Genomic DNA, 135,825 nt, shown 5'->3' on the forward strand with positions numbered 1-135,825 from the left:
GAATGACTTCAGCCTTCAATAGATATAGGCCTATTTACGCCCAGTCTCTGCCACTGCATGCGCTCTCTGCTTACCCTGCATCTGATGCCAAGAACATTTACTGTTGAGGTCAACATCCCTGCCATGATTGAACCCAACCAAGGGCACCCCAGGCTATACAGGACACACATCTCTCCCATTTACACAAATGCAATTTCCACATCTCTTTCCGTCAGTGACTCTACACATAACTCAAGAGATCCACGTGGGCTCTCCTGATGGCGATGTCACAACAAAGAGAAAGGTGAGGGAGACGCACGATCAACATTCAAAACACTGGGAAAACAGTAATAGACAAAATACAACAACCAATGTCAAATGTGTCCTAAACACACATTTTATACACAAGCATTGCAAAATAGTTGTAAATATGTGGTGTAAATCACAGTTGTCTTGTGTGTAGTATGGCTATGGATAATGAGCATGTGCTATATATTATATATATTATATATATATATATATACACACTGTATATACACTGTATATAACATTCATCCACCACAAAATTCCTCAGTCACTCCAAAAATGGGCTTCATATTTTGCACACACATGCAATTTGAGAGCAACATGAACTCATCCTCTGTGCAAAGACGGTCATGCTGGCTAAAGCTACAACTCTTAATGCGAGGAGAGAGAGCACCTAGGGTAAGGGATGCGCCTTAAATGCTGCCCTGTTCAGCAATAGGTCCACTGGTGTCATAATAAAGGCCATGGCCCTTAGGTTTAAACCTCCCTATTCCTGCTCTTCTCTTCAGGGTTTTCTTCCTCCAGCCCCATCCTGCAGAAGCCTGGAGCAACGTTTAGCTAAACCTGCTGGCCTACGTAGGCAGAGAGAGTCCCCTGAGGGCTGAACAATCAGACAATTTCAAGATCATGAAGCATTAAACCAATCCCGGCAGGGTACACTAATTAAACAGCCGAGCCCGGTACAGCCAACCAATCCCCACAGAGCAATTAAATCCATCCCCTCTAAAACACTGTAGAACCTGTCTGGGGAAAACCGGAGAGAGAGAGAGAGAGAGAGAGAGAGAGAGAGAGAGAGAGAGAGAGAGAGAGAGAGAGAGAGAGAGAGAGGGGTGAGTGAGAGCGAGAGCGAGGGAGAGAGAGTGAGAGAGGTAGTGAGAGAGAGAGGGAGTGAGAGAGCGAGAGAGGGAGTGAGCGAGCGAGAGAGTGAGCCAGAGAGGGAGCGAGAGAGGGAGCAAAAGCGAGAGGGAGGGAGCGAGAGGGAGGGAGGTAGCGAGAGAGAGAGAGAGAGAGAGGGAGGGAGCGAGAGAGGGGGAGAGGGAGGGAGGGAGCGAGAGAAAGAGGAAGGGAGGGAGCGAGAGAGGGAGGGAGAGATGGAGGGAGCGAGAGAAAGAGGGAGGGAGGGAGCGAGACAGGGAGAGAGGGAGGGAGCAAGAGAGGGAGGGAGCAAGATAGAAAGAGAGTGAGAGAGCCAGAGAGAGAGAGGGAGTGAGAGAGCGAGAGAGGGAGCGAGAGAGGGAGAGAGGGAGAGAGGGAGCGAGCAAGAGAGAGAGGGAGCAAGAGAGAGATAATATATAAAAATGAATCTGGAAAAAGAGGAAAAACTATAGGGGAATGCAGTAAGAGACTAACATGGGAAATTGAAAAGGAGCGATTCAATTCTGCTCTTTGTTCTTCTTCTCCTTTATTTTATTTTTAATTACGATTCAAAATGCCTGAACAGTCCCTTTGTTTTAACTGGGGTGGGGGAGTCTGTGACCACATTATAATGCAAAAACAGTGACCCTGTTGCCATGAAAGATTGCATATTTAATTCCGATTAGAGAGTTCAGGAGCCACCTTGAAACTAGCAGAAAGAGAGACTGCCTTAGGGCCTACTTTACACACGCGCAGAGCTGCTAACACAGTCGCAACACACAATCAATACCCCCAACGTCCTCCGCCACCAAAATAAATTAGAAAGTGACAACAGAAGAACGACATCAATTGCGATTCCAAAAGAAGTGGTTGCATGGAAACGAAGGCGTGTGGAATGGGGAGCGGGGAGCATGGCTATGTGGGGGCAGAACTGATCTCTGGGACATTGCTCTCTTTTATCCCTCAGGACATAGTGACTTCATCAGTCAGATCATTAAGGAAACACACTATAAATAAATCCTTATGAAACACATTCACTTTTTTTCATGTACATTTGCGGTCTGTTGTTCAACTACTTAGGCCAAAAACAATCAATTAGAAAAAGGTAAAGGAGCCAAATGTGAGGGGGCAATCAGTCTAAGTTGAGTCTCCATTTACCCACTAAAGTGCATACATCTTAAAACCCATCAATGATCATAGACAGAGCAAGACATCAATCAAGGACCCAATGAATGAATGAATGAATGAAAGACCCTATTGTTTAGTCTACATTTGTATGGCGAGTAGCAGAAAGATATCTCCTCCCATGTTAACTGTTACTTAGATGGAAGTTCAGCGACAAGACAAATGCATTTTCCTCATGACTTTATAAAAAGCAGAAATCACCAAAGAAGAGATACGACAAGAGCAGTAGTGGCGTCAGGGAAACAGTAGCCTGGATGGAGAGATAGACTTGGTCTCTCTTTTTCTCGAGTGAGGCGGTGTATTAATCATAGAGCAGCGCTTCACGTCTACACTTCCTGTTCCTCTCCATTAAAAATGATAAACTGTTCCTCTTAAAGCCACTCGCTCGCTTCACGGTCCCAGTCTGCACCTTTCGTAGTAAAAAAGCAGAACTCTTCTCAGATTTATTCCATCCTGCTCCCATTGTTGGAGATGAATAAGATAGTAATTAACTGGAGCGGGGGTAGCAGCTGCACAAAGACAGGACTGGCTAACATAACAAGCCTGATCCATCTGTTTTTGTTGTAACCCACCTTTTGTATTATTTCTATAAAATGGAGGACATCTGCTTAGCGATAACAAACGCAGTTTGGATTCTCAAAAAGAACCATTGAAAGAGAGGGACCATCTTTTCTCAGGTCTTCCCTCTCCTGTTGAAATGAGGACAAATGGGCCCTAGAAAGATGTACAACACAGAGCCCACCGTATCCCTCCTCTCCAGTAAACACTTTGAGCAAAGACACATAATAAGAGCCCCGGGATCCCCATAGAGACCCTTGAGAAGAGCAGGGAAGCATTGATCTCATGAGCTTAGGGGCCCAGGAGCACCCTTCACACTACGCTCACCTCTGCTGCACAACAGAACAGGCCCGCCAGCATCACCAGCACACATCATACACCATACAAAGCCCAGCTCTCACACAAAAACCAGGGTTCCTTCTTTTTTTTATCCTGAAGGACAAAATGGACAATAGAGGGAATGAATTAAAGCCACTGAAGCCCTGCCAAATACAGCAGGGGAAGGGTGGAATAGGGACGAGAGAGAGAACGAGAGAGAACGGAGGAGAATTGAGGGGATTCAATATAAGCTCAGTAAAATGAAAAAGAAAGGCTTGGTGTTCAATACGTCTGCAATGCCGTCACAGTCAAAACAAATAAAGAGGGGCCACTGTAGAGACACCGCTCAATATGGACTCGCTGGGCAGGGGACTGGCTGTCAGCAGGGAGAGAGGACACAGATTTATACCCATACCGATGAGCCATTACCTCTCCCCTGAATCCTCTGTCTCCCCTCGCCCGCTTGCCTGACGCAGTGCTAAGGAAGAAGAGCATGCCTCCTGCAGAGTAATGTGTCCCTGAAGTTTTGTTAAACCTGGTTATTTACTCCTGCAATGAAATTGCTTCAGTCTAGGAGCAGCGGAATAAAATAAACAGGAACATGAAATAGATCATGCCTTTTGCGAGAAAGCACTGTCAACTACCAAATGGGGATTACTGCTGAAAGATTGGGGTGCAGGCTTTGGATAGGATAGGGCTTTTAGGTAGGTCTGAATGCTAAAGCAGAGGGTGAGACACCGGAAGAGAATCCCAAGGGTCACGAACATATGATCAGAAACTAATCTATGATTCTTAATATTAATAATATCCAAATGTAGATCCTTGTTAGAAATGGTCTCACACCGTTGAAAAAAGAAAGCCTACCTCCGAGTTTAGTGAAAGCATCAACTTATCATCATTACAAAGACATCCTCACGCACACCCATAACAAACCGAGTGTACTTATTCTGCAAACAGGGAGATGAATGAGGCAAAATGGCTGTGGATGGCGGCTATGGAAATCTGCTTGAAGGAAGGTCAACGTGATTAAGCTGACATTAATGACAGGTCTACTCTTTCTGTGAGAATGCTCACCGTAGCTGTCTCTAAACCCATTTGTCATTCCACTCCAAATGCTGAAGCATCTGCTTTGAAGTCTCTACCACTAACGCTACATAGAGGTTAAACAGCTTAATGCTGAAGTCAGTTTCACTTCTCTCTCTCATGTTGCCTGTATTTTATGTACCCGGGTTATGGCTCCTGGATTTCACAACTCAATTTACCCCAGCTAGTCCTGTAAAAGCTGTCTATATTCTTATTTGCTTTGTATTCGCTGTCAAAGAATAAGAGAGGGGCTTATGGTAAACGAGACCATGACAGACGTTAACCTTCTGATATCTCCTAATGAGGAGGAGGTGTGAAAGCATGTTGGAAGAATGTTTATCTAGCAGGGTACGGGATGCAACGCAGACCTGTGGTGGTGATGCTGCAGCTTATGTCCCACTGCTTTTTAAAATGATGCTTGATCCACTGAGGCCTTTAGAGAGAGGCCAGTCAAAGAGGAGATTGCAGGGACAGCTCCAAAGGGATGGACATATCTTCCCTTTACTCTAGTAACATTTTGTTTAGCATTTGAGGTCGGCTTCAAAGCTTAGCATCCATCTCTGACTCTGCATGTGTTTGTATGTGGGAGTGAGTCAATAAAAAACTGCACATCTGCATTACCTTGCGTGCACGAGTATGGCTGTCCTTACGTGATTAATATGTACCCGATGGAGGAGGTAAAGTGGGGCTCCCGAGTGGCGCAGCGGTTAAAGCACTGCTTCTCAGTGCTAGAGGCGTCACTACAGACCTTGGTTCGATTCCAGGCTGTATCACAACCGGCCGTGAATGGGAGTACCATAGAGCGGTGTACAATTGACCCAGCATCGTCCGGGTTAGGGTTTGACCGGGGTAGGCCGTCATTGTAATTAACCGACTTGCCTGGTTAAATAAAATATATATAGAAAAACGTGCACAGGTGTGCGTGTATGTGTGTGCAAGAGTGTGTCTGTCTTTGTGTGCATTTTCTTATTGCATACCCTGGGGCTCTGTCTCCACCCATGCTGCCTCCCTGGGTTGCCCATGCTGTTTGTTGTTGAGGCTATCAATGGATGCCTCAGGAGCTATTCCCCCCTCTCCTCCTTTATAGATCACTCATTGGACACAGTTTTCTCAGGACACAAATCCTAACCCTCCTTTCAACCCTATAGTGCCCTAGACCTGGCAGTTCCGGAAAATGATTAGATTATGGTAGCGCCTAATGTTACAAAAACAAAAGTATTAAAACATGAATGAAAGGGAAACAGAGAGCTGTTTTCACAGCCAATTTCAGATTGCAGGGTTTAGGGGGGCGGGAGCTGCTAGCAAACGGTGTACAGAGAAAGCAGCCAGGCTCACAGGATGCAAAGCAATTTCACTGTTTGGCAATAGTGTTGTCTCTGTCTGTGGATTAGAGCTGACACGAGAGTGCCTGAGTCATGCTAAATGTAGAACAATCACAGCCTTTTGTTCCTGATCTCGACTCAATCCCTCAGAGAATGATGGAGAGAAGAGAATGGAGATGCATGGGGCTGGAAAATGGCATCAAAAAAGCATATTGCTAATAAACCATATAAAATGAACACAGAATTACATCACTTTAAGACAACAGAGGGATCCTCAAATTAATTAAATATAAACTGGGACCACAGTAATGATATTAAACTAAAGTTAGTGAGTACATTTGGATACGCTTACTTGAAACTTTGAAAAACCACATTGCATTACACTTCAAAATGTACCTGATTGATAGTTGATTACTTTAAAGAAATACATGATATTTCCTCAATTCTATTTTGGAGAGCTAATGTGTGACTTTATATACGAATACAATACACAATGTTATTACAATGTAATACCTTCTCATAAACTGTGTCCTCTTGTAGTCAGACCTCACCTTGGGTCTGAGAATGCTCCCTACTGGCTGAATGATCTCCTGGGCTTTCTCCCTATTGGCTGAGAATTGGCTTGGGCCTGGCAGGAGCTGGCAGGACAGCTCCTGACCCGTCCTTTTCCATGGTCGCCAACAGAAATGCCATCTGGCTGGTGTGAATGATTACCGCGGCAATGGCCATGTGACCTGCGGCCAGCGAGAACCAAGGTCACTCCACTTCCATGCTCTCACTTTCCCTGCCCTGTTTTTACAAAGCTGTGGATGAATCATTCATCTCAGACTATTCTACCACAGAAATCTAGTTCATAGACATGGTATATTTCACAATCCTGTTTGTTGATATTGATAACAGCACTGAAAGGGTGATGGATTAAAGTCTGTCTGTGATCAGAGGGGCATGTCACACTTTGATCTAGAATAGATGATTCATAGCAATGTTCTTTAAAATAGACACCAGGATGGTGAATTGAAATGAAGCAACAATGGAAGGTACTCTGATAATGTAACATGCCATGTGACATGTTTTTATCCTATGGCATCGGTATACCTAAGAGCAAGAATAAACTAAAAGATCTCCCCTGCGCTTCAATTATGTCTCACTTAGTTTATAAGCATATTATTACCATTTGCTGGTGGTGATCTCCAGATATAGATCGCCACTAGTATCCTTTATAAAATGAATTAAATTTCAAATTGTCAATATGCAAATACGACCTTGACAATTATGGAAAACCATGTCATCAAACTAGCAATGCACAAAATATAAGATGATTTTGACCCTGGACAGACATATAAATTGCAGCCTAAATGTTATGGTGAATCATTTCTGTCAGTGACAGTTGATTAATAGAATAATTCATAAATGACTGTAGGTATAGAGCTACAATATACACTGAGTGTAGAAGGACATCACCTCTTTCCATGACATAGACTGACCAGGTGAATCCAGGTGAAAAATATGATCCCTTATTGATGTCACTTGTTAAATGTGACTGCAACTCAATATTAGGAAGGTGTTCTTAATGTTTTGTATACTCAGTATATATATATATATATATATATATATATATATATATATATATATATATATATATATATATATATATATATATACACTCAGTATATATATATATATATATATATATATATATATATATATATATATATATATATATATATATGTGTGTTTTGTAGCTATTTCTATAGATTCTAAAGTGTTTTCTTCATTACAGAAACTCCAACATGACTGACATCAACATTGGCATGTTCAAGATGTTTCTATTGAATAATATTATTCAGAAACGACATGTTAGACATGTTCTTCTTTTCAACCTTGCATTATAAACATTACGTTTTCAAGTTAAGGTAATGTGCACAAGTACAGTGAAATTCCTTTCTTGACAGCTCTAAACCCAACAATGCACTAATCAATATCAACGTAGTAGTAAAAAATAACATAAATTAGAATGACTATGTTACACAGAAGATCAGTGGCCTTCCTCAACGTTGTCATAGATATCTGGATCTTTTTGGTTGGAAATACTTTATTGTGAGCTAATCTTAGCACAAAAGCTTTCAGACCTCGTTCAGGTAGGAAAATTTGAATTTTCTCATTTAAGTAGTCTGCTGAAACCTGAAAAGCAGTCCTTACATTGGATATTTGATTCTAACATTGGCCACTAATACAGGGTTGCAGCAAACGAATGATGTAAAAGCATGCTATTTTGTAGGCTAACAGGCAAGATGTGAATGAACCCCTACGTAACACAACACAGCTCAACTCGCCCTTTGGATCCCCGACTACATGAGTAGTCTAGCGATTGGGGGGCAGAATAACAATCAGCTCTGATTTCTTCTCCGTAGGCTTTTCCGCAGGACCTGACTTGCCATGCTCCTGTCATTTCTCATGTTACAGAACATCAATCATACGGCAGACAGTGCCCTTGCGCTGGCCGAGCCTGATTTACAAACATTAGCGGGGAATACAATTACACAGTCCTTGCCCGAATAGCCTAGTGCTCACAATGCGGCTTGAGATAAGGGAACCGGGCTGAAAACAGAAAACCTTATTTCGTACTGAGACGCACAGATAGGCGAATTACATCATCAACACTGTGGCTTTTTAGTGATGTCAAGTGTTACCGAAATGTTATTGAAACTGGTTCATTATAAATGCTATAACATATGCTATATAGGAAGTCGGCAATATATTGTGAAACTATTTGTCAATTTACTAGACAAGTTTGTAAAACCGACTGGATCATTGACAACTTTGTGATAACCAAGTCAAAATATGGGCTGTCTATTTTGTAAAAACATCATTCAGATGTCTGACTATTGATCATTGAACACGCTTTGCATTTAGCCTGCATCTATAGTCTACACACTATAATCATTTTACACGCATGTTACAACGCGCACCACCGGAATGACCAATAGCCTAAATAGGCTACATGATAACATCATAGGTAGACTAAGCCTATCTTCTAGTTTTCTGATTGGGTTATAGTCTAAAAGAGAAATAACAAACAGACAATCAATTAGCCTGGTTATGTGGCTTGAATAATCGATCAAGATTATTTAGCAGATGAACAGAAAAAAACTTTCATCAATCTAATTGTGCAAACAAAGTTGATTTATATAAAAAACGAAAGACAACATTTTTTTTATCATACATAGAAAATAAAGTAGAACCAAATGTCGCTAAAGAGATGCAGTAGAATGCACGACCATCATGTACTCATAGAATAAAACATTAAGCTGGTAAAAAGTTACGTCCTCGGAGCTAAATTCATGAGGGCATAAAAAGTTTCCGTTCTCTATCTACACCATGATGAGCACTATAAAGAAAGAATCGTATAAAAAAATATAAGGGTTAAATCGGTGATGTTGATCCCAGCGGTGAACGCAGAGCGAAGGCTATACAGTGCGCCTGTGCTACTCTATGGTCGGTGCTCCATCGCTGATCAATGATTGAACTGAACAAAGGCAGAAGAGGATCAATTTCTAATAACTATCAATGCAACGCCGCCGATTTCTTTCTCCATTCGTCCACAGTTTACACATTTCACATAATTTTAAAGTACATAATGTTATATGAACAGATATAACCAGAAGGGTAAAGGATAACACTAACCTGAAGCCGCCGTAGATTAAATTTCTTCCAATATTGAAACATCGATCCCACATCGGCGGCCATCTTGGGGATATTGAAGAGATTTTTTTCAGCGGCTGCAATAAATATGTGGGCTGGATTCCCCTCGCTAACAACGTTTACGATAAGGCTACTCGTTCTACTTGAACAAAAATAATAATGAACACATGAACGTCCACTGAACTAACATAAATATGTTTGTTAAAAAGCAGTGATATCCCGGTGGACCCCGAGTGCTCTTTTCTACATAAAAAAAAGAATATCCATGCATTTGTGCAGTCCCGGATATTAACTGGACAATTGCACTTGATTTTGGTTTGGCAAAGTTATCAATACTGACGTAAGGGGTTGACCACAACCGTCTGGAAAAGGGGAAGAGAACAACAATGTGACCTATGCATGTTGTGTTTATGGAAATCCGTCTACAATAGTATGAATAAAACAGTTGCGTCCATATCTTGAGTCCTAAATACTAGTAGGCTACACAGCATAGTCTACCTCTATGTATGTTTACACCTCTCCTTCCATTAGCTTATGCTACAAATAACAGTGAATGGGTAGACTAGGCTTTGAATTAAAAAATCGAAACCCATGAAGTGCATTTGTATTTCTGCTCATCAGAAGCAAGCGGCGCAGATCGTAACCATTGCGAATGCATCCACCTACGCTGGTGAACTAATACAAAATTGTTTACTCTGTGACCATGTTAAATTATGACCATGTCAAAATGTGAAATAATACTGCAAAACTGCTTATATAGTTTGCCTAATTTGAAATAATAACTTCATAATAACTTTAACTAACCTTCCACTGTCTTAACTTTGATAAATGATTCCTACATATAGGCCTATTGCTGCCACCAATTATATATATTTCACATTTCCATACAAATATGTTTTTTATTATAAATATGAATTCATATGTGACAATGAATGGATCAATCTAACCACTGGCTCTATATTTGATCTCTGAACAGTTGCTGGTGTATGGTGGGTTAACTGGGTCTCAGAAGAAGTGGGTAGGCCTATAATGCAGGCATAGACAAAATACAAGTAGGCCTATCTATCTGGGATACATACTGGTAAAAACAAAGGCATAGAGTGCATTGTAAAGTATTCAGACCCCTTAACTTTTTCACATTTTGTTATGTTACAGCCTTATTTTAAAATGGATTAAATACATGTTTTTCCTCATCAATCTACACAAAAATACCACATCATGACAAAGAGAAAACAGGTCTTTAGACATTTTTGCAAATGTATAAAAATTGAAAACAGAAATACCTTATTTACATAAGTATTCAGACCCTTTGCTATGAGACTCAAAATTGAGCTCAGGTGCATTCTGTTTTCATTCATCATCCTTGAGTTGTTTCTACAACTTGATTGGAGTCCACCTGTGGTAAATTCAAATGGCTGGACATGATTTGGAAAGGCACAAACCTGTCTATATAAGGTCCCATAGTTGACAGTGCATGTCGGAGCAAAAACCAAGCCATGAGGTTGAAGGAATTGTCTGTAGAGCTCCGAGACAGGGTTGTGTCTAGGCACAGATCTGGGGAAGGGTACCAAAAAATGTCTGCAGTATTGAAGGTCCCAAAGAACACAGTGGCTTCCATCAAATTTGGAACCACCAAGACTCTTCCTAGAGCTGGCCGCTCAACCAAACTGAGCAATCGGGGGAGAAGGGCCTTGGTCAGGGAGATGACCAAGAACCAAATGGTCACTCTGACAGAGCTCCAGAGTTCCTCTGTGGAGATGAGAGAACCTTCCAGAAGGACAACCATCTCCGCAACACTCCACCAATCAGGCCTTTATGGTAGACGGAAGCACCTCCTCAGTAAAAGGTACAGGACAGCCTGCTTGGAGTTTGCCAAAAGGCACCTAAAGACTCTCAGAAACAACATTCTCTGGACTGATGAAATCAACATTGAACTCTTTGGCCTAAATGTCAAGTGTCACGTCTGGAGGTAACCTGGCACCATCCCTACGGGGAAGCATGGTGGTGGCAGCATCATGCCGTAGGGATGTTTTTCAGCGGCAGGGACTGGGAGACTTGTCAGGATAGAGGGAAAGATGAACGGCGCAAAGTACAGAGAGCTCCTTGATGAAAACCTGCTCCAGAGCGCCAAGGACCTCAGACTGGGGCGAAGGTTCACCTTCCAACAGGACAAAGACCCTAAGCACACAGCCAAGACAACACAGGAGTGGCTTCAGGACAAGTCTCTGAATGTCCTTGAGTGAACCCGATCAAACATCTCTGGAGAGACCTGAAAATAGCTGTGCCACGACACTCACCATCCAACCTGACAGAGCTTGAGAGGATCAGCAGAGAAGAATGGGAGACACTCCCCAATTACAGGTGTGCCAAGCTTGTAGCTTCATACCCAAGACGACTCAAGGCTGTAATCGCTGCCAAAGGTGCTTCAACAAAGTACTGAGTAAAGGATCTGAATACTTATGTAAATGTGATATTTCAATATTTTTATTTTAATACATTTGCAAAAAAAAAAATGTTAAACGATTTTTGCTTTGTCATTATGGGCTGTTGTGTGTTGATTGATGAGGGTAAAAAACTATTTAATACATTTTAGAATAAAGCTGTAACATAACAAAATGTGGAAAAAGTCAAGGGGTATGAATACTTTCCGAATGCACTTGGGAAGCACTTCGTACCCTACCTAAAAAAAAGCATGTGATTGATGTTACTGACAAATTGACGCAAATGCTCTAAAAAGTGCCCTTAGGGTTTAAAAGGTGAACGTGCTTATAAAGTCAATTACTGGATTAGGGTCTGAATTTTGATTACATTATGAATTAAGATGTTAAAAGAGTATGTATAGCCTACGGTATCTGAGGGGTTACAAAAGTGTGTATTAACATACTGTTCTTCAGTGGTAGCCTACTTTTGAAGAACACAGCTAGACACAAGTACAACGAACAGGAAAGTGATATACCATGCAGGCATTCATGTCCATCATCTTTGAAGCACAGTTTTATTTCACATATAAATTCCATGGTGACAACTCTGGTCAATCTGCCCCTGGTTACATGAAGGGGTTTATTAGCCCAGTGAGGCTGCAGACATATTTAATAACATACAGTAATTTATTTATTTCCATCTTACTTGACTCTCTGCACACCATAGACTCAATATTGTCAATATTTTATAGTGGTGATGATGGTGGTGGTTCTTATACCAACTCTGTACTTCAAACAAATCATTTCCCTCCACCATTAAAACCACACCGTATTCAGAGAAAAACTGGGCTTGAAGAAGACCAGTTTTGGTGTTGTCTGCACACCCCCATCCCTCAAGGCAATACGTACATACATGATACTGGAGCCATGTGAAATCACAAATATAGGCAGAAGCCATTAACTCAGGCCACTGTGATATACATCATAATGCAGTTGATGTACATCATACATGCCTTGTAAAAAGATTGTGAAGGGAAATAATATGCACATACTGTCATACTTTAGCAACTTGTAGTTTATTACAATCTAAACCATATATAAGGGAGAAATGTCATATACTCATGCCAGACAGAAAACACCTAGGGGGAATTCTGAAGGAAGTTTATTAAAAGTTTCAGTATTATTGCGTTTTATTGGTGGCTCGAGGGTGGCAATGAGATGCAAGCCTCATATGAAAATAATAACATCTTAGTTAGCTGTGATTTATCTGGAAACTTAACATTCAAATCAGAGTTGATATGGAAGACAATTTCATGCCAGGGTTGTGGCCACAATAATCCCACTGGGCTGTGTTTTATGTAAATATGTTGTCATCCAAGGTTGACTGAACAATGCGGCGCTTACAGATTTAATTCTCAAGCCTATCGATCAATCACCTGAGCGAGTAAGCTCACACATGCTATTTGGTCATGTTTTGAGCTGTTTTATGTACATGTGCAGTGAATGGTGACCAACCAATATTGACAGGTACAGGAATAGATGCAGATGATGTCCACATCTATTACATGGGTATCAAATGCAGTAGGTCGAGTAGAAGAGATGATCAAATTGAAGACGAACCCGAAGAAATGTACTGTATCAGTGGCTCCTTTTCAAAGACCAAGTTCAACTTGGTTTGACACATTGAAAGATGAGCTGCTAGCACTGCCTACTGGACAACATGGGTAAATGGTTTTCAAAGCCAAGGCAGTTGTATCCATTGCCACAGTATAGAGCATGTTAATTAACAGTCACAATTTGAGCCATCCTTCCACTCTTAATAACCCAAAGAGATGAGACGACTTGGACTACAGAGAAGGGTGAAGGCAACTAACAAGTTTACAGAGAATGACATAAAAACATCCATGTAATGCCACTGAGAATGTTATATTTCTTCCTGAGGGAGAGCCTGAGGTGCAGTAGCTTGAGTGTTCTGTGTTCTGGGGTATGGTGAAACAGAAACATTGCAGGTAAGTGTGTTTTCAGGGCAAAATAAGGACATTATGTTCACATTTAATGAGAAGGGTCCAATTTAGTGTAACCTTTTCTCTATTGATGTTCACTGGCTACCTGTCCCTCAAAGAATTGACTTTAAAAATCTCCTCCTGGTCCACAAATCCCTAAATGGTATCGGACCTGCCGACCTGTCAGATCAACACTCCCCCTATAAACCTTCACGCACCCTACTGTCAAGCCACGCCAAATTGCTTCATGCACCCAGGACGCGGCTCAGAACAATGGGGGACCGTGCCTTTTCCTCCCATGCACCACGCCTTTGGAACTCCCTTCCTGACACTCTCATGGCTGTTCAGACTGTTAGGTCTTTTAAAGCAGGATTTACAGTAAGACTCATCTTTATCGGCTGGTCTCCCCTTCCTCCTAGACTTTGATCGCTGCTTTTATGACGAGGTTATATTTTTACTTTTAAAAAAAAATCAATATTATCTTTTATTTTATGCACTTTGAGATTGTTCTTGTAAAATGAAAAGCACTTTACTAATGTAATACATTATTATTATTATTATTATTATTATTATCTTGTTCACAAATTCAACTTTAATGTTTTGTCCTGTGAACAAAGATGTGGACCAGTAAACCTTCAAAACCAATTAATAAAAATATTGATTAAAAAAACTCATTGTCAATTACAATTGATGAGGTATCAGAAATTCCTATTGGTATTGTTTCATGAATTACCTGCTCCCCCATCATAAAACTAAGCTTGGGTAATAGATAAAACAAACTGTTTTTCTGGGGAAGAGGAAAATCCCAGTAATAAAATATTAATTGAGAGTCAAGTTCTACTGGAGACTGAAATACTTGGGGAAGAGGCTGGCACTATGGCAGCAGAAAGGCACAGATGCCACAGGGAGGCTCACCTAGCTAGGTTAGATATATTCTAGGCCAGTACAGTAGATGGCAGCAGCCATCAAATCCACCCAGAAGGTTGGCTGGCAGACTCCTTTGAAGTAGAAAAGTGGAGTAGGTTAGGGCCGCGAGGAGTAATGGCGCCTGGTAGAGTTTTTTGAGTGAAGTGACATGGTGGCAAATTCAAGATACAAGACCATTTGAACAGTTTTCTACGACAGCGGATGAAGGACTGGAAAGAGTGTGGAGATGTGGAATGGACAGCAAGGAAGATGGAAAGGAGCTGAGTGTAGAGGGAAGCGGTGTTGTGAGGAAGATTGGGTCAAGTAGGCTTTCAAAAAGAAAGAACGTACTCTGGTAGCTCAGAAATTGAACCTGTTGAGAGTGAGGATGAATTTTGGCTCTCGAGGCGGGTCCTGGGTGCATGAAGGCACTGCATCTCAGTGTAAGCGACGTCACTACAGTCCCTGGTTCAAATCCAGGCTGTATCTCATCAGACCATAATTGGGAGTCCCATAGGGCAGAGCACAATTGGCCCAGCGTCGTCTGGGTTTGGCCGTTGTAGGCCATCATTGTAAATAAGAATTTGGTCTTAACTGACTTGCCTGGTTTAATGTAAATGTATACAGTATATATATATAAATATATATAAATTACATGTGGTGTCAGGTGCACTGAAGACTGCTGAGGTCCAGCCTCGTCCCGATGAAGATGATTTTGGTCAAGTGGAAGTGAGATTTTTGGAGAGAATGGATCTTTGCTTTCTGGCTGATCCATATGTGGTGTCAGGATGGGTGGAGAAGAGTTTTAGGACTGTTGAATCGGTGAAAGTAACTTGAGGTGGACTTGTGAGGATGTTTTTGTATGTCTTTCATCCAAAGGGGTCAGGTGCTCCGCACCACATGCCTCGGGACAAGACCTGAGACTTGCTTTGCTCTCCGGAGCAGGGCGCCGTTGAAAGGAGTGATAAGTGGAGAGGCGTTAAGTGTTGAGGAGGATCAACTGAAATAGAAGATTCCTGGTGACTGTGACGCCCGCCGTGCCGTGCGTCGCAGACCTGGTGGAGAGCGTGGTGAAAAAGAGAAGACTGTCTGTCCTGCTGAGTTTTGATGCTGAGTCTTTACCGGACAAAGTCAAGTCTAGCTGTGTCAGTTATCTCGTGAAAGGTTTTGTCCCGAACCCATTACGGTGTTTTAGGTGCTAAGCTTATGGTAATGTTGCAGCAGTGTGTAGGAGTGAGATTCCTAGATGTGTGCAGGAGGGCATGAGTCAACAGAATGTGTAGTATCAGTGTAAAAAGCTGTCTGTTAAGTGTATAGGGGTACCCATGTTGCTGGAGATTAGAAGTTCTGGTGAGAGGAGGGCGGGTCAAGATTGCCATGGTCAGAGTAGCACAGAAGGTGTCTATGCTGAGGCAGTGATGAGAGTAGTAGATGAATATGGGTCCAGGGCGAGGATCCTAAGAGGTTCCATGTGTGATAGGAATAACATGTGCTTCAGTAAGATTGGCTTCTTAGCATTCATAGCCATGGTTATCTGTACCGCAGAAATGGAATGTAAATCACACAAAATAGATGTTGATGTGGCCGCTGCAGAGAAGTACTTGGGTGTACAAGATTTTACTGCTGAGGAGTTACAAGGTGTGTTGAACAATAGTGTCCCGTCCTCCCAGGCAGCCAGCCTGGTGTAGGATCAGATAGGGCCAAGTAGTGGAATAGTGGTGAGGTTTTAATGGGTGTAGGGTTAGTTGGTAGGGCAATTTTTCTTTCCTTCCCTTCCCTTTTTGTGTCACCAAAAAAAATGAATCATGTAATAATGTGTGTAATGAATCCACAACCCAGAACAGTAGGCGGAAAAACCGATAAGAGAAATGCATGAGTAGGGAGGCCGCCTCACACTCCAGTACAGTAGGTGGCGATGTATACACCGCCAAAATGTGTGATCCGCCAATACAAATGTAAAAGAGAAGTAGAATCAGAGGAAGCGATATGTTTCGGTAAAATGAGTTTTTTTTTTATAGCGTTTATAGAAATGGTTGTCAACTGTACTGCAGGGATGTCGCAGAAAATGTAGGTTGTGGTGGCAGTTTCAGAGAGGTATTTGGGTGTAGGAGACTTGACGTCAGAAGAGTTACAGGGTGTCCCGTCCTTTTAGGCTGTTGGCCTGAGGTAGGACTAGATATATTCACATAGTGGGTGGTGGGTTTTTAGTTCGTGTAAGGTTAGATGGTAGGGTATTTATTATTATTTTAAACAAAGTACATGGGAGTCATACTCCAGTCTAGTAGGTGGCGGTAATGCAACATTTATTGGATACCAATCGCCATTAAACCTCAGAAGAAAAAGAAGAATCAGAAGGCATTGCTAACGGCTAACGTGGATTTTGTCCCGATATACGGCTAATATTAGGCGTTGTTTTTGGAAATTTGTTTTAAACAAAGATGTTGAAGTAGGTGGTAAGGTATAAAATAACGTTGTAAGATAACCAATAACAGGGTATAATTTCTACACGTTTTTGTTTTTGGAACCAGTAATTTCGCGAGGCGAATTAATCGTAGCTAACGTTCCTTAGCTAGTAACCAGCACTTGATTTTGCACTTTGCACTGCTCACTCAGGCCTTTTTTTCTGCGTCGCCATGGCCGATGTTGATAAACTCAATATAGACAGTATCATCCAGCGTCTTTTAGAAGGTAAGTAGTCTACACCAATGTAACGTTATTGCTGCAGTAATATTATCTGTTCACTTTGTTAGAGAGATGACTGTAGGCTAGTTTTAGCTAGCTAACGTCGTTAGCTGTTGATGTCGCATGTAGACTGTATATTTTAGCTAACGTTAGTTACTAGTTAACGTTAGTGCATGATGTTGTTGCCATAGTAGTTAGCTAATTTTAACGTCAAACTAGTTAACCAGCTAGCCGTCTAAACTCAACGATTTACGATGGAGTTGATCGGCGACTATTATGGGCTGACGAGTTCCGATGTCAGATACAATTACGTATTTATTTTTACTATACCGAGGCAGCCGATAGTGGGCGCTAGATCTGCACTATTGTTTTGATGTGCTCAGCCGGTAATGCACTCGTGTCCCCCCTAGACCATCTCGTACAAAAACATTCTCCATTCAGGCTGCAAAGTCAAAAGCATACGTTTTATTAAGACTGTACACATATTTGTCCAGTTTATTTTCGACGCGCAGCAATTTAAAGCTAGTTAATTTAGCTAATAATTTAAGGAATGAAATGTGCTTTGTACGAGCCGGCCCACGGGGGACTGTATTATTAATTGTGTATTAATTACCGACTGGGCAGGCACATCAATTATTTTTGATTGCGCAGATCTAGCGCCCAATATCGGCTGCCTAGTCTACAAAAACGGATTTCAGCACCCAAATAGCCCGCATTTACACAGGACAATGTCCATCGTAAATCGTTTAGTCAGTGGCGTAGTGGTGCCTGGAGAAGTGGGTATACTCAAATTTTGCCAAAAATGACCCGCCCAGTGAAGGAAAGGTGTGGAGAAATTCGGACAGTGAACACTACCTACAGTTGAAGTCGGAAGTTTACATACACCTTAACCAAATACATTTAAACTCAGTTTCACAATTCCTGACATTTAATCCAAATAAACATGTTCTGTTTTAGGTCAGTTAGAATCACCACTTTATTTTAAGAATGTGAAATGTCAGAATAAGATAATTATTTATTTCAGCTTTTATTTCTTTCATCACATTCCCAGTGGGTCAGAAGTTTACATACACTCAATTAGTATTTGGTAGCATTGCCTTTAAATTGTTTAACTTGGGTCAAACGCTTCGGGTAGCCTTCCACAAGCTTCCCACAATAAGTTAGGTGAATTTTGTCCCGTTCCTCCTGACAGAGCTGGTGTAACTGAGTCAGGTTTGTAGGCCTCCTTGCTCTCACACACTTTTTCAGTTCTGCCTACAAGTTTTCTATGGGATTGAGGTCAAGGCTTTGTGATGGCCACTCATTACCTTGACTTTGTTGTCCTTAAGCCATTTTGCCACAACTTTGGGTCATTGTCCATTTGGAAGACCTATTTGCGACCAAGCTTTAACTTTCTGACTGATGTCTTGAGATGTTGCTTCAATATATCCACATCATTTTCCGTCCTCATGATGCCATCTATTTTGGGTTGTGCACCAGTCTCTCCTGTAGCAAAGCACCCCCACAATGTGATGCTGTCACCCCTGTGCTTCACGGTTGGGATGGAGTTCTTCAGCTTGCAAGCCTCCACCGTTTTCCTCCAAACATAACGATGGTCATTATTGCCAAACAGTTCTATTTTTGTTTCATCAGGTTTTGGAGCAGTGGCTTCTTCCTTGCTGAGCGGACTTTCAGGTTGTCGATATAGGACTTGTTTAACTGTGGATATAGATGCTCTTTTACCCGTTTCCCCCAGCATCTTCACAAGGTCCTTTGCTGTTGTTCTGGGATTGATTTGCACTTTTCGCACCAAAGTATGTTCATCTCTAGGAGACAGAACATGTCTCCTTCCTGAGTGGTATGGCCATGGTGTTTGTACAGATGAACGTGGTACCTTCAGGCATTTGGAAATTGCTCCCAAGGATGAACCAGACTTGTGGAGGTCTACAATGTTTTTTCTGAGGTGTTGGCTGATATCTTTTGATTTTCCCATGATGTCAAGCAAAGAAGCACTGAGTTTGAAGTTAGGCCTTGAAATACATCCACAGGTACACCTCCAATTGACTGAAATTATGTCAATTAGCCTATCAGAAGCTTCTATAGCCATGACATCATTTTCTGGAATTTTCCAAGCTGTTTAAGGCACAGTCTACTTGATGTATGTAAACTTCTGAATCACTGGAATTGTGATACAGTGAGTTATAAGTTAAATAATCTGTTTGTAAACAATTGTTGGCAAAATGACTTGTCATGCACAAAGTAGATGTCCTAACCAACTTGCCAAAACTATAGTTTGTTAACAAGAAATTTGTGGAGTGGTTGAAAAACAAGTTTTAATGACTCCAACCTAAATGTAGGTAAACCTCTGACTTCAACTGTACATGACCTAAAATTAGTCAGACCAACCCAAGCTGTACTGTGCAAGTATGCTAATAGTAGGCCAACTGTTGAAATTAATACATTAGTCTGTCAATAGTCAGGTTTTCGGTCTCTCTTTTTTAATGGAAAAACAACAAAATTGGATGTAAGTCAACAACAATGCTTAAACCACATCAGGAGATTACTTTTGAGGTCTGGGAAACATCTAAGATTGCTCTTTAATTCAACTGTGCAGGCACCTAGCACTGTTTGGTACGCAGTGTTTGCAAAACAAATGGCCACTGGATAGATGCAAATAATCATGATATAATTCTGCCAGACAGGCATAGGCTACATTATGGCTAGTTAACATTTAATTGAGAAGCGAAAGCATCCCTATATTTTTCCTGTTCCTTAATTGATTGAAACCTGGCCATTTGACTTCATTTTATGAGGCATGCCTTGCTTCAAATTAGCCTATAGCCAAAGTCCTACCAATAGAAATGTGGAGGCAATTCTTTTATAGACTTCCTCATGTGTGCTCTTCTGTTCTGTTGTTTTACAAATTAACTTCATTTCATTGTCTAGCAGCCAAAGGCATTATCGTAGTCATATTAGCAACACATGATAGTTGTTGCTTCTTTAGAGATCCCCTCTTTCAAAATCTCTCCATGAAACTGCTCGCATTTTACAATGTTTTGGAACATTTGCGCATAGGCCTACCTTTGTGCACATTGCTGAGATTTAATGTGAGAAATAAAAGTTTCTCTCCCGAGTGGCGCTGTGGTCTGAGGCACTGCAGTGTTGAGGCATCACTTCAGCTTGGGGTTCGATCCAGCTGTGAACGGGAGCCCCATAGGGCGGAACACAATTGGCCCAGCGCCATCCAGGTTAAGGAAGGGTTTGGCTGGGCGGCTTTCCTTGGCTCATCGTTCTCTAGCGACGCCTTGACTGTGTGCCTGCAAGCTGACTTCGGTCGTCAGTCGAACAGTGTTTCCCTGACACATTGTTGCGGCTGGCTTCCAGGTTAAGTTTTTTAATTTTAATTTTTTTTTTTATATACCCCTTTTTCTCCCCAATTTCATGGTATCCAATTGTTGTAGTAGCTACTATCTTGTCTCATCGCTACAACTCCCGTACGGGCTCAGGAGAGACGAAGGTTGAAAGTCATGCGTCCTCCGATACACAACCCAACCAGCCGTACTGCTTCTTAACCCAGCGCGCATCCAACCCGGAAGCCAGCCGCAGACCGTGCACCTGGCAACCTTGGTTAGCGCGCACTGCGCCCGGCCTGCCACAGGAGTCGCTGGTGCGCGATGAGACAAGGACATCCCTACCGACCAAGCCCTCCCTAACCCGGACGACGCTAGGCCAATTGTGCGTCGCCCCACGGACCTCCCGGTCGCGGCCGGTTGCGACAGAGCCTGGGCGCGAACCCAGGGACTCTGATGGCACAGCTGTCGCTGCAGTACAGCGCCCTTAACCACTGTGCCACCCGGGAGGCCTAGTAAGCAGTGTGTTAAGAAGCGGCTTGGCGGGTCATGTGTCAGAGGACGCATGTTTTGACCTTCGCCTTTCCCGAGCCTGTTGGGGAGTTGTAGGGATGAGACAAGACCGTAACTACCAATTTGATAAATTGTGGAGAAAATGTAAATGAATTAATAGAAAGATGATAGTTTATCAACATTTTAAGCTAAACATAAGCTAAACATGCTAAACGTTCAGCACCCTTATTAATTGATACAGCGTATACCTCCACTACACTGATACGCATCGTGGGGATTAAGAAGTGAGTATACTCAATGCCCACAATAAAAGTGGGTATAAGGTCTGTACCTGCATATACCCTCCACTACACCACTGAGTTTAGTCGGCTAGTTAACCAGCTAAACTAATTAGTTTGTCCCGGTCGTCACATTTCAAAATGTTCAGTCAAATTAGCTAGTTACCTAAAGTTACTTTAGCTACATGGTCCATGGCACTGTCCCAGCTATCTGCCCAGTCAGGGAAAGATGAAGTCAATAACATGAGTAATCTGATATGATTGTCATCACTCACTCCCCTATCCAGAAGACATTAACAAGATATGGTGGCAATGAGCATGACGGCAAACTAGGTAGATATATTTGCTTGAAGATTAATCTGAATTTTCTTTTTTATAGTCAGAGGAGCAAAACCTGGTAAGAATGTGCAGCTGCAGGAGAATGAGATCCGAGGATTGTGCCTCAAGTCCAGGGAGATCTTTCTCAGCCAACCTATCCTTCTGGAGCTTGAAGCCCCCCTCAAAGTCTGTGGTGAGTAACCATCGCTATTTTGTGACAATAACTGTTAAACGATGTCTTCTATCCCTTTAGACCCAATGAGGGCTGTGTGTGCTATAGCTACATCTTGAAGTTGTTTGTTTTCTGCAGGTGACATCCATGGGCAATATTACGACCTATTGAGGCTGTTTGAGTATGGGGGCTTCCCTCCTGAGAGCAACTACCTATTTCTGGGAGACTATGTGGACAGAGGGAAGCAGTCTCTGGAGACCATCTGTCTGCTTCTAGCCTACAAAATCAAATACCCGGAGAACTTCTTCCTGCTGAGGGGAAACCATGAGTGCGCCTCCATCAACAGAATATATGGATTCTATGATGAGTGTGAGTGATGTGTGGGGATGTTGTAATAATTATAGTCCGGCACTCTGACAAAGTACGGCATTTGTATCTACATAGATAGCATTTTGTTATAAATTCCTGTCATATGCATTGCCTAGCTTATGATCATCCTAACGTGCTATTATTATTATTCTAGGTAAAAGAAGGTACAACATCAAGCTCTGGAAAACATTTACAGATTGTTTTAACTGCCTCCCTATCGCTGCCATTGTTGATGAGAAGATCTTCTGTTGCCATGGAGGTATGTTGCTTTTTAGTTGTCCTAAAAAATTAAGAGAATTAAGTGCGCCAACAGCTAAACAATAAATAGGAGTACAAGGCTTTATTGTTGGCTTTTCTACAGAAATGCTTCTACATCTGCATTGCTTGCTGTTTGGGGTTTTAGGCTAGGTTTCTGTACAGCACTTTGTGACATCGGCTGATGTAAAAAGGGCTTTATAATAAACTTGATTGATTTGGTGATCGTCTAGGAATTCCTTGACTGTTGGTGACCACTGCTCTAAGACATTGCTATGATATTGAGGAATGTTATTTGCTTTTATTCCAATTGTTCCTCCTGTCCTTGAAATTTTTACACAAGTTCTGATTGGAATTGACCTCATTCCGGGTGTTCATCTGTATTAATCTTCTTCTGTGTCTCAGGGTTGTCACCCGACCTCCAGTCCATGGAGCAGATCCGGCGTGTCATGCGGCCCACCGACGTCCCTGACCAGGGCCTCCTGTGTGACCTGCTCTGGTCTGATCCAGACAAGGATGTCCTTGGCTGGGGAGAGAACGACAGGGGCGTCTCATTCACCTTTGGATCAGAAGTGGTGGCAAAGTTCCTGCACAAACATGACTTGGATCTGATCTGTCGCGCCCATCAGGTATGTTGTCTACAAACCGGTAACTGCAAAAATAAATAAAACGGCAACATGAAGTGTCTTAATTGGGCGTTGGGCCACCACGAGCCAGAACAGCTTTAATGCACCTTGGCATAGATTATGTGACTCTATTGGAGGGATGCGACACCATTCTTCCACAAGAAATTCCATAATTTGGTGTTTTGTGGATGGTGGTGGAAAGCGCTGTCTCAGGCACCGCTCCAGAATGTTCAATTGGTTGAGATCTGGTGGCTGAGACCATCATGGCATATGGTTTTCATGCTCATCAAACCATTCAGTGACCACTTGTATCCTGTGGATGGAGGCATTGTCATCCTATGGGGGCATAGCCATGGTAGCCAAAATAATAGCCTGCCCAGCATTTCTATACATGACCCTAAGCATGATGGGATGATTATTGCTTAAAGACATGCTTTGACGACTAGTAGGTATTTTTTAAGCCTCATGCTTTGTGCTGATGTGTCAGTGTGCAGTTTATAATCAATGAGCAGAATTACTGTTTTACCTGAATTAGCCACGAAATCCCTAGTTTGAAAGCAACACTTTACTGGACACTGCAGTGCTATTTGCCCTACATTTTCACCCACGTGGGCCAGCCAAGTAACAATTCGAGTTCCAGACAATAAGCTTCAGCCCCTCGCCATTTGAGTGACAGCTGGCAAGATGCACAAACTGCAGGCCGAGAGAGAAGTGATGTGGTTGCACATAATCTGCACGTGACGTATTTCGCAATTTTCAGGGACCACTTTTGGCACGTGAGCCCTACTTTCAGAACTACTGGCTAAAAAGTATACAAAAGTACCGGAGAATCTCTAACTCAGGAACCATACCTGCTTTAAATATACTTTGTATCCTTCATTTACTCAACTGTTAATATTATTTTGGAAGTAACCTGTAAATTCAGTCGTGTTCCGATCAGTGCTGATTAGGGCTGTCCCGACGAAAACATTTCTTAAAAATCTGACCAATCAATTGGTCTAAATTTTTAAATGGATTTTTCCAAATAGACACACCCTATGTTTTAATCAAATCAACTATATGTAGGCTACTGAGCTTATCTGATGATTTAAACAATGATTTAAAAAAAGACAAATAACTAAAGAGGGAGCCAGAGATGAATATAGCCTAACCAGAAGAAAAAACAACCTGTTCCTGACCCGCTGCTGCTGTCCTTCGCAGATTCTGCCCTTATGCTTCTGAAGTTGTCGGTAATAGGCAACACCTCCTTTTCCATTTGGAGTGCCAAATTATCGTACCAATTCTACTGATCTGCGTGCGTGGCGGTTATGATTTTTATATTCACATTTTTGTGGAACAGTTTCATTTAATTTATAATAGTCTTCATATCTCAAAATCAATGTCATGTGTTTAATCAAAATGATATCTAAATGAAAATGATACAAATCTAAAAGTAACTTCTATTGCCAATATGTAAAAATAGCCTACATAAAGCCCACAAATAGAATAATTTGCAGCTCGCAGGTAGAAAATATTTGGATAAAAATATTCTATAAATCACATTGGCTAAGCATAGCGTATTAACTTGGTCCAGCCTAAGCTCATGCTAGCAAATTTGCAACATTGTATAAAATATTCTGGGCCCTCAGTTTCCCGAGCCAGTGAGCTCCTGACAGATACATAGTTGTAGGCCATTTTCGCAAGGGATAAGAAGTAATCAGATAGGCCTATTTTATGACGTTTCCACCGGATCAGGGCATGACCCCCCCCCCCTTTATGGTTATTGAAAGGGAGAGAGCTGGAATGTTTTTCCCAGGAACTATTGTCATTCTCAATGGATGTAAAAACAGACTTTTTTTACTTGCTGTTTGAGGCAAAGAAAAAATTACTTTGAGAAGCTCCACAGATCCCCAAATGGTCTACATTTGCGCGCAGGCCATGTAGCCTAGGCATGCTTCTATGCGTAATTAGTTCAAAACACAGAATAAATTGAGAACTCGTAAATGGAATAAAATAAACTTGTTTCTCACAAGCGTAGCCTAGGTTGTGCGCTCTGCAAACAACGTGTCCACTCCGACAATGAGAACGGTAAGACTGTAGTAATAATATATTGAATGCATTTAACAGAAATTACCTTAGGCAGACATTTTTTATTTGACCTTTATTTAACTAGGCAAGTCAGTTAAGAATAAATTCTTACTTTCAATGACAGCCTAGGAACAGTGAGTTAACTACCTTGTTCAGGTCTGGGATTCGATCTTGCAACCTTTCGGTTACTAGTCCTCTAACCACTAGGCTACCTGCCACCCCTTGTGGATTAGAACAGTAAATGTACCATGCGGCCTCATGGATTAGTCCACCAAAAATGATTCAGGCCTGAATCAGACTGGTGTCTTGCCATAAAAACTATATTTATTTGCCACTCTTAACTAAAAAAAATCAACAGCAAACAATTGACCAAACAATCGACCAGTCGACTCAATGGGGTCAGCCCTAGTACTTTGTTTTTATTTTGTTGAATTTTACCCCTTTTTCTCCCCAATTTCGTGGTATCCAATTGTTGTAGTAGCTACTATCTTGTCTCATCGCTACAACTCCCGTACGGGCTCGGGAGAGACAAAGGTTGAAAGTCATGCCAGCCGTACTGCTTCTTAACACAGCACGCATCCAACCCGGAAGCCAGCCGCACCAATGTGTCGGAGGGTACACCGTGCACCTGGCACTGCGCCCGGCCCGCCACAGGAGTCGCTGGTGCGCGATGAGACAAGGACATCCCTACTGACCAAGCCCTCCCTAACCTGGACGACGCTAGGCCAATTGTGCGTCGCCCCATGGACCTCCCGGTCGCGGCCGGTTACGACAGAGCCTGGGCGCGAACCCAGGGACTCTGATGGCACAGCTGGCGCTGCAGTACAGCGCCCTTAACCACTGCGCCACCCGGGAGGCCCCATTTTTGTTTTTATTTCAACCGAACTGTAATCAATGCTCTCTTTTCCGGTAGGTTGTTGAGGACGGCTATGAGTTCTTTGCAAAGCGACAGCTTGTGACTTTATTCTCAGCACCGAACTACTGCGGGGAGTTTGACAATGCTGGTGCCATGATGAGTGTGGATGAGACTCTCATGTGCTCGTTTCAGGTGAGGGATATTTCAATCATGAATGTGCTCAATCTTATCACAGGCATGTAAATGTCTCAGTGATTGTATTACTACTGTAGTGTATGTAGTGTACATGTTAAAGGGAAATTTCTAAATGTTTCATCTTCATATTTATCTCCAGCACCACCTCAACATCGACATATGTGAAAATGGCACATTTCTATGTTTTGTAGTAAAAGATAAAGGAAGATGTTTCCAGTGACGACATTGATGTGCATCATGTGATTTTAACCAATTATGTGTAGTCATTGCTTACTAATTGGTTGATGTTAGTGGAAACATTTATCTTCCTATATTTTTTTACTATAAAACAGAAATGCACTGTTTTCACATGTTGATGTTGCAGTGGTGCTGGTGATGACAAATGTAGAAGTGTCCTTTTAAAGTTATGACCAATCTTGTCATTATGTCAAACTGTACAATGTGTAGACTATTGCAGTGGGCAAAACATAATCTTAATTGGATTACTTGTATTCATTCCACTTGTAGATTTTGAAGCCAGCCGAGAAGAAGAAGCCAAATGGCAGCCGTCCAGTCACACCCCCACGGAACATGGTCACCAAGCAAGGCAAGAAATAAGGTGGCATGAGCTCCCCGTTCTGCTTTCGTCTGTTGCATCTGAAGGGTTGGTTGCCCTTTGCTGCCAATACTGAAAAGATATCCACTCCAACCTGATGAAAGCGGAATGTTTTGTTGTTTTGTCCACAAGGGTAAATGAATATGTCACCATGAAAACCTCAGGGGTTTTGCACTCCATTGCAACTAGTCTTTGCCACATGACTGTTCAATCGGGAACAATGTAACAATATGGCTAATAATGCACAGAAATGCCTTGTTTGAAGCTGTGCGCAAATTTTCCAATTTCTTCATTTCATGTCATCAATTTCTGTCGTCACCTGTTTCTCACTGTCAATAATGAAATTAATGGTTCTTAAACAACTATGGAAATATGACATTTAGATGTTTATTTCGGTATAACTTGTTTTATCATAGGACATTGAATCCGCACTCTGCGCCTGCATCCTCACCATTTTTAAAGTATTGTGCTGAATTTAAATGAAGAAATAAAACATTCTTGTAATGTCTAAGTCTTTCTAATAAACTTTTAGCACATTTGAGGGGGAAATTTGCATTTAAATTGTATTTATTTGGGAATTGAGAAGCTCAACATTGATTTAATTACTCCCATATATTGTGTACTACTAGAAGTGATGTGAAAGATATGGTAAAGTTGCATAAAGATGATATGCAGTCCAGTACTATAAAAATACTATAATACACAGTCACAAATTATTACAAAACTAGCAAACGTTTTTTTTCTCTATGCAAAACCCACTTGACTTTAGTGTCAAGGGCAGCATTAGAAGTACGGTATGAAAAGGTCACTGGGTCACACTCGAGGCTGTTTGCCTCCAAGTTGACATTCGCCTTTACTGCCACAAGGGGTGTCGTAAAATCCATCATGTTTTTCTGCTACACATTTAAGTTTCATAAACCTGAAAAAAATTATTCGAAGGTGATGCTTTTTTCAAAAGTAAACATTTATTAAAAAACAAAAGTCGTGGATGATTTTCAGGGTTAGAAGAACTGAGGAAACTCAAATTGTGTAATGAGATGTGACGTCAGCCCAGTCACAAGACCACAGAGCAGATCACTCTGGCTCGCTCCCCCAGCATGTTTCAGAAATGTGGTAGGTTGTTCTACAGGCACGATGGCTGCAACGAACTCCGAACTTCTCTGGGAATCTGGACTTGTGATATCCTTCGAATTACGGAGCAGTTGTTACTGATTTGGCAATAACTACTGTATTAAACTAAATAAAGGATAAGTATCGTCTGGGCTGTCGCATCAGCTGGCGCGCTGGTTTGTTTTGTTTCTGCGTGGCGAATGTTAACGTTAGCTAGCTAACTAAGCAGTACAGTATCAAGATTGTGACATTGGAGCTAATATAGCTAGCTAACACCTAGGTTGTTTCTAGCTTGGTACTCAGTATAGTGGGAGCTGGTGTGTAGGTGATGTTCTCCGTACTTTCATACGGTAGACTGGTTGCCAGAGCAGTAATTGGCGGACTCTCTCAAACGGATAGCCGCGACTACAGCCTGGTAACAGCAAGCTGCGGGTTTGGGAAGGATTTTCGGAAGGGTATCTTGAAGAAAGGGATGTGCTACGGCGACGACGCTTGCTTCATTGCCCGACATAAATCTGCCGATGTTTTGGGTGAGTAAACAATGCCTGGCATTGACAACTATTTTATAACGTGATGATATAACCGGCCTGTTTGTTTAGCTGGCTAACTAACATGCCAGACAGTGCACCGTTGCTAGTTACAGTAGCTAGTTTGCCTTAACTACGTTTTGTAGTATCAAACAATAACAAACCAGGGACACTTAGCATGGACTGTATTTTGTTTGATCATGATGCACAATACGCTAACTAGGTTGTTATACTATTGGCTTAGTTTCAAGCCAAGAAAATACAATTACATTTGGGAAACCCTGTCCTAGAGGTCAGAGCTGCCTGTAGTAGTTTGATAATTGTAGTGGTAGGGGGGGCAGCCATAACCAAACGGTAACCAGTATGTACACATTAATAAATGGATTAGAAATATGAACATTGAGAACTTATTTCTTTCTTTCTTGTTTTTCACTATAACTAGGCTACAACCAATCAGTCCCAGACAGACTTAATTTTTCATTCACACTTTACCCCATGTCAGAACTTATATGGTGTACCTACCTGGTCCTGGACCTCAGAAGGTCACTATGTTACAAAACGTTCAGATATTAATGTAGTGTAGAACAGACATGATCCTCTGCCTTGTAAAATAAGGAACAGGCTCAACACTAAATAACATCACATCAATCAGTAGCATTCTAGCCCCGTTCATATAAGTATGACAAACACACTTGTACCTCCTGATCCCCACCAAGACTGATGGTTGGTGTCTCAGATTTGACATAATCATATTGATAGACAAACCAATAGTTCTGCTGCAAATAGTCATATGTCTGTAGCCCACATTTTTTAAAGGGCATTGCACATTTTTAGTATCAGGTAAGCTAAACTGTGAATGCTGCTTTATTGGTCATATGGCTAATTGACTAATTGCACTGTAATGCTAGAAAGTTCAATGCTTTTGCATTAAAGCTATGATTTCAGGTAACACTGGCTTTAGAGAAGAGTAGCCTTTGTAAGCTATCAAAACAACTTAGAAAATGTGATTCAGAAATCCAGAGGTAGCCTAACCAAAGCCAGAATATCCTCCTTGACTTGTTAGAAAATCCCACTGTCCACTTGAGCCTACATGTCCTCTGTGTGGCTTGGAAGGAAGCTGTGAGGCAGGCCATGTCTGACTGTTGTCACATCAGTGAGCCAAAGGTTGGCAGGGAGAGAGTGAGACGACCCTCCTTGTATGGTCACAGCAAGAGCTGATTCTTGTGTCTGGGAAGCAGCTGGAAATAATTGCATTCCTAGGAAGAACTTGGACTGCCAGACCAACTGCTCCCATAATAGGCAGAGGTACATTTCAATAACCATAGAAACCAAATGTTTCAGGGTTTTAAGCAGTGTGATGTGACTGCAAGCTAGTGTATGAGCTTGTTGATAATGTAATGTGACTTGACAACTGCAGACAACATATGCTTCAGATAGCTACCAGTAAAAATGGTTTATATGTACCAGACTCGCCAAATGATCAATGGAGATTATTCCAGGAAAAAGTTTAGTCAGGAGCATGTCAAAGAAGTGCTTATTCTTTGAAGCGTCCCTTGTTTCATTCTAAGCACTGTCTTGCTCTATACACTAGGTGATTTGTTTTAGTGAAAGTGCCTATTGTTTCTCCTGTCACAACTGCGTGAAGACGTCTAGTACTTGTTTCCGATTAATATGACCTCTTCCATTGTCGGAAAACTGTCTTCTTCTGGGAATGTCTTCGTTAGGAGTGTTAAGAATAATCAGAATACAATCTTGATTCTTTCCTATCCTGTTCTCCTCTATTGAACCAATACCTGACTGTGTGTGGTTTCATCAGGTGTGGCAGATGGAGTGGGTGGTTGGAGAGACTACGGTGTGGACCCATCACAGTTTTCAGGGACTCTTATGAAGACCTGTGAGCGGCTGGTAAAGGAGGGACGCTTCGTTCCAAGCAACCCTGTGGGCGTCCTCACAAGCAGCTACTATGAGCTCCTACAGAACAAAGTGCCTCTGCTGGGTGAGTAAAGGCAGCCCTGGGGGGGATCAGTGTTTTGTGAACCTGGAGGCTGGTGCAAAATGAAATCACTAGTGTCTGCCTCATACTGACTAGAATAGGCATTTACAATAGAGAATACGGTCTTAAAGCAGTCTTAGAATGGTCTGTTTTCAGTCTGCGTGGTTAGGCTAAGTGACATGTGAGGTGCTGCTATTTAGATAGGATATTTGCGTGATGAGTCAGAGACCTGCTGCATGCCTCTATCCTGGGAAGTGTAAAGACGCGGAGAAGCCTATCCCCGCCAGAATCTCATCTTGATCCATTGCTTTGCTAGAATGGAGCATGCGGAAATGTGCAGGACAAAACAAATGGAGAGTGGGGAGTCGAGCAGTCCGTGTCGTCAGTCTGTACTTTTCCATCCCAGTTCATGTAGAAGAGAAAAACAAGTCAGTATTGTATTTTTCCAGTGCTGAGGAGTACGGTCGTGAGGCCAGCAGTAATTGTATTACTATTGAAAAAACACACAGAAAGGGAGTGAGAGTAGGGTGAGTCAGAGAGCGTGAGGGGTTGTAGGGAGCTCCCATAGAACATTCTGGTGGTCCAGATGACTCATCAGCAGGGTGTGGCTGTACGCGGAGCCATGTTTTCGCCGGTTCGGTTAACTTTTATGTTTCCTTAAATGTTATCCTTCCCAAATGTTTCTCTTCCTGAAATGTATTGACATGCCTTCCTCTTCTAACCACAGGTTTAGCTACAGTATGATCATGGTATAGAGCAACCCAACAAAATCACTACTCATAAATCATCCCAACCAATTTATAAATTGTTCAATGGCTCTATTCGACTTCATTTGTTACAAATATAATCAGGATGTAGGGTGTGCCACCCATATATTTATCATCTTGTGTTATCTCCTTCCAGGCAGCAGCACGGCCTGTATCGTGGTGCTGGACCGGCAGAGCCATCGGCTGCACACTGCTAACTTGGGAGACTCGGGCTTCCTGGTGGTGAGGGAAGGAGAAGTGGTGCACCGCTCTGATGAACAGCAGCACTACTTCAACACCCCCTTCCAGCTCTCTATCGCCCCACCCGAGGCAGAGGGGGCCGTCCTCAGTGACAGGTCAGTTTTGTGGCCCTGCCGAAGCCATATTTTCTATTGTAAAGAAGCTGTGTAGCTATGTTTTTGGTTTTGAAGCACAGAGTCTCTGCATTGGTTCTGCCCTTGTGCTACTCTCTGGTCTGTCCAGTCCAGTGTTGATGCAGCATTAGTGAGTGTCAGTACTGCCACATGGTTGGGGCCCATGTGCTGCTTTCTCTCCTTGTGTAGGCATGCCAGCAGCAGTAGTGCTGCAGACTCAAGTGGGGCCGGTGTTGGCTCCCTGCCACCGTTTTAAGCCAGGCCAATGTCTCAACACACACACACACACACACACACACGTCCTCATGGCCCTCCTCACAGCAGCCTCACTGCCCTTCTCACAGCAGCCAATCCCTGGTCTGCTTACCCACAGGTCTTCTCAACTCAGTAATCTAGAACAGGGAGATTATTTAGAGCTGCTCATGTGGGTTTCTCTAAACTGGTGTGAGGTGGAACTGAACTGTCACTGTCGTAAATGTAGCTGATACACAGCATAGTACCCATAGAATAGGCCTATTCACAACCGTAGCCTCATCATACATACCTATTATAAAATGGCTTGGTTTTGCTCAGTGCATAGGATATCTCCATGACTTATCTCTATACAGAATAAACAGATATGGGCCCGGTTTCCAAAAAGCATCTGAAGGCTAAGTTCATCGTTAGAACCTTCGTAGGAGCATCGTTAAATCTCCGAATTGTTTCCCAAAACCATCCTTACCAAAGTTGCACTTGAAAACACTTGTTATTTACCGACTGCCTCAGACCACTCGTGGAACAGCTAAGTGAGTCGTTAGATGCGTTTTTCCCCTACCGTGTCACTTTATACACAGAAGATCTCTGCTAAACATAGAATCAAGATGTTTATCCGTCTCTCTGCGACTGCTGATAACGTCACAACGAAGTCGACTACAAATACAACGTTCCCATTGTCTTTGCAATTATTACAAACAAGCAAAGGATAAAAAGAGAATTCAGTCATCTCTGTTTTCAATTTGAAGTAAAAGATAAATAGCCTACTTGCAGTATAGCCTATATATTTCAATGATATGGAAATACATTTCATGTTCATTCAATTGAGTCTTATTTCTCTGTTTGGCTTACTGTCAAATGTTTTCCCTCAATATGTTTAATGATGTGCCAAATCTTGATTTAATGCATATTATAGGGTGAGCATTAGAATAAGCCGCCTCAATATTTGTCGCCTTAGGTGATATCTTTCCTAAGAGCTGGTCCATTGTCAGTATTGTGGAATAATTCTAATGTTAAGGTCAGATTTGAATGGAGAATTCTGATCCGAGAGCAGCGTTACCTTTTGATTCTATCAGTATCGTCACATGCCTCAACGACGCACTTAGTGAGCGTTCTCTCTGCGTGGTGTTTTGGGAAACTCATGTTACATCTTCAGCCGTTGTCGGAAAGATGCATCGTTAATACACTCGTAAGCCTAAGTTCCATCGCTATTGGGAAACCGGGCCCTAGTCAGTCCAAATTTCGGACCTATTTGACGTGGCCCTGTTGTATATAGGCTGGAAATTGTAGCCTTTCCATGAGCTAGAGGCGGCAGTATTTTTACCATTGATAGTATCATATTCAGGGTTATAAGCGTTGTGATTCTGTTGTAGTTGGTGGGAAGACTCTATGTTCATTTAATTTAGAGCTAAATCCGTGATTCCTTAATAGTGATTATTTTGAAACGTAGCGCTAAAGCCTCAATGTAATGTAGGACTGTAGATCGAATGGTGGCTGGGTTACAGATGGTTTCTAGAACAGCCATGAGTGTCGGGGAGTCTGGGGCAGAATTAATGTCGCCTTCCAAGAACTAAACTTGATACTGCACATGGCTCTGATCTACTGTATGTATCAGTCGCACATCAACATTACAGCAGTTCCTTACAACTTCCCATGACGGACAAGGTGTGCTATTCCTTAGATTATTTTCCACCATACCTGTGCAATTTGTTAGCAGCAGCATTTCACAGCTGAAAAAGTAGTCAGTTGAAATGTATAACTGCATTGCATGATTTCTATTTTAAAAAATGTACTTCATTCCAGTGTTTGACACAGTGATCTGTAGCCATGTCTAACCTGAGGTGTGTGCCTGTGTCTCATAGTCAAGACAGGAGACCGAGCAGCAGTGTCAGTGATCTAGGCTAATGAAGGGCTAGAGGCACAGATTAAACTGGGCTCAGACGGGGCAGATTTCCTTCCTGGGGGGGTATGAGAAGGGGAGCAATTAGATAATGTTTGCAATTTGGTTAAGCACTTTAATGCTCCCTCTCTAATGGGCACTATATGATCAGGATATTTTAACTCGTGTTCCACAAGACTGTTATTTCCCCGCTACGTTGTGTTAAGCTCTCTGTGCCCCCTCAGTCCCGATGCTGCAGACAGCTCCTCCTTCGATGTCGAGTTGGGGGACATAATTCTCACAGCCACAGACGGCCTCTTCGACAACATGCCCGACTACATGATCCTACAGGAGCTGAAAAAACTCAAGGTACACCCTCGCATAAACCCTTGCCGTACTCGTGTGCAACAAACAGGTTTACTGTTTCATTCTGCAGAGTATTGAAGTGGAGGAACAAGACATTGAAAAAAAACTAAGACACTCCTCCATTTTGTTTTTGTTTTTGCAGAACACCAACTATGAGAGTATCCAGCAGACAGCCAGGAGCATTGCAGAGCAGGCCCATGTTCTGGCATACGACCCCAACTATATGTCGCCTTTTGCCCAGTTTGCCTGTGACAATGGACTGAATGTAAGAGGTAATGATCATCACTTTTATCACTTCATGCAAGTGGAAATTGGAGACAAAGCCAAGGTAGTCCTCATGTCATAGTCCGTTTGCTCCATTCATACCCTGCTTCCCTTGTGAATGGTATCCAGGCTGAGAGGGCTGCTCTATAAATCAGGAAGAATGACACCCAGTGAGGAATAAGAAATGTTTTATTAGTGTTCCTTCCATTGCTCTCAGGCTGCTTCCTTTCGGAATGATGAAAATGAGAGATTGTTCTCATCCTTCTGACTGCATCTCTTTCTCTTCCCCACAGGAGGAAAGCCAGATGACATCACCGTGTTGCTGTCAATAGTGGCAGAGTACACAGACTAGAGACTGTATTGAGGCTAGGAGGGGAATTAGGAGAGTTTCCTCTTGCCATCTGTCTCTTGAAGATGTCAGACTGCTTTGATTCCTGCTGGTGGGGATTAGGGACTAGTGTTGGTGGCTGACTGAGCCCACCTTTGGACCCCTGAGATAATCAGTCCTATTTCTCAGATGGAACACTGACAATACATGCAGTTCTGACATGTCTCTGTTTAGAATACTTGCTGCAAAGGATCTATCTGGGAAATGTCCCAGTTGTCATTGACATAATCCCCGTTCAGTGGGATGAAGGACATCAGCATGTTGGAGATGAGGCTCTGGCTCTCACATTATTTTTGGACTTGGAGCAAAACTCAGGATGGAGAGAGAGAGAGAGAGAAAGGTGGTCAGTATTAGCCAGTCAAAAGCGTCAGAATTGAAACTCTGTGAATCATGCCAATGAGGGTTAATCACAGGAACCGAGCTGATTCCAGACGGGAAGTAGCATCATACCATCAAGTCGAAACGATAGGGCCATGAAAACGCCACTTTTACAGTGACTCACATTACACACAAAAACAAACAATTAAAAGACGTTGAAGGGCAAAACAAATATGCGGGTATAAGAGCATGCATCATTGTGATATTAAAGGATGTTAGAATGTTTTGGTAGATCTGTGGGAAAGGGATTACGTGGTATTTTAAGTTGTTTGACTGATCTAAGGGGTTGTATGAAGACTAGGTGCAGTTGACACATACTTTGCCATATCAGTACAATTTGGGTCAAACACAGACCAAGTGAATCATTTCTAAGGATGTGAAATGTTAAAATAACTATTTTTTTGAAATGGCTTGATGTTTCTGTCAAACCTGTTCTCTGACCCCTGCTGCGACGCAAAGAGTGAGTGTGACTGCAAGTGATGTTGAAGGTTGTTATGTGTGAGAGAGTAACCTGGAGGCTGTCGCGTGTCAGATGTTCATATTGTATACATACGGAATGGATGGGTTTTATGTAGGCTACACCGCTTTTTAAAAATATCTACTGGGATGCAATGGTAACAACCATTTACGCACAAGGTTAAAGAAAGCATATCTAAAAGTTCACAGTGGACGTTGGTCACGTGACCAAGCAGATATCATTTTATTTCTGCTTTGGTTTGATGGGGTGGGAATCTGGACTGTTTCAGTTTAGCTTCAGGGAAAATTGTTCACAATCAGAATTTCTCCGTTGTCCTCGCTGTAAAGCTCCAATGGCACATTTGATGAAGTCTTATGAATCAGGTCACTAGTGTTTTTATTTAATTTAACCGATTTTCTTTTTTGCTGCAGTCAAAAATGTGCACTTTGCATTTACAACATAACTCATGTGCAGAAACATTTTAAGTGACATTTCCTTTGTAAAGGAAAATTCCACCACAAAACTATCTTTTGGTTATTTGTTTCATTAGTCAATTGTTTCAATAGTCCCGAAATGTATTGCTTGTCAGCAATCAAGTTTTAAGATAATTAACTGGGAGAAAAAAAAACACCACATGATGCAAAACACAGATTCATACGATGCAAAATGCATCATACAAGGATGATTTTTGTATTTTCAAAACTATATTGCTGACAAGAAAAACATTTTGGAACTATGAAACAAATACCAAAATATTGTTTTGGGGTGAGGTTTCCTTTAACATGTACTATGTACATGTTGATTTATGGAGCTGATGTGCCTTGTATCGGATGTTATTGATAGTGGCAAAATTGTGTATCATATTGTTCCCTAAACCCCACACTGTGTCAGCTATGGAGACCGAGTAGAAATGGACAAGTAGCCATATGATTCACACTTACTTTTCCCATCGTGCCCTGCTGTCTTAATGCTTAATCTATGCCATCTGATGGGAGACCTCTCGTTCCCTTTCAATGTGTTCAATGCCTCTCACCATGGGACACATTCAAATTTGAATGGTCAAGCTATTTATTTTTAAAGGGGGGGGGCATGACAAATTCTTAGAATCCTTAAAGGCCCAATACAGCTGTTTTATATCAATATCAAATTACTTCGACACAATTAAGTACATCATTACTGTAATAGATTTCCATAAAAATTTGAAAAAAATAGCATTTTAGAAGTTTGGAAGGTATCCCCTTTCTTTGTTATTAGTCTATTAACCAATTTACCGCATGGTGATTTTACCATGGAAAGCCCAAACTCCTGCACATGCAACATTGCTGATTATAAGGTCCTGTGCAGATAGGAAATAACAAATCTCACCTTTGCAGAGTTTCATCAGCTATGATATGATATAATACACAGGAAAACACCATTTTGACTGTACTGGGCCTTTTAACAAGGTTCTGTGTATCAACTGTAATACCCCTTGGTTTTCTTTCTGTTGATGTCATGGTGTTCCCTCACTACAGGCTACTGTCCTGCTTCAAGGGCTCTCCCCTAACTAGGAAAATAATATCTATGCCGGTACTGACCGATGTAGGGCTATCAGGTGTTTTATGACATTAAAAAAACCTAGAGGACTTAATGCCCTGCATACATTTCTTACTGCGCTGGGACTTGAAACACACCTGCACTGGATGGCCCAAATGTTTTCGCAAACATCATGGCACTGTAGAGATTGCCAAGAACCCCACCAGCCTTAAAATACAAGCAATTCTCCCTGTCAGGCGGCACCATATCAAAGCTTCTCCATGATGTCCATATCCTGCTCCACACTGACTTAGTGACCTGCCAGTACCCCTGTTCTGTTGGCCAGTTCTAGACTTCAGTTAATCGTTACGTTCAAAAAGCAACGTTTGTTACAGTGAGTGCTCTATTTTGTATATACAGTTCAACAATGCCATGTTTTCAAAGCTGTAACATATTTCAATAAAGTACAGTATTTATTAACCCTCGTTCTTTTCCTTTTAACCAGACCTTTGTCACATGTTTTTCTGTGTCAATATTGTTTGTTCAGTGGTCTCTGCAAGGTATTTGTCTTACTTACACAGTAGACTGAACAGTTCCTGAGGTAATGAAAACATGTAGGTCAAAAGCATCTAGAATCAGAAGACAGCTACCATCCCCCCCCCCAGTGAGGTAGGCCATGCTGCTACACGTGATAGATCATCTTTATGCAGTCTTTCCCTTTGAAGGTGGAATCCTACTGTTCCCTGCCAGGCAGCATATCCCTACTCTGACTCATCCATTCCTCTGTCTCAGCAGGGGCCACAGTGGACTAGATTCAAGTGTTTCCCTCGCAGCTGTCTGCTCTTATGCAACTGAGGGGACTGCCTGAAGCTACATGAAAAGGCTCCATGTGATCTGTATGTTTGGTTACACATTCCTCAAGCTTTAGTGAGTCTGTGAGATGTGTGGAGTTACTATTAGCACCCAGGTGTGGCATCCCTAGGCGCTTGGCTTGAGGAATGTTTTCATGGGCAAATCTAGGGCCTTTTCACAATTTTAGATTTCCTCCCTGGCCTCCTTTTGAAAAAGGTCAAAGGTAATCGAGTAGGGGGAAAGTGGATGAAAATGCACTTGTATAAATTAGACTGGTCATAAACATGTGCTTCCTCGCCAAATGAAGGCTATCGAGGAGGGGAGGACCGTCTTCCATTTACCTAATAACGAATTGACAATTCAACAACTTATTGGTTTCTGGGTCACAGGGAAGAGAGGACAGATGTTTACCCCAATTAATTTGATGCTTTTGATGTCTGACTTTCAGATCTACAATATATGTTTCTTGCAATAAATGCACATACCATTGGAATAACTTATTTGTTAGTAAAAAACAAACAGCCATGCTTTATGAACTTTCATTTAAAGCACTCAAAATAATTGAAAAATATCTCATTTAAATGCATTTACAATATACAATGGGGAAAAGACTATGGTCTGCTGAAAAAAATTGCAGGGTATGAAAACAGTTCTTGGCTTGGTCATCGTTGTGTGGTAACTTACAGTGCACCACTGGCCCTCTCCTCTCCCCCATCTTCTGTATCACTGGAACACACCAGACTGGGCAGCATAGAGGTGCAACCATCACCTTGCTCACAGGACACGGCCCCAAAGAGGAGGGAGCGAACCTAAGGAACCAAAACACATTACTCATCATTAATAGACAGCTGAGCAGACTATGAGCATGGGTGGAAAAAAAACAGCAAATTGTGAAACAGTTTTCGCATATGGTCTGGTGGTTCTTAGGCAAAAGGGTTTGAGATATGAGGACTGTGCAACCAGCCACACACCTTACATACGTCACAATTCACCTTCACCCTGTATCTTTCAGGTCAATCACACATCACATGGTTAAACATTATTGCAATCTAGGCAGATTCCAGGTTGAACGTTAAAGCAAGGCTTTATCTGTACTTTGGAACTTACCAAAGTATGGTACCAGTCGGAGCCTGCCAAAATAACAACACAGTGGCTTGAGGGCACAAACAGAAGTCAACCAAAGTTCATATTTTGTTCTAATTTACCTTGGAGGAAGGAGGAGTTGTGATGCCACGACCTCTGTGTGTGTAACGTGGTGTTCTGAGCCTGTCAGAATCTTCTCCTGTCCTGGTGAACTCTCTCATGAGGGCTGTTCCACTGAACACTGGGCTTCCCTGGCTGGATGCTATCAGCTCGCCTGCAGAGGGAAACCCCTGGGCCTGGGGGGGACCGGCATCTGCCTCACACGGGCCCTCCGTAGGCTCCGCAACACCTCCACATCTGAGAGCATATAAGGACCATTACAGCAAGGCTGCCTTCAGGCATTTCCCTCCAGTGGTCTGCCTATAGTTGTTTTCCTATATAGCTTCATATTGAAAACAGATGCCTGTCAGTCTCAAATCAATTTTAATTAACCACATTCGTGATAATCAACTAACTTAAGCAATAGCATTGCTAACAGACATCTAGATATATATATATATATTAGAAGTTATATGAGATGCGCATGCCACGTTCTATTGGGAAAAGGTTGTTTTTAGATAACCGAGCAGTGTGAGTTTGAAAGAAGTCTGCTCTCATGAGCGTGTGTGTTACATGATATGCCGCGTGAGTTACTGCAGCTGCACGTGCATCAGTGTGTGAGGGAGGGAGAGAGAGAGGAGGGGCAGAGCCAGGGAGATGGCAGGGAGAGAAAGGGAGGAACATGGAGAGAGAGTAGAGGGGAGGGGCAGAGCCAGGGAGATGGCAGGGAGAGAAAGGGAGGAACATGGACAGAGAGTAGAGGGGAGGGGCAGAGCTAGGGAGATGGCAGGGAAAGAAAGGGAGGAACATGGACAGAGAGTAGAGGGTAGGGGCAGAGCCAGGGAGATGGCAGGGAGAGAAAGGGAGGAACATGGAGAGAGAGTAGAGGGTAGGGGCAGAGCCAGGGAGATGGCAGGGAGAGAAAGGGAGGAACATGGAGAGAGAGTAGAGGGTAGGGGCAGAGCTAGGGAGATGGCAGGGAGAGAAAGGGAGGAACATGGAGAGAGAGTAGAGGGGAGGGGCAGAGCCAGGGAGATGGCAGGGAGAGAAAGGGAGGAACATGGAGAGAGAGTAGAGGGGAGGGGCAGAGCCAGGGAGATGGCAGGGAGAGAAAGGGAGGAACATGGAGAGAGAGTAGAGGGGAGGGGCAGAGCTAGGGAGATGGCAGGGAGAGAAAGGGAGGAACATGGAGAGAGAGTAGAGGGTAGGGGCAGAGCCAGGGAGATGGCAGGGAGAGAAAGGGAGGAACATGGACAGAGAGTAGAGGGGAGGGGCAGAGCTAGGGAGATGGCAGGGAGAGAAAGGGAGGAACATGGAGAGAGAGTAGAGGGGAGGGGCAGAGCCAGGGAGATGGCAGGGAGAGAAAGGGAGGAACATGGAGAGAGAGTAGAGGGGAGGGGCAGAGCCAGGGAGATGGCAGGGAGAGAAAGGGAGGAACATGGAGAGAGAGTAGAGGGGAGGGGCAGAGCCAGGGAGATGGCAGGGAGAGAAAGGGAGGAACATGGAGAGAGAGTAGAGGGGAGGGGCAGAGCCAGGGAGATGGCAGGGAGAGAAAGGGAGGAACATGGAGAGAGAGAAAAAGGGAGCTGTTGTAAGAGTGACACTGCTGTTGGATGTTGGAAGTGCTCCAAGGTTGCATGCTAGGACAACCTAACTCTGTTTCGCCTGTTCTCCTGCACATGGTAGGCCACTGCCTCTGGCTGTTTTCTTAGTGTTCCTCAGCATAAACATGCTTTCCATAAACACCACTGACTGCACCACACACAGAACCAGAATGTGCCGATAAAGAAGCGTCCCAGCCGGAGAGAGAATGGGAAGGACCTGGGTTTTAAATATCTTCACTTATCTTCATCAAGGTCAACATGAGAATAATGTGTGTGTTTGCCTGGGAGGTTATGGAACAGCGGGTTCAGTAACATAAGAATATAAATTGTACAACTACAACATAAACCTGTCATACAAAAATCTGAGTATTCCATGAAGGTATAAAAATGACATTTCCATTTTGGTCATTCGAACATACTATATGAACGTTTCCTTGAAAAAGGAAGAAGCAGTGCAATGCAGTGACGTCATAAGTGACCCAGATGTGCCACAATCCGGCTGGGACTGGTGCAAATCCCACCTCAGGCGGCTCAGAGCAGACACTAAGAGAGAGATACATAGAGGCCGGGCGGGCCACACACTGAGTGACATCATCACCACAGCAACGTAACAGGTTAGTGACTGTGGGGGATGTAGGGATTACAGCCTGTCAGTCTGTCAGGCCTCTAACCCAGCCAGCACGGCCTTTCCCCAGATAACCAGCCTCTGTCACAGTGCTACTGCACTGTTCTGTAACACAACGCCCAATGAGGCACCAAAAAAAGCACATGCTGGCCAACTGCCTCCGGTAAGGAGGACATCAGAGGTACAGCCAACTCTACAATTCTAGGAAAGGCTAGTTCAAATTTACTCTACTGTGACTGTCACATGACTGGGCAGGCGCTTTAAGGCTATCTAAGCCTGTTAACTTTTTTATTTGCTATTGAACTGAGAAACTGCTTCTCGCTAGGACAAAATGTCCTGCATTTCTACACACCATGCCTCTGAACAAGGGCTTCTCTGACTATTGAAATCATTTGGGCACTTCTACATACATTATTTGATATAGCGGTAGGGTTGCTATGGTAACTACATAATAGATGATGAAGATGGAAGCAGATTAAGGGCAGCATGTGATGCTGGTGATGTGGTGTATTACACAATGTTGGACCAAATACAGAACCCCCCCCTATCCGTGGTGGGGTAATAACTGTTTAACGAATGGTGACGGCTACCTTAGTGCAGCAGGAGCCTGGGCCTCTGTAGCCTGGGAGGGGGTCCTGCTCTCTGGGTTGACAAGAGTAGCCAACACCACACTGGCCTCCAGCACCATGTCCTCTACACTGAAGGCCACCGGCCTGACAAACAGCAGAACACAACATCAGCATACCTAGAACCCGGGCCCTGAGATTTCTCCAACCGTGTGAGCAGACTGGGAAAAACTCCAGGCCTAATTTAGGACCTAAGTAAAAGAGGTGATAGTCACTGGGTATAATCACAAGAACCAGGATACTTACTTTCCTGCAGCGCCAAAGTGGGCAGATACTGGTAGACCATGTGATTCAGCAAATGACAGCAATCCCTAGAGAAGAGGTTAATACATTAAACACATGCATGTTTGGAGTAACTGTTTGATCATTCACCACCAATTAAAATAACAGGTCACAAGACAGCAATGTACATTAGATGACAGGGCACATATTACCAATGTTGCTGTGTACACTAGCCATAACCTTTCAAGTTGTTGGGGTCAATCACAGTGAAAGGGGTAATCATGGGTTCAGTTGAATTGCTTTGTCCGATGCCCAGACACCAGAGCCTCTGTGTGTGTTCGACTAGCCCCTCTAACACACTGTGACAGGTAAGACTAGCAGCAATGTAGAGACTGGCTCACTGTCCAACTCAATCACAGGCTAGCATGGACACACAGCAGTCTATAGCTAGGCATAGCTTTACTGTGTAATGAGGGACTTCACAAAAGGGTACCCCCAACAACATTCCAGGACGTTAGGGTCGGGTCAAAGGATGTGGGTCTGAGCACAAATTGTGACACTTTAGTTGTACTTTATAATAAATAACACAAAAAAACATAGGATGCAAAATGGCTGCCTTTTTGGGGTCCCAATGTGACATATTTTGCTATTGAATCATGCTGATGTTTTTTTCTCCTCTGAGGACTTGGGTATATTTGGAACATGGTATGAGAGTTAGGCAATCAATGCATGTGTTCTACTACTTATTACTGTCTGTTCACTAAAAATGTAGTCATGTGTGGGGAAAAAACATCATATTATAACTTGATTCATTAGGGTCATAAAACAAAATCCCGCCCATGAGGGGAACGTTCCATTGAAAATGATAGGGTACAGAGTCTCCTGGACACTTGGGTCCTGTAAATAAATAAATTAACCCATGGGTATGCAAGCACAGACAGTGACACCCTCCCATATTCACATGCTCATGTGACAAAAAATAAGGTCCATCCCAAAATAACCCCCTTACCCTCAGCTCCTTCAGACAGAAGGTTATGTCTGAGTCAACTCCAACCTGGAAGTAGTCAAACTCACTGGGCTCTAAAGACATCTCAGTGTGCATGGCCTTCATTTGATCTGCAACCCGAAAAATCAGGAGTTAGGCACAATATGTTACCGACTTATTGTGGGTTGGTTTTTTCATACAGCGCAGACAGTGCAACATCTCACCACTTTCATCTTCATAGTAGCTTTTCAGATTGACTCTCAGAGGAGACATGGACAGAGTGATCTCTTCCTGAGACACTGGGAAGTGCATCACCATGTCGCCTAGAAGTCTGGCCCAAAAATAATAATACAAATTTAATACAATTATAATAGATAGTACAAATGTAAATTACTAATGAAATAATCATCATATACTGTATACCCTTGTCATGACGTTGGCCTCTTTGGGTATAGCAAGCCCCATCCCCCTCTCCCCGCCTCCCCCTTTCCTCCTTCAACTAGGTTGCTGTGGTCAGAGAGACGTCATAAATTCCTGAGGATCTCCTCATGGACACACAGTATAGAGAGAGTACATTTTCTTAGAGGGCAAAGGAAATCCTTCCACCTCACAGAACTTGAGGTATGAACAAATTTCATGTTCTGGAGAAAGTATAAAAGATTGGTGAAGAATCCAGCTACGAACTGGTCCGTTTGTGACATCTTGGGGAAGCTCATGGGAGACGGTGTGGCCACATTTCCATATAGCTGTTTATATAATAGCCTCAGATATGAGGTTTACATCTAATTGTTGTATAAGATGAATGAGTGAGTATGATACTGTTTGTATAATTGTGTAATATGATTTTGGACTGTTTAATGAAGAAAAATACAATTCCCTTTGGATTTGAACTAAATCAGAGGACCGCCCCTGAGCCCAGTTAAGGTCAGGCCTCCTGGGACAGCTCTTTTTCGGCCCTTCCAAATAAAACCCCCTCTCGGGTTTTCGATCAGCAGACCAAGCTTACCTCAATTACGAGATGGCTAAAGGTTGCAGACCATGTTTTTCTCCATTAGGAGAGTACAAAGGTTGTAGACCATTGCTGAATCTTTTAACCATACCACGTGGTTAAACTCTTAAGACTATCGATACCGACAGAATAAGAACAAGTTTTGATATGAATTACTAGTCTCCAGCTAGGAATTCGGTATCATTGAACGCGAAGAACGACAACCGGCGAAACATACATTCTATAACGAAACAAATTAATGTCACTCTGAACTTACCACTATAACCATGACAGAGAGAAAGAGGGAGAGACAATTCTACAAAATAAACAAACTTTTCACCAGCGATCAAGACGACACACTGAGCGTAAATATATATATTGATTGCAATTGTTCCCAATGAGTGAGCGTTCATGTGCAAAGGATTAGCATTTCAATTGTTATAATTATCACTTTGTAGTGACTTCTTAGTCGACCCCCACTTCCCCTTTTGTCTAACAAGCCGCCATGCTGGTTTAGCCCACTAGGGCACATTCTCCTATCATTTCATGTAACCACATTTACCTTGTTTGTTTGTTTGTTTATGCATTTCTGTGAATTAATTAGTTAGTAATAAATAAATTATTTAAGACAATTGATGTATGGATGACTCATAGTGAAGACTGGGTTCGTGCAGATAACCAACAATTTACGACATTTGGAATGAGACTAACGTGAGGTAAAGTAAATAATTCATTAATTCGAAGACTAATTGACCAGATAAAATATCTGAAAAGTTATTTTAGGAAATGATAACTTTGTAATCTGAATATTTTTCCTGGGTGCCTCGACTTCCTAGTAATTACGGTTACATGATTAAACAGTCTAATCGTGTAATAACTAATTACAGAGAATCTTTGATAAAAAAACTATCAGTCTTCAGTTAATGATAGTAAAGACACGGCACCCTGTAGTAATTCTTAGTCAATCTCTGAATCACTCTTCATCAATGTCACGAGAAGATAGATTGGGATATGTTTATGGGAGCTCACCTGGGCTGGGCCTTCAGGACATTGGGGCAGAGGTGAGAAGGAAACACTGCCTGCAGAGCTTCACTCTCCTGGAAACCCATGTTGTGTGTTTTGGTGATACCTGTCACAATGAGTATGAGATGTTGGGACACAGCGCCATCTAGTATTGATACAATGCATTACAATCTGAGAAAGAATCCCCTTTGTTCCAAAATCATTGTTGAACACCTACTGGAATTTGCTCAACACACACCCACACAAGTCCTTAACATATAAAACAAGATCTTATCTGAGAGCACTCTATTGGACTGTTCTCCTACCATGTCTGCAGTGAAACTGGAATATCACCCGGTTGTCTGGGAGATTGATGGATATTTGACAGCTATCCACATTACGCTCAATGGTAGCCAGGCACCGAAATAGCGGCAGCACTGACTAAAACCAAAAAGATGTATATTAATACACAGCTATTACACTATCAGTACTATAAAGTCTCACCCATTGTAAAAGCAATGATGCCGGACTGTTCCATATGGGCCTGTGTGAGACATTTATGTATCTTGAGATGTTGGGGTCATATTCAGCAGATTCAGAACAGCTTGGCCATTACCTTCATGACCAACTTGCATTTGACAGTTCCACAGTCCTGGGCTGGTCCTGTGTCTGGGCTGTAGTGTTGGAAGAACAATGGGGAGAAGAGGAAGCAGGCGTAGGCAGAATGGGCTGAGTTCACGGACCTCATTGCCAACTACAAGAGACCAGACCAGGCAGATAATTATATGCATAATGGTTAGAACAGGACAATGTTATGTAGCTAACACTTTAAATTGATCAAGCTTTGTAGACCATCATCAAATCAAACGTTATTTGTATAGCACACTTCAAATGGACTGATGCTTACCCCTTTCATCATAGGATCCAACCATAATTCATCTCCTATGCGTGCCAGGGCATGAATAGCCTTCCCAAACACTGTCAGAAACAGAGTCAGAGATACTGTTAATGTAGATTAAATTCATCAATTATGTGTCAACATATTTAGCTATCTAAATCCTACATTTGAGCTATCTAGCTAAATCACTTTAGAGAACAATCCGCAGACTGAGGTAGGCTGTCAAAGCTAGCCAACTTTAGAGAATTAGCCAACTTTAGAGAGTAAGTTAGCTAGCTAGCTAACGTTTATACTATCCTGTTTGGCACATTTAGCTAGCTAGCTAAGTTAGCTAGATATGTACTTTAAAATGTGTTGCACATTTCTGTATCAATACGTTACAGTTATCTATATTCCAAAAGATAACGTACCTTTAACACCGTTTCTTTCAATGACACACTTCATTTTGGCAGTCAAGTTCCACAAAGTTTGATTTTGTGGTGATCACTAATTAGAGTGTCTGTCGGAGCAGTTGACGCGCAACAGCTACAAAACAGCAGCATGGAGATGATTTACTAATGAACCATATTGTGTAATATGCTAATATATTACCATTATGGTTAGTATGACTATAAGTGGTCATGTAATGTATATTAAATTAAAATTCTAAAATCCTGAATGCATACAAAACTAGATTCAAGAGATTTTTTACCAATTTAATTTATTATCAAGCAGTCACACTGTAGTAAATGCACTGCAAACACATTGTTACATAATAATCTCACAAGCCTATTACAGAAACCTTCCCAGCTGTCATTTATTTCTCTTCAGGTGTTTCTGTATATTAGTGTTTGCCCCTGCTTTTTGGGGGGATTATATTTGACATTTTTCAAATACTCACCACATGATGAACTGCAAATTAAGAGGTAGAATCAGCAAAATGACATTGCACGAGCAGCTCTTGTGCAGATATTGTGATGAAAGACTGCTCTCACACAGTCACACACAGTATCTGCGCATGTGCAAAGGTTCCCTTCATGCTCTTACAAGGTGGTAGCCACAGGACCAAAACAGTGAAGTTTAGACTCGCGATTCAACGACCTTGTTGCAGAAATTGGCACACTATGCTGTTTAATTTGTGCATCTACTTCATATCGCTGACTCTACCTTTAAGTTTTAAACCATGTATTATTAAAATTACGTGTAATCATACAATCAACAGACAATAAATGTACAGTGTGTAATAATGGTTTATAAACTATTTAAAAACTCGTATAAACAGTTTAACGGGAGACTCAAATAAATGTGTTACCAATAAGGAGAATGTGTTTTGAAATTATACAAATTACACTATACTTCAATACATTGTCAGAATAATAGAATGTATGACTGACTTCATTATAATTATTTCAAATACAATCTTCTCACTCTGCACTGTGACTGTTGGTAATCTTTGGGAGGATAACTTTAGAGTGCACTGTGGTGCCCTTCATCTGTCCATATGGCTTGATCCTAGAACCAGAATCTCTCTCATTGTCCATCTTGAACGTGAGCCGATCTTTAAGCAGTGGACCTCCAGTAGTATGTTTGGTTGCATCCAAAGAGCTATGACCTTGAGGGAAAACATTCAATCTAAGATGGGCAATAGCTGGTGTATATTCCATTCTAAAGTAAATACAATTACAACCCACCTGATTTAATACACCGGTGCAGCACATTGCGATAGCGTTGCTTCATCAGTCGCCTCATGTGCTCGGTGCTGTAGACATTTGCAATACTGTAGAGATATCGTTTCTGTCCAGTTGTGAGGGTTGGATGCTGGAACATGATAACAATATTTTGTAGAACCCTACATTTACATTCAGCAATATATTAATTATGGTATATGGCAAATAACTTGCTGACATGTTACCTGTAGAAATGGTGCAGTCATCATGGACTTGGGGACGTGTATGGTTTTCACCTGCTGGTGGTCAGGAACCTTGAAATGTGCTGTCCTGTGCATCTCCACCCTGGTGTTTTGTTCCTTATACACATGCTCAGAGTCTGTCATATAGATAGGTGTATTAATGAGGCCTCTATCTGCATTAATCACACAATTGTCGATTGAGTAAAATGTTAATGCGTATTAGATCAATCACCAGTAATGTTAAATAGATTGATGTACCAAATTAACATTACACTAACATTTGGATAACTCCCCAAAATACATTTTCCAAAATACCATTTGGAAAGATATGAACTCCTATACCCGACTGGCTTCTGTGGTGTCTATTACACGCCACACGCAGGCTATTACATTTCATTTCTCTATCAACAGAGCAGCGTTTCGCCTTGCATTTCTGACTCACAAAATAGCCTATAGTTTCAAATTAACAATGTAAACATGCAAACATACAATGCACAAGTTAACAACCAGTAGGCTATACATACAGTACATACCTATATATCTATGATGGTACATGTTATTTGACTCCGCAGATCTACAAACATGAAATAATAGAAACTTGATCTGAAATGTTGTTGAAGGTGGTATGATGTTTGCATTGAACGCAATAATAGCAAAGCTCGAAAAACAAGTCATCATTAAAAACAGATGTGTCTATAAATATAATGTACTCATTTCATTAACATTCATTACAGAAGCATACAACTAGTTCATTTTGCAAGCCTACCTGCAAGCCTACCGCAGCTACCACCGCGTTTTATCAGGCGATCTCCTTTTCTTATTTCCTCGACAAATGTAACCTGTTTTCTCATGATTTTGTTACTTTGTAACAAATCGATGAGGTCAATTTTAATATTGGTGGTTACAAGTATCAATCTTACATTGCCATGGTCGTGTGACCAGGAGAGGATGTCAGTCCATGGGGCAGATCCAGAACAGACTACTGACAAGAGGTTATACAGAGCATTCTCAAAGTATTCAGACCCCCTGACTTTTTACACATTTTGTTACGTTACAGCCTTATTATATAATGGTTTAAATGACAAAGCGAAAACAAGTTTTTAGAAATGTTTTGCAAATGTATTTTTTTTTAAACAACAGAAATACCTCATTCACATAAGTATTCAGACCCGAGACTCGAAATTGAGCTCAGGTGCATCTTGTTTCCATTTATCATCCTTCAAATCAAATCAAACTTTATTTGTCACATGCGCCGAATACAACAAGTGTAGACTTTACCGTGACATGGTTACTTACAAGCCCTTAACCAACAGTGCAGTTCAAGAAAAGTTAAGAAAATATTTACCAAATAAACTAAAGTAAAAAATAATAAAAAGTAACACAATAACATAACAATAACAAGGGTATATATAGGGGTACCGTGGGGGTACAGGTTAGAGGTAATTTGTACATGTAGGTACAGTGCCTTGCGAAAGTATTCGGCCCCCTTGAACTTTGCGACCTTTTGCCACATTTCAGGCTTCAAACATAAAGATATAAAACTGTATTTTTTTGTGAAGAATCAACAACAAGTGGGACACAATCATGAAGTGGATTGACATTTATTGGATATTTCAAACTTTTTTAACAAATCAAAAACTGAAAAATTGGGTGTGCAAAACTATTCAGCCCCTTTACTTTCAGTGCAGCAAACTCTCTCCAGCAGTTCAGTGAGGATCTCTGAATGATCCAATGTTGACCTAAATGACTAATGATGATAAATACAATCCACCTGTGTGTAATCAAGTCTCCGTATAAATGCACCTGCACTGTGATAGTCTCAGAGGTCCGTTAAAAGCGCAGAGAGCATCATGAAGAACAAGGAACACACCAGGCAGGTCCAAGATACTGTTGTGAAGAAGTTTAAAGCCGGATTTGGATACAAAAAGATTTCCCAAGCTTTAAACATCCCAAGGAGCACTGTGCAAGCGATAATATTGAAATGGAAGGAGTATCAGACCACTGCAAATCTACCAAGACCTGGCCGTCCCTCTAAACTTTCAGCTCATACAAGGAGAAGACTGATCAGAGATGCAGCCAAGAGGCCCATGATCACTCTGGATGAACTGCAGAGATCTACAGCTGAGGTGGGAGACTCTGTCCATAGGACAACAATCATTCGTATATTGCACAAATCTGGCCTTTATGGAAGAGTGGCAAGAAGAAAGCCATTTCTTAAAGATATCCATAAAAAGTGTTGTTTAAAGTTTGCCACAAGCCACCTGGGAGACACACCAAACATGTGGAAGAAGGTGCTCTGGTCAGATGAAACCAAAATGGAACTTTTTGGCAACAATGCAAAATGTTATGTTTGGCGTAAAAGCAACACAGCGCATCACCCTGAACACACCATCCCCACTGTCAAACATGGTAGTGGCAGCATCATGGTTTGGGCCTGCTTTTCTTCAGCAAGGACAGGGAAGATGGTTAAAATTGATGGGAAGATGGATGGAGCCAAATACAGGACCATTCTGGAAGAAAACCTGATGGAGTCTGCAAAAGACCTGAGACTGGGACGGAGATTTGTCTTCCAACAAGACAATGATCCAAAACATAAAGCAAAATCTACAATGGAATGGTTCAAAAATAAACATATCCAGGTGTTAGAATGGCCAAGTCCAATCGAGAATCTGTGGAAAGAACTGAAAACTGCTGTTCACAAATGCTCTCCATCCAACCTCTCTGAGCTCGAGCTGTTTTGCAAGGAGGAATGGGAAAAAATTTCAGTCTCTCGATGTGCAAAACTGATAGAGACATACCCCAAGCGACTTACAGCTGTAATCGCAGCAAAGGTGGCGCTACAAAGTATTAACTTAAGGGGGCTGAATAATTTTGCACGCCCAATTTTTCAGTTTTTGATTTGTTAAAAAAGTTTGAAATATCCAATAAATGTCGTTCCACTTCATGATTGTGTCACACTTGTTGTTGATTCTTCACAAAAAAATACAGTTTTATATCTTTATGTTTGAAGCCTGAAATGTGGCAAAAGGTCGCAAAGTTCAAGGGGGCCGAATACTTTCGCAAGGCACTGTAGGGGTGAAGTGATAATAAACAGTGAGTAGCAGCAGTGTACAAAACAAATGGGGGTTGGGGGAAATGTAATAGTCTGGTGGCCATTTGATTAATTGCTCATCAGTCTTATGGCTTGGGGGTAGAAGCTGTTAAGGAGCCTTTTGGTCCTAGACTTGGCGCTCCTGTACTGCTTGCTGTGCGGTAGCAGAGAAAACAGTCTATGACTTGGGTGACTGGCGTCTCTGACAATTTTATGGGCACCGCCTATTATATAGCTCCTGGATGACAGGAAGCTTGGCCCTAATGATGTACTGGGCCGTATGCACTACCCTCTGCAGCGCCTTACGGTCAGATGCCGAGCAGTTGCCATACCAGGCGGTGATGCAACTGGTCAGGATGCTCTCGATAGTGCAGCTGTAGAACTTCTTGAGGATCTTGTGACCCATGCCAAATCTCTTCAGTCTCCTGAAGGGGGAAAGGTTTTGTCGTGCCCTCTTCACAACTGTCTTGGTGTGTTTGGACCATGATAGATCGTTGGTAATGTGGACACCAAGGAACTTGAAACTCTGAACCCGCTCCACTACAGCCCCGTTGATGTTAATGGGGGACTGTTCGGCCTGCCTTTTCCTGTAATCCACAATCAGTTCCTTTGTCTTGCTTGCACTGAAGGAGAGGTTGTTGTCCTGGCACCACACTGCCATTTCTCTGACCTCCTCCCTATAGGCTGTCTCATCGTTGTCGGTAATCAAGCCTACCACTGTTGTGTTGTCAGCAAACTTAATGATGGTGTTGGAGTCGTGTTTGGCCATGCAGTCATGGGTGAACAGGGAGTACAGGAGGGGACTATGTACACACCCCTGAGTGGCCCCAGTGTTGAGGATCAGCGTGGCAGACGTGTTATTCCCTACCCTTACCACCTAGTGGCGGCTCGTCAGGAAGTCCAGGATTGAGTTGCAGAGGGAGATGTTTCTTCAACTTGATTGGAGTCCACCTGTGGTAAATTCAATTGATTGGACATTATTTGGAAAGGCACACACCTGTCTATATAAGGTCCCACAATTGAAAGTGCACGTCAGAGAAAAAACCAAGCCATGAGGTCGAAGGAGATGTCCGTAGAGCTCCAAGACAGGATTGTGTCGAAGCAGAGATCTGGGGAAGGGTACAAAAACAATTCTGCAGCATTGAAGGTCCCCAAGAACACAGTGGCCTCCATCATTCTTAAATGAGAAGTTTGGCACCACCAAGACTCTTCCTAGAGCTGGCCGCCCGGCCAAACTGAGCAATCGGGGGGGGGGGGAAGGGCCTTGGTCAGGGAGGTGACCAAGAACCCGATAGTCACTCTGACAGAGCTTCAGAGTTCCTCTGTGGAGATGGGAGAACCATCCAGAAGGACAGCCATCTCTGCAGCACTCCACCAGGCCTTTATTGTAGAGGCCTTTATCAATCAGGCCTTTATGGTAGAGTGGCCAGACGGAAGCCACTCCACAGTAAAAGGCACATGACAGCCCGCTTGGAGTTGCCAAAAGGCACCTAAAGGACTTCAGACCATGAGAAACAAGATTCTCTGGTCTGATGAAACCAAGATCGGCCTGAATGCCAAGTGTCAGATCTGGAGCCAGTGGCGGATTTAGGCATAGGCGACATGGGTATGCGCCCAGGACGGCATCTTGCCGGGGGTGGCATGGGGCGCCGCACAATTTAAAGAAATAAACATTTGGAATGGTGAAATTTGCACGATCGGTTTTCTATCACTCATTTGCACGTCACGTCAATGATATCATGTCACCGTGTGGGACTGTGGGTTAATTAACCTTGTCGGAGTGGGCGCCCTGATTCTAGTTTGTGAGCTAAGCAGGCTACTGCCTGGGAATGCCTCAGAAGTATGAGATGGCGCGGGGGCGCTGGGTTGATCTTTGGTGTCCCCACTGGAAGTCCGATCAAACATCTCTGGAAAGACCTGAAAATAGCTGTGCAGCGACACTCCCCATCCAACATGACAAAGCTTGACAGGATCTGGGAGATACTCCCCAAATACAGGTGTGCCCAGCTTGTAGCGTCATACCCAAGAAGACTAGAGGCTGTAATCGCTGCCAAAGGGACTTCAGAAAGTACTGAGTAAAGGGTATGAATACTTATGTAAATGTGATATTTCATTTTTAAAATTTGTAATACATTTAAAAAAAATAAAAACGTTTTTTGCTTTTTCATTATGGTTTATTGTGTGTAGATTGATGAGGGAAAAAACGATTTGATCAATTTCATAATAAGGCTGTAATGTAACAAAATGTAGAAAAAGTCAAGGGGTCTGAATATTTTCAGAATGCACTGCATTGATAAAGTATTTAGATCCCTTGACTTTTTCCACATTTTACTACATTACAGCCTTATTATAAAATTGACAATAGTTTTTTCCCCTCATCAATCTACACACAATACCACAGATTTTTTTGCAATTAAAAAAAAAATAACACTGAAATATTACATTTACACAAGTGCCAGGTTTCCTCCAGACGTGACGCTTGACATTCAGGCCAAAGTGTTCAATCTTGTTTTCATCAGACCAGAGAATCTTGTTTCTTATGGTCCGAGAGTCTTTAGGTGCCTTTTGGCAATCTTCAAGTGGCTGTCATCAGTGGTGGAAAAAGTACCCAATTGTCATACTTGAGTAAAAGTATAGATACCTTAGTAGAAAATGACTCAAGTAAAAGAGAAAGTCACCTAATAAAATACTACTTGAGTAAAGTCTAAATGTATTTGGTTTGAAATATACTTATGTATCAACAGTACATTTAATTGCTTAAATATACTTAAGTATCAAAAGTAAAAGTATAATTTCAAATTCAAATTATATTAAGCAAAGCAGACGGCCCCATTTTCTTGTTTTTAAAATGTAGTTAGCCAGGGGCACACTCCAACACTCAGACATTACTTACAAAAGATGCATTTGTGTTTAGTGAGTCCACCAGAACATAGGCAGTAGGGATGACCACGTGTTCTCTTGATAAGTGCATGAATTTCATAATTTTCAGGGAAAATGTATGGAGTAAAAAGTACAATATTTTCTTTAGGAATGCAGTGAAGTAAAAGTTGAGAAAAATTTAAATAGTAAAGTACAAATACCCCAAAAATGACTTGTGTACGTAAGTATTTTTACTTAAGTACTTTACACCATTGGCTGTCATGTGTCTTTAACTGAGGAGTGGCTTCCATCTGGCCACTCTACCATAAAAGGCCTGATTGTTGGAATGCTGCAGAGTTGGTTGATCTTCTGGAAGGTTCTCACATCTCCACAGAGGAACTCCAGAGCCCTCTCAGAGTGACCATCGGGTTCTTGGTCACCTCCCTGACCAAGGCCCTTCTCCCCCGATTGCTCAGTTTGGCCAGGTGGCCAGCTCTAGGAAGTCTTGGTGGTTATAAACTTCTTCCATTTAAGAATGATGGACGTACCAAATGTGGAAAAAGTCAAGGGGTCTGAATACTTTCCGAATGCACCTTAAGTAAATTGACCCATTTCTTCTCTTCCCATCCTATTAGACCAACACTAGATAAATAAAACAAATACAAAAAGTATGACAGTTAACACATTTTATTGAGCTCATGTCAAATACACATGGCATAAACATAGTGGTAAACACAACAAACAAGGGGAATAGGGTGAGAACAGGATTACCTGGGAAAAACACGATTGAAATGATCAGAGTGTATTGCTTCATGATGTTTTAAATGCACAAAGTCTCTTATGCAAATACAGTGAACACCGGTCTGAGGTGAAATCTAAAGAGTACAAAGCCTACACAATACCATCAATTGTAAACCATATGTCTCTTCGAAATATATGAATAATACCTGCATTTGTATGCAATCCCAGCATAGCTAATTTGTTGGTAAATCAACCTGCAAACATGACTGCATGTGTCATTAGTGGTTTGTCATTTGATAGTCTTAAAGTATCGGTCATGACTATGACATTGTTGTTGATGATGATTTATTTGGTGTCGGCTTTAGGGTGGCTCTAATGAACACGACGAACAAAGCAAAGTTGGATTATTAAGCCTGTGGCAAAGCACCCCACCACAATTCAAACATTGATTGTTATGCATAATATTAAATCAACATGCATCAGAACGCTGTCCATTTTTTCTTTCTTTCAGAATAACACTTGATACCAGATGACTTTTCCATTACTTTTCACATGTCAACAATCCAACAGCAAAATCCCATGTAACAGACAAAACAAACCTAGATACCTTATGCATTTGAAACACATTTCTAACTAATGGTGTAATCACATGCCTCCCAGTAATTTACCACCTGGTTTCACCAAGAGTAAATAGATGGTGGTTAATATCATGAGACTTCTGTCATTCCTTAAAGAAAGAAACAGGTTGTCCACAATAGGCTGCGCCAATAACAGAACATTAGATGGCCTTAGTTTGAGACTTTTGCACTCATAATCTGAATGCACAAGTCAGAATATAAATCTAGGGGTAGACGTGAATTCTACAAGATCTGATTTTAAAAAATAACGGTACACATGCACCAAGAAGCCAAACGTGCCACCCATCCCCCAGAAACAACCTCAGAGGGACAAGTCAATCACATTTACAGCTCCCATGTAACACTAGACTAAGAACAAATCAAACAACTATAAAACCTAAAAAATTTAATCATTTTAAGTTGAGGTAAATTCAGATGCCAGAAAACTGGTATATCCACTGAATAATCACAGCTTAATTCTTAACAACATAGAACTTTTTGGTTGTTTTGGAAAAAGTTTCATTAAAGCAGAGTGACCTCAGAGTTGACTGACATGATTGGTAACATACATTGTGATTATCTGGGTAGAGGACCCAGTCAACAAGCACACAGATCAAACCCTCCAGGGAGAGGACAACCGCCAAGAGGGAGTAGAACTAACATAAGGCAGCAGTGATCAAATGACAGGTGTTGAATGACGAAAACATGCTTGACAAGGTTTTGCAGGCAGGCCCGCATTCTGTAGAGGTGACTAAAGATGGGAAACTTGGTGAGAACCTAAGAAGAACTGGCTTTCATTTGATTTAAATTCTTCAAGCACAACAAACAAATTGCATAAGAAACCTGGTATAAAGTAGAAACTGTTCAGCAGCAGATTAAAAAAAAGCTAGTTAATTTACAGTAGTGACATATCTTACATTATATCTTTCCAAATAAATTAAATGAAATCTATAATTCCAGGCAGGAAATGGAGGGAAATATTTGCTGGTAGGTTCTCACATTCATTCTTCGTTTGAAAAAAAAGAAAAGTGGCTGACCAACCAAATCCCTTGATTGGCAAAAGAAGGGGTGCAAAAGCCTAGTCTGAACTGACTATTTTCCTTCTGAAGCCATTTCCTTTAGCTAGATGGAAGAGGGGAAAAACATTCAATGTTTTCTACCACAGTCAAGTATGAAACAGAACAGTCAAAACTGAACATTACAAAAATAATGATTGCATTCCGTTAAAGAACAAAAAGAATGAGTAGGGAGGTAAATGTTGCTTACTCACCCTGGAACTTTGCCATTGAGTCTGGGTTCTAGTCAAATGCCATCTCCTGGCTTTTCCGTACACAGCGAGCCACCTTCCTCTTGAATTCACCATTCGGATCCTCCCTCCACTCTTTCTGTGGGACAGGCACAAACTCAATAGCACAATTGTCATTGTCACTTTGACACAGGTTCTGGACGTACTTGGGTATTGAAACACAGTTTAAATACATGTATTATTACAACTCACCGCAGCATCCACATTAGCAGGCGAATCACTGTTAGGGTCGGCCAGCATGGAGATCACACTAATCATAATCGTCTCTACAGTGTGGATTGGAAGCCAACGTTCCTCTGGTTTCTCATAGCCAAACTTGTCCTCTCCTGGCTCATGCAGTATTGAGATACATACATCACCATTCTTTGCCACTAAGAGAGATGAAGTGATTATATACACTAGTAAACAGCAAACTTAGTAGGGGACACAAATTCCACTCCAATGATTCTAAAACGGTTACAGCTCTGGGTTTAGTAAGGCTCATAACGTGTGACCAGTGTGTTTACCATTAGGATGCCAGATTTCAGTGATGAACTTCATCTTGGGAGGCCGTAGTGGATAATCATAGGGAAAGGTCAAGTACGCTTTGAAAAACCCTCCTTCACTGTAAGGGAGAGAACAGAGAAAGCAAAGCATTTCACATTGGGGTCATTTAGCAGATACTCTTATCACAGCGATTTACAATTAGTGCATTCATCTTAAGATAACTGGGCGAGACAACCACATATAAGTAAGTACCTTTTCCCTCAGTAAAGTAGTTATCAGCAAAGTCAGTGCAAGTAGGACTATATACACACAGTGTACAAAACATTAAACAACTTCCTAATATTGAGTTGCACCCCCTTTTGCCCTGAGAACAGCCTCAATTCGTCGGGGCATGGACTACAAGGTGTCAAAAGTGTTCTACAGGGATGCTGGTCCATGTTGACTCCAATGCTTCCCACAGTTGTGTCAAGTTGGCAGGATGTCCTTTGGGTGATGGACTATTATTGATACACACTGGAAACTGTTGAGCTTGAAAATCCCCAGCTGCGTTGCAGTTCTTAACACTCAAATCGATGTCCCTAGCATCTACTACCATGCCCCGTTCAAAGGCACTGTCATCTTTTGTCTTGCACATTCATCCTCTGAATGGCACACATACACAATCCATGTCTCAATTGTCTCAAGGATTAAAAATCCTTCTTTAACCCGTCTCCTCCCCTTCATCTACACTGATTGAAGTGGATTTAACAGGTGGCATCAATAAGGAATCATAGCAGTCTATGTCATGGAAAAGGGGCTGTGGGATTCATTTAAGAGGTAGGGTTTCAGACGTTTTCGGACGGTGGGCAGGGACTCTGCGGTCCTAGCCTCAGAGGGAAGCTGGTTCCAACATTGGGGTTCCAGGACAGAGAAGAGCTTTGACTGGGTTGAGCAGGAGCTGATCCTCCGTAGGGGTTTGTCACCAAGAGACCAGAGGTGGCAGAGTGCTCGGGTTGGGGTGTAGGGTTTGAGCATAGCCTGGAGGTAAAGAGGGGCAGTTTCTCTTGCTGCTTGATAGGTAAGCACCATTGTTCTGGAGTGGATGCAAGCTTCGACTGGAAGCCAGTAGAGTGTGCGGAGGAGCACGGTGACATGGGAAGGTTGAGCACCAGGCAGGCTGCAGCGTTCTGGATAAGTTGCAGGGGTTTGATGGCACAAGCGGGGAGCCCAGCCAAGAGATACCGTAGCTGCATTAGTCTGGACAGGAGATGACAAGAGCCTGGAATAGGAACTTCGCCGCTTTCTGTGTGAGGAAGGGTCGTACTCCACGGATATTGTAGAGCATGAACTTGCAGGAGCGAGTCACTGCTTTGATGTTTACAGAGAATGACAAGTGGTTGTTCAGGGTCACGCCAAGGTTCTTTGCACTCTGGGAAGGGGACAATGTGGAGTAGTCAACCGTGATGGAGAGGTCTTGGAGCGGGCAGGCCTTCCCCGGGAAGAAGAGCAGCTCCGTCAAGGTCAAAGCAGTCATCATCCCCATTTACCCATCTGAGAGTACATTCAAAGTATGTACTCCTCTTCTTTAGGAATATCAACCTATGTTCTACTGACACATTCTCAAATAAATGTCCTAACTTACAAGAGGGTGTCTTGTGGCCCTATGATGACCACCTCCCATTTGTATATATCCTCATCATCTATTAGGCCAGCTGAAAAGCCCTCCACTGGGTTCTTGTTGAGCTCTGAAATAGAAAGACACAAGGTAACAAAATGCAACAACTAACAAAAAAAAGACAAAAGGAACAGTGAAAAGATGTTTAAACAGGGGTAGAAAAAGAGAGCGACAGGTACCTATTGTCAGTGTGGCCAACTGAAAAGGTGGCCTGTATGTACCCCCCCCACAAAATTGAACATCCATTGGCTGAAAGAATGTTCATGTGTCTGACAACTTCCAAGATATATAAACGTATAGCTATTTACTAAAATACAGAAGGGGATGGGTTAGTTAATAATTTGCCTTCAGAAACTATTCAAACTCCTTGACTTTTTCCACATTTTGTTGTTACAGACAATATTTAAAATGTATTAAACTGAGATTCTGTGTCATTTTCACCAATTAGATAAGCAGCTTCAATGTTTGGTCACTCAAAAAGTGGAAGATTTTACATATACTGTACCCATCACTTTGTAGCACAGATAGTTGGATGAAATACAAACAAACCTTGCTTACACTTCAAAGCGAGGGCACAGATTTCAGCCTTGTGGGAAAAAACAGACAAAAAGTTTTAATTCCACCATGGAAAACACACGGCCATCAGACACCAGTCCAGGTCCACTCACCAGCATTATTTCCTTTCATCATTTGAACAGGGCGAGGGAACACAAAGCACACACAAGCTGCATTCAGTAACAATATTCTTATTTGTCTTATAAATAGAAGGCAGATGCTCCCTGACAACACAAGGAACTTTGATCCTATCAAAAGGGCAGGGGAGACTAGCCCATGCAAGCTGCATTTAGTCAAATTAACCTCTTCGGGGTCGGGGGCAGTATTCGGAAGTTTGGATGAATGAGGTTCCCAAAGTAAACTGCCTGTTACTCAGGTCCAGAAGCTAGGATATGCATATAATTGGTAGTATTTGATAGAGTGTTTTCTAAGGTTTCTAAAACTGTTAAAATAATATATGTGAGTATAACAGAACTGATATGGCAGGCGAAAACCCGAGGAGAATCCATCAGAAATTTTATTTTTTGGAGCTCACCACTGATTTTTATGGCTCTCTATGGGAATAGAAAAGGAATACATCCCAGATTGCAGTTCCTAGGGCTTCCAGTAGATGTCAGTCTTTAGAGTTTGTTTTTTGAAAAACTAGCTAGAATTTGTAGTTTTTTAAGTGGCTCCCATTTTGGCTGTAGTGTTTTTACGTGCGCGTGGATGAGAGTGCGCACTTCATTATCTATCGCCGGTAATGAACATACTATTCTCCGTCTTACATTGTATCATTCATTTACATATTAGGGTACCTGAGGATTGATTAGAAATGTTGTTTGACTTGTTTGAACAAGGTTTATTGGTAACTTACAGGATTAATTTGTATGCATTTTGAACGAGGGAAACCGGTGGATTACTGAGTCAAGCGCGCCAATATGAAGGACTTTATCAAACAAAATAACCATTTGCAACTTGATGAAGATCTTCAAAAGGTAAGTGATTTATTTTATCGCCATTTCTGACTTTCGTGACACCTCTGCTTGGTTGCAAAATGTATGTAATACTTTTGTGTGCGGGGCAGTATCCTCAGATAATCGCATGGTGTGCGTTCGCCGTAAAGCCTTTTTGAAATCTGACAAAGCGGCTGGATTAACAAGAAGTTAAGCTTTTAAGTGATGTATGACACTTGTATTTTCATGAATGTTTAATATTACGCGCTCTGCAATTTCACCGGATGTTGGCCAGGTGGGACGGTAGCGAATATCCCTTTGAGCAGGTTATTAATTACACTTTGGATAGTGTATTAATACACCCAGTCACTACAAAGATACAGGTGTCCTTCCGAACTCAGTTGCCGGAGAGGAAGAAAACCGCTCAGGGATTTCACCATGAGGCCAATGGTGACTTTAAAACAGAGTTTAATAGCTGTGACGGGAGAAAACTGAGGATGGATCAACAACATTGTAGTTACTCCACAATTCTAACTTTAATGACAGAGTGAAACAGAGGAAGCCTGTACAGAATAAAAATATTCCAAAACATGCATCCTGTTTGCAATAAGATACTAAAGTAAAACTTGCAACAACAAAAAAAAAGGCATAGAAATGAACTTTATGTCTTGAATACAAAGAGTAATGTTTGGGGCAAATCCAACACAACATATCACTGAAAATCTTCACATTTTCAAGCATGGTGGTGGCTGCATCATGTTATGGGTATGCCTGTCATCAGCAAGGAATAGGACGTTTTTTGTGTGTTAAAAAAAAAAAAAAAAAAAAAAAAAAAAAAAACTGGTTCAGTCAGCTTTTCAACAGACACTGGGAGACAAATTCACCATTCAGCAGGATAATAACCTAAAACAAAGGCCAAATACACACTGGAGTTGTTTACCAAAACAACATTGAATGTTCCCGAGTGGCCTGGTTACAGTTGACTTAAGCCGGCTTGAAAATCTATGGCAAGACATGACAATGGCTGCCTAGCAATGATCAACAACCAAATTGAAAGAATTTGAAGTAGTTTTAAAAGAATAATGTGCAAATGTTTTACAATCCAAGTGTGCAAGCTCTTTGAGACTTACCCAGAGAGACTCTGCTGTAATCGCTGCGAAAGGTTATCCTAACATGTATTGACTCAGGGGTGTGAATACTTATGTAAATTGGATATTTATATATTTCATTTTTAATACATTTGCAGAAATGTCTAAAAACATGTTTTCATTTTGTCATTATTGGGGTATTGTGTGTAGATGGGTGAAAGGAAAAAAACAATTGAATCCATTTTGAATTCAGTCTATAACAACAAAATGTAGAAAAAGTCAAGGGTTATGAATACTTTCTGAAGGCACTGTATAGCAGAATTAAAACCGGTATTGTTAAAGCCATTTTAATTCAATTACTTTTTGACAGCATCCCTTTTGATTTAAACAAAGCTTTCCATAGATGTTTGCCTATGGAAGAAGTGGACAAAGTTACTTTTTGTACCTGAATGCAAGAATATTCAGGAGATAAAGGTGCTCAAAGTTGACTCATTTTACATACCTCACCATAAGACATCCATGTCTTCATCACTGGAAAATATAAATGGTTGAGTTTTACAGCATTTAAAAAGCTTACAAAGAGTGTTGTCAAACTAAAACTAAGTTCAATCAAAATTACCATTTTTAAACCTTTGATGTCAATGATCTTAAAACACCTAAACTCTGATTATTTTCATATTTACATGTTGTAGCTTAGACCCCATTTCAGATCATCTAAGGTGTTTGTGTTGTGCCTACTATCAGTTGAGAAACAAAATGCTCTTGAATACAGAGTGGGTGTCACTTCACCAATAGAATTCATAAAATCGACCTATTTCTTCAGACCACTGCAATTTAGCTGGTACACTATTGAACTTGAATAAAATGTTTTACTTTAATTACTACCCCAAAGATGACCACCTCTCCACGTCGAATGTCAACTTAAATTGTCATTTCTATTATTTATATTTATATGATTTCAAAAGGTTTCCTAAAGAAGATTGACAGTATAATTTAAAACAACAGTTCCCATTCAAGTCAACACTTGCTGATGTGTGGAGCTCCAGCGATCTTTGTGGTACAATCTCAAAGTCGACATTTCATTTTTATTCAAATTTGAGTACATTTATCAGCAAAAACATGACATTCACCATGTATTAAAGAGCATGTTGTGTCTCAACTGATTGTGTTCACAACAGAAAAAACAGATATGTCAAATAGGGTCTAAACTACAACATACGCACATTTGAAAAAAAAATCGATGTTTACGCGTTTAGATAATTGACGTTAAGGTTTAAAAAAAAGTAATTAAAAAATATATATATAATACCAAAAATTCGGAAATTATAAAACTGTTTGACAACTTTGTTTGTAAGCTTATAAATGAAATCAACCTCAACCTTTTGTATTTTGCAGTGATGATGGTGGGGTACCCAAAATGGGTCAACTTTGGTTACCTTAACATCTTGAACGTTTTGGCATTCAGGTCCAAATAGTAACTTTCTGAGCACTTATACAATGAGCAAATGTGTATGGTAGGTTTCGTTCAAATCAAAAGGGGTGTTGTCAAAAAGTGATTGAATTCAAATAGATTTACCCGTATACGCTAGCTGTCAACCCCTAATGGAGTTAGCTACAGTGAATGTATGCCATTGCCAGAACAGGATAACAATGATGCGATGTTCCCACCATTGTCAGATGGGCCTGGGGACGATTATTCCTTTGTTCCTTGGCTAGCTTGTCAGTTAGCTAATAACAAGCCAGATCATGTTTACAGCCCACTAGGGTTGTGTTTCACTGCAGACAGAGGTTGGTGTAAGATTAGGTTAAGGCTAAATTAGATAGTTCTTTCCTCTATAGCTCGAATCAGTAATAAAATGTTAACTTCCTAGCTAGCCAACTAACGTAACGCTGGTGACGTTCTCATTGACAGTCAATATGTTAAACTAGCTAACTCGCTGGTTTGGACTACGTCAATGCATACATTGGGTTAGTCGTGCAGTTGAATTCCGTCATCTTAACATGATAATTAAGCGGAAAATATATAACTAGACTGTGTTTACAGCCAAGATCATTGCACTAATGTAAACAAACAATCGTGGCTGCCCTCATTGAACCCGGCGGATGGTTAGCTAGGCTAGATAGCTACGTAGCTTGGGGGTCTCTTTCTTTCTTTAAACCTTTGTCTTACCTGCCAATTGCTTTCGAAGAAGTAATGCTGATTGTTCAGTCATTGTATGTGGGCTTCAACCAAAAAAAAAAAAAAAATGTGTTGCCAAACACTGAGAGAAATAATAAAATCAAATTGGCAACTAGATAGGCTACCTCCGTGTTATGACAGGATAGTGGTAAGATATGTTCCAACAGCGCTTGGGCAGAAACTATAGCTGGCTAGACTTTTCTCCTGATCATGAAAACTTTGAGTGGGTATTAAAAAGCATTTAAAACGATGTACAATTTAAATCATTTACACCAAGGAGAAGAAAAAAATATGTAATATGTATGACACATGTATCAAGGGTAGGATGTTGTTTTTTTATAAAAGCGAAACATAATTCATGGGTCCTTCAACTTGCCAACTTCCGGCGCTATATTTAATACATCGCAGTTTGTGATGAAAGCTAGTAAGTAACTGACTAACTGCAATCGTATAACTTTAAATTTTTTATCTCAAAGACACCCATCAAAATACATCGAAATGAACGTCATAGATCATGTACGGGATATGGCCGCTGCGGGGCTACACTCAAATGTTCGGATAATGAGTAGTTTACTGCTGACAATGAGCAATAACAATCCGTAAGTATTAGCTTGTTGGCTAACTAGCTAACGTTATTACTGAACATCCACATTGTATCTAACTAACTAGCTATTCATTCCGTTCGATCAGCTTTGAAAGCATAATTCTGTACAATTGGTAAAAACATGTGTCCTAATGAATGCATGTTGATCGTCACGAGACAAGTTGAAGTTGACAAGCAATCACTTGTAGCAAGCTAGCTAACGTTAACTAGATCGCTTAAGATGGGTGTAAATGTAGTTAGTAAATATAATAAGATGGATTAATTCTGGCGTTGTGAATGTTGTATGTTGATTGCTATTGATCTTGACCACAAGTTATTGTCAGGCTAATACTGTGCCATTGATGCGCGTGCCACATTTTCTTGCAGAGAGCTGTTCTCACCATCCCAGAAGTACCAGTTGCTGGTTTACCATGCAGATGCCATCTTCCATGACAAGGAGTACCGTAATGCTGCCTGCAAGTACAACATGGCACTGCAGCAGAAGAAAGTGCTCAGCAAAACGTCCAAAGTTCGCCCATCTACCGGGGGAACGGCATCCTCCATACAGTCACAGGTGTGCAAGGCTCCCAACTGTCAATTACAACACATATCTATGCATTCATGTCATTAATTTAAAAGAATGCACATTTGACTGACCTGCTCTACAGACAGTATACAGTGCATTCAGGAAGTATTCAGACCATTCACTTTTTCCACATTTTGTTGTTAGCCTTATTCTAAAATTGATGAAATTGTCGTTGTCCCCCCCAGTTACACACAATACCCCATAGTGAAGCAAAAACACGGTTTGAAAAATGGTTTGCAAATGTATTAAATAAAAACTGAAATTACATTTACATAAGTATTCAGACCATTTACTCAGTACTTTGTTGAAGCACCTTTGGCAGCGATTACAGCCTCTAGTCTTCTTGGTTATGACGCTACAAGCTTGGCACACCTGTCTTTAGGGAGGTTCTCCCATTCTTCTCTGCAGATCCTCTCCGGTCTCTCCAGAGATGTTCGATCGGGTTCAAGTCGGCGCTGGCTTAGGTTTGTTGTCCTTTTGGAAGGTGAACCTTCGCTCCAGTCTGAGGTCCTGAGCGCTCTGGAGCAGGTCTTCATCAAGGATCTCTGTACTTTGCTCCGTTCATCTTTCCCTCGATCCTGACAAGTTTCCCAGTACCTGCTGCTGAAAAACATCACCACAGCATGATGCTGCCACCCCCATGCTTCACCGTAGGGATGGTATTGGCCAGGTGATGAGTGGTGGCTGGTTTCCTCCAGATGTGACGCTTAGCATTGAGGCCAATTAGTTAAATATTGGTTTCATCAGACCAGAGAATCTTGTTTCTCATGGTTTAAGTCCTAGGTACCTTTTGGCAACTCCAAGGGGACTGTCGTGCCTCTTACTGAGGAGTGGCTTCCGTCTGGCCACTCTACCATAAAAGCCTGATTGGTGGAGTGCTGCAGAGATGGTTGTCCTTCTGGAAGGTTTTCCCATTACCACAGAGGAGCTCTGTCAGAGTGACCATCAGGTTCTTGGTTACCTCCCTGACCAAGGCCCTTCTCCCCCGATTGCTCAGTTTAGCCAGGCTGCTAGGTCTAGGAAGAGTCTTAGTGGTTCTAAACTTCTTCCATTTAAGAATAATGGTCGCCACTGTGTTCTTGGGTACCTTCACTGCTGCAGAAATGTTTTGTTATGCTTCCCTAGATCTGTGCCTCGACACAATCCCGTCTCGAGCTCTATGCATAATTCCTTCGACCTCATGGCTTGGTTTTTGCTCTGACATGCACTGTCAACTGTGGGACCTTTTATAGACAGGTGTGCCTTTCCAATCATGTCCAATAAATTGACTTTAGCACAGGTGGACTCCAATGAAGTTGAAGAAACATCTCAAAAATTTTATTTTTTATTTTTATAAATTTGCAAAAATGTCTAAACCTGTTTTCCTTTGTCATTATGGGGTATTGTGTGTCGATTGATGAGGAAAACAATTAATTTAATACATTTTAAATGAGGCAGTAACGTAACCAAATGTGGAATAAGTGAAGGGGTCTGAATTCTTTCCGAATGCACTGTACATAATTGTGCACAATGTGCTGGAAGGAATCACATTGCCTTCTGAATCGACCAATGACATGTTTCTTTTTCCCCAGAGTTTGCCCTCAGAGATTGAGGTGAAGTATAAGATTGCAGAGTGCTACACCATCCTGAAGCTGGATAAGGATGCCATTGCAGTGCTTGATGGGATTCCATCTAGACAGAGAACCCCAAAGGTAGGCAGCCAAGTTCGAGGTCTCCTCCTGAAAGCCCCCATCTTCTCTCAATGTCAGCTAAGCTTGCAGTGCCGTTTATGACTATTTCAATAAAGTAAAGTAGCCGAGATTCTTGCGAGGTATTGCATATTTGTTTATCCATTTCAGATCAACATGATGCTGGCAAATCTGTACAGGAAGGCTGGACAGGAACGCTCTGCTGTCACAAGCTACAAAGAGGTCCTGAGACAGTGTCCTCTGGCACTGGATGCCATCATTGGTATGGACTAGTGACTGGGATGTTTCTGTAGTGCATCACACAGACATTCCAACACCCCGTGTTATTGTGCCCTACGTTTTGAAGGGTTATTTTACCTCCTTGTCTGTTGTAGGTCTCTTGTCTCTGTCAGTGAAGGGAGCTGAGGTGGCATCCATGACAATGGATGTGATCCAGAGTATTCCCAACCTTGACTGGCTCTCTGCATGGATCAAAGCCTATGCCTTCATACATGCAGGGGACAATCACAGAGCAATCAACACCATCTGGTGAGCAGACCAGTGCCTCACCGCCATGGAGGCGTTATTCATTTCATGAATCATCATCTCTGGTATTGTTAAGCTCGGGCTCTCATTCTGGGTATTTGTCTGTTCCCTGATTCTCCTTTTCAGCTCTCTGGAGAAAAAGTCTTTACTGCGGGACAATGTGGACCTGCTGGTGAGTCTGGCAGATGTGTACTTCAGGGCTGGTGACACAAAGAACTCCATCCTGAAGTTTGAGCAGGCCCAGATGCTGGACCCTTATCTGATCAAAGGTACTGGACAGCTGGTATCAGAAAAACCCATCATATACATTAGTTTCTTAGGACTCACTAAGCCAGGCTAGCGATGCTTATCTAAGACATGAACTAATTATATATATTTATATTATTTGGACGAATTCAGTTATGTTGTCTATATTTGCTGTCAGGCATGGATGTATATGGCTACCTTATGGCACGTGAGGGGCACCTGGAGGATGTTGAGGTCCTTGGAGGAAGATTGTTCAACATCTCAGATCAGCATGCAGAGCCCTGGGTCATATCTGGGTAAGTGATCTTCAGTGACCAGAAATAAACGTATGATAAGATCCAAGTCATTGAAATACTAAATTGAGTGCAGTTTTTATTTTTATTAATCTATAATGTGTTTCTATTTTGTTATAACAGTTATTACAATTTTTAAAAGCCTGTTTTTCAGTCTACGTACACTAAATACATGTTCCTACCCATCTGATTTTGGTGGCTCAGATGTCACAGCTTCTACAGTAAGCGCTACTCCCGGGCCCTCTACCTGGGTGCCAAGGCCATCCAGCTGAACAGCAACAGTGTGCAGGCCCTCCTCCTGAAGGGGGCAGCACTGAGGAACATGGGCCGAGTGCAGGAGGCCATCATCCACTTTAGAGAGGCCATGCGCCTGGCGCCATGCCGTCTGGACTGCTACGAAGGCAAGGGGACCTATTTGTTATGATAATCATTCTAATGAAAATCTGTTAAACTTGGGAACAGCCCCCACATCAAACATCCAATGCAAGTTTGCTTGCAAATTGGTTTGTAGTTTTGTATGGCTCAGAGGGTAGAACATGGCCAAGGTTGTGGGTTCTATTCCTGGGGCCATCCATACTCAACATTTTTCACACATTACTCTAAGTCACTTTGGATAAAAGCGTCTGCTAAATGGCATATATTATTTGTTGCTACTAGTATTGAGGTAGTAATGAGACTTCTGTCCTCAGGTCTGATTGACTGTTACCTGGCATCCAATGGGATCCGAGAGGCGATGGGGATGGCCAATAACATCTATAAAACCCTGGGAGCGAATGCCCAGACTCTAACCATCCTGGCCACAGTCTGCCTGGAGGATCCTGTGACCCAGGAGAAGGCCAAAACCCTGCTGGACAAGGCGCTAGCTCAGAGGCCTGACTACACCAAGGCTGTGGTCAAAAAGGCAGAGCTGCTAAGTATGTGGCTTGGTATCTATTATTATCAGCTGTTGTGCTGTAGAGATTTACAACCATTGCATCTTCATAAGTGTAAGGGAAAATATTTTAGATATTGTTTGTTGTCCTATTTCAGGTCGGGAACAGAAATATGAGGAAGGGATTGCTCTTCTCCGGAATGCCTTAGCCAATCAGAGTGACTGTGTGCTGCACAGAATGCTGGGGGATTTCCTTGTAGCGGTCAATGATTATCAAGAGGCAATGGACCAATACAGCATAGCACTTAGGTAATGTTACACTCAAGTCTAGTGTTTTACACACCTCATGAAATGTTAAAGCACTGTCGCCCTTAGGCCTATTTTAAATGTTGCACTTTTGATCTTGAGAATGCCCATGTTTCTCTATCATCTGACACTGTTGGTGTCTCAGCCTGGACCCAAATGACCAGAAGTCTCTGGAAGGAATGCAGAAGATGGAGAAGGAGGAGAGCCCTGCTGATGCCACTGTGGAGTTGGATGGGGATGACATGGAGGGCAGTGGGGAGGATGGAGACCTGGAAGGCAGTGACAGTGAGGCAGCCCAGTGGGCAGACCAGGAGCAGTGGTTTGGCATGCAGTGACCCAGCAGGCCCACTGCAGCGATCCCAAGGGCACAGAGGGGGGCAGGGGGAATAAACCACACATGGGCATCATGGGCTACCTGATGTACTGCTCTAGTCACCCACTCAATATGGGTGTGTATAGCCTCATCCCAGGGTTATATAGAAGTCAGCATAGCAGCCCCTGATTTTTTTGGGATGGACGCATCATTTTACTCATGACTCCGATGGGCAGAGAATTCAGTAAGCTTAACTCCGCCTTTCCTAGTTTGCAATCGTCACTGATTAGTTGACATGTGAAAATGTTACTAACTTAAGTCCTCGAGTAAAGGAGGCGAGGTGAGGCGGCCATTTAGCATTGCTGGGTCATGGCTTTTGAGTTTGCCATTACTGTTTGCTTGTTTTCTCTCTGGTAAACAGGAAATCTTATGAAACCAGTGACGTAGTTAACTTGTTGCTTTACCCCTGTAACATTTGCACGTATTAACATGCTTCTCTTAAGAAAAATATTGGTGTGTAACTGGTGACACTTTCCCTTTCTCTCAATGTTTAACGTGTCAATCATGTGGTCATTTCATTTGACTCACATTCTTTGCAAAGTAATGTTACTAGTTTTCCAATGCAAATGTGTATAAGCATGTATTGTATATATGTTTTGAAGATATACATTAAAATCATGACAAGGTCTCATGACCTGACATTCCTTTATTACAAAGTTTGTGGTAATTTGCTTTAGTGACCAGTTGAGGAGCAACTTTAAAACATCCTTGTATTTAGGCTACAAGCAAGGTAGCTTCAAATGAAGACCTCTCCAACCTGGCATATAGACGATAAGCAACACATCATGTATAATCGCTTTATTTACCTGAAACCACAAATCATGTGATACATAATACAATCGTCAGCTCGGCGAACACGTGCCATTGAAGGGACTGACTGCTTTCGAGATAATGTATGTATCACCGCACCTCCGCCCTTCCCAGATACTGCAAACATATCGCACATCACAGTGCAAAGCAAATAGTCTGGTTATTTTACACATCCTATTAAAAAAAAGATTTCCTTAGGAAAAGATAGGCATTTCAGCTTATAACGTTTGTAAATGAATGTCTTTAATTTATCAATACTATACATTAACTATTACACATCTGATCAAATAATTTGCTGCTTCAGAGGACATGCATCATAGAATATTGTACATTAATATAAAACTACAACATTAAGTTTATTAAGATGGCATGAGAACTCTGTCTTGTCTAGTTTGAAGGCTCCCCATGCAGCAAGGATTGAGGGACTTGGGATTGGTTCATTTGATTCCAAAAACACTTCATACCCATTTATGCCCATTCTGTTAAATATTTACCATTTGATTATTAGTACTTTTTTTGTGATGGAATTGCTTATGAAATGTATCAATCATGTCTTCATATCTCTTTATTGACATGCAGGTCTTGGAAGATGTGGTGCTGCTCAAAAAACACATGCACAACACAAACAAAACCTTACAGTTCCTGCAAGGGATTTAGAGGGGCGGGTTTACACGGCACTAGCTGCAGAGAGGGAACAGAGAAAGACAGAGAGAGAAACCAATCAGAGGATGACAGAAATATGGCATAGGTCAAAGAAGCAAAAGGTGCAAACCAGAGGCATGGCTTCCTCACTAGGCATTTAAAAAGCCATTATTAAAAGGTAATCTACTGCTTCATTTTCTACATACAGTCATTATGTCTAGGGCCATGCCACGTGCAAGCAGGATGGGAATAAATGCAGTAAGCCATATTAAGTGAAACACTATGACCTGCGAGTCGCATGTCAGAGCTCAAAACTTGCTACCAGTAATGAAGCTTTACACATCAATCCCTTATTAAAAACAGACTTGATCCAGGTGGAACTAAGACAGACACAGGGTCTTAATCCTATAGTGTAGGTTTGGCTGGCACTTAGTGACAAAGGGATGTTGAAATGAAGGCGCCTCCAATTTTCCTCCATATTACAAGATCCTGCCGATTGCCTCTGCTGGCTGATAGATAGGACCAATTGGTAATATCACTCATGGAATGGTACCCTTAATATAATGTATCAAAGACCAAGAGCACAGACTCGACACTTATTCTTTCAACAAGGAGAAGAGTTACTGCTGTCAGACTCAGACAGCAAGGCTCGGTGTGTGACAGTGCCAGGATGAGAGGAGACATTAGTGGGCAGAAAGCATGCAGCCAGAGGGTACTCACTCTGTTGGGTTAACAGGCAGAAGGCATTGGAAGAAATAGCAGTTAGGTTTAAGAAAACTCAAGCGCTTACTGGCCTGGTATCGGCGAGGGCATGCTTTCCAGGAATACCTACCTACAGTGTGTCTAAAACACACTCAAGTAAACGAGTGTAAAGGTATGGAGCATCTGTAAAACTCCATGCACATAGATACTATTTTGTGTGATATGTACAGATATACAGACTCTTCTACCAGCCAGTCATCTTAGCCTTTTAGAGTTGGGCCTATATACTATGGCCAAAGCAGACTCCACTTAGTGACACACCCAAACAGGCAATCCAGACCACATAAAGGTCCCATCAAGCATCCATCTTGTGCTCAACTGATAAGATAAATCAGCCCCTTGGTGCATTTATATATGTTCAAGTACAGTATGTGCACAATATACATAATCTATATCATAATTATTGTAATAAAGAAACTACAGTGCCCGTAAATTAAAGCTAAACCTAAAAAAAAGTGAACCTTTCTGGGAATAACAATAGATTATGTTGTGTTCAAGTAAAGGTGTTTAACGACAGGCTTGTCTATATAAAATAATTGCTTTGAATCGAACTAAGGTAACATTTCGTCCTAACCCCACTCAAGGAACATAAAAAAAACACATTCAACTTTTTAAAAAGCTCTTAAAATAACATGAAAGGCAAATGAGGGCTTTCTATTTCTTTCTGCAAAAGCAAAATGGTGCATACCTCAACACTCAATATGACAATGTTTATGAAAAGCTTAGTGAGAAACACGGGTAGTTATCAATAGTCATATTATTAGCGTTGAGGTAGCTGTGCCTAGTGCAGAAAGGAAACATGGAGATCAAACGGTAAGGAAATGTCAGTTCCTCATGCCAGGGCAGAATACATGCATGTTTTTGTGCAGACTTCTGAGTCAGTGCAAATGATGGTCCTTACAGTTACGACACACCATACTTATCCACAAGGTCTTTAGAGGTCAAAGTTCACACTGAAAACAAGAGTCAAACGTCTAAGTCCTGTGCACGTCGCTTATGGGTCCCGACTGCCCCCCCCCCACCCGTTCCCAAAGCTACAAAAAGCTTCATCTTGATAAAATAGTGTTAATTCTCTGTAGACGTCTCATAAATAGATGATTTTTACGCCTGTTCAAAAAAGGGGGGCAAAAAAACCAAACACAACCAACAGCTTGATATTAAACGAAGACACATGGACAAGTGATTAACCTCAGGAAATAGTGAACGGTAAAAAAAAAACTGAATGGACAAAAATGTCCTGGAGACAAACCTAAGAGAGGGCTCACAGATAGCATCTGTCGTCCACACAGGTACAAATGTTGACTTGAGCGCCCACTGCAGTTGATGTAGTTGTTGTAGTTGGTGGGGGGTTAGATGTGTGTTAATCTCCACTCACACTGGTGCATTGAGAGGGTTGTGTGCTGGAGTCAGGACCAGAACAGGGCAGACACGTTAGTGTCGATGCTGTAGAGCCACAGCACCAGCGGGAGGGTGATGCCCACAAAGGACCAGGAGATGCCCTCCGTGCATGCAGAGGGGGACCAGCCTTTGCCGGATGACTTATACTCTGGCTGGTTACCGGGTTCCAGGTAGTTCCTGGCCACGAACTTAAGCAGCTCATCAAGCAGGATGACGGGCAGGGAGATCTTCAACACCACCAGCCACTGGGTCAGGTCCAGAGGGGTGATCTGAAAAATGACCTGGAGAGGTGGAGGAAGAGGCATGAAAAGAGTGAGAATGGGGCAGCTAGAGAATGACCTGGGTTGAGAGGTTGATAGGAGTAAAGCTGACTCACGGGCAGTGGCTCTACATAGAGGATGAGGAAGTGGAGGGACATGGAGAGGCAGATGGCCCCCAGCAGCCAGATGTTCTCCCAGGGAGGCATCCGCAGCAGGGACTGGTTCTCTGACAGGCTGGGGATAGAGAGGTTGAAGGTCACATTAAGATATTTTTTATGGTCCACATACAGTACTCTATATTCCATTCTTGTAATTAGAAAGTTGTAGCTGTCCTCCACTGAATGCTAATTATTCTTTGAGGATGAAAGAATGCTCTGCTGACTACAGGGGACCCACCTGTTAAGGGCATTGCACATCTCAATGGTGACAAGCACAGACAGGGCCATGGTCATGGGGTAGGGGGACTCAAACACATGACACTCCAGGTCGGCGAAGTCAGGGTTGTCAGGGGAACACTGCAGGAAGTGGCTCTGTGTGGGGAGGAGTCAGACAGACACGAGGGACTTAGGCAGGGAGGTACAACACCACACAGACAGTAACGCTGACCTCTAGGAGCTATTCTTACCAGCTGGTACAGGGAGATCATAGGGCCGTCCTCAGCGGCCACGAACCACCAGGTAGCAGCTCCCACTGTGGCAGCTCCCACATAGCCTGAGGACAGAGACGTAGAAAGAGTTGACTGACTGTGGGACAGACTGGTTCTCTGACTAGGGGTTGGGGGCAGAGGAGTGCACAATAACACTATACGGCAGGTTATGCCAGTAGTAGTAAGCTTGACCTTAAGATGGAGCTATTTGAGACAAAAAATGGAAATAAAGCACAGTCCTAACAGTCCTAAAATAACTCACATCCGATGGCCAGGTATCTGAAGAAGAGCCATCCGGAGATGAGGGGCTCCTTGGCGCTGCGGGGGGGCTTGTTCATGATGTCCAGGTCGGGGGGGTTGAAGCCCAGTGCAGTGGCAGGGAGACCGTCTGTCACCAGGTTGACCCACAGCAGCTGAACTGGGATCAGAGCCTCAGGGAAGCCCAGAGCAGCCGTCAGGAAGATACTGCCCGCACAGAGAAACATTGTTAACACCACTAGCACCACTACAAAGACCTCAGTGCCAGGAGGAGGTACGTCAAACAGCTGACTCACCAGACGACCTCTCCCACGTTGGAGGAGATGAGGTAGCGGATGAACTGCTTCATGTTGTTGTAGATGGCCCTGCCCTCCTCCACAGCCGCCACGATGGAAGAGAAGTTGTCATCGGCCAGGACCATCTCAGAGGCTGACTTGGCCACGGCAGTGCCAGACCCCATGGCAATGCCAATCTCTGCCTTCTTCAAGGCAGGGGCATCGTTCACTCCGTCACCAGTCTGTGTGGGAGAAAACAGAGATACTTAAGGATGGATAGGAGGCTACATGACAACAGCAATACAATATATATTACAAGCCTTACAGGTACAGTAAGGATAAGAATGGGGGATGTGGGCGGAGGGGTTCATTGTACCATGGCCGTGATCTCATCCATGCCCTGCAAGAACTCAACGATCTTGGACTTGTGGGAGGGCTCGACACGGGCGAAGCAGCGGGCGTTGGTCACGGCATCACGCTGTGCCTGGGGAGACAGGTCGTCAAACTCGCGGCCTGTGAATGCCATTTTGTCCACGTCGTCCTCCTCGCTCAGGATGCCGATACGGCGGCAGATGGCCACGGCAGTGCCCTTGTTGTCGCCGGTGATCATGATGACTCGGATGCCGGCCAGGCGGCACAACTTGATGGAGGCAGCCACCTCTGTCCTGGGAGGGTCCAGCATGCCAACGCAGCCCACAAAGGTCAAGCCAGACTGAGCAGAGAAACACACACACAAACACGATCAGGGCTGTCATCAGGGTTCCTACTCAACGTCCAACCGTTATACTAGATATGATAGTAATAGCATCCCGCAGTGTAAGTCAGATATAATCTACTTTATGCAACAGTGGTGATGAGTAACCCTCACCTCGTAACCAGCGAAACGGGCACAATCGACCAGCACCATATCCTCCTTCCTGGGTGGGGCGTCCCGGGTGGCCAGAGCCAGGCAGCGCAGGGTGTCACGCCCCGTTCCGTACTCTCGGATTGTAGACATTATCCTCTCCTTGATGCCTGGGGTCATGGCAACCTTGTTGGTACCCACCCTAACATGGGTACATCTGTCAATAACGCCCTCTGGGGCACCCTGTGGGGTAAGAACGAGTTTGAGGTTGAAACACTGATTCAAACACGGGCGACTCAAAAACACTTGGTTCAAAGTGAGTCAAGCACAGGAGTGTTGCTAAAAGCTGGTGATACCTTGACAAACATCTTTCCGAGGGAGGAGCGGGCCTTGTTAGCGGTGCAGTACACAGACATGGACTTCCTGTCTCTGGAGAACTCCAGGGTGAACTCCTTCTTCATCAGCTGCGTGATCACCTAATAGAAGACACGCAGACACACGACTCAGAAAACCTGCTCACAAACCAGCGGTGACGTTTCACACCATTCAACGGTTGCGGTTAGTGGGCTTACAGAGTTGCAGGCATTGGCCCTGTCGATCTTGGACAGGCCTTGGAGGTCGGTGTCAAACGCATTCATCTTTTCCACCAGGCAGGTGAGGGCCGTCTCTGTGGCCTCGCCAACCTTCTCATACACACCTTTGGCCTGATGACACAAACATAAACATTAGTCACTTCTACTCCACGTCCCATGATGAGCCATATGAAGGAGAAAGGCAGGCAGGCGAGCGCACGGACCTCATTATAGTCCAGAGAGGAGTCATTGCACAGAGCACAGATGGTGGCAATCTCCACTAGACCATCGTACGCAGAGGACTTCACTAGTCTGCCATCCTGGTACCTGGAGGGATACACAAAGGACAGCGCCGGACACAAGAGGAAACGTTGGAGGGAGTTTAACAATAAACGTAACTAGAAGTAAATCAATAATTGTAGCATGAATGGATTAGCATTAAGAGTGTATTTGGTCCTCACACTTCTCCCTCGGGGGCGTAAGTAGAGCCAGTGATGGTGAACTCGTTCAGAGAGCAGCTGTTCCCCTCGGCCTTGTCAAGGATGAACATCTGGAGAACCCGACACAGCACAGACAAGACAAGGTTAGGCCTAATCATCTCACACCAATGTATGGTTACAACATTACATTAGAGGCTGTTTCTTAACTGACACTGTAGATGGCAGCAGACCGACAACATAATAGCAGAGTGGACTGCAGCAAGTCAGCGCCACAGAGTCTGTGAGGGCTGTAGACCACCCTATACTGTGTGTGGTTGGCTCTTCTATCCTAGTGGGGGACCTAAAATCCCCAAAAGTAAAACAAGGAAAATTCTCCCTTGTGAGGGCATTTCCCACATCCCCATGAGGACAAAGGCTATGTTAAGTTTAGGGGTTAGGTTTAGGGTTACAATTAGGTTTAGAATTTGGGTTAGGGAAAATAGGATTTGGAATGAAAATTTTAGGTCCCCACGAGGATAGAAGAACATAACGTGTGTGTGTGTGTGTGTGTGTGTGTACACTCTCTGGGCTGCAGGGATTTAGATGCCCTCTCTGGCTGTGTGTGGGGGTTATGGTAGGAGTGTAGCAGTGAGCACTGGTTGTCTGGTTTAGTCAATACTACATAAGTAAAATAGTGGAGGCCGTCTGTCAGGGAGCCTGAATAAAGAGAAGAGAGTGCTGGAGCCCAGAGGGCTGGGCCTTTTCCCTCAGGAAGAACTGGACTGGTCCAAACCTAAGAGTAGGCACATGCACACAAACACTGTCAAAGCCAGTCAGCTGGGACACCACCACAGCAGTCTCAGTCAGAGATAAAAGGAAGGAAGTGTGATGGTAATCAGTCATGTCCTTTCCAGACGGAGGCCACACTTCAAAGAGCCTTGCTGGCGTCAGATGATTAGAAAAAAAATGACATTCTCTTTCGCTGGATACATTATGCTTCTGTTACTGCGAATTCAACAGAAACAATTTTGTGGAAGACTTCCACGCATCACTGACCGAGATGAAATGGGAGATGGTTGCTGGGCAGTTACCTGAAGAAGGCTTGGCTCACTTTCGGCTCCTAGCCTCTACCTCAAAGATCTTAAAGGGATACTGTGAGATTCTGGTATTTAAGCTCTTGATATCCTAGTAGCAATGCTACTGTACCTGTAGACATCCAGTCATTGCGCTAAAGCTAGTCAGCAGTAGTTTCGAGTCAATGCTAACTTCCTTCATCCTGCACACAAAGACATCAAAACGATGTCCATAAGTTCATCTCACTATAGGTAAGTAAATTAAAATGCCAGAATCTCGCAGTATCCCTTTAACCTACTGGATAGGGGAAAGCAATGTGGAGGAAGTTTGGCATATTACTGCCAAACTACTGGCATATTAACATGATGTGCTGCTTAAACAGATGTCCTCCTCACTTATGTAATGTAAACAATGAGATAAGCACCGTAGGACATGACTAGTAGTTACTAGTGCATTAAGGCAAAAATTGCATCATCCATTCTAATAATTTCAGTCTGCGTCAGAGGAGAAGGGAAATGACTAGAGAGGGAAAAACATTCAAATAAGACCATAGAGACCCATTGGAATGCTAGATCAAAATAGATGTATTCTGAGAAATAAATAGCCGCTGGCCGATAAAGAGTCACTCATCCAGAAAAGAAAATCATGTTTTAAAAGGAGTGCAGTCAGCGGTTCCGTACAAAGTTCTGTGCATATTCAACAAAAAGAGAATAAACATGCTCAATGAATAATTAAATGTCTCACTGCTCTGGGACAGAGAATGTAAGTGTGTTGGAGAGCCACTCAGAAAGAGGGAGGGAGGGAGGGGCTGGATGCTTTGCAGAGCTGTGACGCAAGGTCAGTTATGCAACAGCACCGCGGCTGATCAGTCACCCCACGGCTGAATGTAGATCACAGCCGCAGCACGTCGCTGCCTCACCACCTCTGTTACAAAGCTCACTCTTGATTCCCCACGACAAAGAGCCTTCTGCTTACACCATCTCAAACCCAATCACAGCAAGGTAATGCGACAGAGCCATTTCAGAGGCAGACCTCTGTTCAGTCAGTGTGTAAAGCAAGATAGAGAAAACAACCAGACTCACCCTGCAGACAGACATCTGATTGGTCGTGAGGGTGCCAGTCTTGTCGGAGCAGATGACAGAGGTGCAGCCCAGGGTCTCCACAGAGGGAAGGCTGCGGACGATGGCGTTCTTCTTGGCCATGCGGCGGGTGCCCAGGGCCAGGCAGGTGGTGATGACAGCGGGCAGACCCTCGGGGATGGCGGCCACAGCCAGGGCCACGGCGATCTTAAAGTAGTAGACGGCGCCGCGGATCCAGGAGCCTCCGTGTACGGGGTCATTGAAGTGGCCAATGTTGATCATCCACACAGCGATGCAGATCAGGGAGATTACCTTGGACAGCTGCTCCCCAAACTCATCCAGCTTCTGCTGCAGGGGGGTCTTCTCCTGCTCAGTGGCTGCCATCTCGTCACGGATCTTACCAATCTCAGTGTTCACGCCCGTAGCCACCACCACACCAATAGCCTTGCCAGATGAGATGTTGGTGCCCTGAAAACACACAGGTGGAACATTATGGCCACACAGTCCTGCACATGCTTGAGGAGAGCAGACTAAATGGAAACTCAAACTCTATATTCACAAACCAAAATAACATAGCAGGATCTGCATTTGTAAGTACATTTGATATTGATTGATACTGGAATAATTTGTGCCCAAATGTTAAAGATCCATGCATCAGGTCTTCAACTTGAAACAAATAACTGAAGGAGAAGCTCAAACTACTAGCTGATAGTGGAGAGTTCAATCATCATACAGCCACTAGAAGGAGCAGTAAGGCGTGAAGAGTGTTGCTTACAGAGAAGAGCATGTTCTTCTTGTCCTGGTTGACAGCTCGGGGGTCAGGCACTGGGTCGGTGTGCTTGATGACAGAGACGGACTCGCCTGGAATCAAAGCGGAGAGCAGTGCAGATCACATATCACACTGATATCCCTTTGTCGGTGTCCATCGCCTCAGGGAAAAACTACATCAACTTCAATCATAGACTCCCACGCCACAATCAATGTGTAACATTCCTCGCTCTGAATGCTTGTGCACATGATGCAGGGCAAAGCCTCTAATCATATGGATCAAGAGGAAATCAACCCTTGCTATTAACCCAGTTCAGAGGTTAACTCGGTTCGTTCATTCATTCATTCAGGCTCGACATTAACGCTGATTAGGGCTGACACTGACTTTAAAACCTTTTTTTACAAGGAGCAGGTCTGTGTCTAAGTTGAAAAATGTAGGCGCACACAAAGAAATTAAGGAGCACAAAATATATTTGAGGTTATAAAGCTAGAATCCTTGCATTTTTCTAGGCACACTGGTGCTCCAAATTAAAATTCCAGAAAGCACAAATTATTTAGGCAACTAAAATGGTCTCACTGTAGAGCCCTGTTGTCTTGTCCAGGACAAGTAAAAAATTATCACAATATCAAACGATTACTCTGATCAGAGGCCAACATTGGAAAAATCAAATCTATTTTTCATGCACATAAATTAAAAAAGCCTACAGCCTCATGTCCAAACAGATGTGGACATGAGGGAGGGGGCATAAAATGTAGCCAAACTTTAATGAAACTTTTAACTACATAAATATACGTTAAATACCAGTCATGTTTGACAAATATAATTTGTAATTTAGCAGACTCTGTTATCCAGAGCGACATAAGTGAGTGCATACATTCGCGTACTGGTCCCCAGTGTGAAACGAACCCACAACCCTGGAGTTGCAAGCGCCATGCTCTACCAACTGAGCCACATGGGACCAATAATGAAGGGTAATTAACATGAACATCTAAAGACTTGATTCTGTAGACATACTCAAAGCACAGCGCCTGTTGCGCACCGCACATCACCCACCTTGAATCTCATCGAAGGTGGTCAGCATTTTAAAACTAATTAACAAACGTAGTTGTTTAAAACCTGGATGTTTAATGTCATTTTATGAAGCATGTATTTTTTTCAAAGTAGCCTAGCCAAAATACGACCATTGAAATGTTGAGAGGATTATTTAAAAACCCCTAATGACATTGAAACCAGCATTTTTCTCATGTTCTATTGGTTTTCAAATCAACTTTCTTTCATTGTCCAGCAGCCAAAGGAATAATCCTATTCATATTAGCATCCATGCTACTTGATGATTCTTTAGAACTCCCGTCTTAATTTCTAAAAGATATTTTCATCGAGGTACGTTAGGAGAACAGGGTTTTCCGCTAATTGCATTTTGGAACACTCGCGCATAGCTTTCAGCCATGTGCGCATTGTTGAGTTTAAAATATGAAGAAATACAACTATCACATTTTAAGCTAAATCGGTCTGATCCGTTGAGTCAGCCACCATTGCCTTCTTAAATGTTTTAATGTGCAGCGGTTGTATGAATTTGGGATCTGTCATCCCATAACTGTCCGTTTGAACCGTATAGATTTTTTTTTATCGTCCCAGGGACGCGGGATGCCCTTAATTTCGAGCCCTGGAGGGAATTATTTTATTACGGCATAAAATATATTTGGTTGTAATTGTAATTTTGCAATATTTTATAGGCTACCAAGGGTGGCCAACCATCCTCCAGGAGAGCCTTAAAAAGGGGAGTATAGCGTACATGTTTGCCTGGTAAAAAAAAAAGAAGATAATTCTATTTTGTAAAGTGGAATCCTTGCATCATACAACGATGTGAAAATTGTGTTACAGACCGAGTGACTTATCTGTCCTACTTGTTCAATGTACAAGTGGCAAAAAAGTGAATGTCAAGCCCCTTGTCATGATATTAAATTAACAATGCATGTCTTTCATTTGGATAAGCTAAAGTAAAACATATGTTGTGCTGTGCTGAGCAGTTGGGCTGCCAGTGTACCGAGTGTAGAACAGCTTTGCAAACTGTCAGACCAGCAAAGAGACATTTACTTTAGAGATGCGAGTCATCTATCAAACAAAGTTTTGAATAACAAACTCTAAAGGAATAAACCTTTAGAGTTTGCCTATGTGGAATGAATGCAAATAAACCTGTGGCAGAGGACAATCAAGAGCAAGTCATACAGTATGCTTGCACGCTCAGAGTAGCTACTGCTATCAGTAAAGCCAGCTGTAGAACACCTGGAATGAGCATCTGTCAAAATCTGTTTTTACTAGAGAAGTACAGTATCCTAAGTTGGTTCAGTATAGGCAGGGTTGCCAGATCTAGATAACGTTTCCAGATGAAATGACCACTTAAAACCTGCCCAAAAAGCCTGAAAACTACCTTCAAAATGTTTTCACAGTAAGAGAGTAGTTGCCACATTTATACAATAAACCCTTTATCGAGCCAATTAAGGAATAGACGGAACATGTAATAACATTAGAAGCTGAATTCGGTTTTAATCAAAATAATAACTCTTGCAAGCTATGACATAACAAAGGAATTTGAATATGTCGCAAGAGAAAATAATTTGCCCTTAAACTCACCTGATCATTTCCATCAATGGATGTCGGTTTAACTAGTTTGACTGCTATGATTAAGCAACAAGGCATGAGGGCAGTATTGTATATGGCCAATATACCACGGCTAACGGCTGTTCTTATTAATAACCTCTTGAAACTAAGGGGCACTATTTTTATTTTTGGAAAAATAACGTTCCCAAAGTAAACTGCCTATTTCTCAGGACCAGATGCTAGAATATGCATATACTTGACAGTTTAGGATAGAAAACACTCCAAAGTTTCAAAAACTGTAAAAAATATTGTCTGTGAGTATAACATAACTGATATTGCAGGCGAAAGCCTAAGAAAAATCCAATCAGGAAGTGACTCATGTTTTGAAACTGTTGTATTCCTATGCACCCCTATTGGCCATTGAAAGGGACATCAACCAGATTCCTTTTTCTACGTATTCCCGAAGGTGTCTACAGCATTTTGACGTAGTTTCACGCCTTTATGTTGAAGAATGAGCGTAAACGACTACATTGCGTATGTGGCCAGCTGAGGGCTCTCAGAGTGATTCTTGCGTAAAAGACAGAGGTAGTCATTTTTCCTCTCGCTCCTACTGAAAAGCCAATTGTCCCGGTTGATATATTATCGAATAGATATATAAAAAGCACATTGAGGATTGATTATAAAAAACGTTTGCCATGTTTCTGTCGATATTATGGATATCATTTGGAATTTTGTTCTGCGTTGTCGTGACCTCTATTTCCGGTGGATTTCTCAACATAACGTGACCAAAAAAAACTGAGGTATTTTGGGTATAAAAATAATCTTTATTGGAACAAAAGGAACATTTGCTGTCTAACTGGGAGTCTCGTGAGTGAAAACATCCGAAGCTCAAAAGGTAAATGGTTCATTTGATTGCTTTTCTGATTTGTGACCAAGCTTCCTGCTGCTAGCTGGACATAATGCTATGCTAGGCTATCGATAAACTTACACAAATGCTTGTCTTGCTTTGGCTGTAAAGCATAATTAAAAAATCTGAGATGACAGGGTGATTAACAAAAGGCTAAGCTGTGCTTCACTATATTTCACTTGTGATTTCATGAAAATGAAAGTAATATTTTTTTGACCGTTGCGCTATGCTAATTAGTGTAGTTGATGACAATTCTCCCGGATCCGGGATGGGTAGTTCCAAGATTTTTTTATTTATCCGTTATTTTACCAGGTAAGTTGACTGAGAACACATTCTCATTTGCAGCAACGACCTGGGGAATAGTCACAGGGGAGAGGAGGGGGATGAATGAGCTTGTTGTAAACTGGGGATTATTAGGTGACCGTGATGGTTTGATGGCCAGATTGGGAATTTAGCCAGGACACCGGGGTTAACACCCCTACTCTTACGACAAGTGCCATGGGATCTTTGATGACCGCAGAGATTAAGGTGTGCCTGGATACAGCAGTTAGCCGTGGTATATTGGCCATAAACCACACATCCATGGGGTGCCTTATTGCTATTATAAACTGGTTACCAACGTAATTAGAGCAGTAAAAATAAAAATGTTGTCATACCCGTGGTATATGGTCTGATATACCACAGCTTTCAGCCAATCAGCATTCAGGGCTCAAACCAAGTTTAAAATGGTAAATAAATCACTTGCGTGGATGTGCATAACTATAGATAAATAAGACAGGAGAGTTTAAGTGATGAAATTTGGACAGAGGGTCTCAAAATCTCTGAGTAAGAAAGACATGGACGAAAAAGAAAAAAAAACGAATGTTAGGCTATTTTCTGGCAATTGTGCCGTCATTATGTGCCAGATGTTAAGACTACAAACCGTTATAAATGGCCTATTTGTGAGATTGACTTGCTCCCAGCTGTGCCCTGGATACCATATGTGAATTGATTGCCCCCCATCTATCTTCAGATTTCGTTCTGCTAGGTGACTAAACTGGGATATGCTTAACACCCCGGACGTCCTACAATCTAAGCTAGATGCCCTCAATCTCACAAATGATCAAGGAACCCACCAGGTACAACTCTAAATCCGTAAACATTGGCACCCTCATAGATATTATCCTGACCAACTTGCCCTCCAAATACACCTCAGCGATCACTGCCTCATTGCCTGCATCCGTTATGGGTCCGCGGTCAAACGACCTGTCAAACTCTCCCGAAAACACTTCTGCGGACAGGCCTTTCTAATCGACCTGGCCCGGGTATCCTGGAAGGATATTGACCGTCAGTAGAGGATGCCTGGTTGTTCTTTAAAAGTAATTTCCTCACCATCTTAAATAAGCATGTGCCTTTCAAAAAATGTAGAACTAAGAACAGATATAGACCTTGGTTCACTCCAGACATGACTGTTCTCGACCAGCACAAAAACATCCTGTGGCGTACTGCACTAGCATCGAATAGGCTATAGAAGGGCTATATAAATACATTTGATTTGATTCTATTGTTATTGACTGTACTGTGCCTTGTGTTGTTGTTTTTGTCGCACTGCTTTGCTTTATCTTGGCCAGGTCGCAGTTGTAAATGAGAACATGTTCTCAACTGGCCTACCTGGTTAAATAAAGGTTAAATAAAAATAAATAAAAGGCATAGGCTACAGACTTAAATCTGGGTTTATGATTAATTCAACTTTGCCATGGTTTGGTTGAATAAATACAGGTAGCCTATAGCCCCTGATAGGCCTACATATAATTTCAGATAGTCTACAGTAGTCTACAGTAGCCTAGGCAAGAAGTAAACTGAACGACTTAGCAGCTTGCTTAGTTCAAATTAACAGACTCATTTATTAAACAAGAATAAGCGAGTCGATTTCAAGATAAGTGTTTCCCAATAGCCTGCTGGAATAGGCTACTGAGGATGGGGGTCATAATTTCAATCACTGAATTAAATAACATGTATATGATCTGAATATGCTTGTCAACAACAGCTAGTGTTTATTTGTTTGGCCTAATCTGACCACGGTTACCATCAATCTAATGCATTCTAACAACTGATCTGCAATTGCAATAGAGCTTTGATAACTTCCAATTGAATTAACTAAACTCAGCCCTTAATAATCGCACAGTAACAAAAAGGCTACAACAAACTGAAGTGATTGGCTATTTAATAAATCAGTTTGCCATCTCAAGGCAGACTACACAAGTGGCACAAATTGATTTGCAATGACTCCAGTGATTGTCATTTCAACATATTTTCTGTATCAAATGGTAGCCTTATAAATTAAGAGGTTAATTGATGGCCAGAGGTAAATGTATCATTTCCACATTTAATGTCAGTTTCATTAAAAAGAACCACGCAAGGGAGTTCCATAACTGAGAACTGAGCATGCGAAAAACACTTTGCTTGATACCGTTTTCTATAAGCAAAGTCCACATTATAATGGAGTTTAAACCACATCCGAGATAATTTATGTAATACGCTCTAGTGCGCCCAAAGTCATTATCCAGTGCTTTGTCTCCATTATGTATTGATGTGCATCAGCTCTAGCCTGTTAATATGTTTCATGGAAAAAGGGTTGGAGAAAAATAGGTGTTTCTATAATGATAATCTAAAAACAGTTGTCACAACGTGACGCACATTCTGCTATGGCTCCTCTCATTCATGTGACTCAGCCAATAGTGGACTACGCTGCGGTGCTCCTCCCCCCTCACTCACTCAGCAACAGCCTGCCTCGTTGCCAGCAGCAAGTCACAGTGAAATATATATCTATATTTTTTTAAAGAGAAATGCCTCGGCGGCCGAGGTGCAATTTAGAAATAACCCAAAAACCCGCAACCAACACATTTTCACCCGCAACATAATTTTCAAAGTAGCCCAATTCGGCAGGAAAACCGTGGACATGGCAACCCTGAGTATAGGATAAACAGTGCAGCAAACAGCCATGTGTCTTACCGGTCAGGATAGACTGGTCTACTCTCAGGGTTGTAGATTTGATGGAAGAGAGACGGATGTCTGCAGGAACCTTGTCTCCAACTAGGGAGGGAAAGAAGACAGACACACAGAGAGAATTAGAGAAACAGATTACAATGTCATAGACAGACAATGATGCATTGCAAATCAGCATAAAGTGGACACATGATACCTCACATGACCTCCATAACATCTGCCTATGATGTCAACTCATTGTAGCACAAAACAGACACAATATAGTTACAGGTCTCTCAAGACAAACTGGTTATGCATGTGCAAAGCCATAAACAAGTTTAAGCCTATGCTGTAAGCAGAACATTATGAAGAAAACCACCCTATACAGAGAGCTTAGACTAATGGACCTTGAAGACTACCAAGCTGTCCACTGAAATATAGATGCAATTTATTCAGTATCACTGTTAACTGACAAGACTATAGCTCGTTTCAAGATTGGTTGCTGGGCCACACGAAGGCAGAGGAAGGGTACTGGGCTTCTATCGCTGTAGGGGAGAAAGGAGCACCAGAGCAGGAAGAGGAAATGGAGGACTGGTGAGCCTTAAAAGGCCGGTCCCTAAGAAATAACCCAATTTGGACCACATCTGAGTTGTGGTGACCCGATTCAGCAACCTATTAGCGCATAAATGCTGGGAGATGGGGAAAACACTCGTTTAAAGCACGGTTCTTCTTTCAGTTTCAACGTGCAGAGCAGTTCTACATAAAACATGTCCATTTGCTCTTACAGATATGGGCCCGGTTTCCCAAAACCATCTTAAGGCTAAGTAAGTAGTTACAACTTTTATAGGAGCATCGTTAAACCTCCGAGCTTTTTCCCAAAACCATCGTCACCAAAGCAGGACTTGAAAACGCTTGTTATTTACCGACTGCCTCAGACCACTCGTGGAACAGCTAAGTGAGTCGTTAGATGCGTTTTTCCCTACCGTGTCACTTTATACACAGAAGATCTCTGCTAAACATAGAATCAAGATGTTTATCCGTCTCTCTGCGACTGCCGATGACTTCGTTGTGAAGTTGACTGCAAATACAAAGTTCCCAATGTCTTTGCAATTGTTACAAACAAGCAAAGGGTAAAAAGGACACATCAAATTAAACACAGAATGACTGCATTAAATGATATACCGTGTAGGCTATAGGCCTATATATTTATGTTAAATTAATTGACTTCTAATTTGCAATTTGTACCCTACTGTCCAATTTTTTCCTCAATATATTTCATGATATACCCAATCTTGATTTAATGCATTATTATAGAGTAAGCGTTAGAATAAGCCGCCACAATATTTGCACCCATAGGTGATAAAATCTCTAGGAGCTGATCCGCCATCACTATTGTGGAACAATTATAATGCTAAAGTAAAATTTGAATGGAGGAAGCTGATCCGAGAGTAGCACTGGCTTTCTTTCGATCCCATCAGCAGACCTGCTCCAACGACGTACTAATTGATCATTCTCTCTGCGTGGTGTTCTGGGAAACGCATGTTAAATCGTCGGCCCTCGTAGATGCCAAAGTTATATTGCTATCGGGAAACCGGGCCCTGGAGCCTCCACATAGTATTACATTTATTCCACTAACCAGGCTAGCCTGTCAAAATGAATTCCCCTAATAAAAACACCTCCACACAAAGACCATCTCACAAAGGAGACAAACAGGAAGACGTGCATCTGTAGTCAACTTTAAACCATCCCAGGACGAACAAGGTGATGTCGTGCAGACAGAAAAGAAAATGGGAAGGCTAATAAATGGTTTGTTTTTTAATTATGCAAACATGATCCCCCTGTGCGCTTGAGGGGAGAGGAAAATAGAAAACTATACCGAACAAAAATATAAATGCAACATGTAAACTGTTGGTCCCATGTTTAATGAGCTGAAATACAAGATCCCAGAATATTCTCTCAAATGTTGTGCACAAATTTGTTTACGTCTCTGTTTGTGAACATTTCTCCTTTGTCAAAATAAATCATCCACCTGACAGGTATGGCATATCAAGATGCTGATTATAACAGCTTATCATTACACAGGTGCACCTTGCGCTGGGAACAATAAAAGGCCACTCTAAAATGTTAAGTTTCGTCACACAACACAATGCTACAGAAGTCTCAATTTGAGTGAGTGTACAGTTGGCATGCTGACTGGAGGAATGTCAACTTGAGCTGTTGCCAGAGAATTGAAAGTTCATTCCTCCTCTACCATAAGCCGCCTCCAATGTAATTTTAGAAAATTTGGCAGTACGTCCAACCGGCCTCAGAACCACAGACCACATGTAACCACACCAGCCCAGGACACCCACCCGGGTTCTTCACCTGCGGGATCGTCTGAGACCAGCCACCCAGACAGCTAATGAAACTGAGGAGTATTTATGTTTGTAATAAACCCTTTTGTGGGGAAAACTCATTCTGATTGACTGGGCCTGGCTCCCCAGTGGGTTGGCCTATGCCCTCACAGGCCCACCCATGGCTATGCCCCTGCACAGTCATTGATTTCCTTATATGAACTGTAACTGATAGCAGCTGTTTCCCGTCATCCCCACTGAACAGGAAGAGGTGGAGGAGATAATCCCAGATGCTGTCACTCGGACATGGAGCCCCGCCTTCCAAAACTCAGACGCAACAGGAGTGGCTCTTAGAACAAACAGTACACACTGGAACAGAGACACCGAGAGAGAGACACCGACAGAGAGAGACACCGAGAGAGAGAGAGAGACACCGAGAGAGAGAGAGACCGAGAGAGAGAGAGACCGAGAGAGAGAGAGACCGAGAGAGAGAGAGAGAGAGAGAGAGAGAGAGACCGAGAGAGAGAGAGACCGAGAGAGAGAGAGAGAGAGAGAGAGAGAGAGAGGCACAGAGAGAGAGAGACTCATCCCGGTGTGCAGTTGGGTACGTGTGTCAGGCCATATTAATACAGACACTGGTGCCAGGAGTTCTGGACCACCAGTGGCCATGGGCCAATCGTGTGAGACAGCTTTTCTCCAATATGATTGTGTAGAGCTCAATCGCATCTTTCAACTGTCTAATGTGGAACAATTTGTTTCACTCCTGATTAGGTCAGGCAATCTACCTCACAGAGGGAAGTATAAAATTGTATCAAAATGTTATTTGTGCCGAATACAACAGGTGTAGACTTACCGTGAAATGCTTACGTACGAGCCCTTGCCCAATAATGCAGAGTTAAAAGGTAAGAACATTTAGTTAAATGAAAAAAGGAAATAGTAACAATAATGAGGCTATATACAAGGAGCACCGGTACGACGTAGTTGCGATACAGTCAAATGTACATGTAGGTTTTAACTAATGTTAGTTGTCTGACTTTATTAGCCGGCTAATGTTTAACACCATAAACTCAATTATTTGATCAGTTAAATTGGATAATGTTGCTCAACATTTCTCTGGCTAGCTAACAGAGAATTCTATCCAGCTAGCAAGATACTTATTGTGCCACACTTAATCCCCTCACCTCAAACTATCCAAATTAGAGGTTGCCCGATTAATCGGAATGGCCGATTAATTAGGGCCGATTTCAAGTTTTCATAACAATCGGAAAATTGTAATTTTGGACGCTGCTTTTTTTCCTCTTTTTTTCACACCTTTATTTAACTAGGCAAGTCAGTTAAGAACACATTCTTATTTACAATGACGGCCTAGGAACGGTGGGCTAACTGCATTGTTCAGGGGCAGAACGACAGATTTTTACCTTGTCAGCTCAGGGATTCAATCTTGCAACCTTACGGTTTAGTCCAACGCTCTAACCACCTGCCTCATGAGGAGCCTGCCTGTTACGCGAATGCAGTAAGAAGCAAAGGTAAGTTGCTAGCTAGCATTAAACTTATCTTATAAAAAACAAAATCAAATCAATCATAATCACTAGTTATAACTACACATGGTTGATGATATTACTAGTTTATCTAGCGTGTCCTGCGTTGCATATAATCGATGCGGTGCACATTCGCAAAAAAGGACTGTCGTTGCTCCAACATGTACCTAACCATAAACTTCAATGCCTTTCTTAAAATCAATACACAGAAGTATATATTTTTAAACCTGCATATTTAGCTAAAAGAAATCCAGGTTAGCAGGCAATATTAACCAGGTGAAATTGTGTCACTTCTCTTGCGTTCATTGCACGCAGAGTCAGGGTATATGCAACAGTTTGGGCCGCCTGGCTCATTGCGAACTAATTTGCCAGAATTTTACGTAATTATGACATAACATTGAAGGTTGTGCAATGTAACAGGAATATTTAGACTTACGGATGCCACCCATTAGATAAAATACGGAACGGTTCCGTATTTCACTGAAAGAATAAACGTTTTGTATTCGAGATTATAGTTTTCGGATTCTACCATATTAATGACCAAAGGCTCGTATTTCCGTGTGTTATTATGTTATAATTAAGTCTATGATTTGATAGAGCAGTCTGACTGAGCGATGGTAGGCACCAGCAGGCTCGTAAGCATTCATTCAAACAGCACTTTCGTGCGTTTTGCCAGCAGCTCTTCGCAATGCTTCAAGCATTGCACTGTTTATGACTTCAAGCCTATCAACTCCCGAGATTAGGCTGGTGTAACCGATGTGAAATGGCTAGCTAGTTAGCGGGGTGCGCGCTATTAGCGTTTCAAACGTCACTCGCTCTGAGACTTGGGAGTAGTTATTCCCCTCACTCTGCATGGGTAACGCTGCTTCGAGTGTGGCTGTTGTCGATGTGTTCCTGGTTCAAGCCCAGGTAGCGGCGAGGAGAGGGATGGAAGCTATACTGTTACACTGGCAATACTAAAGTGCCTATAAGAACATCCAATAGTCAAAGGTATATGAAATACAAATGGTATAGAGATAAATAGACCTATAATAACTACAACCTAAAACTTCTTACCTGGGAATATTGAAGACTCATGTTAAAAGGAACCACCAGCTTTCATATGTTCTCATGTTCTGAGCAAGGAACTTAAACGTTAGCCTTCTTACATGGCACATATTGCACTTTTACTTTCTTCTCCAACACTTTGTTTTTGCATAATTTAAACCAAATTGAACATGTTTCATTATTTATTTGAGGCTAAATTGATTTTATTGATGTATTATATTAAGTTAAAATAAGTGTTCATTCAGTATTGTTGTAATTGTCATTATTACAAATATTTGTAAAAAAAGTTTTCTTTAAATCGGCCGATTAATCGGTATCGGCTTTTTTTGGTCCTCCAATAATCGATATCGGTTTTGAAAAATCATCATCGGTCGGTTACAGCTCATGAAGTACGCTTCATCACCTTCTCGCCCCCGTCTCCGTGGTCAGGCTTCTCACCTACCTCTTCGTTATCGTTCAGGGGACGCGCCAGCTACCCTTTCACACTCTCTCTGTATTTCCATAGCGCTCGCTGACGCTGTAACTAGCACATTGGTTGTGTCTCCTCTCTTCAGTCACGTGCTGCATTCTGTTATGTGAACGATTGGCTGAGCCTTGGATACAGCCCGTATTTCTCCAAATGCGCATCACTCGTTCACTTACAGCTAGTAGTGATCCAAAGCCCCCCGCCCAAAGTTCTCATTGGATCTTCACGAATCACATAGATCACCTATTTTGGATTCAAACGGCGAACTTCGCCGAAAGGTGACTACTTTGCATCCCTGAAAAGTGACTAGGCAACCAGGATAGATAATAAAACAGAGTAGCAGCAGGGTATGTGAAGAGTGTGAAACTGTGTCTGTGTATCTTTGTGTGTGTGTGTGTGTGTGTGTGTGTGAGAGCGTATTGTGGCGTACCGCGGACAAGCCACAAGGGGGAGACTCGTCGAGGCCTGGTGGTGACAGACATTCTACATCATGCGGTGGTGGCTCCCTCTGCTGGACATGCCAAGTCTCGACGGGTCCTCCGGCCAGGACTAATTGGGGCTGATTGCTCACCAGCCGTACGGGGCCCATAAAGCTGCCAGGAGTGCAGCACACGGGAGGGTTGGAGGTAGTGAGAGGTTGCTACCGAACAGAGGTCCTCACGTTCTGCTAGAACCAAGGGGCTTGGTGTTCTACCCCAGAGGAAGCTGGGTTATTTCTCTTTATTGTTTTAAATAAACACCCTTGAAAGTTGACAGTCATGACACCCACACTCCGGGAGTGAGGTAACACTCATACAAGCACGCCTGCAGGCCCATCTGACCGGGCATGGTGAGGAGATGTCTCTCTCTTGTGCCCACAGTGGCTCCAAGCGGTATTCGACCGGGCAGACCACCATCATGACGCCACAAGAGAGCTGCCAGATGGTGGTGGGTGCCGTACCAGAGTTTCTGGTACCCCTCCTCGTGGAACAAGATTGTCCGCAGCACTGTGGAAGCACAAGCTGGTAAAAAAAGGAGTATGAGCCCATGCTCCCCCTCCTTGATTTCGAGGGACCCCTGAGACACCTGCCCTAAGCCCCCTGAGGGGGACAGTTCAGGACCTCCCAGTGGGAGGATCCGAACTTGAAAGCCGCTGCAGCCCAAGTGATAGTGGTGGATGGCCAGCTTCTTCTGGGGTTGAATGACCGGCAATACCCCCATTTCCAAGTCGAAAATAACCTGTTGTATCAGGTATCGCACGAACAGGGAGAACTTCGAGAGGTGCTGTTGCTGTCCTACCGGTACGTCGGGAACCATTCTTTAGCTAGCCCACACCCTTTTGTTGGGGGTGCAACTGAGAATGGAGAAGACCCGGTAACGGATTTCCGCCTGGGTTGATGTGGGCCGTGGAAGACTATTGCCGTAGCTACCCAGAGTGTCAAATCACCGCTCCAAAAACACACGGTACGAAAGAGGCCATACCAGATCCCCAAAGCCCGAAGGAAGGCCGTGAAGCAGGAGGTGGAGGCTATGCTGAGGATGGGAGTCATCGAAGGAGTCCCAAAGTGCAGCACTATCATGCTGGTGCCCAAACCGGACGGTAGTCTGCGTTTCTGCAATGACATCTAGGGGGTGAACAACATCCGTTTGTTTGACGCGTTTCAGCGCCTGATGGACTTAGTCCTCCGACCCCACCAACAGTACGCAGTGGCCTATTTGGATGACATCATCCACAGCCAAGGTTGGGAAGCGCTGACATGCCTCCAGGTGGTACTGGATGCGCTCAGGAAAGCCGGGTTGACAGCAAATCCCAAGAAAGGCAAGCTGGGGTTCGAGGAGGTGGAGTTCCTGGGGTATTTGATTGGACAGGGGGAATGTTATGTTCCAGGAGAGGAAGGTCCAAGTGGTTCGTGACTGGCCCGTTCCCCACACCAAGACAAAGGTCAAGTCCTTCCTGAGGCTGGTGGGATACTATCACTGGGTTTATCCAACGTTGCAGCTATAGCCTCCCCCTTACCGATCTGACCAGAGCCCACCTTCCAAAAACAGTGAAGTGGTTGGATGAGGCCAAAGTGGCATTCAGGCGCCTGAAAGAAGCCCTGTGCTCCCATCCGATTCTCGTGACGCTCGATTTCCAGGTACCGATGCTCGTGCAGACGGATGCCTACGACACAGAACTAGGGTCTGTCCTGTCCCAGGTACACAATGGCGAGGAACACCCCATCATGTACATAAGCCAGATGTTGGTACCCCGGGAATATAAGTACTCGATTGTCGAGTGTCTAACGGAAAAGTGGGCTTTAGACACTTAAGTAGTACCTGTTGGGCACCCACCTCACCCTTGTCCCAGACCATGCTCCCCTGATCTGGATAGCCAGGGGAAAGGAGACGAACGATCGAGTCACCTGGTGGTTCTTGTCCCTTCAACACTTTTCTTTTTCTGTTGTGCACAGGTCAGGTGTGAAGCATGGGAACGCGGATGCCCTATCAAGAAGGGAGATGTACATCGCACTGACGACCGGAAGGGGCGTACCGTAGACCAGCCACTAGGGGGAGACTCGAGGCCTGGTGGTGACAGACCTTCTACATCACGCTGCGGTGGCTCCCTCTGCTGGACGTGCCAGGTCTCGTCGGGGCCTCCGGCCAGGACTAATTGGGGATGATTGCTCACCAGCTGTAAGGGGCCCATAAAGCTGCCAGGAGGGCAGCACACGGGAGGGTTGGAGGTAGTAACAGGTTGCTACCGGACAGACGTCCTCATGTTCTGCTAGAACCGAGGGGCTTGGCGTTCTACCCCAGAGGAAACCGGGTTATTTTTCTTTGTTTTAAATAAACACCCTTGAAACTGTGTGAATATTTAGAGTAGCACATTTTTATTAACTGCTAAGCAGTCTTGTGTCTTGGCGGTAGCAGAGAAAACAGTCTGACTTGGGTGGCTAGTGTCTGACAATTTTTAGGGCCTTCCTCTGAAAAAAAAAAAAGATCATCAACCTCACTTGGTCTATTCAGACAAAGGCAAACTGTTACAGAATAATATCTAAAGGCCAAAGAAAGATACGTTTGGGAAGAGTTTTAATATACAATCTGATGCCAAACTGAACAGAAAGAAAACATGACCAATCAAATGTTTCCCCTTCAGCCATGAAGTTTAACGGCCACATCCTAAGGGTTGTGTAATACTTCCTGTGCTAAGAGACAATACATTTTTTAAGAAACACTTATGACTGCAGGACAGGAGGGAACTAGAGAAACAAATTGGGATGGCTTGAAGCCGTTTAAAAATTGCACTTGTTGATGTCATAAGAAAAAAGGAAACGCTAACAGTCTAAGAGTGAAAAGCACAAGGCACACATTACATTGTCCTGGTGCAGTTCAACTGGCCAGCAGGACTGCTCTGGATGAAGTGTGTGTGTGTATATATAATCTGTCCCTTTATGTCAACATCCTACTTGGTACCAGGCCAAAACTCTGTGACAGTCTCCACACCTAGGAGAGTGAGACAGGCAGCGTAGCAACAAGACGCACAGACTCAAGAGTCAGTGCCAGACATGACTCCCAGGGGTGTCCTTCTTTACAACAGAGGAGTAGGTCCAAGAAAGGCCGCCAAACCAGGAAAACAGACGGACCCAAGCCCTTGGTGTATGACTGCATGACACAGCAGGTTTCTGTCTGTCCAATCCTGAGGGTGCAGGTGCTGATGGCAGATACAACAAAAGGCTGAAAAGCTGCTATTCTGAGGAGGCTATTTCAGAAGCACTCAACAGGTAATAACGTCCTGGAACTCTTAAAGTGCTCTTAACCAGCTGTTCTTGTCTAGGCAGCATCCACTACTGACCAAGTGTATAGTACACTAACTATTCAGGTAGATGGTAATGGAAACTGTACTATAGAGGCACAAAATAGGTAAGAGGAATAAAAAAAAGAAATGGAGGTACTTATTCAAGAACTATTAAGTGTTATGTACTACAAAAATAAAGCGAATTGGATGGAAATGTATACATTTTTCTTGAATCTTCAACATACAAATACTACCAAAAATAATTTACAGAAACTCATAAGAAATTCATAAGAAAAGTCATCCATGATTCAACAAATTATATTTTGAAAGAGGAAGGAAAATATTTTTTTCAGTCTCCTCCATTTCCACTGAATGATGTTATCTAAGGATTTATTTCCTAATAATAATCTAAAATTAAGACATTTACAGAAAGACCTGTGTGAAGGCCAACTTACAGAAGAGGAACTTTGAGGCAATTTTAATTACTCCTATAAAAATGGTAGACTTTCAGGTACTCAACAAGGTCTGATTTCATTACTACTAAAACAGGACCCAGGTGGTAAGTATAAAGATCCAGTCCATTTAAAAAAAACTGGAGGTCTCTAACACTTTAATGTTGTAATGCGAAAATTCTGGCGAGCCCAGATATTGTTCATCCTGGTCAGACAGGTGTTTTACATGGACGATATATTGGAGATACTACACGACAATTACTTGAAATCATTGAACATTATAAAACATTAAAAAAGACACCAGGCCTGGTCTTCATAGCAGATTTTGAAAAGGCATTTGATAAAGTACGACTACAATTTATATATAAATGCCTGGATTACTTTAATTTTGGTGAATCTCTTATATAATGGGTTAAAGTTATTTACAGCAACCCCAGATGTAAAATAGTAAATAATGGTTACTTCTCAGAAAGTATTGAGCTTTTAAGAGGAGTAAAACAAGGCTGTCTATTGTGTCCATATCTATTTATTATGGCCATTGAAATGCTAGTTATTAAAATTAGATCCAACAAGAACATCAAGGGGATAGAAATCCAGGCGATAAAAACTAAAAAGTGTCCATGTATGTTGATGACTCCAGTTTTTTATTAAGTCCTGCACAGTCTCATTGAAGATCTGGATCACTTTTCTGGCCTCTCTGGACTAAAACCTAATAATGACAAGTGTACCATATTACGTATTGCATCATTAAAAGACATTGATAAACTACAAGGTAGTGTAAATACTAAAAATGAGTGGATGGTGATGTAGACATACTTGTTATTCACATCTAAAAATATATACAAGAACTTACAATTAATTTCAATAGAATGTTTGCAAAAATAGATAGAATTCTGCAACCATGGAGAGGTAAATACTTGTCTATTTATGGAAAAATCACATTGATGAACTCTTTGGTCTTATCACAGTTTACTTACTTACTAATGGTGCTGCCCACTCTAAATGACTAATTTAAAAAAATCATATGAGCAAACAATATTTCATTTGTAATTCTAAGCCAGACAAAATTAAACATGCCATTTATATAATGAATGAGTTTGGGGGGGGGGGCTAAAATGAGATATTAAAGCTTTAAACCTCTTACTAAAAGCTTCACTCATACATAAGTTAAACTTAAACCAAAAATGGTTCTCCAGTAGGTTATCAAGAAAGGCTCATCCTTTGTTCATAAATTACCTTTATACAGATTACAACTTCCAAAGAAATTATTTTTTTTCTTAAACAAGCCATACAAAGCCGGTTACAATTTCAGTTTTATCCTTCTGAAAAGATAGAACAAATGTTATGGTTAAACTCAAATATACTGATGAATTAAAAAAAATGGAAAAAATGTATTATATTTAGTAATGATATTATGAATAAAACGGTGGAGTTGTGTCACATATGCAGCTATTGAAAATATATGGGGATGTCTGCTCAATCCATACGCATAACTAACTGATGGCAGCACCACAAAAATGAGGCAAGTGGAAAAGGGAAAAGGTAGGGAACTTGTTCGCCTGCCATGTATTAAAAAGACACAAATATGCAAAATATGCAAAATCCTAGTATGAGGGAGTGTGAGAGCGATGACACCAAATTTAACACACCTGCTCCCCATTCACACTTGCGAACTTTAACACTAACGAGTCACATGACACCGGGGAGGGAAAATGGCTAATTGGGCCAAATTTGGAGCGGTTTAGCAGTTTAGACATTAATGGCTGTGTTGAGTTATTTTGAGGGGACAGCACATTTACACTGTTATACAATCTGTACACTCACTACTTTACATTGTAGCAAAGTGTCATTTCTTCAGTGTTGTCACATGAAAAGATATACTCATATTTACAAAAATGTGAGGGGTGTACTCACTTTTGTGATATACTGTATGTATGTACGTACGTGTGTATGTAGAGTTGAAGTCGGATGTTTACATACACCTTAGCCAACTACATTAAAACTCTAACTCAAAATTCCTGACATTAAATCCTAGTAAAAATTCCCTGTCTTAGGTCAGTTAGGATCACTACTTTATTTTAAGAATGTGAATAGTCAGAATAATAGTAGAGAGTGATTTATTTCAGCCTTTATTTCTATCATCACATTCCCAGTGGGTCTGAAGTTTACATACACTCAATTAGTATTTGGTAGCATTGCCTTTAAATTGTTTAACTTGGGTCAAACGTTTCGGGTAGCCTTCCACAAGCTTCCTACAATAAGATGAGGAATGGGCCAAAATTCACCCCTGACAGAGCTGGTGTAACTCGGTCAGGTTTGTAGGCCTCCTTGCTCGCACACACTTTATCAATTCTGCCCACAAATTTTCTATGGGATTGAGGTCAGGGCTTTGTGATGGCTACTTCAATACCTTGACTTTGTTGTCCTTACGCCATTTTGCCACAACTTTGGAAGCATGTTTGGGGTCATTGTCCATTTGGAAGACCCATTTGCAACCAAGCTTTAACTTCCTAACTGACGTCTTGAGATGTCACTTCAATATATCCATAATAATTGTCCTTCCTCATGATGCCATCTATTTTGTGAAGTGCGCCAGTCCCTCCTGCAGCAAAGCACCCCCACAACATGATGATGCCACCCTGTGCTTCACGGTTGGTATGGTGTTCTTCGGCTTGCAAGCCTCCCCCTTTTTCCTCCAAACATAACAATGTTCATTATGGCTAAACAGTTCTATTTTTATTTCATCAGACCAGAGGACATTTCTCCAAAAAGTACGATCTTTGTCCCCATGTGCAGTTGCAAACCGTAATCTGGCTTTTTTTAATGGCGGTTTTGGAACAGTGGCTTCTTCCTTGCTGAGCGGCCTTTCAGGTTTTTTATTTTTCCTTTAGTTAACCAGGCAAGTCAGTTAAGAACAAATTCTTATTTTCAATGACGGCCTAGGAACAGTGGGTTAACTGCCTGTTCAGGGGCAGAACGACAGATCGACCTTGTCAACCTTCCGGTTACTAGTCCAACGCTCTAACCACTAGGCTACCCTGCCACCCCAAATCAATAGAAGTCAGCCAAGACCTCAGGGAAAAAAATTGTAGACATCCACAAGTCTGGTTCATCTTTAGGAGCAATTTCCAAATGCCTGAAGGTACCATGTTCATCTGTACAAACAATAGAACGCAAGTATAAACACCATGGGACCAAGCAGCCATCATACCACTCCTTCGTCTCCTAGAGATGAACGTATTTTGGTAAGAAAAGTGCAAATCAATCCCAGAACAGCAAAGGACCTTGTGAAGATGCTGGAAGGAAACAGGTACAAAAGTATCTATAGCCACAGTAAAATGAATCCTATATCGACTTAACCTAACTATTGTTTGTACAGATGAACATGGTACCTTCAGGCATTTGGAAATTGCTCCCAAGGATGAACCAGACTTGTGGATGTCTACAATTTTTTTCCTGAGGTCTTGGCTGACTTCTATTGATTTTCCCATGATGTCAAGCAAGGAGGCACTGAGTTTGAAGGTCGGCCATGAAATACCTCCACAGGTACACCTCCAATTGACTCAAATTATGTCAATTAGCCTATCAGAAGCTTCTAAAGCCATGACATTTTCTGGAATTTTCCAAGCTGTTTTAAGGCAGTCAACTTAGTGTGTGTAAGCTTCTGACCCACTGGAATTGTGATACAGTGAAATAATCTGCCTGTAAGCAATTGTTGGAAAAATTACTTGTCATGCACAAAGTAGATGTCCTAACCGACTTGCCAAAACTATAGTTTGTTAACAAGAAATGTGTGGAGTGGTTGAAAAACAAGTTTTAATGACTCTAACCTAAGTGTATGTAAACTTCCGACTTCAACTGTAAGTAAAACATCACAGCACAATTGAAAAATATATGGTACATGGAAACCAAACGAGAGTGGTCTGTGGTGATAGGAAGGGATGGGCTGAGAGGTGGGATTAAAGAGTTTGTTTGGTAATATATTACTGTTATGTGATCGCTTTATGGAAAAGTACCAAGTATGTCAAATGTATATGCAGCAGAAAAGCTGTTAGTTTTTTTTAACAAGATGTGTCCTCCGAAAAAGGGGGCAGGTAAATATGGAAGGGTAAATACAAGTCAACATTTCTAAGAACTTGTAGAATCAGAGAAAAAGACAAAGGCCATGTGATCTTATTTAATTATTTTTAACCTTTATTTAACTAGTAGGTATGTCAGTTAAGAACAAATTCTTATTTAAAATGACAGCCTACCCCGGCCAAACCGGACGACACTGGGCCAATTCTGCACCGCCCTATGTGACTCCCAATCACGGCCGGTTGTGATACAGCCTGGATTTGAACCAGGGTGTCTGTAGTGACACCTCAAGCACTGAGATGCAGTGCCTTAGACCACTGAGCCACTCGTGAACATCATAGCTAGCTGGAGTAACAACCATTTGTCTGACCAATTAACGCTTAAAAAAGTTAAAAGATATTAGAATCCTGTTGTCTTTTTCATCTTCAAAGTAGTTTAATAATAATTGTGTGTGTGTTTATTTGTCCCATTTCATGTGTGAATTGGACATTTGTTTTTTGCATATTCAACTACCCCGGAGACACCCTCGGAGAGTGGGGTTACGGCCAGGGTCTGTGATTAAGGTTAAGCAATTAAGGTTAAGTGCCTTGCTCAAGGGCACATCAGATTTGCCACCTTGTCGGTTTTCAGTGGGTGTACTGAGATCTCCAGTCTCCTCTCGTAACCAACCGAACAGGGCTGTGTGTAGGACTGTACAGCACACTAGACACAGACAGATCACTATGTCCCCTCCTGGGCCAGGTATGGTTGCCGTGGCAACAGGACAGCGACAGAGTCAAATGACACCTAGAAGAAGACCAGTGGGAGGGGCGTCAACAGTTCAGGCTGCTGCAGTCACTATGGGACTTTTGGCTCTAGTGCGCCCAGTGAAATCGTTTAGGATTTGTTTTAAGTACTCTCTCCATGGTGAAAGTAGTAAGACATATGTCATTTGTTGTAAAGATCTGTGTGAGCTTCATTTACTATAATCCTAAATCAAAATATTTAATCTGACATATTAAATTATTTTATATTATGCAAATGTCCCTATGGTGGACAGAACGTGTTACTATATTAGACTAACGTTTTCACCACACTTTAGTTACAGGAAATACACGTCCTTTTTTTTACCTCAGATTGGTGATGATAGTCATCACGATTACACAAAGTCGATTGCTTGAAACAGATCAATAGATTTGGTTTTGTACCGGTGTCTGTGTCGTATGCGCCTGTCGGTGGCGGGACTGCAATTCACCAGACTGTTGAATGTAATTTACCAGACCAGGGTGTCAGGAAAAAAATGTGAACTTTTTTGACAAACTTCTCTAGCCTCAACACCACACATTGATTTGAGGGTCAAACTATCACTCAAATTAGAGCCAACCCCTGTCGTCATTTAGAGATAAATGTGAGATTATGATTCACCGAAGTTAAATCATTAGAAAAGTGTAGCATTTCCTTCTGAATCATATTCTCACATCGATTTCTAAATGGCGACAGGGGTCGGCTTTCATTTGAGTGATAATTTGACCATCAAATCGGTGTGGCATTAAAAGGTCAGAGACATTGTAGGAAGATCGCCCACATTTGTTCTTGTCACCGTGGTCCCAGTTCCATTGATTTCAATACAAATACCAAATGTGAGTGATTAATTTGCGTGTGTCATTGATTACAGTAGAACAAGCTAATCAAGTCCAGTCTAGAGCTTTAACGGTACTAATTTAGTAAAATACAAGTTCTGAACAAGTGTATAAGAAGCAATTTTGATGTCTTGTTTTTCAAAAATATCCGACTTACATCAGCATATAGATTATGCATTTGTACACTTAAAACCAGTGTGTGGACACTGATAAAAATGAAAAATTAAGGAAGTAGCAACAGTATCATATTCGACTTATGTTTTAGGAATATAAAAAAAAAAAATGGTACTAACATTTTTCAAAAGGATTCTACTTAAAAATCAGGCAAATACTCCTGAATGAGCACAAAATCGTGCTATAATGTATTGATTTTGATAAGGGAAATCTCCAAAATGTGTTTGTCCTTCCTACCAGTGGCCTGTGCTGTGTGGAACATAGAACAGATGCTGCCTGACTGCCAGGGTCCTGCTGGGATATATGAAGTAACATAGCAGAGGTCAGGGGTCAACATGCCTAACTATCGGTGACCTCTACACACATCAGCCAGTTTATTAGGAACACCACCCCATTCGCAAAAATTCAAATCGCTCCTACAGACAGTGAGTCAGGGGGCTGTGGCTTGCTATATAAAGCAGACAGGCATCCAGCTACGGTTCGATTGAACAAAACTAGTGACCTAAGCGACTGAGCGTGGTATGATCGTCAGTGCCAGGAACACTGGCTCCAGTATATTAAAAAATGGCTGCCCTCATGGGCTTTTCACACACAACAGTGTCTAGGGTTGAGCGAGAATGGTGCAATAAACAAAAACCATTCCAGTCAGCGGATGTCCTGTGGTTGAAAACAGCTCTTTGTCGAAGGAGAATGGCAAGAATTGTGCAAGTTAATAGGTGTGCCACAAACAAACAAATAATGTCACAGTACAACAGTGGTGTGCAGAACCGCATCTCGGAACGCAAAAATCGCCGATCCTTGTCACGGATGTGCTATCGCAGCAGACAACCACATCGGGTTCCACTCCTTTCAGCTAAAAACAAGAAGAAGAAGCTCCAGTGGGCACACGGTCAGTGACACTGGACAATGGAGTGGAAAAACATTGCCTGGAACATGACAGCAAGTTCAGTTAACTTGAGAGTCCTGCACAGTCCCCAGACCTCAACCCAATAAAGCATATTTGTGATGAGATGGAACGGGCTGTTGGCAGAATGAATGTACCACTGTCTGATCTGTAGCAACTGCATGATACCATCGCGTCAGCATGGACCAACATTCATGTGGAAAGTTTGACACCTTGCAGAATGCCCCGAGGAATTCAGGCTGTTCTGGAGAGAAAGGGGGGTCTGACCTGGTACTAGATGTACCTAATAACTGTCGGGTGAGTATATACTGGACAAAACATCTGTAATGTTGGATAATTCAAATAATACATAAAGTAGACAAGTACAGTTGAAGTCGGAAGTTTACATACACTTAGGTTGGAGTCATTAAATCTTGTTTTTCAACCACTCCACAAATTTCTTGTTAACAAACTATAGTTTTGGCAAGTCGGTTAGGACATCTACTTTGTGCATGACAAGTAATTTTTCCAACAATTGCTTACAGGCAGATTATTTCACTGTATCACAATTCCAGTGGGTCAGAAGTTTACACACACTAAGTTGACTGCCTTAAAACAGCTTGGAAAATTCCAGAAAATGGCATGGCTTTAGAAGCTTCTGATAGGCTAATTGACATAATTTGAGTCAATTGGAGGTGTACCTGTGGATGTATTTCAAGGCCTACCTTCAAAACCCAGTGCCTCTTTGCTTGACATCATGGGAAAATCAATAGAAGTCAGCCAAGACCTTTCCAAATGCCTGAAGGTACCATGTTCATCTGTACAAACAATAGTATGCAAGTATAAACACCATAGGACCAAGCAGCCATCATACCACTCAGGATGGAGACACATTCTGTCTCCTAGAGATTAACGTATTTTGGTAAGAAAAGTGCAAATCAATCCCAGAACAGCAAAGGACCTTGTGAAGATGCTGGAGGAAACAGGTACAAAAGTATCTATATCCACAGTAAAACGAGTCCTATATCGACATAACCTGAAAGGCCGCTCAGCAAGGAAGAAGCCACTGTTCCAAAACCGCCATAAAAAAGCCAGATTACGGTTTGCAACTGCACATGGGGACAAAGATCATACTTTTAGGAGAAATGTCCTCTGGTCTGATGAAACAAAAATAGAACTGTTTAGCCATAATGAACATTGTTATGTTTGGAGGAAAAAGGGAGAGGCTTGCAAGCCGAAGAACACCATACCAACCGTGAAGCACAGGGTGGCATCATCATGTTGTGGGGGTGCTTTGCTGCAGGAGGGACTGGTGCACTTCACAAAATAGATGGCATCATGAGAAGGACAATTATTATGGATATATTGAAGCGACATCAAGACATCAGTTAGGAAGTTAAAGCTTGGTTGCAAATGGGTCTTCCAAATGGACAATGACCCCAAACATGCTTCCAAAGTTGTGGCAAAATGGCATAAGGACAACAAAGTCAAGGTATTGGATTGGCCATCACAAAGCCCTGACCTCAATCCCATAGAAAATTTGTGGGCAGAATTGAAAAAGTGTGTGCGAGCAAGGAGGCCTACAAACCTGACTCAGTTACACCAGCTCTGTCAGGAGGAATGGGACAAAATTCACCAAACTTATTGTGGGAAGCTTGTGGAAGGCTACCTGAAACGTTTGACCCAAGTTAAACAATTTAAAGGCAATACACTCAATTACTATTTGGTAGCATGTAAACTTCTGACCCACTGGAAATGTGATGAAAGAAATAAAGGCTGAAATAAATCACTCTCTACTATTATTCTGACTATTCACATTCTTAAAATAAAGTGGTGATCCTAACTGACCTAAGACAGGGAATTTTTACTAGGATTGAAGGTCAGGAATTGTGAAAAACTGAGTTTAAATGTAGTTGGCTAAGGTGTATGTAAACTTCTGACTTCAACTGTTCAGTGCAATCGGATAGTATTCAGACCCCATGACACATTTTGTTATGTTACAGCATTATTCTAAAATTGAATAGTCCCCCCCCTCTCATCAATTTACACACAATATCCCAGAATGACAAAACCAGTTTATAACATTTACATAAGAATTCAGACCCTTTATGCAATACTTTGTTGAAGCACTACAAGCTTGGCACACCTGTATTTGGGGAGTTTCTCCCAATCTTCTCTGCAGATCCTCTCAAGCTCTGTTTGGTTGGATGGGGAGCATAGCCATTTACAGGTCTCTCCAGAGATGCTCAATCGGGTTCAAGTCCGGGCCAGTCAAGGATATTCAGAGACTTGTCCCGAAGCCACTCCTGTGTTGTCTTGGCTGTGTGCTTCGGTCATTGTCCTATTGGAAGGTGAACCTTCACCCCAGTCTGAGGTCCTGAGCGCTCTGGAGAAGTTTTTCATCAAGGAGCTCTCTGTACTTTGCTACGTTCCTCTTTCCCTCAATCCTGACAAGTCTACGAGTCCCTGCCTCTGAAAAATATCCCCACAGCATGATGCTGTCACCACCATGCTTCACCGTAGGATGGTGCCAGGTTTCCTCCAGACCTGACGCTTGGCATTGAGACCAGAGTTCAATACTGGTTTCATCAGACCAGAGAATCTTGTTTCTCATGGTCAGAGTCCTTTAGGTGCCTTTTGGCAACTCCAAGGTGGCTGTCATGTGCCTCTTACTGAGGAGTGGCTTCCGTCTGGCCACTCTACCATAAAGGCCTGATTGGTGGAGTGCTGCAGAGATGGTTGTCCTTCTGGAAGGTTCTCCCATATCCACAGAGGAACTCTTGAGCTCTGTCAGAGTGACCATCGGGTTCTTGGTCACCTCCCTGACCAAGGCCCTTCTCCCCTGATTGCTCAATTTGGCCGGGCGGCCAGCTCTAGGAAGAGTCTTGGTGGTTCCAAACTTCTTCCATTTAAGAATTACGGAGTTCTCGGTTCTTGGGTACCTTCAATGCTGCAGACATTTTTTTTGGTACCCTTCCCCAGATCTGTGCCTCGACACAATCCTGTCTCGGAGCTCTACAGACAATTCCTTTGACCTCAGGGCTTGGTTTTTGCTGTGGGACCTTATATAGACAGGTTTGTACCTTTCCAAATCATGTCCAATCAATTTAATTTACCACAAGTGGACTCCAATCAAATTGTAGAAACATCTCAAGGATGATCAATGCAAACAGGATGCACCTGAGCTCAATTTCGAGTCTCATTGCAAAGGGTCTGAATACTTATGTAAATAAGGTATGTTTTTATACATTTGCAAACTTTTCTAAAAACCTGTTTTCATTTGTCATTATGGGGTATTGTGTGTAGATTGTTGAGGGCTTTTTGTTTTTAATCCATTTTAGAATAAGGGTGTTCAATAACAAAATGTGGAAAAAGTCAAAGGGTCTGAATACTTTTCCGAATGCCCTGTAGCATCTCAGACATTTAAATCATTAGTTAAAGAAGACCTCTGGATGGTCCTTTCCCTATCCCATTACTTAGTGTTGCCATCGACACCATGAAAAGGTTGTAATTAAAAGGTAGACTTAGCAATATGACGTAGACGCAGAAAGTAAACAGCATAGTGGGTCAATTTCCGCAACAACTAAGAGCATTGAAGCGCGAGGCTCCACCTCTGCTGTTTTGTTCCCGTGGCTCCCACGTTGTGAACAGCGTGAAGCGAACCCCTGCACATGCACAGATACTGTGTGTGACAGAGTGAAGTGTTGCATCTCGCTCAGCTCAATATCTGCACTGCTGCTCGTGGCAAAGTCACTTCGCTGAGTCTACCTTTAAAACGTCTGCCTGCTAATCCCTATACCTAGCCTAATGAAAGGAGAGTGTTGATGACTCATGCTACCTTCCCTCTCTACACATCAGTCTTGTAATGCACCGTTCCACATGTGATCATGAGAAGCTGTGGACCAGGCTACAGTCTGACCACGGTAAAAGAGGAAGCTCCGAAGGGTATTCATGTTCCCGTCACTTTCCCCTGGTGTTAAGGTCAATCTCTGGCTCCTCTTAACAGCCTCTCCAGACCATTTTACCGTGACTTCTATTAACCAGACAGCATAACGCAGATTCCCAGCAGTCAATTCAGGACATGCCTCAAGGTTAGCTGCCACAGTGCAGTTCAAAACTCAAACGCAAGGGCAATGCAAACATGCTGAAAATTGTAGCTTAACTGTTGGTTGGTACCCTTAGTCTTTATTGACACTGAAATGTCTAAATGAATTGATAATGTTGAACAACAATATAGGCTAAATGAACAGCAGGTTATTTACTGCAAACTGCTCTCTTCTCAAGTACATACAATTCCCTCCGCCTCATTCATCCAAAACCCAGCCAAACATTGTGCCTCCTGCTGACCCGACACTCACCAAAAGACCCCACAGTGACAGCAAACGCTGGCCAGGCCCACACAAAATGCCACATGCCATGCTGGGTGTCTGGAATCCCAGGCCATGGAGGGTGCTGATGGGTAGTGTCTGCGCATTAGGCTTGGAGGGGTGGGATCACCATCTACCACAGACTTCCATACAAGGTCATCTTGCTGTCCAAACAATAGGAACAGCTGAGCAATCCTCCCCCCTCCCCCTTCACCCAACCCAACACTGACTGGCCCCTATCAACATGCACCAGCCAGGGACCAGAACCCCCAGATTCCTGCAGAAATGCAACACCTCTGGCTACAGACCACATTATGCTGATGCAACGGCCGTTGCATTTATGGCCAATGTTGAGCTATTCAGGGAGAAGAGAACCATCTCTTTAATTTCCCTGAAGTTCTGGGATAAATTAAGAGTGACTATGGGTAGAGAGATAAGTGAATCTCGTAGCAGGAGCAGCAGCAGTCAACCACGGTGCTGTGAGGGACAGGCTAGAGGGCGCAGCTCATCAGACCAACATTTTCCCTGGTGGCGTCATGTAAAAATCTCCCCAGCGTGAAGAAGATTCTTCCTAATCTCTCAGATTGTGACGTCATACTTTAACATTTCTCCCAGAGTGAAAATATTCCCAGTTGAATAATCAGACGAGCAGCTCTTTACGCTACGTGGATGGCTGAGCAAGTGTGGATGTTTCGCTCATTTCCTTGACCTCGAAAAACTGTTCTGTGGGCACACGTATCTGCTTCACACATCTGCCAATCAATGGTGGCCAGGAGTATTGACACTGACCAAATCAGAAGCTTGTTGAGGTGTGAGGTCAGCATATAAAACACAGACTCGCACGTCAAAGTAGTGAGGGTTGATGTGAGGAGAGATTTTTTTGCGATTGCAAAGACTTGGGCGCTACGGGAGGGTGAGAGAGACATCCGGCCGTGCTCAGACTCAAGGCTGTAGTCGCTGCCAAAGGTGCTTCAACAAAGTACTGAGTAAAGGGTCTGAATACTTATGTAAATGTGATATTTCCCAAAAAAGAAATGATACATAACATTTTGAACTGTTTCTGTTTTGTCATTATGGGGTGGTGTGTAGATTAATGAGGGGAAAAAAAACTATTACATCTATTTTAGAGTAAGGCTGTAACGTAATAAAATGTGGAAAAAGTCAAGGGGTCTGAATACTTTCTGAATAGACTGTATCTTGGTTGTAAAATAGTTGCTATTAAGCTCAAAATGGAGAGTTGAGAAATAAAATTATAACTCTGACAAGATATCGGTTTGTTTAATCTAATTAAACGATCAGGACACTTTTTCTCCGGGAAAGGAAAGCGAGTGACTCGTTCGACATCGCAGCAGGCCCCAGCGAAACATGTACAGGCAGGGATCATGAGAATAATGTATTTTACTATTTGACCAAATAATGGTTTAAGCCACCTAAAAAAAAACACATTTTGAGTGAGGTGACCATGTAGAATGGGCAGCTCCCACCGATGAGTTCAATTAAAACATGAATTCGCACAGCCAAGTCAAAGGGGCTGGAACCCAGCCTTCAAAGGGTCTGGAACCCAGCCTGGAACAGCAGTCAAGGAAAGCTGACATCACATAGCTGCAGATTAGTTTAGTAAGAACAGCAGTGACAGCAAACCTCAGCACAGAATCCCTGTATTGACAGTGCTGGGTCAGACAGCTTGGGATAGTCAAGGATGAACTACAGTACACAGATACAGCAGGAGGACAGCCAGCCCAGCCAGAGGATGTACTGAGAAATGCATTAGCTACAATCAAAACAGTAATGAAAAGCAACACTGGGCTATAATCTTCCGGACAGTAAACACATCTGCAGAGAGTAAAGCGCCATCTCTAGACTGTGGATGTCCCATGTGGGCTTATGAGAGTTGAGAAGGAGAGCGCCAACTGTGTCTACCTCCAGAGGGCTTACAGGAGCTGGGAAGGAGAAATGGGCTCGGAGTGGAGCAGAGCGAGAGGCTGTCAGACAGGCAGGGCCAGAGATGGCCCGTTTAGTATTCTGCTCACAGCTCAGCCAGTCACTGCAGCCTGCGTCCTCTGCTTCAGCAGTGAGCTGGCATCTGCGTCACAACCAGCCCTCCTGCTGGCAGGGGGGGGGGTCACACTGGAACTTTGGGCAAAAAACATTATTCAGAAACAAACATCACAGAAACCAATATAAAAAGGTCTCTGCAGATTTGACCCATATGCCCTCTTTTAGGTGAGCTTCTCCATCTCCACCTGACAGCATGCACAACGCATCACTCTGACAATATCTGCTTTACCAGCCACTCTCTGGAAGTCTGCTTTCCGAGAAAGGATGTTAGCCATTTTCCTGGGTGAACATAGAGCACACAACCAATCATGCCCACACTAAACAATCATAGGAGGCACAGAGGCTGGAATTCACAAAGCAGGACCAGTCTTTGACAAAAATTCATGTGCATCAAATAAAGGCAGAAATATACAGAATACCCACTAAGACTTCCAGGTCCCACTTAGATAACCATACTATTATATCTACCCCCCAAACCTAATTTTCCATCACTAACTAACACAATTGGTTTAATAGAAATTTGCGAGCAGCAAATGCACGCAGTGTTGACGGTGCCCTTCTCAAGGTGACCTTGGAGCCCTGCCAAAAACTGTCCCACACTGCAACAATGTTCCCCAGAGAGGGGGTGGGTGGGGTGGGCACCAGACACCGGCCATCTTCACTACTGTCACTGCCTGCTATAAATACACCATGATTTTATAATCTAGACAGGCTATCCAGGCTTAAAATAAACCCACCACTTTGCGCAAAAAAACACAGCATCACCTCAACGGCTTAGGGTTAAACGAAGTATCATGATAACGTTAGCCCTTCAAGGACTCCAGCATTCAACTCCACATCATTCAAATACGTCCATCCCACGCTGCACTGCAGCCAGGTGCTGCCCGGGACGCATTCCTCTCAAAACCAGAGACGTCTCACTCTTCGCTAAAGTGCTAGAGTCACTGTCTTTGGGTGAGTCATACCAGCCTCTTTTACCAGCTGCACTGAGAAAACGGGAGACAAGCCACTCAAAGGTTGAGTTTACCGGCTCCAAGGGGGATGTTCTAGCTACGGTTGAACCGCATGCAAGACTCATCAAGGTGGTGTGTTCAGTGCACCCTGGTGAGTTAAGCACCCCCAGGAAACATGAGCACATGATCCAAGAGGCCTTTAGCAGCACTAGTGCCTAGTCATCTGGGACAATGGGTTAATAGAAACATCCCAAAATACACCACTCCTGTAGGGTGAGTCACCTCTGCAGTGGGACTAGGGGAAGAGGGGAATTGAAATGAGCTTTTACTGCTAAAACGTCAGCCTGACCTTGCCTGGAATCATGAGCCCTTTTAAAAATAGCATTTACCTGAATGAGGAGTCATAAAAAGCAAAGAATAAAACAATGCTGTTTTGCGTAAAAAGAGATCAGGACTGTCCTTTTTTTCTACAGTGCTAAACTATTAAAGATAAATATTTTTCTAACAAAGAATAATAACCGTTTTTAATTCAACCTTAAACAATACTTATTCATAAGAAAACTTACTGAATGATCAGAAATAGTCTAGGCTTAATGCATCCTAAAGCACAGAGAAAGACAGGGCTACCTTACCAGAAACCTCTACGATGTCTCCTGGCACAATTTCTTTGGCCTTGATCCTCTGAACGGTCTTCCTGTCCTGGCGGTAGACCTTGCCCATCTCAGGCTCGTACTCTTTTAGGGCTTCAATGGCATCCTCAGCATTGCGTTCCTGTGTAGATAAGAAATGTTGAGCGTTTGCTCACATATTTGAACTTGATCTGACGACATTATAGATACCAATTCAAATAAGCCCATTTAACTTTTTCATTATCCCGCAAACTGCAGATATGTGGGTTCATTTAAAGGCACAAACTTCAACAGCCTAGCCATGCTACTTTGTTTTGTTAACTGATGGATGGGGCTGGTGAAATATAACCAGTTTTGAATTCAAAGACCGCAGGAGATCTTAGAGATTGTGCCTTTAATACATGACAAGGACCAGGCGATTTGCCTTTGCATATTTTAAAATCTGAAAATATATATTTTTTAAAGTGCAATATCGCTCCGCCATTTCATGGTTGCTAAAATTCTAATCGTTTTCCTAATTATTGTACAATCTAAAACACTGTGAAATATCTTTCGGCAGACATAGGTGGGTTAATTTAAAGGCACAAATCATAGAAATAGCACACATAGAACAGATCTACAGCTTCATATACCTGCTTTCAATTAGAATAACAGATATATAACTCTAATTTCTATGTGAATTTAGTCAGGTCGCCAAAAAAAGAAGAAGTTACATATGGCAACTGAATAAACTTAAGAAAACAGAAGTGCAACTAGTAAACATTGTGTCAGTCACATATACTAGTAATTTATGAAAACAGCAGCTAAATAAGAACCTTCACACCGTGAATAGAATGCTTGGTTCTAAAGTCCACATTTCTAGGCCAACTTCAACGTATCAGTTAGTGAGAGCCTACCAGGGCAGGGATGGCCAGTTGCATCACTTCCTGTTGAGTAAGTCTACTCCATGGCATACACTGGCTTAGCTTACTGGACATTCCTCCTAGGGGCTGCCTGGCAGTGCAAGCAAAGTCAACCAGCGTGACAAAAGGTCTGGCAAGAAAATGGGCATCGAAACAGAGTAAAAGAGACAACTACCAACTTGTGGATTGAATTGCCTATCATTTATTCCATTCTTTGACTACATAGAAATTCTTTATGGACTGGATTCAAATGTTCAAGACCATTTGCTCACAAACATGCCATCTATGGAATATTAAACTCCAACAGACTGAGGAAATGTAACCTAGTTCTGGACAAACTCATGCAGGAATTTAGACTGAATGAATAAATCCTAAGGGAGCATCCAGCCAATTTGTGTTGGTAGTTGCTACAGACAAATTTATCTTTGCAAAGACTGCAAACATTAGAGAATGGCTAAGAGACCATGGGTGTAAACATAATTAAAGCAACAGACATGAAGTCTGAGCAAGAGGAGAGGTTGTCACTTTGGTCACGCCTAAACCTTCTCAAATGTAGTCAGTGACCCACTTACTTCCTTGCCCCATTTTTCTTCTACCATTGAACAGCAAGTCCTTAAAAAAGGAAAGCATAAAACTGCCATGTGGCCAATGAACAGCATGTATGAGACTTGTGGATTATCCTACCTACAACTCTTTATGGTAGCGGTTTTACCTATAGTCGCTAGCTAGTTGTACAATAAATATTCCTTTCCACAGCCTGCACCAAAACAAGAGTTTCTGAATACTGTCACTGTCACTGCAACGCCACACTGAACATCGACGTTCAAAATACTGTAAAAGATGTCTAAATTACATCATGCAAGTTGCTCACCTGCCACACACCCACAATGGCATTGGCTATAAGAATGAGTAAGATTACAAAAGGCTCCACAAAGGCTGTGATTGTTTCTTCTCCATCCTCGAACAAGGCCAAGACCTAAAGGTAAACAAGACAACGATGATCCATTACTGACATGATTCCACATAGGAGATAGCACAGGAGTAATTAACAACATCCCTCCCCCTGGTTACGCTTACTACTATGCATTTAAGCGATCATAATCATGTTAAGAAAACTGTTGTGAAATAAGGTTAAACTAAATGTCCACGGAGAATGTGTATGCATTCTGATACGACTGATTAACTTAGCAGTGGTAGAAATGCATGGAAATGTACATTTTGTTGAGTGAGCTCCATTTTTTGCATAAACAACAACAAGATAAACATACAAAAAGTTACATCGGAAGATTTACAGCAGGATATCAGTGCAAGAGTAACACATTTAAACAAGATGGATACAACACATTTATTTAGAAGTTATAACATTTTTTTAAAACCGGACAACATTTTCGAAGTTCAAAAGCAATGTGCTAAAGGTGCAACACAGAATTTTTGAATTGTAATTTCAGAAAATGTCCATAATATAGCTGCAGTAATAGCGGAATGATAGTGTTTCACAGTATTACTTACCCACCAGTGTTTTGATTGGCTGTGATATTAGCCTATTGATTTCTCACGTCAGATATCGGTTTTACAGCTGTTTGAAGCTAGTGGACCAGAACAGAAAGTCACTTTGTTTTTTTCCGGTTTTGGTCCACCAGCTTCAAACAGCTGTAAAAAAAAATGTATTTGTTCTTATTCAAAATATATTTCACAACGATTTAGATGGTACAATGATTCCCTACACTAGTCAGTGCCTGTTGTCTCACAAACAGAAATTGAGCAAACAGTGTAGACTTTTTGCAACCATTTTCATAAGATAACACAGTCACAAAGTCAGAACATTTTTGACAGATGTCGCTCAGGCAGGAGCCCTAAATAGGCGAAAATCACAACCAATCACAACACTGGTGGGTATGTAACACTGTGAAAACACCAACATTCCATTATTAGCACCAGATATATTGTGGCCATTTTCTGAAATTACAACGCAAAAATTCTAACAAATCCTATGCGTAGCACCTTTCAAATACCATAAACCTCATCATAATCTAGCACCGTGATTTTATTCTGAGTGATTATTTAACTAGAGTTTGCTGTACTGAGCAATACATAGCCAACTCTTTATAAACACACATTGCTGAATTATAGTTCCAAATGAAATCTCTGTTTTTATATCATTTATGGTCAATTTTGCACATAAGACATTTGAAATTCGAAAACTTAAACCGAACACCGAAAATACAGTTAGACTACTGCTGCAGTAATCGGTCACTTTACATAGCCATTCTCCAACTCTGCACTCTTCCTCCCTCACAAACCGGAGATAAAAACACTCTTCTGGGAGCAAGACTAATTTGCATGTTATCTACTGAGAATAAGAGCACACGACACGTGTTGCACAAATTCACTTGAATGGGACAAAGCCACATCATGAACACTCTGCTACAAGTTCTGCTGCAAGTTCTGCTGCAAGTTCTGCTGCAAGTTCTGCTGCACCCGCTTGTTATTTCATTAGCCTACTACTCGCACTCATTTGGATCTGACTTAACTGACAACCCGACCAAAAGTATGGGAGTGAGGTGCATGGGAGAAGGGGTGGTGCATTCGTCTGGGGAATGCCCTCCCACTGAAGGTCAGAGCCCAAATTTGGTCTTGAGTGGTGCCCTGTCCCCGTCAGACAGCAACCACCAACATCACCATATCGCAAGGCTGGGCACTGCATACCAGCTCCTCTAGCAGACTGACACACACTGGGATTATAGATTACAGCTCTTGACTCCTCCATACTGGCCTCAAAAGGACCTCATCTCCTCAAGTCAATGTACATAGTATCTGACACTACATTGTAAACTGTTGCAGTGCAAAAACATCCATCTGTCCACTACCAAAAAACATGAATAGTAAACACTGATGTAGCAGTACATTGCTAATACTGCAGAATAATGAAAAATAGGCTAGATCACTGTATGCTGTCAGTTACATTTCTATCAAAACATTTAGCTTGTGGATAGGCTTCTTACTCCAAATAACGAGGCAGAGGAGAGGAAGTGATTACACTGCGAGAGTAAAAGACGACTCAAATGTCTTGTTAGACACATGGTGATAGCAACTCGAGTCAAGCAACTGCTGTCATCACCATTCCTCAAATGTGTAGCTAGCCTTCTCAGCTGTTTGGCTGCCTGATCTGTGAATGTAACCTCAGCCTAGGCATTCAAACAGAAGACATTTGCACTTGCTGTCCACACGTCTCATGCCACTAAGCCAAACATATACTTTCCCTTTCCATGCCAGACAGCCCACTCCTCCTGGTGTGCTTTCATCAGCAACTCTGAACAGCAAGCAGATGATTTAAGAGTTTGTTTCTATGACAACTTAACCGCATGTGTGTGGGGGGATTGTCACCTCTATGTAATAAACCAAAACAATCTAATACATTCACAATACTCTTCAATACAGCAGTCACTGTAAAGGATTGTGAACAAATTCCAGGCCCATGGCAAGCAGCAGCAGTACTAGAGTCTAAGCGATATACTTACAAAAGATATACAAGCTGCCAGCAGAAGAATTCGTACAAGTAAATCTTCAAATTGTTCAACAACAAGCTCCCATAGAGACTTCCCTGTGGAATGAAAGAGATGTACAAATACATCAAATCAAGAAGAATTTGTAGCACATAGTTTGTTGTAAAAGTTACATATTTTTAATAATGTATTGTTATTACCTTCTTCAGCAGGTAACTCTGGAGATGGGCCAATCCAAAGTGCATACAGGGAAAAGAGAACACACAATTACATTAGTAATGTTTTAGTAGCTAATGCTGTTAATTTTGACAATCAAACATATGGCACTGCAATTTGTTTATCTCCACCCCATTTGACTCCCAATGACCCCCTATGACTCCCACTAAACCCCATATGTCCTGGTTCAGATTTAGCAAAGCTAAAACTTTGCTATAGGCAACATGGAAAAACAGGGTTTTGATTTAATTGCATTCACCGAGTGAAACCCCAGTCTTGTGTTCGGCTGAGTCATTAACAGTAGCAAGTCGTGGATGGTAAGCATATTGCCCAATCAATGTTTGAATTCATGGTGGTGACACATTAGGTAACTTTTTGAACCCATGTTCTCAGAGGTCACCTTGAATGGTGTCAGACGCACCCAATCTAATTTATGTCATCCAGTAGACGCTTTCATGAGCTTAAATCGGGAATCGAGCCTCGTTTCTTGTGTTTACAGTTAGGAAAAACTACAGAACCCAGGATTCTATGAACCGGCTTGCGTTAGCTAACTAGCATCATTAACTGTTAGCTAGCTAGGCCTGTGCCATGCCCATGGCGAGCGGCTATGCTGTCTCAAATGTCCTAGGCTAGCCATCACATCAGAATGCCAAGGCACACGTCAGCGGTCTATACTTGTATACCTGGTTTAAAATACCCTTACACTAATATAACAATTCCCCCATGTAACTGACTACTTTCTAGCTAGTTTGTACAAGATTGAAACCCACGAGGTTGTCTACGACGACATCAGCCAAATTAATTCAGTCCATGACGGAGCGGAGTGATGGGGCTGACATTTACCCCAACTCCTAGGTAACTTTAGCTAACAGTGGGACTAAATGATGGTATCATGTTCCCTCATGAGTGACATAGAGTGAACATTAGCTAAATAGCTACCGGTACTACTAGTAAAGGTGTAGAGGTTCACATACCGTTCGAGCCCCATTTCTCCTTTTGACGTTTCACCTGGTCCAAACCAAGTCCAGTACTTTCGTTGACAGAGAAATGGCTATAAACTTCTTCAACACTCTTTGTGTGAGCGTTATCCATTGTGGTTGGTGGGCTTCTTGTCAGTTGTACTTTGTTTACTCAGCCGCCTCAGTCTCTTTAAAATTAAAACCTTTCAGCAGTAATACAGTTTACCAACTGTGAAATATGCATTCACAGAAAGGCCAGATGTCGATGATACGAGTAAGAAATTGTCCGTAAGTTGTTAGGCTGATAAACGAGCTAATTGGAACGAAAAATGACTCTTCCTCCCTCAATAAATGTTACTTTGGGTGTCCTCTTATCTCCCCAAAAATGGTGGAAAAGAGTGCAGCAATCGCCAATGTTAAGGGCTGCAATCAGCCGGTCCAATCCTTGCGCTGACCTAAATCCACCTCTCCCGGCACAGCTCACAGCTTCAGTGGTAACAAACTGTAGCGCTGATCTGATTTTGTTGAAAGTGCCTCAACACTGGGTCGTCATTAGTTACCACAGCCACAAAGTCAGAAGGCCCGCCTACTCGACCAATCAGATGAGGGAATGTGATGACAGCCAAAGTCAGAAGGTTCGAATACTCGACCAATCATATGAGGGAGTGTGATGACGCGTATGCCGGTTTACAGTTCGTTGGAAACGACCAATCAGATGAGGGAGTATGATGACGATTGTGCGGACTGTCTTGCAGAAGCAGACGAGAGACGCATTTATTTTATCTAGATTTGGTTCATCAAAGATTTGGTTATTTATTATCTATATTAAAACCAAACGTTCTAAATGCAAAGTGGTAATTGGATGTTTTATTCAAAAACTCATCTTGCAAGCTTATCAAGATGTTTGCCCTTACTCATAGTTACTTGTCTTAACCCAAAATAGGTTTACTCCAACATCTGCATTTCTTTTTAAATGGCATGTAGACAAACAAATTGGTACATCTTGATTTTAGATTTTTATTTTCAGAATCCATAAGTAATCCACAAGTAAAATGTACATGGTTTCACAGAAATGTTCACAGAAATGTCAATGTTTGAAATTGGCTGATTTAAGATGAACACTTCAACCCTGTTACTTTATTTGGCACCTAGGCACTTACCCGAGTGGATCTCAGTGCAAGAGGCGTAACTACAGTCCCTGGTTCGAATCCAGGCTGTTTCACATCCGGCCATGATTGGTTTGGGTTTGGCCGGGTTAGGCCGTCATTGTAAATAAGAATTTGTTCTTAACTGACTTGCCTAGATAAATAAAGGTTCAATAAAAAAAATACTAGTCAATTATTTATTCAACTTAACATTGCCTTGTAGGCCACCATTTTGGTATTTTGTGCCAGTTTCCATCTCTGTACAAAGTCATAGTCTTCAAGCTATGGAATATGGCAAAACATGTAATGATAATAATTGATTGTACTTACATGGCACTTTTCTAGACACACAAAGCTCTTTATAGTATAAGGGGAATCTCACCACACTAACTTACTCTTTATTTGCATTTATTTTTCTAGCCCATCCACCCCCCTCTTCTAAGGACAAAAGTATATATACATTTTTTAAACATAATTTAGTTTAATATACATAATTCATACACTTTACATACATGGTACTTTTATACACAGCATTACATTATAGGAGTACAATTTAATATACAGATAACACATAAAACGGTACTCATCATTACCTACTCTTGCAATAAGTGCCATGGGATCTTTAGTGATCACTGAGTTGGGACACTCGTTTAAAGTCCCATCTTCAATTTCATTGAGGAACATTCCATAGTTTGTACTTCAACATTATTAAAATTAAATGAATGTTGTGAAAGTGTATGGTTTAAACGACAGTGATCTGTCTTTGAACTTAATGCCACCTTGTTCATTGTAGCAGCATATTTCTCTTTGGCTTTTGTTTGTACGTCTTTCCCCTGGTGGCATGTATACGTCTCTGTGCCCACAACTTCCAACGGAACACCATTGAATGGGATATTTTTACTCTTCCAACTGAGTTGTTTCCCTGCCAGCTGCTGTGCATCTTTTGAAGGTCCAGAATATGACATGTTAGAATATTATTATTATATTATATTAGAATGAAAGGCTTGTAAGGAAACGATCAACGTTGGTCTATCAAATAGAATAACTCATTTTAGTTCTCTCAAACTCTTGGCTCCATTCTGCCATCTCTCTAGTTTTCAGCCATTAGCTTAGCACATGACTGCCTCATATAAAATACAATCCCAACGCTGTTTTTTAACGTTTAGAAACGTCAATAATCATTGCTTGCAATAAGGCTTTCGAAACATATGGACATGTTCTCTTTAATCAGCGAGAAAGAATCCTTAAAATAAAAAATATACACTTACTTACTGTAGCAGTTTTGCACAGATCAGAGCTATGGGTGCATCCATCCAACAAAACTACACTTCAGCTACACTTTCAAAACAGGTGTTCGCAGCATGCTAGAAAGCTACAATTAACAAAAATATAAAACGCAACAATTTCAAAGATTTTCCTGAGATACAGTTCAATTGAAATACATGCATTAGCCCCTAATCTATGGATGTCACATGACTGGGAAAACAGATATGCATCTGTTGGTCACAGATACATAAAAAAAAAAGTAGAGGCGTGGATCAGAAAACCAGTCAGTATCTGGTGTGACCACCATTTGCTTCATGCAGTGTGATATCTCCTTCACATAGAGTTGATCAGGCTTTTGATTGTGGCCTGTCGAATGTTGTCCCACTCCTCTTCAATGGCTGTGCAGTTTGTGCAGAAATTCTTCAGTTGAGCAAACCTATAGTTTCATTAGCTGTCCAGGTAGTTTGTCTCAGACGATCACGCAGGTGAAAAAGCCGGATGTGGAGGTTCCTGGGCTGGCGTGGTTACAGGTGGTGTAACGTACTGGGTGTCGTGAGTATGAAGTCAGGTGCAGGGAAAACAGAGAGTTCAATATAATGCTATTTTAATGCACACACGGTGAACCACGGCCACCCCACTAAACACTGGGTACTCAAAACCAAAATGCCCCAGACACGGGGGAACGAAAACAGTCCAGCACTATACACAAACATACACCAACACGTTCGTCTGTAACAAACACCAGGGTTACAATAGGCCGGCGACGACGACCGCCGAGCGCCACCCGAACGGGAAGGGAAGCCACCTTCGGTTGGAGTCGTGACAGGTGGTCTATGGTTGAGAGGTCAGTCGGACATACTGCCAAATTCTCTAAAACGATGTTGGAGGCGGCTTATGGTAGAGAAATTGAAATTAAATTATCTTGCAAATGCTCTGGTGGACATTCCTCTTGTCAGCAAAACAATTGCTTGCTCCCTTAAAACTTGAGACATCTGTGGCATTGTGTTGTGTGACAAAACTGCACATTTTAGAGTGGCCTTTTATTGTCCCCAGCACAAGGTGCACCTGTGTAATGATCATGCTGTTTAATCAGCTTCTTGATATGCCACACCTGTCAGGTGGATGGATTATCTTGGCAAAGGAGAAATTCTCACTTACAGGGATGTAAACAAATGTATGCACAAAATTGGAGAGAAATACAACAAATATTTCAGCTCATGAAACATGGGACCAACAATTTACATGTTGCATTTATATTTTTGTTCAGTGTAAAGTTGGTCGCTTCGTGTTTCGTAGTTTTCCGTAAATAAGCGTTATAACATGAAAATACGGCTGTGTGGGAAAACTAACCAAAACCTATCAAGTTGGGTATCAATTTAACCTTTTTCTTTTTTGATAATTATTTCTCTCTGATATGAAAAACAAGATCCTTATGCTTCCAAAACAGTACCGCAAGCATTGCATGTTAATGTTGGGACCAAGCGTTGGGGATCTTAACAAAACTTCACACTACAGCAGACTCCATTCCAAGCACACAAGTTTAGTGCCACGTTCAAGTGCTAGTCGGAACTCTGAAATTACCGACTTGCTAACTGGTTGAACGTGGTTCGTGTATGACTACAACCATTTAGCAAGTCATACATTTCAGAGTTCCGTCTAGCACTTGAACGAGGCACTAAACTCATTTGTGCTTGGAATGGAATCCCTTATTATACTAGTGGAATGGCACACCAAGCAGTGACGCAGCCAGTCAAGATGCTCTCAATGGTACAGGTGTAGAACTTTGAGGGCTTGAAGGCCCATGCTGTAGCGCCTTTTTCACAGCTGTGCGCGTGTGTGGACCATTAAGTTCTTAGTGATTTGGAAACTGAGGAACTTGAAGCTCTCGACCTGGTCCACTTTATCCCCGTGTATGTGGATGGGGCGTGCTTGTCCCCCCGTTTCCTTTAGTCCTCGATCAGCTCCTTGGTCTTACTGACATTGAGGGAGAGGTTGTGTTACGGACCCACACTGCCAGGTCACTGACCTCCTCCCTGTAGGCAGTCTCATCACCGTCTGTATTCTGGCCTACCACCGTCGTGTCATCAGCAAACTTGATGAGGATGTTGGAGTTGTGCGTGGCTATGCAGTTGTGGGTGAACAGGGAGTACAGGAGGGGACTAAGCACACACCCTTGTGGGGCTCCCGTGTTGAGGGTCAGCGTGGCGGAGGTGATGATGCCTACCTTCACCACCTGGGGTGAGCCAGTCAGGACGTCCGGGATCCAGTTGCAGAGGGAGGTGTTCAGTCCTAGGGTCCTAAGCTTGGTGACGAGCTTGGAGGGGACAATGGTGTTGAACGCTGAGCTGTAATCAATGAACAGCATTCTAACATAGATATTCCTCTTATCTAGGTGGGTGAGGGCAGTGTGGAGTGGAGTTGAGATTGCATCTTGTATGGATCTGTTGGGGCGGTATGCAAATTGGAGTGGGTCTAGGGTGTCTGGGATGATGGAGTTGATGTGTGCCATAACCAGCCTCTCAAAGCACTTCAGGATTACAGATGCGAGTGCTACAGGGCGGTAGTCATTGTGGCATGAACAGGAATGATGGTGGTTCTCTCAAAACGTGGGGATTATAGACTGGGGACAAGGAAATGTTGAACATTACAGTGAATATACCTGCAAACTGTTTTGCACATGTTCTGAGAACACGCCCTCAAATAGCTACAAGTTATATAAAAAAAGAAAAGACAACTGGGCCTTTTGCCCAAAACTTTCTCAATGTTATGAATTTTAGTGATGTTGTCAATTCTTGCTCCAGAATGTATTTACTAATTTGGTCTTCAAAACTTGAACTCAAGGTAGGCAATTTAGAAAATGAGGCGTTTCCTGCGAACTGAAATATGCGGCATCACACTCCCTCATCTGATTGGTTGAGTAAGCGGGCCTTCTGACTTTGTGGCTGTGGTAACTAGTGCTGACCTCAACACGGCCCCTTTCTTGCATATTCCACCTGTGGTCTACTGTCGTTGGACAGAAGGAGTCTGGAAATGTTTACTCGAAAGTAAGAACAATTAGGCTAAATTTAATTTACCAAGAGTTTGCCATTAGTTTGCAGCCAGTGACAGACATTGTCAAACAATCCTCCGACTCTGTAGTAATCAGATATAGAAAATCAGGTTGATACATTTTCCTTTCCCAAGATCAGTAAGGCCCTAGTTCAGGGCTCTCCAACTTAGATTCTAGGGCTACTAGGTGTAGGCTTACATGCATTTATTCCAGCACATCATTAACACACCTTGTTAAAATAAAACATATTGTGGTATTTAGTCCATGATTAGCTGAATCAGAGGGGTGTAACGAAAGCCTGCTCGCTCTCCAGTACCATTATTTGCTTTGAATTATTAAATGAGTAAACTAAAAAGCCATTAACTAATTTACAGTAACTCAAGATCAATGTACTTTGACATAGGATAACGAAGACATAGGCCTAGATGTGGCACATTCAATTCACTTTTTTGGTTCTTCTTAGTTCACCAAAATGGAAAAATATTGGTATCCTTATCTTGAAAGTCTATGTACCAGCATAGATTGTGATCCACACTCTAGGTTTGCATACCTAGCCACACCCAGTATTTACATACATTAGTATTACCAACAGGGTTGGGTAGGTTACTTAATACATGTAATCCATTACAGTTAGTTAGTTACCTGTCCAAAATTATAATCAGTAACGTAATTTTTGGATTACCCAAACTCAGTAACGTAATCCGATTACATTCAGTTACTTTTAGATTAATTTCCCCTTAAAGGCATTAGAAGAAGATGAAAATGTATGTTACCTATTGAACCACATTTATTGCAGGATAAATCTATGTTAAAGTTTACATAGCTGGCCATATGGATGTTAAATTTTACTTTATGGATTGGTTATGTAGGCTTCTTCTAACCCATCGCCTTCTATTACATATAATAATATGATTAAATGATATCTTTACATTAAAAACTTCTATCAGAATTCCAGTCATTACAATAAATGTTATACCCCTTGATCTTCAAGAATAGGATTTATGGAAATATGGAAGTATAGATTAGCCAAATTGTTTTACCTCAGCATAACCACAAAAATAAGGATTTACCCTGCTGTTTATGATTTTGGTGTCATGCAGGACTGATTAGGCTCATTGATTCAAGATGAAAAAATAAATGTTGCGCTCATGGAATGGTATGCTTTGAGCGCTACTGAAAAGTGATATTTACATGTGAATAATGAATGCCATATGCTGCATTTGCTATAGGCCTATTGTTTAACTTTTTGTTGGTGACACTTTGATATCTTGATAATATGCAACTGTTTAAAGGGAAAAGGAACAGAAACAATAACAAAATGGATGCCCTGCCTGTTTTGGTAAAAAGCTGAGGTATGGGCCTGGAGAAATGTAACCACTCTCAGATTAATAGATAGAGCTATAGATGCAAGGACTGACCATACATGATATAACAATTATTGTTTTATTCATGTTATGAGGCTATACAGTGTTTGTTTACATTTACAATGTTTACAAACATTGGAGAAAACAAGCTTATATTTTGGGTTCTCATGGAGTGTGACAGTTGAACTAAGCTCATGAGGCATGTATAAGTTATATTCTTCAAGAATGTATTTAAGTCCAAAAATGGATGTAGCAACTACTGATTGCCCCTTTAAGTCTATCAAAAGTGTGCGAGTTTGAACATATGTCCATTAGGCCTATGGATAAAACATTTTTACCAGCATGAATTATATTGAGCAATAAAAGTCCCACTTTTATTCCATAGGCTGAGATCTGCATTTTTCACTGGCTGTTCACTGGTTTCAAAAACAATGATAGGCAGCTTAATCTTCTTGAATTCAACCATTGGGTTCAAATACACATTTAGATTTGTGAACAGCCATCCACAACAATCACAATCCGTAAGGCGCAAATAGCTAAATGAGAGAGCAGCAGTGTGATTCACATCAATGTGATATGTAGATAACAATAAGTGATATCTGTATCACCGTAGATTACACCACTGCTGTCATCCTGACCTCCAAGCGTTTATTAAAGTTGGATAATCTTTGGATGCTGACAGCAGTCACACCATTGGAAGACATAGCTTGGACTATAGCCTACTCCTGCTCTTTTCCCGCGATCCATCAAACACATTTGGTGTGTCATCATAGTGGTCTCTGACTTCTGGTCAGACTCGCTCAGGTGGAACAAACTTAAATTTGCGCCATTTTTCAATGCTGATATGAATGTCTGAGAAAACAGAAGTGTCAAAGATTTTTCACAAACCTCATTTCTGAATAAAAGCAATCCATGAAGTAGTCTAGATTTTCAAAAGTATCTGTAATCTGACTACAATATTTTTGCTAGTAACGCAATGGATTAGTTATTGTATTTTGTAATCCCTTACATGTAATCCGTTACTCCCCAACCCTGATAACCAACAACAATGAAAGTGACTGGACCCCAGGCAGCATGCTCATATATTTGCATGCACCTCACCTGAAATCAGAATGTGACGTAAACAAAGGCAGATTCTCTTAGTCAAACCAAGAGATGCAAAGCAATCACAGGCAAACTGCTATTATGGTGTGAAGGATGTCAGCGAAGGCCACTAGTTGACACCCCACTGTGTTTATTAGGGGGCATTATTGTCAGCTCTTTAAAACAGGACTGGCATTTATCATCTGTTGACACTTCCTAATGAGGCCTCCAGTGGCACATTACCAATCCTGTTGTTCAGTTATAATTCTCTGCCAATCAGTTCCCAGTCAAGTAGCCTTCTAGAATTCACTCTTGATCCATCTGGCACTAACTGTGGCTGTGAGCAGAATATTGAGTTATGCTTCACTACAGTCAAAGCTGTAGTGAAGGGCACGGCGAGTGACATGTCCCCTTATTCACGTCGGCATTTATAGACAGAGGTATTCAGAATGAGTGATTTGTGAATAGCATAGGTATATTCTAAAGAAGAAAGTTAACCTGTCAGTTTGATTTATCATTCACTGTTATCCATCACCTTTAGATGGCTGTGACTAGTCAGACAGAATTACGACCAAATATTGATTATCTTCAAGTATTGTTTTAAGCATGTATTTGTATTAACAAAGTCAAATGAGAAATACAACAGGGTATTATGTAGCTAATGTGATATAAGTAAAAAAAATTGAGTCGTTACATTTTAAGTGTTAAAACGGGCATAGACTTGGCCAAGATACAATACGCAAGATGATAATGCTGGACCAGTTCACCCTGCACTGTCCTGTTTTAACAACAGAGGTCCAATTGATCTCCAAAATAGGCAAGCTCCTCGGCCCAAGGTCATGGAAGTTGTTTCCCAAAATAGCGGCGCGGCAGCCGCGTCCCAAGTGCAACACTTTGTACGCGGTTATCTTTAGACATATAGATTGGAGCTGTATTCTTAAAGATGTGTCAACAAATATGAAGGCTGAGGATTTGTTTGAAGTCAAAGAGCCAGAGAGTTAAACCTCTTATCCGTCAGACACCTTCTGGATCATGTGTTCTTTCAGTTCTCATCAGGCACCTCTCACAATATCATCATCAGAAAGGTGCTCCAGAAAAATCTGTTAAATGGAACTAAATCTTAGTTTGGGATTATTCACAGAGAACATAACTAGCTAACTAAACCAGGATCAACACAGCTTGGTTGAATTTAATCATTTTAACTTTAGGCAATGAAAGCAGAGATGTTTTGATTACATTAAGAGATGAAAAGTACCTAAAATAGATAAAAAGCGAGACAGTCTGATGAACTATAACTGGAGAACGAAGTACAGTAGTGAGATGAGTGAGAAGTCATGGTCCTCACCGCCCTCCTGGATGACCTGACCAATGGAAACCTGGTTCTGGGCCCTCTGGAAGCACCCAAGCTTGCACACCATCAGCTGCTCCAGGTCGAGCCACATCTTCACCTGCTTTATGTTGGGCCTGTGGCTCTCCCTCACCGCCTTCTGCTGCTCACGCAACTTCTGTTGTTGTCCAAAGGGAAAGAGGAATCCTTATTACATCAGCACAACAGGCTCATTTTGACATCAAAGACAGTGTATGATACCAGCATAGTTAAACAGACATTTTCAGTTTCTTTTCAAGTGCCAGCATATGGTTTTGTATCAAACACTGAATGGAAGGGTGGTCAAGAGATCTTTGTATTCATTGACTGGAAGCTTGACCAGACAAACATGACCAAGTGCATTAGCATCAAGCCTATTCATAACCATAGATGGGAAACCCTAATAAAGAAGTAGCTTGTCATGAATGTGCCAGGGGTGGGGTGGGGGCGCTCTGCCATGCACTTTCTCCTCTCTGGCCCCATTCTGATCAGGGTGAGGAAGAACCTAAAGTATGGCCCCTGTGTTTGCAGGGGATCTATGTCAGATGCCATTGGCACTGTGCCTGCACCCTGACAAAGCACACAAAGCACCTCTCTGCTCACCTTGCCCAGGCACTCCTGCTCTGCAACGTTCTTCATGTACTGCTCCCTGTGAAACAGCCGGAGGGTCAGTGGTCACGTGAGCCTATTAACTTTCACAAGATCACTGCTGCCATTATTGTTTCACAAGGGAAAGACTACCTGTTAGTTGAATAACACAACATACAGTAGCAAACATCCATAACAGATTTTATTAAACCAGTATTTTACTTACATATTTTTATAAAGAAAAGCAATAGTTCTGGACACACTTTGAAATGCATAGATATAGTATATAAAATACCTACGAGGGTGAACCTACTAACGGACTGCTGCAAGTGAGGGAGGTGTATGGGGAGGTGTGTGGCAACAGTAGCAGATGCACACGTGTTGTAATAGGAGCCTATGGAGGGGACTGCGGTAATAGAAGTCCTAAGCAGCAGGCAGACTCACCTGATGGTTTTCCTTCTCTCTTGCGGATCAGGGGCCTTCATCTCATCTGCTGCTTGCTGCATTTGCAACTCAATGATCTGTGAAGAACAGAGAGAGATGGGGAGAAGAACAGGAGCTCTGGTTGACTGTCGCAGCACAGATCAGGTGTTGTTTGCTACCTGAGCCCCTTACCTCTTTCATGTAGTTGATGTAGTGGTATCAGTTTTCCTCCCGAGTCGTCACCTCCCTCAGAGCTCTCACTTCCCGCAAGAAGAAACTGAACTGTTCCTCTTGGAGAGAACATTGCAATTGTGTGGTGTATGTGAACAAATTACATATAGAAAATGTCATATGTGGTGTTAGGTCAGGTGTCTACACATAGCATTTAATATTGTACCTGGTCCAGTGGATCGGTTACTCTCCAGACCTGCAGCACAGCTGTCATACTTGGCCTTCTTTTCCTCATACTCTTGAGTTAGCTCCTGTGAAGAATGAAACCCCCATTCACAGACACATGAACAGAGAAATACACATAGATGCGCATATTCTACAGCATTTAAGTACAATGACAATACATTTCACTGTTATAGTATGTTATGTACAGTGCATTCGCAAAGTATTCAGACCCCTTGACTATTCCACATTTTGTTACATTAAAGCCTTATTCTAAAATTGATTTCCCCTCATCAAATCTACACACAATACCTCATACTGGCAATGCAAAAACGGGTTAAGAATTTTTTTCAAATGTATAAAAAAAACTGAAATACCTCATCTAACCGGTGCCCCCACACATAGACTCTGTGCATGTACCCCCTGTATAAAGCCTTGCTAATGTGATTTTACTGCTGCTCTTTAATTATTTGTTACTTTTATTTTTTACTTAGCACTTATTTTTCTTAAAACTGCATTGTTGGTTAAGGGCTTGTAAGTAAGCATTTCACTGTAAGATCTACACCTGTTGTATTCGGCGTACATGCCAAATAACATTTGATTTGAATATCACATTTACGTAAGTATTCAGACACTTTACTCAGTACTTTGTTGAAGTACCTTTGGCAGCGATTACAGCCTCGAGTCTTCTTGGGTATGACGCTACAAGCTTGGCACACCTGTATTTGGGGAGTTTCTCCCATTCTTCTCTGTAAATCCTCTCAAGCTTTGTCAGGTTGGATGGGGAGCGTCATTACACAGCTGTTTTCAGGTCTCTCCAGAGATGTTTGATCGGGTTCAAGTCCGGGCTCTGGCTGGGCCACTCAAAGACATTCAGAGACTTGTCCCGAAGCCACTCCTGTGTAGTCTTGGCTGTGTGCTTAGGGTTGTTTCTTGTTTGAAGGTGAACCTTTGCCCCCGTCTGAGGTCCTGAGCGCTCTGGAGCAGGTTTTCATCAAGGATATCTGTACTTTGCTCAGTTAATCTTTCCCTCGATCCTGACTAGTCTACCAGTCCCTGCCGCTAAAATACATCCCCTTAGCATGATGCTGCTACCACCATGCTTCACCATAGGGATAGTGCCAGGTTTCTTCCAGAGGTGACGCTTGGCATTCAGGCCAAAGAGTTCAATCTTGGTTTCATCAGACCAGAGAATCTTGTTTCTCATGGTCTGAGAGTCTTTAGGTGCCTTTTGGCAAACTCCAAGCGGGCTGTCATGTGCCTTTTACTAAAGAGTGGCTTCCATCTGGCTACTCTACCATAAAGGCCTGATTGGTGGAGTGCTGCAGAGATAGAACCTTCCAGAAGGACAACTCCCATCTCCATAGAGGAACTCTGGAACTATGTCAGGGTGACCATCAGGTTCTTGGTCACCTCCCTGACCAAGGCCATTCTCCCCTGACTTCTCAGTTTGGCAGGGCAGCCAGCTCTAGGAAGAGTCTTGCTGGTTCCAATTATGGAGGCCACTGTGTTCTTGGGGATCATCAATGCTGCAGAAATATTTTGGTACCCTTCCCCAGATCTGTCTCTTGACACAATCCTGTCTCGGAGCTCTACGGACAATTTCTTCGACCTCATGGCTTGGTTTTTGCTCTGACATGCACTGTCAACTGTGGAACCTTATATAGACAGGTTTGTGCCTTTCCAAATCATGTCCAATCAATATAATTTATCACAGGTGGACTCCAAATCAAGTTGTAGAAACATCTCAAGGATGATCAATGGAAACAGGATGCACCTGAGCTACATTTCGAGTTTCATAGCGAAGGGTCTGAATAGGTATTTCTGTTTAAAAGAAAGTATACATTTGCAAACATTTCTAAAAACCTGTTTTCACTTTGTCATTATGAGGTATTGTCTGTAGATTGATGAGGGAAACAAATTATTTTATCCATTTTAGAATAAGGCTGTAAAGTTTTAAAAAATGTGGAAAAAGTCAAGGGGTCTGAATACCCCCTACTAGTACAAATGTACTATATGCTAAATGTAGTTTCCCCAACGCCTTTCATATCACTATCAGATCAAAGCCCATGCATATATTTTCACCGTTTTACTGAATCTTAGCCCAAGCCTAGTCTATTAAAATATTTCTGACGCATCTTTTCATCATTAGTTATTGTTAGCCCGTATGATTTTATACCAAATTAGGGAACACATATTGGAAAATATGATCCCCTGCTTTAGCCAAGAGATGTGAGGGGCTTTCCCTATCGTATACTTTACATATAGACTCTATGTAAACTATCGTTAAAGTACTCCACAAAAATCCTGCAAACCTTATTCTTATTTCTCGTATGTTTTTGTTCTACCTAAAGTTATTTCTAGTGCTACATTGATATTGATGACTGCATTGTTGGGTTTGGAGCTTGCAAGAAAGGCATTTCACCATACTTGTGCATGTGACATTAAAACTTGAAAGTGAATAGCAGCTGGTGGAAGCATCAGGGTTTTCCCCTTCCTTTGATAAACCTATTGACCTCCTGACATGCTTTGCTAATCTTCTAGTTTCGCATAATAATCTGGGGTTCTACATTTGGCTAATTGTATAGACACAGCTCTGTGTAATGACGCAATTTGAAGATGAAACTACAGACAAAGTTTCACAGCGTGTGACGTTCACCTGACATGGCTGTCTCAAAGGCCTCTGTTCCTTCATGGCCGGTGCAAGGGCAGACTTCTTCTCCACTATCGTCGAGTTTAGTTCTTTGACCTGAAAAAAAGTAACACATATTTTAACCCATATGCCAACATCCTGGTTTGGTGCGAAAAATTATCCACAGAAATGTCAGATTAAGATCAAATCAAATCAAATGTATTTATATAGCCCTTCGTACATCAGCTGATATCTCAAAGTGCTGTACAGAAGATGGCTAACTATGCCCATAATAACATCAAATAATCATATGTCACCTGTGTTTTACACAAGCAGGGGTCGTATAGGTTGTGCATGGAGAGGCAGAGCTGTCTAAGGCCAACCATGGGATTGGAAGATTGTGAGGTGAGTGAAAGTCTACTTTATAGCGACAGGTGTTGCAGGTCTATGCACTTTGAAGGGTTGAGCAAACAGGCAGGGCTCAGCTCGACACCTGAGAGTACAGGCCACCGTTCTCCAGTGTGTGTGTGTATAGCAGTGTGTGTGGTTATGTGGTCTATTTTATATGAGGAATGAGTAATCTGGAAGATGGTGAGTTGAGTGAAAGTCTACTTTATAGCTACAGCCAGGAATGCTTGAATCCATCATTGGGAGCCTGCCAGCTTCAACCACAAACCCTGACTAACCTTTAAAGAATTTCAAAAACATATTGAACTGGGGTCTAATCATTTGCAACTGGTTCTACTTGGACATCATTGCAATGGAATGACATATTGATAAAACAGGTTGATTTGGTGATCAAATCTGGCTTGAAACCCACCAATTCCTCTTTTCCCCTGAATACATGTAACGCTCCGAGTGTGGAGTCAGACGCAGGAAACAGGGAGTGCAATGCTGTGCTCTTTAATGCACTAACGCAACACAGGGTGCTCACAACATAACTGCCCCAAACACGGGGAACGAAAATAGTACAACAGAAATACACGACCAGGAACAAACACGTTCCTCTACTACGGAACCGAAGGTCACAATAATTAATCCCGCACAAAGAAACAGGCGGGCCGGCTGTCTAATAAAGCCCAACTAATGATTCACGAACAGGTGCTAACAATAAACATACAAGGAGGGGGAGGAAAGACAATCAGTGGCAGCTAAAAGGCCGGTGACGACGACCGCCGAGCGCCACCCGACCGGGAAGGGAAGCCACCCTCGGTCGGACTCGTGACAGTACCCCCCCCCCCGACGCGCTGGCTCCCGCAGCACGCCGACACCGGCCTCGAGGTTGCCCCGGAGGACGAGGTGCAGGGCGATCCGGATGGAGGCGATGGAAATCCCTCAACATTGATGGATCCAAGATGTCCCTCACCGGTACCCAGCACCTCTCCTCCGGACCGTACCCCTCCCGGTCCACGAGGTACTGCAGGCCCCTCACCCGGCGTCTTGAGTCCAGAATGGCCCGTATCGTATACGCCGGGGACCCCTCAATGTCCAGAGGGGGGGAGGGACCTCCGGCACCTCACTGTCCTGCAGGGGACCAGCTACCACCGGCCTGGGGAGAGACACATGAAACGAGGGGTTAATACGATAATAGGAAGGGAGTTGTAATCGATAACACACCTCGTTTATTCTCCTCAGGACTTTAAAGGGCCCTACACACTGCGGACCCAGCTTCCGGCAGGGCAAGCGGAGGGGCAGGTTTCGGGTCGAGAGCCAGACCCTGTCCCCCGGTACAAACACGGGGGCCTCACTGCGGTGGCGGTCAGCACTCCTCTTCTGGCGTCCACTCGCTTGTTGGAGAGATTCCTGGATGGCCCTCCAGGTCTCCTTGGAGCGCTGTACCCATTCCTCCACCGCAGGAGCTCCGGTCTGGCTCGGATGCCATGGTGCCAGGACCGGCTGGTACCTCAACACACACTGAAAAGGGGACAAGTTAGTAGAGGAGTGGCGTAGTGAGTTCTGGGCCATTTCAGCCTAGGGAATGTATCGTGCCCACTCCCCTGGCCGATCCTGGCAATATAACCACAGAAACCTACCCACCTCCTGGTTCACTCTCTCCACCTGCCCATTACTCTTGGGGTGATAACCGGAGGTCAGGCTGACAGAGACCCCCAAACGTTCCATGAATGCCCTCCATACTCGGGACGTGAATTGGGGGCCCCGATCAGAAACGATGTCCTCCGGCACCCCGTAGTGCCGAAAGACGTGGGTGAATAATGCCTCCGTAGTCTGTAGGGCTGTAGGGATACCGGGCAACGGGAGAAGACAGCAGGACTTAGAGAACCGATCCACAATCACTAGAACCGTGATGTTCCCCTGAGACAGCGGAAGATCGGTCAGGAAATCTACGGATAGATGTGACCATGGCCGTTGTGGAACGGGGAGGGGTTGTAACTTCCCTCTAGGAAGGTGCCTAGGAGCCTAGGCGCACACCGAACAGGCTGAGACATAAACCTTAACGTCCTTAGCCAAGGTAGGCCACCAATACCTCTCCCGAAGGCTCCCCACTGTCCTCGTCACCCCAGGGTGATCCAAGGAGGGTAGGACGTGAGCCCACCGAATCAGTTGGTCCCGAACACCAAGCGGCACGTACTTTCTCCCCGCCGGACACTGGGGAGGCGCGGGTTCCGCCCGTAACGCCCGCTCGATGTCCGAGTCCACCTCCCATACCACTGGTGCTACCAGCCTTGAGGCGGGAAGGATGGGAGTAGGTTCGGTGGGCCTATCCTCCGTGTCGTAAAGGCGGGACAGTGCGTCAGCCTTTACGTTCTGGGAGCCCGGTCTATAAGACAATGTAAACCGGAACCGGGTGAAGAATATGGCCCACCTTGCCTGACGTGGGTTAAGTCTCCTAGCTGCCCGAATATACTCCAGATTCTGGTGGTCGGTCCAGATGAGAAAGGGGTGCTTAGCCCCCTCAAGCCAGTGTCTCCACACCTTTAGAGCTCTGACCACCGCTAGCAACTCCCGGTCCCCCACATCATAGTTATGCTCCGCTGGGCTGAGCTTCCTTGAGAAGAAAGCGCAGGGGCGGAGTTTTGGTGGCGTACCCGAGCGCTGTGATAGCACGGCACCCACCCCAGCCTCGGACGCGTCCACCTCCACTATGAACGCTAGAGAGGGGTCCGGACGCGCCAACACGGGCGCAACATTGAACAGCGCCTTCAACTTGTTGAAAGCTCCGTCCACCTCTGCTGACCACTGTAACCGCACCGGGCCCCCCTTCAGCAGTGAGGTAATGGGAGCCGCTATCTGGCCAAAACCCCGGATAAACCTCCGGTAGTAGTTGGCAAAACCCAAAAACCGCTGCACCTCTTTTACCGTGGTCGGAATCGGCAAATTACGCACGGCCCTAATGCGGTCACCCTCCATCACCACCCCCGAGGTGGAAATGCGATAACCCAGGAAGGAGACGGCTCGTTTAGAGAACACGCATTTCTCAGCCTTGACGTATAGGTCATGCTCAGCAGTCTACCAAGCACCTTGCGTACTAGAGACACATGCGCGGTGTGAGTGGCCGAGTAGATCAGAATGTCATCAATATAAACAACCACTCCCTGCCTGCACAGGTCCCTGAGAATCTCGTCTACAAAGGATTGGAAAACGTCTGGAGCATTCTTTAACCCATACGGCATGACAAGGTACTCATAGTGGCCCGATGTGGTACTAAATGCGGTTTTCCATTCGTCTCCGAATACGCACCAGACTGAGATCCAGTTTTGTGAAGAACTGCGCTCTGTGAAATGATTCCACCGCCGTAGCGATGAGAGGTAGAGGGTAACTATACCCCACTGTGATGGCGTTTAGACCTCTATAATCAATACACGGACGCAAACCTCCCTCCTTTTTCTTCACAAAAAAGAAACTTGAGGAGACGGGTGAGATGGAGGGCCGAATGTATCCCTGTCCCAGCGACTCCGTGACATATGTCTCCATCGCCAACGTCTCCTCCTGGGACAATGGGTACACGTGACTCTTGGGAAGTGCAGCGTTTACCTGGAGATCTATCGTACAATCCCTTCCTGGTCGATAAGGTGGTAATTTAGTCGCTTTCACTTTACTGAAAGCGATTGCCAAATTGGCATACTCGGGGAGAATGCACACCGTGGAACCCTGGTCTGGACTTTCCACCGACGTGGCACCGATGGAAACTCCCAAACACCTTCCAGAACACTCCTCTGACTACCCCTGGAGAACCCCCTGTCTCCACTAAATTTTAGGATTGTGCCGGGCCAGCCAGGGAATCCCTAGCACCACTGGAAACGCAAGCGAATCAATAATATAAAGACTGATACGCTCCCTATGATTCCCCTGCGTCACCATGTCCAGTGGAACCGTGGTCTCCCTGACCCTAATGGCTGGCTATCTAGGGAGTGCACGGGAAAAGGAGAATCTATCGGCACCAGCGGAACCCCTAACTTAAGGGCGAGTCCGCGATCCATAAAGTTCCCAGCTGCGCCTGAATCGACTAGCGCCCTATGCTGGGAAGAGGGAAAAAAGTGAAGGAAAAAAGTTAAGACAAACATGTGGCCATCAGGGGGTTCTGTGTGAGTTTGATGCTGACTCACCTGGGGTGATCGAGAAGCGTTCCGCCTGCCATCTCTACTCCCAGACGGACCCCCCCAGCACCGATCGGCCGTGTGTCCTCTCCGACCAGAGTTGGTGCAGGGAAGGCCTCCTCCTCCGGTACCCCTCGGCACGGCCCCTCCCAACTCCATCGGAATGGGAGCGGAGGCGCTGGGTGGTGGAACACACAGGACCCTCTCCGAACGCCCGCGGGCAGCCAGCAGATTGTCCAGTCGGATGGACATGTCAATCAGCTCATCCAGGGAAAGAGCAGTGTCCCGACACGCTAGCTCCCTGCGGACGTCCTCCCGGAGACTACACCTGTAGTGGTCAATAAGGGCCCTGTCGTTCCACCCAGATCCTGCTGCCAAGGTCCGGAACTCCAGCGCGTAATCCTGGGCGCTCCTCCTCTCCTGCCTGAGATGAAATAGTCGTTCTCCCACCGCTCGGCCTTCTGGAGGGTGACCAAATATGGCACGGAAGCGGTGGGAAAACTCTGGGTAGTGCTCCCTCGCTGAGTCTGGGCCATTCCAGACTGTGCTCGGCCACTCCAGAGCACGACCCGTGAGGCAGGAGATGAGGACACTCACCCTCTCCGCTCCCGAGGGAGTGGGTCTGACGGGGGCCAGGTATAGCTCCAGTTGGAGTAAAAACCCCTGGCAACCCACCGCCGCTCCATCATAAGCCCTCGGGAGCGTCAGACGGAGGGTGCTGGAGTCGGGAGATGGGTCCGGAGCCGGGGGTGCCGAAAGTGGAGAGAGGAGACCACTCCTCTCCCATCAGTCCATTCTCTCCATCACTTGATCCATCGCCGATCCGATCCGATGGAGGATGGTGGTGTGGTGGAGAACCCGTTCCTCCATCGATGGGAGAGGGTTGGCTGCTGCTCCTGCTGACTCCATTCAATACGGGTGCGGGATTCTGTAACGCTCCGGGTGTCGTGGGTGTGGAGTCAGACGCAGGAAACAGAGAGTGCAATGCTGTGCTCTTTAATGCACTACCGCAACACAGGGTGCTCACAACCAAACTGCCCCAAACATGGGGGACGAAAATAGTACAACAGAAATACACGACCAGGAACAACACGTTCCTCTACTACGGAACCGAAGGTCACAATAATTAATCCCGCACAAAGAAACAGGCGGGCCGGCTGTCTAATAAAGCCCAACTAATGGTTCACGAACAGGTGCTAACAATAAACATACAAGGAGGGGGAGGAAAGACAATCAGTGGCAGCTAATAGGCCGGTGACGACGACCGCCGAGCGCCACCCGACCGGGAAGGGAAGCCACCCTCGGTCGGACTCGTGACAATACAAGCACAAAGGACAGTTGAAAAATGCATGAGGGGTATTTCACGGTTTCAAAGACGCAAAATCAATGCGAAGTAATCAATGACACAAACAAAACAGCACAGTCAGACAAGGAAGGTTCTTGTAAAACAAATTGTGCATCTGGACAAGCATCTGAAGGCAATGAGCATGATCCTGTGACTGAGTATGGGGGTTGTCTGGAGTGGGTAAAGATCTGTCCCTGTGGTAAAGTGACATGCTACTCAGACAGTGGCTCCGATCCCCTGGTATAGTCACCATTTCAGACACGTCGTCCAGCGAGCGTGCCTTCATCTCGTCCAGTTCACCCTTGAAGGCCGACACCCTCTCCAGTTCCTTCTGGGTGTCACTGTACCCAGAGATCCGCTTCTGTGCCTCCATGGATTGCTACACAGACAATAAGAGCATGAAAGGGCATATGGGGTTCCAGTCATCCATTAGTACACAAAATATGAGATCCTTGTGCCTTTCAATATGGCAGCATAACATGAGATTGTGTCCAGTTTTATAATCCTAAACCAAATGTCAGTGTAGAGACCTGGCAAGAGTTCATTAGAAACACCTGGCACTTGAGCAATGTAGTCTATCTACACCCACAGGAGCTGCAAGGCAGTGGGATATTTTAATGAGTGTAATCAGTAAATACAAGTTAATATTTTGAGGTGCGTAAATCTCCATGTAATAACATACAATGGCTCAGCTAATTCATTGTTTATAATTAGTTTGCACCATATCGACAAATGTAAGTCTATAGCTGTGACTCAGTGACTAAGTTACTCCCTCCCTGTCTGGGAGGATATAGCACGGAGCCTAATCCTGAACTGACCTCTGGCACCGGAGTCGCAGCTCTATGCACTGTGAAGCGTTGTGTCCACACAAACAGTCAGGGCTCAGTTCCACACCTGGGAGTACAGGCCACTTTGTTCTCCAAGAAGAGAAGGTTACATGCAGTTGAGGTAGCAGTGTGTGTGTGTGTGTGTGTGTGTGTGTGTGTGTGTGTGTAGTCTATTGTATATGATGAGTGAGAAATCTGTGACCTATGAAAATAAACACAATTTCCTTCACACGTATCCCCCAGCCCTCCATTGCAAATCTGTTCAAACACTGATAAAGACTGAATGTCAATGACCTAATTAAACTACATTCATTCTAATATTTGGTTCTGATATGAATAGATCTCAGTGGCAGGCTGGGCTTCTAGCATGTTCTGGGTTATACGGTAGGCTATAACCAACATTGCTGCAGCGAATGGTTCATTTTATGTGGGAGGGGTAACAGTTGGGAACAGGAATGCAGGTAGCGAGAGGAGGGGGCTCAGGCACCAACAGACAACCAGCCGTGGTGGTGGGGGGATGCAGCCACTGATTAAAAAAATACCAGCGTCATAGAGAGAAACAGATGCAGCCTTCGCAAATAGC

At 42.8% G+C, this 135,825-nt stretch overlaps 8 protein-coding genes, 1 long non-coding RNA gene and 1 pseudogene across 14 annotated transcripts in view; 4 read left to right on the top strand and 6 right to left on the bottom strand.

The window, feature by feature from the left end:
• The window catches only part of cux2b (cut-like homeobox 2b), a 115,419-nt gene extending 105,898 nt beyond the window's left edge, over positions 1-9,521 (bottom strand). For 2 of the 4 annotated variants that reach the window (XM_024439011.2, XM_024439009.2), the window contains exon 1: positions 9,291-9,521. In XM_024439011.2, the coding sequence (XP_024294779.1) occupies positions 9,291-9,353 (63 nt within the window). In that variant the 5' untranslated portion in view covers positions 9,354-9,521. The remainder of the gene's footprint in view (positions 1-9,290) is intronic. The other 2 variants (XM_024439013.2, XM_024439010.2) reach the window with 1 other exon arrangement.
• A 7,142-nt stretch (positions 9,522-16,663) lies between these two features.
• Positions 16,664-27,441, top strand: LOC112263044 (serine/threonine-protein phosphatase PP1-gamma catalytic subunit A). Its single transcript, XM_024439014.2, has 7 exons — positions 16,664-17,325; positions 21,819-21,950; positions 22,068-22,298; positions 22,453-22,557; positions 22,959-23,182; positions 26,160-26,294; positions 26,805-27,441. Exons 1-7 carry the CDS (start codon positions 17,271-17,273, stop codon positions 26,892-26,894), a joined length of 972 nt encoding a protein of 323 aa, XP_024294782.1. The 5' UTR covers positions 16,664-17,270; the 3' UTR covers positions 26,895-27,441.
• Positions 27,442-27,914: 473 nt separating this feature from the next.
• LOC112263045 (protein phosphatase targeting COQ7) lies at positions 27,915-37,621 on the top strand. Its single transcript, XM_024439015.2, has 6 exons — positions 27,915-28,532; positions 30,346-30,525; positions 31,426-31,624; positions 34,019-34,142; positions 34,282-34,411; positions 34,697-37,621. The coding sequence occupies exons 1-6, from the start codon at positions 28,331-28,333 to the stop codon at positions 34,753-34,755; spliced, it is 894 nt and encodes a 297-aa protein (XP_024294783.1). The 5' UTR covers positions 27,915-28,330; the 3' UTR covers positions 34,756-37,621.
• Positions 37,622-38,521: 900 nt separating this feature from the next.
• rad9b (RAD9 checkpoint clamp component B) lies at positions 38,522-47,092 on the bottom strand. Of its 2 annotated transcripts, none has more exons than XM_024439017.2 (11): positions 47,006-47,092; positions 46,135-46,205; positions 45,844-45,981; positions 45,554-45,668; positions 45,255-45,354; positions 43,462-43,568; positions 43,262-43,368; positions 42,277-42,341; positions 41,995-42,117; positions 39,199-39,433; positions 38,522-38,802 (listed from the first exon to the last, which is right to left on the bottom strand). In XM_024439017.2, exons 2-11 carry the CDS (start codon positions 46,144-46,146, stop codon positions 38,674-38,676), a joined length of 1,131 nt encoding a protein of 376 aa, XP_024294785.1. In that variant the 5' UTR covers positions 46,147-46,205; positions 47,006-47,092; the 3' UTR covers positions 38,522-38,673. The 2 variants fall into 2 exon arrangements, with proteins under 2 accessions (XP_024294785.1, XP_024294784.1); XM_024439016.2 differs by lacking the exon at positions 47,006-47,092 and adding an exon at positions 46,536-46,671.
• Positions 47,093-47,449: 357 nt separating this feature from the next.
• LOC112263047 (family with sequence similarity 216 member A) lies at positions 47,450-48,592 on the bottom strand. Its single transcript, XM_024439018.2, has 4 exons — positions 48,547-48,592; positions 48,017-48,150; positions 47,796-47,922; positions 47,450-47,716 (listed from the first exon to the last, which is right to left on the bottom strand). The coding sequence occupies exons 1-4, from the start codon at positions 48,566-48,568 to the stop codon at positions 47,529-47,531; spliced, it is 471 nt and encodes a 156-aa protein (XP_024294786.2). The 5' UTR covers positions 48,569-48,592; the 3' UTR covers positions 47,450-47,528.
• Positions 48,593-54,634: 6,042 nt separating this feature from the next.
• ube2g1b (ubiquitin-conjugating enzyme E2G 1b (UBC7 homolog, yeast)) lies at positions 54,635-63,839 on the bottom strand. The gene is made up of 6 exons (XM_024439019.2): positions 63,516-63,839; positions 58,735-58,837; positions 57,134-57,231; positions 56,820-56,998; positions 56,592-56,706; positions 54,635-56,443 (listed from the first exon to the last, which is right to left on the bottom strand). The coding sequence occupies exons 1-5, from the start codon at positions 63,556-63,558 to the stop codon at positions 56,620-56,622; spliced, it is 510 nt and encodes a 169-aa protein (XP_024294787.1). The 5' UTR covers positions 63,559-63,839; the 3' UTR covers positions 54,635-56,443; positions 56,592-56,619.
• A 62-nt stretch (positions 63,840-63,901) lies between these two features.
• Positions 63,902-69,639, top strand: LOC112264097 (anaphase-promoting complex subunit 7). The gene is made up of 11 exons (XM_042331652.1): positions 63,902-64,123; positions 64,495-64,681; positions 66,265-66,384; positions 66,532-66,643; positions 66,756-66,909; positions 67,033-67,175; positions 67,331-67,448; positions 67,650-67,846; positions 68,135-68,359; positions 68,475-68,625; positions 68,768-69,639. The coding sequence occupies exons 1-11, from the start codon at positions 64,023-64,025 to the stop codon at positions 68,955-68,957; spliced, it is 1,698 nt and encodes a 565-aa protein (XP_042187586.1). The 5' UTR covers positions 63,902-64,022; the 3' UTR covers positions 68,958-69,639.
• Positions 69,640-69,778: 139 nt separating this feature from the next.
• LOC112263049 (sarcoplasmic/endoplasmic reticulum calcium ATPase 2) lies at positions 69,779-115,724 on the bottom strand. 2 transcript variants are annotated; one of them, XM_024439020.2, is made up of 21 exons: positions 115,221-115,724; positions 114,231-114,248; positions 114,046-114,128; positions 111,399-111,503; positions 109,629-109,767; positions 85,300-85,380; positions 78,810-78,895; positions 78,038-78,502; positions 75,924-76,012; positions 75,687-75,789; positions 75,463-75,594; positions 75,247-75,366; positions 74,915-75,133; positions 74,423-74,758; positions 74,068-74,288; positions 73,776-73,978; positions 73,493-73,578; positions 73,264-73,397; positions 72,984-73,101; positions 72,585-72,888; positions 69,779-70,486 (listed from the first exon to the last, which is right to left on the bottom strand). In XM_024439020.2, the coding sequence occupies exons 1-20, from the start codon at positions 115,336-115,338 to the stop codon at positions 72,616-72,618; spliced, it is 3,129 nt and encodes a 1,042-aa protein (XP_024294788.1). In that variant the 5' UTR covers positions 115,339-115,724; the 3' UTR covers positions 69,779-70,486; positions 72,585-72,615. The 2 variants fall into 2 exon arrangements, with proteins under 2 accessions (XP_024294788.1, XP_024294790.1); XM_024439022.2 differs by having other exon boundaries at positions 72,768-72,888; positions 115,221-115,723.
• On the top strand, positions 89,088-93,484 carry LOC112263051. The gene is made up of 2 exons (XR_002955441.2): positions 89,088-89,131; positions 93,089-93,484. It is a non-coding gene; the product is annotated as an uncharacterized LOC112263051 (long non-coding RNA).
• Positions 115,725-122,477: 6,753 nt separating the features above from the next.
• LOC112264098 overlaps positions 122,478-135,825 on the bottom strand; it is a 16,740-nt pseudogene continuing 3,392 nt past the window's right edge.

This window comes from Oncorhynchus tshawytscha, linkage group LG12 (assembly GCF_018296145.1).
Source record: "Oncorhynchus tshawytscha isolate Ot180627B linkage group LG12, Otsh_v2.0, whole genome shotgun sequence".
Classification (NCBI taxonomy): domain Eukaryota; kingdom Metazoa; phylum Chordata; class Actinopteri; order Salmoniformes; family Salmonidae; genus Oncorhynchus; species Oncorhynchus tshawytscha.

What these genes read in the sequence shown, in the direction of transcription:
- ube2g1b (XM_024439019.2), bottom strand. Translation starts at nt 63,558, where the DNA reads ATGACTGAACAATCAGCATTACTTCTTCGAAAGCAATTGGCAG. An exon ending in TCTTCGAAAGCAATTGGCAG is followed by an intron (nt 58,838 to 63,515) that starts GTAAGACAAAGG and finishes TTTCTATTTCAG; the next exon opens with AGCTCAACAAGAACCCAGTG. An exon ending in TGAAATCTGGCATCCTAATG is followed by an intron (nt 56,999 to 57,133) that starts GTAAACACACTG and finishes CATCTCTCTTAG; the next exon opens with TGGCAAAGAATGGTGATGTA.
- LOC112263049 (XM_024439020.2), bottom strand. Translation starts at nt 115,338, where the DNA reads ATGGATAACGCTCACACAAAGAGTGTTGAAGAAGTTTATAGCCATTTC. An exon ending in ATCAGATGTCTGTCTGCAGG is followed by an intron (nt 76,013 to 78,037) that starts GTGAGTCTGGTT and finishes CGGGTTCTCCAG; the next exon opens with ATGTTCATCCTTGACAAGGC. An exon ending in GGGCCAATGCCTGCAACTCT is followed by an intron (nt 75,367 to 75,462) that starts GTAAGCCCACTA and finishes GTCTTCTATTAG; the next exon opens with GTGATCACGCAGCTGATGAA.
- LOC112263045 (XM_024439015.2), top strand. Translation starts at nt 28,331, where the DNA reads ATGTTCTCCGTACTTTCATACGGTAGACTGGTTGCCAGAGCAGTAATT. An exon ending in GAACAAAGTGCCTCTGCTGG is followed by an intron (nt 30,526 to 31,425) that starts GTGAGTAAAGGC and finishes ATCTCCTTCCAG; the next exon opens with GCAGCAGCACGGCCTGTATC. An exon ending in GGGGCCGTCCTCAGTGACAG is followed by an intron (nt 31,625 to 34,018) that starts GTCAGTTTTGTG and finishes GTGCCCCCTCAG; the next exon opens with TCCCGATGCTGCAGACAGCT.
- LOC112264097 (XM_042331652.1), top strand. Translation starts at nt 64,023, where the DNA reads ATGAACGTCATAGATCATGTACGGGATATGGCCGCTGCGGGGCTACAC. An exon ending in CTAGACAGAGAACCCCAAAG is followed by an intron (nt 66,385 to 66,531) that starts GTAGGCAGCCAA and finishes TATCCATTTCAG; the next exon opens with ATCAACATGATGCTGGCAAA. An exon ending in GGCACTGGATGCCATCATTG is followed by an intron (nt 66,644 to 66,755) that starts GTATGGACTAGT and finishes TGTCTGTTGTAG; the next exon opens with GTCTCTTGTCTCTGTCAGTG.
- rad9b (XM_024439016.2), bottom strand. Translation starts at nt 46,569, where the DNA reads ATGAAGTGTGTCATTGAAAGAAACGGTGTTAAAG. An exon ending in CACTTTGGCGCTGCAGGAAA is followed by an intron (nt 42,118 to 42,276) that starts GTAAGTATCCTG and finishes GCTGTTTGTCAG; the next exon opens with GCCGGTGGCCTTCAGTGTAG. An exon ending in CAGGCTCCTGCTGCACTAAG is followed by an intron (nt 39,434 to 41,994) that starts GTAGCCGTCACC and finishes ATATGCTCTCAG; the next exon opens with ATGTGGAGGTGTTGCGGAGC.
- LOC112263044 (XM_024439014.2), top strand. Translation starts at nt 17,271, where the DNA reads ATGGCCGATGTTGATAAACTCAATATAGACAGTATCATCCAGCGTCTT. An exon ending in CATCCAGCGTCTTTTAGAAG is followed by an intron (nt 17,326 to 21,818) that starts GTAAGTAGTCTA and finishes TCTTTTTTATAG; the next exon opens with TCAGAGGAGCAAAACCTGGT. An exon ending in AGCCCCCCTCAAAGTCTGTG is followed by an intron (nt 21,951 to 22,067) that starts GTGAGTAACCAT and finishes TGTTTTCTGCAG; the next exon opens with GTGACATCCATGGGCAATAT.
- LOC112263047 (XM_024439018.2), bottom strand. Translation starts at nt 48,568, where the DNA reads ATGTACCATCATAGATATATAG. An exon ending in GTACCATCATAGATATATAG is followed by an intron (nt 48,151 to 48,546) that starts GTATGTACTGTA and finishes TCTATATGACAG; the next exon opens with ACTCTGAGCATGTGTATAAG. An exon ending in TGACTGCACCATTTCTACAG is followed by an intron (nt 47,923 to 48,016) that starts GTAACATGTCAG and finishes ATCATGTTCCAG; the next exon opens with CATCCAACCCTCACAACTGG.